At 38.5% G+C, this 144,179-nt stretch overlaps 1 protein-coding gene across 1 annotated transcript; it reads left to right on the forward strand.

The window, feature by feature from the left end:
• Nucleotides 1–21,531: 21,531 nt before the first annotated feature.
• On the forward strand, nucleotides 21,532–58,617 carry ALKAL1 (ALK and LTK ligand 1). Its single transcript, XM_074847505.1, has 5 exons — nucleotides 21,532–21,879; nucleotides 48,631–48,684; nucleotides 52,555–52,635; nucleotides 54,978–55,054; nucleotides 57,957–58,617. The coding sequence occupies exons 1-4, from the start codon at nucleotides 21,546–21,548 to the stop codon at nucleotides 55,040–55,042; spliced, it is 534 nt and encodes a 177-aa protein (XP_074703606.1). The 5' UTR covers nucleotides 21,532–21,545; the 3' UTR covers nucleotides 55,043–55,054; nucleotides 57,957–58,617.
• Nucleotides 58,618–144,179: the final 85,562 nt, after the last annotated feature.

The following is a 144,179-nucleotide window of genomic DNA, read 5'->3' on the forward strand; positions in this document are numbered from 1 at the left end:
TAAACAGCAGTAAGGTTGTTCTGGCAACTCTTCTGGCACTGACTGGAGACTCAAGGAATCATCAAGGCAGTCTATAGCTGGAGTTCAGGAGTAAGAATTATGAACTCCTTTCTAAAAGGTCAAAGAGAAATTGTTAACACCTATCTAGGCTCACATGAAAAAAGGTGTTCTGATCTGGGAAAACTTCCTGCCACCTCATGTTGGCGACATTAAGTTCTGTGTCATAAATTGCATTATTTATGGATGTCATGCACTGAGTCTGCTGTTGAAGTCTGGGCCACAGCTGAGTTAAAATTTTATGCTGGAATAAAATCTAGTGAAATACACACCAAAAAATGATCTATTCTTCTGTAGTCTAGGCTGATACTTTAGACTCAAAGCAGAAAAAAAAATCTAATGCCAAATTAAACACAAATTTTTATATGAAGAGAAACAAGGCAATATATGTACACTCATTTTTAAAAGCTTCTTGGCTGATTAGTTTTGTAAGATAAGGCAGGAGGGCAGAGAAAATTCAATGTGTTTTCTTTGTCTTCTGTTTCACATTCTATTCTTTCTTTTCCATTCTCTTCTCCTTTTGAATAATATTGAAAGGGGAATAATGTTGGATGGGATGGTTTTGGTACCAACTACTAAACAGGTGCAATAGAGTAATGTATAACCTTTTTTAGAGGAATAATATAAACTTTTCACTGATAAAACTAGTGGTGCAAAGAGATGTAGTTAGAGGTATTTTAAAGGGCTGATCCAAACTGTCAAGGTAAATGTAGGCTGACTTTTTCTGAATATGCTGTCCAAATAAAGAAAAAAATTGAGATGTTTCTGTGTCTTACAAACTTATTCACAACTGTTTGAATTGTAGACATATTTGTGTATGTTTTAAGATGCATTTCTTTGTGTAATTAGAGACATTTGATTGATGCTTTTTCTGAGGGCTTGTTCAGTTTTCCTTTAAACTCCTGGTAACTTTCAGCATCCTTAACACACTGTGACAAGGAAAAGCATAGCTCATATATCTCATGCATGGTGTATGGTTGCCTTTCGTTGGCTTTGACCTGAGTCCTTCTAGAAACATTTGATGCTCCCTGGTTTCTTGTAATAGAAGACAAAATGAACAATCCAACCTCTCTGTCTATGGCACTCATGAGTCTGTAGACCTCTGACATAATGTCCCACAATTTTCTCTTTTTCAGGCCAAAGAGTTCTTTGGTCCTCAGGGTAGGAGCCACTCTCTACCTTTGGCCAGCCTGGTTGTCCACCTCTAAATATTTTTTAAGTTTTACTTTGTGCTTTCTGAGATGAGAGAACCATAATACATAGACAGTGTATGTAAACTGAAGATTTGTAGTTGGCAGAATGGTAATTTGTGCTCTATAGCTTTCTTCTCTATTCCTTTCCTACTAATTCCTAACAACTGGTTTTGGTTTTCTCTGGCTGCTCTGAGCTCTGAATTGCAGTTTCATGAAGGTATTATTCACAGTTCTGACATCTTACTCCTGAGTGCTAACTGCCAGCTCAGAGCTTAATTTATAAGTTAGAATTATTTTTCCCCATGTGAATCACCATCCATTTATTTACATTGAACTTCAACTGCCGTTTTGTTATCCAGTCATGTAGCCCCCCCGCAGTTCTTCACAGTTAGCCCTCATTTTGCCATCTTAGATAACTTGGTATCAATTCGCCCAGATTTTCAGCTCACTTATAACAGGAATAATAATGTTGCTTCTCTTTCCAAGAAGAAATGTGAATGTGGTGATAATGGGTAGTCCTGGTTTCAGATGGGATAGAGTTAATTTTCTTCCTAGTAGCTGATACAGTGCTGTGTTTTGGATTTAGTGTGAGAATAATGTTGATAACACACTGATGTTTTGCTTGTTGCTAAGTAGCACTTATCCTAAGTTAAGGATTTTTCAGTTTCCCATGCTCTGCCAGCAAGCAGGTACACAAGAAGCTGGGAGGGAGCCTGGTCAGGAAAGCTGACCCAAACCAGCCAGAGGGATATTCCATACCATAGAACGTCATGCTCAGTATATAAACTAGGGGGAGTTGGCCTGGAAGGAGAATAGCTGCTTGGGCATCGGTCAGTGCATGGTGAGCAATAATTGCATTGTGCATCACTTGTCTTTTCTTGGGTTTTATTAATATTTTTAAATATATATATTAATTTCATTAAAATTATTATTGTTAATATTTATTATCATTGTTATATTTTATTTTAGTATTAAACTGTTCTTATCTCAACCCACAAATTTAACTTTTTTCTCCGTTCTCTTCCCATCCCATTGGGAGGGAGGAGTGAGTGAGCAACTGTGTGGTGTTTAGTTGCCGTCTGGGCTTAAACCACAACATGGGGGTAGAAGCGATAAGTTCCCTATACAACACACATGCCAGCTGACCAACACTAGCTATGTTCTACATATTCACAGCAGCTGCCTTTTGAAGGCTGCCTTGGGGCTTCGACCTCACTCAGAAATATTTCACTGTAAGTGGACATCTGTGGTGGCATCTTCATAGTCCTTAAGGTGGTGATTTGGGACTTCGGAGACCTTGGATCAGTTTCTATTGCTCCTATGGGCATAAGTAAACCAGCCATTTAATCTTTTTGTACCTCAGTGTCTCATTTGTAAAACAGAGAGACCAACACTTCCACCTTTTGTCTGTCTTGTCTATTTATACAGAGAATCATTTTGGGCAAGATTTTGTTACCTATGAAAATGTCTAGTACAAAAGAGCTCCTGACTCACATGGGGAGTTCTTAACGCTACTTGGTAGGTGAGGAACCCTTTCATCCCTACTGTGATCTGTCTTAAAACTCCAAGATGTTCCCATCCTAAGATACTGAAACCAAAATTAATATAGAATGGTTGTCCTCACATATTCACTGGTCAATGTTAATTAGAGTACTGCAGCTGCAATCTGGAGAACCCAGTCCTTTAAGTGGAGGAGACTTTTGCATCAAGGGAAAATGTCCTGGATAAAAAATCATTCAATTGTACTAGAAATAAAGTGGAAATTCAGTTGGTACTTGCAGTACTATAAGGAGACATCCCTTTTGTCTTTCTATAAGGCTCTGACATGGAGCTGCGCTATCACTAGTTCCTCTAGGAAGTTAGGAACTTAGCTGGAGGCTGGAAGGAGAGTACTTCTTTCTTATGGTGTTCATATCCATGACACTTACCCTGTAGTTAGGAAAACTTTCATGCAGTTCAAATGGTGGTGGGAAAGAGAAGGCAGCAAATGGAAGGAGAAAATGAGTTAATGGCTTGGGAAGTTTTTAGGAAAGGGGAGGAGTGGGTTCAGTCTCTGTTCCTGTGAATTTTCAGCTATACAGATGGGAGCAGCTGGAAAATTTCAAAACTTTTTGTAGCCTGCAGTTAGGGCACTCTCTTTCAGAGCTGTGGTCTGAATGGTTCTCAGGTAGAAAAGGGAATTAGCCTTGATTTTCTTCATTCCAGGTAAATCTGTAATCTCTGTGCTATTGAGTAAAAATGTGCTGCCACTGTTGCTTCTTCTTTGGGGTGTGTGTGTGTGTAAATACTGTTCTGAGAGTTGCCTTAGCAAGGAAGTCTTCATTTCTTAATCTTGGAGCTTTGGTACAGTACCGATGCCTGGCTGATTACCAAATATTTAGAAGACTGTATGGAAACAGAAGTGCCTTCAGACTACAAATGGAACCATGATTAGGTGACAGATTAGTGTGAAATTTTGAGCAGTTGCAGTTTGGACTTAGGTATTTAAGCAGGAGTTAAATGTCTAAGTCCTTTAATGGATCTATGGCGATTAGTCAATTCAGAGACTCTCAAAGAATTGGGAAATGGTCGGGGAGGATCCATTTTCCTTTAAAACAGTGGAAAGTAAACAACTGAGAGTGGCCATGGAAGTAGTTAAAAGAAAGAAAGTTAACTCCTTTACCAGAACCATAAGATGGTTTGATATGGACTGAAATGTGTTGGGGAACACACAGCTGTCAGAATAAGATTTGAGCTGAAGTCACCTTGTGTCTCGGCAAGCTGTGCAAGTGTTGGAAGAGAAAATTTTGAGTGTATTGCATATTGCATCATTTGAATACTCAGACCTTTCAAGGAGTTGGCTGATCTTTGTGAGGAGTGAACATGAATGTTTACATGTTCTGAGTCACTCAAGAAAATACATCCACACTGCTGAAAGCTACGGAGGGACTCAAGGCCAGTAAGTAGCATCTAGATCAGAAAAAGATGATCAGTGACTTGATGAAGATTTGCTTTTCTCTTCTGTTGCTTTCATGCTGATAGCATAGCAGTCCTTGCTGATTTCTGTTTTGGTCACAGGAACTGGAAGGAGAAATTTTGAATCTATCTCATACATCAGCTGAGGGGATTCTTTGCATCACCAGTGACACAAACCCATTTATTCAGACATTTGCCATTGTCATCCCCCAAAGATTATTGTCCATCAACTCTGCTTTTGAGTGCACCTTTCTTTCCAAAGACTGGTGACTGCCTGCTGAGTCACCCTTGGCAGCTGCCCGTTAAGCATGAGACATGTTGGAAAGCAGAAAGGGAAGGCTGCAGAGAAGAGATGCCTACAGACCATGTAATATATGGTAGCAAAGGAAGTACATCCATCCACTTGCCTCCTGAGAAGCGATGAATACTTCACTGGGAAGGCTTCAGTCCAGTAGGCTGATACCAGGACATGGAATTGGTTTCAAAGTAGGCATCAAAAAAGGTTTCCTTAATCCAAGGACTACCTGATACCGGAACATATGAAAGTATGGTAATATTCTGGTTAAAAGCACAATAATAATAACAATAACCCCAGGATTTACAGAAGGATCTGACTGAATACCTACCAGTCTCCTGACACCTGACTTTTGTTCCACAATTTTTATTCCTGCAGGAAACTGAGTGATCACTGCCATCTATTGGTAACAAATAAACTAACATTATTGTCCCACTAAAATAATGCACTAGAAATTACATAATTTACCTGAAATTGAACATGCTACATTGTTAAAGACGATGATATATCTTCTCAGCCTACTGACTCTCATGATGATTTTTTAAAAATGAGAGTATTACACCACATGAAATGTGCAGTCTTTAGCTTTTCTTCATATTACTTATATGTTTTTATCTCTTACAACACAATTCTCCATTTATATGATTCCTATGAGACTGCATTCATGATTTTAACAAAAAATACCTGCCTGGGAGAACTCCAGGGGATTAACAAATTGGAATTCCCAAGATAACTTGGTTGCCTGAGGGAGAAATTCCTTGCTCATGGCACAAATCTTCTGAGAAGTACCATGAGATCTTCTCAATAAAAGGCACTGATTGCCACGTTTTTGTTTACCATTATCACATTGGCCTTGATAAAAAAAAAAACCAGGGAAACACTTGCTGCATGAGAGTTCTACCCATTTAAATGTGTAAAGCAGAATTGTCCCTACCAGCATCTATGAAATTAATCAAAGTCAAAACAAAATAAGGGACTAACCTCTTATTAATATCTAAAACACAGACTTTAATGAAGGTACTAAGTGTACAGAGCTATCAAATGTAATAATGAACTAAGTAATTTTCTTCAACATCTTTATTTTGATTGTTCAGCATTCAGAAGATCTTCATACCTACAAATAAATAATTCAAAACTAATTTTAAGCAGGTCTTCAATGGCTCAGAGTCACTAACTTTATTAGAACTTGTAGCTATTTGTGCTAGAAAGATGACAACATAAAAGTAACGAGTGATGCCATAATTGCAGCTGTGTTATAATTAATACAAAAATAAAGGCTTTTACTGTGTCCAGCTTTATACTTCAATTATATTATTTGGATTCTAGATTAAGGAAATAATCATAACAAATTTGGAAGGAGGAAATTATTTTTATTCCATTTTTTTAGTAAATGGCTTATAGACCTTTCTAAACATGTTGAGAGAATTTAGGTCCTCTTACAAATGAACTGATGCATTTTTTCAGGTGCCTCAAACTTCAACCATGATATCTATGTTGCCAGTTATATATTGGGATTTGAATTACTTCAACTGCCATCTTTTTTCTATAAATAATCACTGTATAATTTGGATTCACCAAGTAAGATTAAAACTGATATTCTATGTAAAAGCAGAATATTGATTCAAATAGCCTAAAATTTAATTTTTTATTCATTAAAATGAGTGTTTCCTGGGTTCTTGGAGCAGTAAACAAAACTTTGGAAACTTGATGCCCCCCCCAAAAAAAGTTAAGACTAATAATGAGAAATAAAATATGCTGATTTATAGTTCAAAAAACTAAATGGATGAAAAATATTATTTCTGGCAATGTTAACCAGCTATATGTCATAGGAACACATGGGAAATTATTAGGGAGTATTTATTTTATTGGTTTTTACATAAGGAAGGCTATTCCAGAAAAACTAATAGGCTACTTCCATGTATCTGGGGCATGTTTGACTCTTTTTTTTGTGTCCAGGTAGAAATGTGCTAAGTTCCTACTGTGACTCTGGGAACTGCAGTCTTCCTGGGGATGGGATCGAGGTGGCTTGTTAGAGCTACGGGCTGAGCAGGGCCTGCACATCCATAGTGGCAAAATGAGTGCAGGAGGTGATGTCACACTCACAGTTCAGCAGAAAAGAGATTTTGGCATCATCTCGCAAATGGCCTCAACTGTCCCCAGGAACTGCTACTCACTCGTGTCAGGAAACCACTTGGCACAGACCAAGGATTTCAGAGTCGTGTGCCTTGGAAGTACAAGGCAAGTAAAGCTGCCTGACAAGCTCTATGAATGTTTGTTTGAATTGTGTAAGAGAATATTTTCTTAAAGTTGTAATCCTTTTATCTCAAAAAGATTGCTGCTTAAATTACTGTTAATAAAATCAAGAGTGGGAGGCAACAGAGGCCTGCCAGTATTAAGAAGATCAAAGCATGCTGGCATTGATAGCTATATTTATGTTGCAGGTTTACCATATTAAATTATTTAGGTACTTTGGAAGAGAAGATGCATTTTACTATCAATACAAGACATATTATATTGCTAACTTTAGTTTAAACTTACTTCTTTCATTCAGAAGAGTGTCTTTAATTTGCCATTATCTAATAAATAAGATTTGAAAAATTATTTCTTTAAAAGAAAACAAAATGTTATGTTTTTCTGTATTTAAGGCTTAGGGGAAGGAGTGGTTTCCACATCCAGGACAACCAAATCTTGAAATTAGGAGGCTTCCTGCTTCTTTTATACTTTGCTTCTTTCTTGTTATAATTTCCCCTTGTCATACATACAAGGGGAGGAGACCAGTTTTTAAAAAGCATTAACTGTGGCTTTGTATTGTTTGTCCTTCTTGTCAGTCACCTGTGCTTTCAAGACACCTGTGTGTCTCTGCCTCAGCCTCTCCTCTCTCCCCAGACTTCTCCCCGTCATTGGCCAGATGAAACCAAGACGGTTGGTCCAGCCAGCCAGGACTGCATCCTTCAACACACTACTTGAGCTTTTGAACAGCTGGAAGCAACATCCTCAGCAGATTCATACGGCTCTGTTGGCCACCTCCTTCAGCAGCTGTCAAGACAGAAAGCTTGCTCCTCTCTCTGAAGCTGTAATGTCCATACTAGACACAGTCCACAGTGTTCCTGCCTTTGCTGTTCTTTTATTTAATCTTTCCCTCAATTCGCCCTTTTGTTTAAAGAACCAGGATCAGAAAGTCCTCAGAAAGAGCTCAAGATCCTCTCAGCTCCTGTCTTATTTTTCTTCTGAAGACTGCCAAAATGAGGAATTTTTTTCTTCCAAAGTATAAAAGCAGGAGAAATGTAAGAACAAATCTTGCTGACGCAGAACCCCTACTTCACATACATATATATTTGTAAATATAAATATATTACTTATATTTATTTCCTCTTGGCTTCCTATTTTCCTCAGATTTAATAAAGCTTTAAAAAGCATTTAGTGATGATTGTTTAATGCAGGATTAAAAAAGCTACACTCTCTTAGCTTAACTCCATCCCTAGGATCATATTTAATTGTAATAATGTGCAGTGACAATGTCATGACATTTCCTTTAATCATCTGAGCTCCCTGAAATTAGCTTCCCTAATTTTAGCCTCTAGTTGCCTACTTAGAAACTTCATGGCAGAGGACATCAACAATTCATTACAGCTATCTGGAATAAGGATTTTGTTTCTCACAAAAAATAGCATTTTAAAATAGGTATACATACACATAGGCATATATATATATAACCTTTTTTTACACATATATATAGGCACACATACACACATGCGTGTGTATATATTTCTTCCTGGATCAGGATGAAAACTCAGGAACTAGACACTTTCCATGGGAATGAGATTCCTCTAATGTGTCTCTTGATTTGCCAGCTGCCAAACTCCTTTGCTTCCCACCCCTCTGATTGCTTTCCTGGATGCTCAGCTGCCCAGCTGCTGCACTGGCTTGTTGGCTGCCCAAGGAGCCAGCTGCTCTGACAGGGAAGTGGAGGATCCCAGGGAGCCGGCAACCTGCCCACCCTGCTGCCAGCCAACTGGCTAGTGCCTTGTCAAGGCAGACTGCCTGGAAACCTGTATTATTTCTGCTGAATTTTTTGATGGACTCCTGCAGGATCCATATGTCCTGTTTAATGAGTACTCTCTGATGGAGCCGTATTCCTTCAGCAGCAAAATCTAACGAGTTTCAGTGTTTCTGTGGTATGTAGAAGTGCTCTTCCCAAATGTGTCCTTGAGCTACGACTGCACTAATGCATGCTCAACATGCTTTCAAGAAGTGCGGATGTATCAGAACAGTATTCCAACAGGGTTCAAGAAAATGAAAAGAGACCCATGGAAGTACTGAAAGTTGATGACAGTGAAAGGCACTCAGGTATTACAAAAAAAGGAGCAAGCAGAGCATTTCAGAAGGATAGCAATGATCTAAGAGAATGGGGGGAATTTTTTTGGAATTTTTGATGAGCCAATGTCTTTAGCTTTTAGAGATTAGAAAGCTATGAATGTGTCATGCTCCACAAATGCTCAGAGTCAATTTATAAAAGCTCAAGATTGTTGCATGAATAGATAATAGCTAAAGAACATATCTGTGGTTATGCAACAGCAAAGCCAAGTTCATCATCTTTCAGTTACCTCAGCATCAAGCCAAACGCCAATATAATGCCTTATGCCAGAGAAAATGTTTTGCTTTGGGATTTTTTCAGCTAGTAAATAGCATAAAATCCAACTAACATACGAAACAAAATCTATTTAAGACAATTCATATTTGAGAAGAGTGTATGAAATGTATCTGACTTATCTGTATGTGTTGCAGGTATGTATTTCGTGACATTTTGACAAAAGTCTTTCTACAAAAATAATTATATTTAAAGCAATAGTTCTCCTGTAAGTGCCCCACCCCCAGTTTATAAAAGTTTGTTCAGGTTTTTTTTACTTCCTTTTTCTGTTGTTCAATTCCAATTTAACTGTTCCTGTGGAAAGACTCCTTCATTTTCTGAGACAATAAGGTGAATATAATATTTAGATCAATACCTATATCCCTCAGCTTCTTCCCCTCCATATATCAAACATGTATTTTTTACTTTTTCTAATTTCCTCTCCTACTCCAGCTCGCTAGCCTTTCTTCTTTTCTGCCTAGTCTATTCCAATTCCTTACTTTCTTCTTAAATTGCTTCAGTTTCTTCACATTATAGAACAGGTGTGGAGTACAATTTCCTTTCTTCAGCCTATTCAGGATTTTTTCTGTCTTTCTATTTCTTTCTCCTTGCCTTTCTGATTTCACTGTAACAAAATTCTTCCTTCCTTTTAACATGCAACTTTTTGATTTCTTCTTAATCACCTCCTCCTACTCTGCATTGACTCAGACTTTCTTTTCCTCCTTTCTTAACCCTTCCGTGCCTTGCATCTTTCCTTCTCCCTGCATCACTGCTTCTGCACTCACTCAACAGTCCTTTCAACAGTTTTTCTACCTCCTCCACTCAACTTGTTATCTTTCCTACTTAAATTTTCTCCTTGACTCATTTAGTGTTATTATTGTTAATAATAATAGTAGAAAAGAAGCTTTCCACTGAGAGTAAAAGATAAGGTCTCTGCCAATGAACTCAACAATATAAAAAGAGACTATAGAGATGAAGGTGAGGTGAATAGGACTGAAAAAGGCAATCCCATCTAACGGGACAATGAAGTGCTTGTTGTTTAGTTCTTCATCATATTGTTGTTTAAGTAATCTTCTACTAGAGGAAAATTGAGCTAGGGATTAAAGTACATGTGAAGCTCATTTTAGATAGGTAGCTTCTTCGGATAACCAAGTGGAAGTGCTTCGACCATGTCACTGGAGCCATTTGTCAGAGACATTTATATTTTTCTTTCTTTTCCAGCATTGTCTGCAGTATTTATTCTTCTGCCCTACAGAGCTGACAGTGTGTCAAACAAAAGAAAAAGAGGGGCTTGGTCTTTGGCTTTGTTGTTTTGTTTTTTTTTTTTTTAATCTGAATTACTCTCCAAATATTTAGTAGGGCTTACATCCAAATAAGTTAAAGCTGTTCAAATCAGATTTATTAAAGGTCCTTATGTTGCAGGTAGGCAGTGTGAGAAACCATCCATACTCTTAGTCTTCTGCCTCAAACAGCTAAAGGTCTTTGTCTGGGCCAAGAAGACCTGCTTATCTTAGATCCACTAGCTTTAGTAACATAACACATTTTTTCAGTGTTTTATAAACTCTGTAAAGCATCATGTCTGAAATCTATTTTGTAGTTTTTTATTTAGAAGTGGAGGGAAGAAAGGGTTTGGGAAATAGAGCCTTTGCCTGGCCTTCAGTCAGGTTTTGCATGTCTTGGTGCTGCCTAGCAGGTAAGTGCTAGCACAGCCGCTGCAGTAGCCTTGTGTAGTTTGCTCAGCAACATATTCAAATTCCTGTGATGATAATGAAATGAGAATTGTGGAGGAGGGAAAATAGGAGATGAGACAGGAGAGATGAAGCATTAGTGAATGCAGTACTAGGCCCACCTCCTGCTGAGTCAATTCTCTCTCGACCTTCTGGGAAGGAGTGCAGAAGAGCAGGGCATCCCTTGTAAAGCTTTTTAGTTCCTTTCACTCTCCATGGACTAATTAATTGCTCCCTATGCCTATGGCTTTTATGTTTAGAGAAATATGAGGATATCTTTATCTGTTATTACACACCTGTCAACATAGTTGAAATGGCCAGTGCACTCAAATGCTGTTAGGATGGGCAGAGGGCATCACAGTCTCCTCTGCAGCCACATATTTGTGAACATTGTAAGTCAGCATTGCTTCTGGAAGATGCAGTCCTGCCTCTCCCTTACTACCAGCTCCTCACTGACATCTCCATGGTATCTGCTTCTTCATATTTACAAGAGGGCCTGTGAGCTATACAGTGGACTGCATGGGGAAACGCCATTAGGAACTAATTTCAGCTTGAATCAGTATCTTGACCCAGTTCAGCAAGAAACCACCTGAACTCTTGTGCCAGCCTAACAGAGGTGGCAGCTTAATGGCAAAATTTGGTGGCCAGAGGCATGCAGTGCATGGCATTGACCTTTTTGACAGCCATTCCAAATTACATTGGTTTAGGTTGTGCATGAAGCTACACACAAATAATGTAACTGGGTGAGAATTCACTGCCTCAGGAAAACAGGCCAAAGAAAGAAAGATTTTAACAAGGTATAATAAATGTTCATGCTACTTTCCAGTTATGAGGAGTGGAGTAGTGTTGAAAGGCAAAACTGAGCAGTGGGTAAATCACTGCAGGTGGACTTTGTAGGCTGTCCCCTCTGTCCTTCAGATCAGGCACATAACTGCCATGGTCATTCTGGTAAAAAAGCCTCTCCAAATAGGCATTTGTCATCCAAAAGAAGTCACCAATCAAAACCAATAAGTACCTTTTCCCAGTGTCTTGGGATGTTCAGGGCAAGCCTCCCCTATCTCTGCGCCTTTGGTTCATCATCTGGGAATCAGATGCCCTGGTCACTTGCCAGTGCCCCCATTTTGCTGTCAGTGCAGGGTCAGCAGCTTCCCTGAGTCTGAGAGGGGCCATATGCAGGTAATACTGCTTCTAAACATCTGAGCAAGCACCTTTAGGGCTGTCTTCATCTTTAATGCAGCATCACAGTGTGCCTCATAGTAATCCTGACAGTGATTGGGAAGGGTTGATGCATCTTTGTTGTTTTTTTTTTTCTGCTCCATTCAGTCCTTTGTACACCAGCAGAGTTCCCTCTTTGTTACAGGATCTCCAGTTTTAACACAGAGATGACACTGATGTAAAGTGGGTTACCTGAATTGAGGAGCCTCTTCAGGGGTGCACAAAAGGCATCCAGTGGAAGCTATTAGATAGGCACAGCTTAGTTCCCATAGGGTCACACTGCCAGGATTTGTGGCAAAAGATGCAATAATTCAGAACAAGGAATGTACAACCTCAGCACAACTTCCAGTTTTAATATTGGTTTCAACTAAACTGAAAATAATCTCCAACAACAATACACCATATAATTAACACAGCTTGATTTTCTGTCAGTCAGTCTTTATTCCCTTAAAAATGTCCAAGTCAATTTGGAAAAAGAACCCACATAAAAAAGAAAAACATCACCAACAACAATTAAAAAATTATTAAAATTAAAACATTAAAAAATATAAAAATTGTTACTTAGTTTGTTTATTAAATTGTTGTAGTTCAGGTACCAAGAAACAATTGTTTAGCAGAAATTTTGTGTGTGCGTTTAGTATGTTTTTTTCTTTTCCTTGGGAACAAAGAACTTAGTAAATGGCTTTCTGTTTGTTAAAAACACAAGGGATGTGTAAAAAACTGCACGAGTGAACTTGTTTGATATTTCAGCTGTAGTGTCATGTGTCATTTTAGATGAAAAAAAAAAAGAACAGCATGGGGGATGGATGGCTGAAAAGAGGAAAGCAGGATCAACCAGTGTATACCAAGGAGAAACCAAGGTAGTTGAAGGAATAGGTAAGGTGGTTATTTCAGATTTAGGATCAGCATGGTAGAGAGGGAATAAGAAAAGAAGACAGAAAAAGACATAACTGAAAAGGGTTAGGAAGATCTAGTTCTTTTTCTTTGTAGGATTTTGGAGCTGAGTTCTTCAACAACCTAATCTTGCAATACAGGAGAAAGGAAAGCAAAATGAAACGCTTGTTCTTTTCAAACTTATCAGAAAAAATATATTTATATAATGTGTAATCTATTAGTGCCACGTACGATCATCAAGAGCTTCAGCTGGGACCGAGGATATGTCAAGGTTTTTAAAAGGATTTCAAACCTGAAGTTAACAAATTAAATAGTCTATTTCTTTTGTTTATAAGGCCCAAAGACATTGATATCATTTGTTATAAGGTGATTTTCTCTTCTCTTTTCATTTGCTATAGACTTTTACAAATTAACTTTTATTAAAGGATGGACAGCTTAAAAAATAGGCAAAATCTACTGTCAAATATTCCTTCAAACCATTATTTAATTTTTGAGAATTAATAAGAAAGCTGGGGGGGAAAAAAAAAGATAAAGCCATTGATCCTACTGCCTATATTAACAGAACCGTGCTGCACCTAGAAGTAATCTGTTAAAAATAACCAGCAGCTGTATCCCAGTGAATTTAGAACTTATAGGATCACTGCTCACCTATTCTGTTTCCATTGCTTTAATTCCATGTTTTCACTAGCTACCTGATGAAAATAAGGACCATTCTTTAGGCATCCCTTTGATGCCTCATTTGCCTCAGGAGGGGGAGAGGAGGAAAGGATTCGTATTTTTCCCTTCCTTTGAGTCACTGGAGACTTTCACAGCTGGAGACAGTATGTCAAAAAGATCCATTAGTAATTCATTAAATTCTCAGCTGCTTGGTTAGTATATCATAATCACAGGCTCAGATATAAATCAGTCAACAGGTCTGGAGTCATCATGAAATTTTTCCTCTAGGTAAGGTAGGCAGAAGCATTCTGACATTCATAGCAAGGGGATGACCTGCTTCCTTGGGTTGGTCTATTTAAAAAATTCTCTACTACTGCAAGGTCTTAAGGCTTTGGCATTGTTCTTGTTTTTTTCCTTTATGTTCCTTCAGACATTATAGATTTGTCTTTTGGCCTGTCACAGGCATTTTAAATTTGCTCTAGACTATTTAAAAATATTGTGTCATTCAAAGTCTGTAAGGGCATGTGAAGTGCATGTTTTATACTCTTGTTTGAAGTAGGTCTCTACTGCATTTTTACTAATAATTTCAATTTTATAGATTGAATGACCACGATGGTCTTTTCCAAATTCATGTTCCTAAATTAACGAGTTCCCTAACATCTGATTTCTGTTTTCTGGGTAGATATTTTTAGGCTAAGCTCAAGGTTCTCTCTGATAAGCTTGAGTCTTTTGCTTTAATATATTTTTTCCAGACTTAAAAATATATTCCTTATTTGTCTCCAGTTTTCATTATTCTTCTTTTTCCATTATTCTTCCATTTCTGTTATTCTTCATTTTTGTTATGAAGCTTCTCAATAAACCAGCTGTTAATTCACTGAATTCAGGCCATGTTAACTTTCAAAGTTCTTGACTAAACTGTAATGTGGCGCAAAGTCAAATGCTTCTTAGAAATCTCTTGCATTGACACCATCAGTGTGCAGCAGGTCTGGAAACATTGCCAGCCTACTGAGAAATCAGACAAGAAATCAGAGGTCATCCACAGGAGACCACTGTGGAAATCTATCCTTGATGTAATACCTCATCAGAAAATGTCTTTGCTCTAGGGAATGACATTGAATGTCTAAAATTCTGCTCTGGAGATAGCATGAATCTGAGCTGGCTGACTTTCTCATTTGGGGTGTTCCCTACACTTCATTTTTTCTAAAACTTTTCAAGCCTCCTCTTTCATCACTGACAGAACATTTCCATCAAAATTTTATTTCTTTAAAGATGATTACTTCAGCAGAGGGGATCAGTGAGCTCTAGACACAGGCCACTGATGCAGCGACTGCATCTAACTGCAGTGACTCTCCATCTGTGGTGAAGACTGCCATTGAACATTTTCCTCCAAAAATCCTTAAGTCCAGGTTCTCCTGATTGAAGGCTCTCATTGTGAGAGGAAACAAAACATTTTTTTGTGAATCAGAGACTCCAGGATTTGAATGTAAAGTCTTCTGTTTGATATTGCCCTAGCTGCCAAGCCCTGAAAATGCCACTCGGTTTTTGGTTTTGCTGAAAGGAAACAGATCTGTCTGTTTAGATGATGGTCTTCATGCTGGCCAGACAGAGCTCCTCAAGGAATCCATGTCACGTGCATAGTTATTCTGGTCACCAGTCAGCTTTTTGGTGGTGGTGTCAGTAAGTTCCTGTCTGCTGTCACGAATCTGCTGTGACAAAGGGCGCATGGTGAAGACATCTTCCGTGTCAGGCAAGAGATTTATTTTTGACCCACCACATCTGTAAATTAATTCTTTAACAGCTATAATGACAGGCGTAATAAGCTGTCATTACCTTAGAAACAGGACTTGGTCTTCTGCGGTACATCTGACATAACTGAGAATCCAGGATTAGGTTCTAAAGAGAAAGACTCAAACCAGTGGGACTATTTGGTATCTATTTTTGATTTGATGATGAGGTAAGATAACAGCAGGTGTCTGCTGCAGGACTCTTGAGGGAGCTCTGCTACTTCCTTCTTAAAAGTAATTCTGGTCAAAAGCAGAAGCTGACAATAAACCAAGCAACTATTGGAAATTTTCTAAGATAAACTGTTAGTCTTCAGAGTCATTGTAACACAAAAATTACAAATACAAAAAAATACAAATAATTGCATTCAAATCATCCATGCCACAATGTCTGTGAAGGACTGAAAGGGTCCTTTGGTCAGACGGGGTATTGCTCAGCCCTTGAGACCTGTTCTCAGTACACCACTCTTGGGTCCTGCAAAATCTGTCAGGGTTTTAAAGTCTTTCCATTTTTCTTCTTTGGAAAATTTGCAAAAGATCTTGTCCACAGAACAACTTAAAAGGCAAGCAATGTTCATTCTTGCTATTAAGTTCCAAATATCAATTGGTCTAAGAGAGAAACTATTTGGATTAGATTCTTGTGAAATAACATCTATACGCCCACACTCTACTTTCAAACATGGTAGTTTCTGCCGTCTGCCTCCTTCAGCTGAATAGTCCCAGCTGCAGACAGTCAGTCAGATGGTGCAGGAACAAAACCTTCACTACTGAAACTGTTTTGGGAAAAATAAAAGGAGGAAGAAGGACTTATTTCAGAGTTCTACCAGACTCTGCTCCTCCCGCCTTTCTCCCCTATCCCCTATTTGCTTCCTGCTGAACAACTTCCAGGTTAGTTTTCTTCTTTTTGACCCTTGAAATATCTCAGTCAGAAGCTGCTTCATGTTTTCAGCTGAGCCTTCCAGAGCGCAGGAGAGCCATAGGTCCTGCAAAAATTACTCATTTTATCTTAGTTGCAGGTGCAAGATGCCTTCCAAACCCAAATGGGGATGACTTCAGGGTAAAATTTCTTAATGGTGAAGCCAGTAAAGATCATTATAGCTCCATAGTAAAAAATATTTAGATGTGTTTGTAATAATAAAATTAATCTCCTATTTTTTAATTGGAAAGATGATAATCTTTATTTTATGGAATAAATATTTGAAGCCACTACCTAAATTTCAGTTAAGAACATCCCACAATTCTCTGCCGTGCTATTTCTAAAAAAAAAAAAGCTGAAAAAATAGCATCAAGTTATGAGATGCATTAAGTTTTAAGTCATGTTATATATATATATATGGCACACTGATTCTCATATCTCTTTTAGAAATACTGTTTTACTTTAACTGTATGGCTTTCCACTGTCAGGCAGTTCATTAGCATGCCTTAAAAGCCGCTTTACAAAAAATCTATAGATTCATAGAAATAAAGAACTGCAAAAGGTATTCAAGAGATCATCCGATCAAGTCCGCTGCACTGAGACAGGATCCAGTAATCATCCTCAACATATTATATATACATATTATATATACATATTACATATACATATATATATGTGTTTGCCTGTTCAAAAACTCTGATTTTAAGGGAATAGTGTGATCTGAAAACCAGCTGGAATCCTCTATTACTTATCAGAAATTACAGCAGCCATCTATAAATTACTGCCTTGGCTAATACATTCATTTTTTGAGGTCATTTTTCACTTCCTCACCCCTCCTTTAGTAACAACACTGCATTAAATCCTAGCTCAACACAGTCAAAAGGAAAATTCCCATGGACTTCAACAGAACCAGGTTTTTCCTCTGTTTTTCTTCTTGATTTACCTGAGTGGCCATGGAAATCTTTGGCTGACAGATTTATTTAGTGAGACACCTAAATTTTAAATCTTGCTTTAGCCTGTCTTTTATTTTAGTGTGTGCTTTGGGAATACATTTAGATAATTTTTATATTTCAGTGTAAATCCCAAGGTAAAATGTCACTACTAAACCAACATTTACCAATTGTTCATTTAACGGATTTGGGTTGAAGTGCTGAACTTGAGGGGAAAAATTAGGTTTCTTACTGAGCCCTGATGACATAGGTACAGTTACCTGTGCCTTCGGCAATGGAAAACACTAGATCATCTCTCCAGGTCCCTGTCAGTCCTATGATACTTTGATTTAACTAGTTGGTTTTAACTTCAGTCAGACACAGACTTCTGTCTAAGACAGATCAGAAAACAAAAAGGACATGCCACAGGAAAAAAATGTGATGTACTTGTTTAAATCCATTGGCTACAAGAAGCAAATAACCAGACTTATTTAGGCTCACTATGAACAGGCTTTCAGTTCCTAAATAAGATACTGACTGCAGTCTTAAGATGCTCTCTTTGATGTAGATTTCATGCTGAGGTTCTTTCTTGATAGAATGAGGAGGAGGCACATTAGCACTACTAACAAAAGGGCCAATGTAACTGTGACCTGAGAATGGGTTTTCAACCTGCCAGAATTGTTTGGTATTAGTAAAATGGTCATCTTCCTCTGGTTGCTCTCTGGTTGCCATTCTTTCAAATGCTCCCTGAAGAATTCAAATATCAAAACAATTTAAAAAGAGACAAGGTTTTGTACAATCATAGAAAACAAATATTTTTTTTGTTTGTTTTTAAATAAGTCTTTAAATCTCTTGGGCATAGAAAGAATCTGAAAAAGCTACTTAAACTTGTGATTTAGATGTGCTGTGGTTCTAATCAATTGATTCTTTTCATTTCAAGACTTGCCCCAGCTCCCACAGCAGTGAATGGGAATCATTGCAGTAACTTCAGGGCCTGATAGATCTGCCTCTCAAGCTGCTCTGCAGGGACACCCACTCTCTTGTTTCCTTGACTTGTTTATTCTTTTGAAAATACACAAAGGAAAAAAACCCACTCCTGGTAACAAATGAAGCAACCAACCTGTCTGTTTGTTTTAATTTAAAACAGTAATTAAAAACCAGTTTATTGCCCTCTGGATGGGTATAATGTCAGTCCAAGGAAAGAAGGATGCAGCTCTTCCAAAGGAGGGAAACAAGTGGCAGCAGAGGTAAAGGACAAGAATAAAACTGGGTGGCTCATAATGGTAAAGGGCCTAGTTGGGTTCTGATTCAAAGCTTTAAAACCCTAAATACTCAACATATAAGTTAAAGAACAAAATTTAGTGGTCTTAGTATTTGTAATGGTATTTGTATCTTAGAAACCCACTGAATGTGGGTGACGTATTTGACAGTCTTTGCTCAAGGAGTCACAAACTTTCCCAAACTAGCAGCTCCAGGATGTCGTCCATCAAGACTGCATAGTCAGCTATAGCAGTTGCAGACCTCTTAGATCTTTTTCTGGGATGTGGGGAAGAGAGGAGGGACTATTCACCTGCCCTTTTCAATACTGCTTTTAATTCTTATGAGTATTTTGCTATCATCTGCCTTGAACAGACACCCAATAAAGACTTTGATTTTTTTATGAGCAGAAAAATTATTCTGTCTTAACAGTGCTACATAGATTTCCTTCCCGTGTGACCTGCTCCCAGGGCTAGAAGAAGATGGAAACCCAATCCATGACTAGTTATGAAGGTGGGCAGAGGAGCTTGAGTCAAGGTAATACTTTGGTCATTTCTAGGGGAGAATTCAGTCCCGTTCTGTGGTGGCAATATGTGTCTCTGAGGGCAAAATAAAAGCAAAGAAACAAAAAGCAAATGGAGAGAAACTTTGGGGTTTATTTTGGAGCTGGTAAATTAATATGCTTTGTTCCTCAGTTTATCACTGCCCTCTCTTTTCCTCTTCACTCAACCCAACCATCAGCTTGACCAAAGAAAACTCCTTAGATGCCCCAAATAAAGATGTAAAAAGCAGGAAATCATGTAGTGAGAAAGAGATTGACACTTCTCTTCCATTAACCTGGGAATCCACAGGTCAGACCAGTGTATCTAGTGCAGTACACTGACCTCTAAAAAATTTGTGTGTTAAAACCCTTTGTAGCCCCTCATTAGTTAAATTTGGTTTGATCTCCAATATCTGTGGTACACCCACCCACCCCCGCCTCCCCAAGGTGAGTGAGGATGGCACAAGAGTAGGAGGATGTGGGGAAGAAGCCAGCTTCTTCAACAGTGATGATATACAGCCCTGAATGTGCTCTTCCTGAGACAACCAGAAAAGGGTACAAAGGGCAGTTTTGGGAAAGAGACAGAGTTTGTAGGGAAACTCATATGTCAGACAGATGCAGAATAGTTTAAATCTCTTTCAAATTTAAATTCCCCCTTTTCACATCTTCAAGGATATCTCAAATCCTTATTTTTCTTCCACTCTTATGAAGTAAATATCTCAGCAGTACCTTCCGATGAAGAGTTATAGTTGCAAATTCTGTCATAATGTGAAATATTGTCTGGTATAATTTAAAAAATTTGTATTGCTTTTCAATCTACGCTCAGACCACCTGTATGCACTGCTCTCTGGAAGTTGAGATCTTATTCACTAATTACTTGCGTGCATATTTAGGGGTCTAGGAGGCAAGTTTTTTAACCTGTGGGTTTAAAGGTTTCATTAGGTCAGTACCTTTTTTGCTAGCTTTTCTTTAAATCTCATTGTCAAAAATTAAAAAAAAGCTATTTTGGAGAAACAAACTTTTACAAGCTCCCTAGTTTGTGAAGTCACCTGCCAAAGACAGTCTGCCACTTTCCTTGCCATCAAAACAGAACCAAATTTATACACCCTTCAGACTTTGCTCACGGCTACTTTGTTCAATAAGGGGGGGGGGGGGGGGGGAATAGTTCTCTTGCTGTATTCCCAAGGGAACCCCGCTAAGTCAAAGCACATTTTAATCTCTTGAGCCAGCAGCTTTATTAGTAAGCGTTTCCCAATCTTCAGGGAAATCTAATTTCACAAATAGATCAGAGCCACTTCAAACGCAGCTTTCAGTTGCCATCCACCGGGGGACAAACGGGGAGGAGGAAGTTTGTCAGAAAAGACCTTCTCTGAGCCCAAGAGTGATTACCAGAGGTGTCTCCATCGACTGCCACCCACCTAAAGTCGATACTACTCAAATGAGTACGCCGATGCGGACTATATAAGAGAAGCGCATGGCCCTGGAGGGCGCATCCCCCCTCTCCGGGCGCAGCACCGACCGCCCCGCTCCGCGTCCGGCGGAGCCTCCGCGGGGACGACGCGGGCTCTCCGCCGGCGGCCGAGGACGCCTCACCCCTGCCCGCACGCACTCGGCGGTCCTTGTCCCCCCTTGAAGGTAAGCAGCCGCCCCCCTCCAGAGAAGCCCCGGTCCCTCCCCGGTTACTCCCCGGGTTTGCCGTGCGCCCCGGCGGCGGCGGAGGGAGGGAGAGCCCGGAGCCGTCGGGGAGAGCCGGCTCCCGTGCGGATCCGATTAACTCTTTCGCCCATGAGGATCTGCAAGGGAGGCCAAGTATCAAACGGTTTGTAAATAACAGAATTTTGCTCCCTCCCCCTTAATCCCAACCGTTTGCTATAATTAGAATAGCTTACTTAGGGGCATTAAGCACCGCTCGCGAAGCCTCAGCCTATTCTAATTGGTTTTGCCCTTTACACGCCGATTTGCAGCAGTTCCCGATGCCACTCGCCCCTAAATGAACTCCGTCCCGTTGCCCGTCCGTACGCTCTCGCCCGAAAACCGCCGGGCGGCACTGCCGGGGCGGGGGAAGGGGGGGTGGGCAGGCTGGCCCCACCGGGGCTCCCCCGCCGCCCCGCTCCGCCGGCGGAGGAGGGAGGCAACAGCGGGCGCGGGAACGCCGGGGGTGAAGGGAGCCGAGCAAACCCCCCCCCGCGAAGCCCTGGACCGCAGATACGTGCGGCGGGGTTATACCCTTCCCCTAATCCGGGGAACCGGGCGAGCGCGGCGGGGTCAGCCGGTGGCGGCCCGTCGGGTCCCCGCACCGCGCCGCCTCCGCCGGCGCTCCGCGCGTCCGCGCCCGTCCCGGGCGTTGCGGGATCGGCGGGCGGGCGCGCACCGCCTCCGCGCCTGCCCGCGGGGGTGCCCCCGGGCGCGGCATGGGGGGCGGGGGGGGGCGAGCGGGCGGGGTGCGGGCCGGGCCCGGCGCTGACCGCCTTCGCTCTCTGCCTCCTCCCAGCGCCGCAGAGATGCGAGGGGCGAAGAGACGCCAGGCGCTGCCCGCCATCGTGCTCCTGCTGCTGGCTTCGGCCCCGCCGCCCCCGGGCGCCGAGGGCCGGGACGTGCCCGCCGCCGGAGCCGAGCGGGGGGCGCTCCTTGACCTCCTCCTCCAAGCCCTGGGCGACGGCGGCCGCCCGCTGCCGCCCCGCCCGCCGCGGCGAGACCGGGTGATCGCCCGCCGCTACAGCAGCGGCGCCCCGCCGCCCGACCCCCGCCCCATCGCCGCCGCCGCCGCCCCCCGGCCGCCCCCGGCCGCCGCCGCCCCGCCGCCGCCCCGGCTCTTCGCCGCCGCTCGCCACGGAGGTAAGAGCCACCGCGCAGCCCCGCGCAGGGAGCCCGGGGGATGCAGCCCGCCCCCCCCCGCCCCGGGTCCCGTCCTCGCCGCCTCCTCCGGCGCCCGAGCCCGACGGCTCCTCCGCCGGGGCAGCCCGCGGCAGGCGGGAGGGGGCGAGCGGAGGGCGCTCCCCGTCCCCGAGGCGGCAGCCCCCGGGAAGGTTTCTGGCTTTGCTGGGGTCGATCCCCGCTGAGGGCGGCGCAGCCCAGCCCAGCCCCGCGCCCCGGCAGGAGTTCAGCTGTGGGGGTACCCGAGACCTGGGGGAGGGGGGCCCTCGGGCCTCAGCATCTTCTGCCGGGAGGTCAGTTGCGGCCACCGTCGGTCTGCCAGTCCCTCCGCGAGCCTCCCCGCCGCCCCGCGCTGCGGCGCAGCCAGCACCGAGGGAGCCCCGTTTCTCCCCAAACTTGGGACTGCTCCTCTAATTCGCAAAAGGAGGAAAAATGACTAATCTGAGAGACTCATGTCTGGACTTGGTCCTCTAAACTTCCTCTTCAACTTGACTAGTTCCCGTGCGATGCGTTTTGCTGGGGCAGGCTCGGGAGATGCGGGCTGTGCTGGGCGTGGGGGCTTGTTCCACCGTCCGGAGGGGCTCAGGCTGGGGCAGGGAGCGCTCCCAGCACTGGCACAGGTCAGGCCTGGCCGTGACAAGCAGGGGCAGTTCAGGGCCGAGAGCAGCCGCCTGGTGATAGTCACAGACCGTGTTTGGCCAGGAAGCTGGGTGGCAGGTCACCTCTGCTGCCACTCGTTTTCACGCAGAGCCACGCAAAACATTTCCTCCTAGAGTGGAGCTGCCCACGGGGTTTGTGTGGGTTAGGGTGGTGCAGTTCAGCAAGAAGGAGATTATAGTTACCGGCTTTTGGCTGTCGCCCACTAACATTTTTTCTCTTGTTGCCTGCCAGAGAAGAGACCCTACTGGAGAGAAAGCAAGATGAGGGAAACTAATTTTCATTTTTTAGGTATTTGTGTCCCTCGAGAGCGCCCTTGGGGCTGATGGCTGGTAACAGGTGAAGTCTAGATGCAGCCCTCCCCAAGTCACACTGGTAGACTTATTCTCTCTGCCCAGTGGTCTCTTTTAAAGGAAATTAAACCCCATTTTTGGAAAAACTTGGAAGTTGGGTGACAAGTTCAGAAGTTAGTAGGTGAGTAACTGATTGGTAGGGCAGGCACTTGCACAGTGAGATTGCTGCACAGTCTAAGAACGCTGGACTGAAAAAATACAAATCAAGCAAAAAAGTAGTTAAAGTTCTGGCCTAGGAAGCTTCTGCTGCATGTGATCTGCGCCATGTACTGAGCAGTCCATCAGTGAGGGGTTATAGTGTCCCAGTGAACTTCCAGATATTCTTGCTTTTTCAGATCATTAAGTCTGTGGTAGTTAACAGAAAGCCAGCCCAAACTCGATTGCCACAGATTGTTTTGCTGACCGGAAAACATGTTGCTGGTTACCAACATAACTGGTCACGAGTGATTACTTAGTGTGGCGTGAATTCTTTATGTGCTGTGCTCAGTGTACACTTTTCCAGGAAAAAAAAATGTAAAAGGGTCTTTACATGAAGCCTTAGATGTGTCTTATTTTCAAGAGAATGAAAGATAGAAAAGTATAAACCTATGAGCAGTAGTTACTAGTATCAGGTGGCTTGAGGAAAAAGTCTGTTGTGGACAACGTTATCTCCTATTTGAGATATTTACTCCTAACTAAATAATTGTATTGAGCTATACAATAGAAAACGTAAATATTTAATAATATTTATAGAATAACTTTGAAGGGGAATTCTCTTGAATTCATCAGTAACATACATAATAAGGCTTTGTTTTCTATTAATTGTTAGGTTTAGTAACTATATTGTACACAAAAGGAGTGGAACTGCTGAACATCCTTAGAGAAGTTCTCGAGTTGTCCCTGCGGTAGGTGCAGTGTCCTGTGAGCAGCCACAAAGGTACTTTTCTCTCCAGCCTAGAAAGTGCAGATTACAGTCAATTTTTCGTATTCATTCAATTTTTTATAAACAGCAAGGATACAAATTAGAACCTGTTGTGATGGTATGTGTTTGGTTTTTGGGATAGAGAACCGTGACAAGGCTTTTCTTACAAGTCACCAACACTTTTCTCATAACTCCTGTCACCAGCACATTAACAGCAGCTTTTTACTCCAACTGGTAGTACCTGAGTTTCAGCTGAAGAGAATAGCTCATCTTCCTATCACTCAGGAAAGGTGGTGTATTCAGCTGAGTACTCAGCCAAGCATTTAAAACCAGAGATGCATATTTGAATTGTCTGTTATTGCTGAAAATCAAACCCAAGTGTCTGATTTAAAAGAAAACTGAGCAGCCCAACTGTTTCCTTTGAAACAAAAATCATTCATAACAGTGCCGTATACAGAACAGAGCATGCAAGAAGTATCATCTCTGTGTGTTTTATCATTTTTCATTTCTGAGGATGCTACTCTGTATTATCAATGTAACAATCAATGAACTGATTAGCAGGAGGGCTGAAATATGATTCCCCTCCTGTTCTTCTTTCTTTCCCTCACTCTCAGCACTGGTTCCAGCTTTAGTCTAAGCATATGATGAGCTAATTCAACTCACTGAGCAGCACCTCCACACACACCTTCCTTTTATTTTATTTCATTTCATCTGGGGGGCTTGGTTAGCTATTTGTGTAGCAAAGAGAGCTGGCCTGGTGTGCCACTGGGTGAATTTTAGGAGCAGCACAAGGCAAGTGGCCAGAGGATGTGACAAGGGGCAAGGGATGAGAGGGGATGGGACGTCCTCCTTACTGTGATGGGGACCTCATTTAGCTCAGGCCATAACGGAAAAGCACAGCATCATAGGGTGTCTTCAATGAAGCTGGAAAAAGAAAGGTGAGACACTGTCAGACATCCTACATGTACCACTCATTTACAGATACATAAATAAGATGATGTAAAAGCAAGAGTGGTTGGTCTGTGATGCCCCATCTGGATGTGGCTTGCAGGCAGTTCAAGGGCAGGTCCTGGGCTAGAGCTATGTCATGGGAGTAACAGTTGTGCTCTACTTCATATGGGTTCATTGGGAGGCAAAGGGACACAACAGCACTGAAGTAGGATGGACGCTCAAACCTGCCCTGTCTGTTGGGGCAGTAAGCTGCTGTGACCTGCCTGGAAATGACTCTTTAGGTCTTTTTTTCCCCTTAAAAGTCAGGGATATATTCCATGTCATGTACTTCTTGGCCACATCAAGATTTGTTTCATGTGAATCTTGTAGAACCCAGGACACCCCCATATGCAATAAAGATAGCAGTTTCACCATCACTTTAGCTGTCTTAACTTCTTACCTCTTTTATCCCTACATGTTCAAAAGTCTCACCTCATGCAGATCTGTCCCTGTTTTTCTTGATGACCTGATTAATGAGAGTAATACTTATTGGAAGAGTATACTCGGAAGAAATAATTTCAACTAACCAAAAAGCAGCCTTCATCTTTTGCTAGGATTTCTGGTAGGATGTCACTAAAAATACAAATTGTTCCTTTGAATTATTTTATCTAGTGGGATTAAATTTTCTGTCACAACATCCTTTATTTGCCTGATTTCCATGAAGTTTCTATGCTTGAGTGTGGGGTTTTTTTGCACTAAGAAGTGTCTCATAAAGTTTTTAAGCTTAGTGATGAAAGGTCCTCAATGGGCAATCTTTTCCATACCTATCCCCTGCTTCTGATGCATAACTATGATCAGGTTTTTTTATGAAGAACCCAAATATGTATTGTCACAAAGAGGACTCAACATCTGGTTATTTTTGAATGTCACATTCGGGGAGCTAGAATAGTTTGTCAGTCTTCTCAGATTTTCTTTGTTACCTTTATCCACACACTTTTCACAGAACCAAAATAGCTTCTATGTAATTAGATTTAAAGAAGTCTTGGGAAATAAAAAAAGTCTGCCTTAACTGTTCTTTCCTTACACATTCCCAACAACAGTGAAGAAATGAGCTATCTAAACTTACAAGGGGTAGGGTGCTGAAATTTGTCTTTGTGGTGGGAGACCAGCAAGACGTTTTAAAACATTTTGATTAGTTATTTTTCAAGCACGAAGGAATGAAGATAAATATTGCTCTCAATTTACCAGTGTGTTCAAATTAGCCTCCTGAGCATATCTACTTCAGTTTTAGAATAACACATCAAAGAAGAAAATTTGGCCCTCAAACTATTTCAGCTTTGAGGTTAAACTTAAGAGTTGAGTTTTATGCCAAAATTTCTTACACATCAGCAGAAGAAAACTGAAAGTTGTCCCATGACATGGAGCTAATTTAACTATTATTCATAATGCGTTAGATTTGAAAGATATGATTGAGGTTTGTTTTAGTTTACGGTTGAATCAAAACCATGTAGCCTTATGTAAGGCATAGGAAAAGTTTTGTTCTTTTTACTCACTTAAAAAGTCTCCTGTAAATGTAGTGATAGTTACAGCTGGAAGTCCCTAGTTCTGCAAGACCTGCTGTGCCTAATACTAAACTACTTCAGTGAATGTAATTGCAGATCTGGAATAAAAAAAGGAGACCACTGAGGAATGTAAACCTTGTGTCTAGGAAATGAAAACGTATGGTACGGCATAACACAGAGTTCTTTGTAATACTTATGTCTTGTCCAATTATTACTCCTATTAATAAAATAGCTTTTTTTTTTTATTTTTTAGTATATTGTGTTAATAGGAATTGCCGGGCATTCGGGAGGCTTAAAAGAAGAGAGTTAATAAAAATGACGTTCTCCAAAATCACATGCTTACCAAAGCAGACATTACCTCAGAAATTTGCAGAATAGTGGATGAAATTGGTTTAAAAGAAGAATAACTATTACATTAAAAAATCAAAATAAATTCTGTTGACTTATAGTAATTACTCCTGATTCCACATCCGAAGTTTTTGAATAAATTATTTTTGCAGTGAAGTTGGTGTGTAGGCTTTTCTGGAACAGAACCAGACAAATATGTTCTGCTTTCAGAGGCTTAATATGATCCATATTCTGAATGGTTAAGGGTCTTATTTTTCTTTATTTTTATTGAGATGGACACGATAGGCAAATAAATTATAACTCTGCACATTTAAGATCTAGTAATTAAAAGAAAATATAGTCTCATAAATTAACAAACTGAAAGAATTGTCAGATATTATTCCTCTCAACAGAACATCTATACGTCAGTCTCCATGGAAGGGTGCAACTGGTTTGGGTACTGGAAGCAGTAAAGATGCCGTAGGACAGTATGTTGCTCAAGCCAGTGGTTGCAGAGGCAGGAGCAGAGGGGCTGTGAGGATCTCGCCACACCATGATGCAGAAATGTGAACAGTCCCAGTGAGTTCAGTGGAAATAACCATTATCTCTAATTGTGCCAAGATTAGGTGTCAATTGTACCCAAAAAATATGAGCAGGCAGGATAAATTTTTGCTACAGTTTCATTTGAGTGAGAAGAATTATTTTTCGTTAAATATATTGATAGCATTTTGATCTCAAAGCCATCCTCAAATTTTCCTTGATAAATTCTCCTAAACAAGTTGATATTGGCCACTTTTTAATGATTCATCACATAGTGTTTCCTGTAATGAATATATAGTTCCACACACCGATAGATTTAATTCTGACAAGTGCATATTTGTACCTGTTTTTGCATTTGTAAGCACATTTTGCTTTTTCCACCATTTTTGCTATTTTTATAGAACGAGCCTTGACTTTACTGCCTTTCATTCAGGTCAGCTGTTATTTATCGCCAGCATTTCCTTCCAGAAAGTGTTGCCTTTGTGCTAGTTCCCCAAACTGTAAAATATCTGTGATCTCAGTGCCTCTACTTTGCATGCTGACTTTCTTAGTTTCTAATTTAATTAAGTCCCAAATGCTGCAGAGAGTGTATATTCCTTCAGCCTTCAGTTCTGCACAAGTGCTGGGATCTATCATTGTGTCCGGCTTCTTCATGGTTATGATGCCTTTATGACCTCTAACCCTGATGCTACATTTCTTTCCTTGACTGCTTGGGTTTTTATGTGTATTGTTCAATATGCTTTGTAGTAGCAATATTGTTTGGCAAACATGACTGCCAGGCAATAGAGCTAGGCCACTGAACAGAAGGCATCCGAAATCTAGGATAAGCCAGAAATCTTCCATATCATGGTGGAGAATGTCGAGCCCATGGACCAACACTGACAGCTGATGAATGAGTGAGCAAAGACAAAATGTAATTGTTATGTATATGGAGGTTTAAAATATAATGAAGTCTGTCAGAGTAGTCCTTCAAATGAAATGGTGACACTGGCTCTCCAAGGGGCTCTGCTCTCACTTCCATTAATCACAACGCAAACCGAGCGTGCTCGATACCTCACAGTACCGACCCGAGGTTGTGCGCTGCCCTGGCACGTGAAGGGAGAAACCTTGTGGAACTGCAGTTCACTGGGCAGCAAACATTTTGGATGTCAGTATGCCATGCCAGGAGCAAGATAGGATGTCAGCATATGGAAAAGCTTTTCTTTTTGAGCTATTGCATACAAAAAGTCAGTGACTTTTTCTTTATTCAATATGAGGAGATCTTCTGGTCTTTGCTTTAGTTCTGTTTCATATTTTTATAAAAATTATATTTAACATGACAAGAGACACAATTACTAATGTGTACAGTTCTAGCCCCAGAAAAGTGACTGTTATAATTTTCACTGAATTACACCAGGACTGGGCCTGAAGTACACCAGGACTCGTCCAATATGCAGGGAAGTGAGTAACAAATAAAACAGAAGTTTCACTTCAAAGTAGATCCAAGTGTGTAACTGTCTGTAACTCAGGAACTATAACATGCATTTTGAATTAGTCTAGCTTGGCCCTGAGCCTGTGAGCAAACTGAAGAGTTGATACATTTTGTATTTTTTTTCTTTACTGTAGGCACGATTTAATTTTTCAATCAAGAATGGCAGGTATCTGTTTTATTATTTGAGGTGTTAATCTGCTAGGGAAGGCCTCTGAGAGGTGGGAGAATGGTAGTGCACAGGTGTAAGGCTTTGCAAACATTTATTGTTTTGTTAGATAGGCTTTATCCTTGAAAATACACTGCTCATGTCTGTAGATGATGTTGGTTTTTAAATATGTATGTATACGGGGAAAAAGATTTAAAAATGAGAAGTGTAACTGTGCATACATACATATACATAGGCACACACACTCATCTTTTAATTAATGGCTTTTGGTCAATTTGAGGGAAAGTGATGTGGTGTTTCAGACCTACATGTGATTTGAAAGTTACAAAGGTGGCTACATTACAAATGTAGACTGAATTTTCAGAAGTGCTTAAAGTAGCATAAAAATCATTGCCTAGTAGTAAACACTCTGCAAAACTATAAGCAAAACCTCATAATCGATAAGGGACCTGAGAAAGTTGCACCACCTAGGAAAATAGCCACTGGAAGGCTGTGGAGAGAAAGGGTAAGTTGCTTCCATGTCTAAAGTATACGTAGTGCCACTGTCTGCATTGGGATTCTTTTATTCTTAGAGAAGATCTCTCCAAGTGACCTGAAAGTAGTTTGTAGGAGGGGGAAAATATCCCCCTTATTAACACTTACCTGTTTTCTAGAGAACTAAAATTTTCAGTGGTGTTTATCTAGTACTTTTCACTAAAGTAAAAAATAAAATTACTTAAAGGTGAGCAAATCTTATGTTAGTATTTTGTAAGACTTGTTTTAAAACATACCAGATAAGTGCACTTCAATAGCCATAGTGAATATCTTATTTTTCAGTAACAGCATTCAGCTGATGGACTGAAAAATTTTTTTTTTTGACAATTTGTTGCTTACATTTGGTTTTTATGGTGAGGAAGAATATTAAAGCAGACTGTTAGAAAAGAATATAATGATTTCTGAATGTATGCACACATAAGCAGTGTTACATGGGACAAGATGCATGTTTTTAGTTGGAAAAAAATGTGTTCTCTAGGACATTTTTTTTTTGTTTTGACGCTTAAGCAATTGCATATACTCCTTGCTCCTGAGACCACAACTGAAACTTGACTCTGGTGAAGAAAATATATCAAAATGAAACTTGCAAAATCACTAGAAATCAGGAGAAGATACATGATAGAAAGCATTTTGCTAGAAAAAGCGCAGCTGATCTCCTGTGTTAGCCTCAGCTGATGGTTAGGCTTTTCTATGCAATTTAAGGATGAATGCTTCGTTTTGTCACTTGTGAATTAGAGGTTACTACTTTAGTGGAAGTCCTACAGGCTATTCTTTCATGTTTTGAGTATTTTTAATGTCGGTGAATTGGAAAACAGTTGCTCCAGTGAGGGAATTGACAGACTATTGATTACATACCGAGGGTGCAATTCTTTATCTTTAGGGTATAAACAAGATTTAACACATGAAGGATCCAAGCATTTTATTGGTTAGTGGCCACTTTTATATTATCCTATGTTTTATTATATCTGCTGGGCAAAAAAATCCTTGATGTGCAATGCTCCACTGATTTTACTAAAACAGTGCATGACAATGTGTTTGTTTAATACAGTCTTTAATACCAATGGAAAATCCTGTTTGGAATTACAAATTGTGGCTACTTTTAAATCCTAATATTTTGTTTTTAAAAATACAATTAAAATGGTTTTGTAATCAAACAAAAACCACTTACAGTAAAGGCACAACTTTGCAAACTAAGCATATTTAAACTTTTTCTGTAAGGTTTTTTTTTTTTTTAAAGTCTATTAGGTCAATTCAAGTAAATTGGTTAGATTGCATTTTAGTACAGGTTCCTCTTGCTACATGATTTAAAATCCGTGTCTTTGACTTGAAGAAAAACATTTAAGGTTGCATCAGGAAAGCAACTATTGTCATGTTCCTTGCATATATATTTTGGACAACTTCCGGGGTAACATAGAACAAATTAAATTAAGACTTTGCTACTTAAATTATGCCTTTTTTACTTAAGCCAGTAAAATAAAGGTGAAAAGTAAAATAAAACCCAACTGGAAGAGGCAGACACCCTTTTTTCCTTAACCCTTGCTGTTTATGATCTCAAGCTGTATGTGGTGTGTTTCAGTAGAAGGAACCTTTGAAATGAAGTGTTAGGAAATGCATCTTCATCAGTATATGTGGCAGTACTGGGTATATGCACTAGATTAGTAAAACCCTTAAATTGCATTGGATTAAAATAGCTGAGGAGATAGCTGTGATGTTATTACTATAATCGTGATAGAGTAATTACTTCTTCCTTGTCTGTTAGTGGCATAGCATGCCTAACATGTGAGAGAAATTTTAACTTAGGAAATTTAGGAAAAATTCTTTTACACAGTGGACAAGGATTTATGGCCAAAACATACCAGTATGAGGATTTCTTGTGGTCTCTGAAGAAATCTTCTGGGATAGAAGACAATCTAGAGCAGACTAATCACTTTTGTTTTATGCTATGGGCCTAAAGTTTGAATGGGCCTGTTGTTCAGTACTAGTTTAGCAAGACACGCCATAAAATTTTTGTTTCCCATTATTATATAATCATATCCCAAGTCTGCATGTAAAGCTAACATACACAGATTTCCCCCCTTTATTTAGTAACAAACAGCTTTTCCCAGATGTCAGGCAGTTTTTAGACTTTCAGAAAAGGGATTACTACAAAATAAAACATTTATGTAGATTAAGACCTGCACAGGTACAACAAATTTAACACCCAGATGTACTGCTCATGAACAGGGTAACGTCACCTGCATGGTGGAGTCACTCCATGCCTATGTTTGTATGTGATTCAGATGCATGGGACTATAGAGGATTATTTAAATTTATTTAAACTGCAGTCAGGGCTTTCAAAATCCTTAAAACAGATCCAAACTGCACATTTATATGGAAGTCCACTGACCCAGAACTGAGCAGCACCTCCAGAAAAACCTTGCTTCTCCTTCTTCACTTTGGTCTGGGATATTCCTGTCCTGTCAGAACAAGAAGTGAAGCAAGGAGTAAATTTGGAGATTAAATAATATAACAAGATAAGTGTTATTTTAGAATAGATAGAAAACCTCCTGAATATTGAGGGTAACAGTTCCTTTTTTCTTCAGTTACACTCTCCATCTCAGAGTACCAGGATATTATAACAGTGAGAGCAGTATTAAAAAACAGGAAAATTAAACTTGCTCAGTTCCAGGATATGGAAAGTGTTTTCTGTTTTTTATTTAAGGTCAGCACTTTCTGTTCAGCACATTTTCGCCCACTGAAATGTATGGTTTTCATGTATTTTACATCTGCTTATGGTCCTCAAAGATAAGACCGCCAATATCAGTATGTCTAAATAGCTCACTATGTTTGATACATTTATATGTAACACTTAAATAAAATATTTTGATCATTTATAAGATGTCTCCTTATGTAACTGTGATAGGGTAAAATGACCTTAGCCTGAGTATAAACATGGCATATGTTCACTGGGAACACCTTTAAGATAGCAGTTTGGAATAAAGTACTTATAAGGGAGAAATGATGGATTATTAATCTATTATGATAGTTCTGAATCTGTTCTAATTTGGAAAGAAATAGAAACATTTCTAAAATAAGCACAGGAAATGTAAAGTACAGTTAAACATTACCATTTGCACAGCAATCAACCTGGAACCTATTCATATTTCAAAAAGAGCAGGGTCTAATTAAGCCCTGGCAAACTCAATTCCATTTCCTTTCACTCTGATAGAGTTTGCCTATGTTTGTCAGTGCTAAGTTTGGCTTGTATGCAGTTAAGCACATGTCATCAGCTTTCATTCAGATGATTCAACTAGTTCATATATTGCTTTTGATGTATTGCAGCTGTTCTTGTGTTTAATTTATGCAAATATTCTAGAATCTACATTTTCTAGCAGCCATGACAACTAAAACAGAATACTTGCATAGAGTGTGGCAGAATTGCAAGAAGTGAATTTCCTCTTCATATTTATCAATGTGTAGTCTCTGTATCTCATTCTAAGAGTGGTTCTGCCTTCAGTCAAGAGCTCTCCAATAACTTTCCAGGCATAATTTGGAGTCTCTGGATTCAGCTGAAATATATGACTTGAGAGTTTAGTGATTTCAAATAGCTGATGAATGAAAGGAAGTTGTTATCTGTTACAGAAAAAAAAGCTATGAATAGAAAAAGATAGCTTCAGTAAATTAATGCCTTGAATAGTTTGACCAGTCTACCTATATGCTTCATTATTTTCAGTGAATTACCCTTTTATAGTTTAATGAACAATTAGTATTGTAATACATCTTTCCTCTTGGAAAGAGTGAAGTACATATTCATAGCTTGGTATTCAAAATAGTGAGGGTTTCATAATGCCATAGATTTTCCCATTTGAATTCCTCGAGGGATATCCTCTGTTTATTAGAATCTCTTAGAAAAAAAGAGACCTCTTTTGCATAAACTCATACATCAGCTCTGTAATTTTTTGAGATTTTTTCTTTTACTTTTCAAAATAGATATGTATTTCAGTGTTTTCCATATTCACATCTCTGACAGAGGAGAGAAGAAGAAAAAGGGTGCTTTTGAATTATGCACATAGTACTTATCTGTATGTCTGTGGTGCTGTTCAGGCAGCTCAGTGAAAAGTATAGTTGCTAAATTCTTTTTTACATTTCCTTTTCAAATGTAAAACTTGTCAGAATATGTTAATGTAGATCTATATCCATTCCAGTTCTGTTTTCTAGAGTGATCACTAATAATAATAGCAGAAAAGTAATCATATACATTACATTTGGCTTATTTCTTGATCCCACAGCATTTTCTGATGGAAACAGGGATTTAGAGAGAGGAAAGAAAAGAAATCCATGCTTCTTAATGTTCTTTTGCCAAACAAATATAAAGGTCTCCACAGGCAAGGATTAACTAATACAAATATGCTTTCTGAGCAGCTATTGAAGAATTACTAATAAACATCATTATAGCTGAGTTCAAGATATTCAACCTTGTAAATATATCCTGTTATAATTTCATTACAGTTGGCTGAAGCCCTAGGAGAAGCCGATGTTTCAACCTCTTTGTTCAAGTCTTAATGAATTATTGGAGAGTGGCTGATTAGAAAGCATTGAATCAGAAGGGGCCACTGCATTCTGAATGTTACTCTCTTTGATGTTGTTTACCTCCCAGGTTGACTCATTTCCTTGGCCAGAAGTCTTGGTACATGAAGCTGTGAGCCTACTCTGCTGGGCATGTAATGCCCAGTGCATGTCTGGAAGTCAAATGTGGTAGGTCACTATTTAGTGAACGTTATAAGTGTTCGTTGAAGCTCACACCTTAGAATAGGATTCTGCCCAGAAGTGGGGCACAACTGTATTGTAGCTAAAGGGGATACAACGAAAGAAGTGGGATGCCCAAGTAGAAGTTTAATTTCTCCTTAGGGTAGACACATTTTCCATACTTACTCCCCTACTTTCTTTCTATTTGGTGGATCTGCTTGCTTCCTGCTTCCAGTTGCTTCTGAACTCAAAGCCTCTTCAGCTGTCCAAGGCAGAGTCTACACTGTAGTGTGAAAACACCTGTTTGTGACACTTGGGCCACTGCACTCTGCTGGATAAGAGCTTGGGCCTACACTATGTATCACCATGTACTTGAGCTTTCTCTCTGGACAGCTCCAGATTTTAGGTAACGAAACATGAGCACAGGCACAGGCATAAGGGCTTAGGCTGTGAGTGCATCTCCTCCTCAGATCGAAGTCAGTTCCTTGACTAATTCCTTAATAATGTAAACATATTCAAAGAGGTGGATGAAGTTTGAGTAATTGGTGCTGTCTTCACAGTGGCTTAGCTTTGTTCCACTGCTTCCCACAGCATACTTCTGGGGCAGTCCCTCTGTCAGGATTCACGTTTCCCAGCAGATCATTGCCTAAATTAAACTCGAATAAGAGCAGGAATAAATTACATACTGATTTTTTCATCTTCATTAAACTAGTCTCATTTAAAGATCTTTTCATTGGGTGCATCACCTAAAATAATGTAAAAGGAGCAGCCATTAATCACAAGATTCCCCACTCAGGCAATGGTTGACAAACACTCAAACAGTGTGGTTTTTTTTTCAGTTGAACCTATCTTCAGGGTACCCCCTAACACAGCCTCTGCTCTCTTGGGGTGCAGAGGAGGGGTTAAAAAAATTAGCTTGCTTGGATTGAGGGTATTTTCTTTAAGGCTGAAGTTGCAATATGATTAAATTCTTAAGCGTGGTCTGCACAGATAGAAGTGACCTATAGTTTAAGGGTTCAGATCTTTTGAGAGGTCTTATTAGTAACGCGCTTTGGACAGATCCTCAATTGTATGTCTTCCGAAATATTGCAGAAAGAGCATCATAGCAGACTGTGTTTTCGCTTTAGTTACAATAGCCTCTGGATTATTTAAAATTAACTGGATAGCTTTAATTTGAAGAAACAAGTATGCAGACTAAGAATATTTGAAGCATGGTAATGAGGGCTGTAGCCAGGCCTCTTACTTTTTCACATAAGAAGATGGCGAAGGTTCAGAGGGTGCAAATGAGGAAGGAAATAACATGAAAGCTGTTTTTGCCAGACAGGTAACGACTTATTTGTGCTGGGAGAATATCCAGCTGGGAAAATCCATGGTTGTTACAGCCTTTGTGCCACCAGAATAGAAAAAAGGGTTGGCTCAGAGAAGAGAAGAGAATCTGGCTCAAAGAACTTAAAATAAATATCAGATGTCAGAGCTGTGACTTAATTGTTTAGCTAACTAGATCATGTGAATTACACACAGATTGTGGACCTGTTTTTGCTTGTATTGAAATCAAGGAGAACAGAATCAGGCCATACTCTCCTTCCAGTGTCTTTCAGCCCTCAAAACTGTGTTATTTGAGAGTTTGACAGCTCCTAGAATCATTTCTAGTACCAGTCAGGAATCCAGAGAGCTGCTAATATATAGCTGCTTTGTGTTTTATTACGGTAGACATAAGCTAGGACTCTAAACAGAATGCATTTCCTTAGTTGCTGTTGGATTTTATTTCAAAATTTGACATGCAAACAATGGGTTCTGTGACTTTAACCATGGAAATTGGAACTCCGGGTGCAGACATTGATTTCTGACAGTAGCCAGTTTCACAGAGTTACATTGAAACTTACATGTATTTTCCTCCTTTTAATGCAGTCTCAGGTAACAGATCTGACAGTCTCAGAGTTAGAGCTATGCCCCAACACAAGAACATTAGCTTATAAATATCCCCTTGAGAAACTGTAGTTCTGAAAGCCTTATAACTCTGTAGTGAAAATTTATCTTTTTCTTCCTTAATGAACATGTAAGATATGTTTGTTACCTTTATGAATAAAAGGAAATCAAATATTTTCCTCTTACCAGTACACTATTTCATGTTTCCTTTAGCATTTTAGAATTTTCTATTAAATAAAAAAAAACCATGTTTAATCATGAAGGCTTTGCAGGAGTGAGGAAACTATCAGAAGAAGGACAGTGGCAGCTGAAAACTTGAAAGGATTATTTAGTTATAACCAAAGTTAAATTACCTGGAGCTGACTGACAATCTTACATTCAGGAAGATGCGAAAGATTCTGGGAGAAGGTTTCACATATGCAATTGAAAGTACATTTCTATTACATGGCTAACAGCCTTCACATAGTTCTACTGACAGGGTGAAATATTGGTAGATAGGTGACAGAAAGAAAAATATTTGTAAAAATCTACAGCCAATTTGCAGACTGACATGTATTTCTACAAATTCTTACTGGATAATGAATGGCTGTTGGTATAGCATGTAACTGATGACCTTAGAACTGAACAGAGCATAGAGAAATTACTTAGTATCATATTTCTGGACATACTTGGAAGATACTGCGGGAAATACTCTGATTTAGATATCGCAGTTTTTAGGTGCTGGTTTCCGCATTCACACTACAGAGGGCATCAGAGAGTGGCAAGCATCTCTGTGCCCTGGCCAGCTGGGGTTCAGCCTCTCCAGGCTCACGATGATAATACCATTGCTGCAGTCTTTTAACCAACATGTGATTTCTTTTTCTGAGAAATGAAAGTATAGTGTCTGAGCACTTGGCGAGCAATTACTTTCCCTTCACAAATGGTGAGTTAAGCAAAGAAAAATCAAAGTTTGAGGGAGAGAGGAGGAACATAATATTAGCAGTGTTGAAAAACCTGCACAGTTCATAGCAGGCAAACTTATCCTCCCCATCCCCTGTCAGTGTATCCTGACACTTCAGACATGATTAAATGCTTCTTCTGTAGCTCAAGTGAGTTAGCTCCCTCCAGCCTTAGGTTATGTCCTTCCCACAGTTTAGTGCCTAGGCTTGGAGGAGACAACTCTAGGGATAATCTGTTGCCCTTAAGAGGGTGTTGAACTGAAGGCTGGCAGCCCCTTTCAGGCTGTAAATAGTCATTGCTCTGCTGAGGTAGGAAGGCCTCCCTGGAATTACTCTTTGTGCTGTTAGTTGTCTTCATAGCAACGATCGCTGCTAACTATTCCTGTCACTCTCTGTTCCCACTCACAGCTCAGCGGAGACCAGCCAAGGTGAGAAGGCCAAGCAGAGCACAAGGGAGGGGAGAAGGCAAAGTGCGATAGCTGGGCAAGAGTAGGGCATGGGCAGGGAAGAGTGGGGGTAGTGGCTGGCTGGGTCCTTCCCATGGGTGTGAACAGGTATTTATCATCCTCCCATGACTGCAAGTCAACCTTTTCTGCTGCTAAGAGTACTGGAGGGACTTAGTTACAGTTTTCTTCCATACCTTCTGAAGAATTGACCTAAGTATGGGTGAAGGTAGGAATGATAAGTAGGTGTCCTTATCCTGTGCCTTGTATCCTGTGTAGGTGCTCCAAGTGATACAAGATGAATACCAAATGCTTCCATGCCTATTTCCAGCCTCCTCCCTTGTGTTGTCACAGGTGCTTTCACTTTTGTACGATACGATAATGTGGATTACAGGGAGTGGGAAACTCAGACAACATGAGCAGTTGTGGTATCTCAAAGATGGTCCTGTAAGTTCAAGTCAGAAAGTTGGGTTATAAAGGAGAGAGTTTCCATATCCTTCCCAAATAGCATCATAATGAAATGAAGAAGAGCAAACTCAAGTATAATTAGCATATATTTGCTTTGTTTGCTCTTACTGTTTTGGTTTTGTGAAAGTTTCTGTTGAAGGACTGATTTCACCTGAAGCATAAAAAACCCTAGAGACAAGAGTTTGTCTCAGAGGACTTTGTGTCACTTTACCTCCCTTCACTTGCATGATAGAAGGCAGGTCTCCCACAGATTTTGCTTGGAACGGACTGTATTGGCAAGGGTGCCATGATAATAGCACATGAGCTTTGACCGGGGCACTCTGCTTTCATTGTGTCCTGTGAGATCCAGTAGAGAGGTACAAGGATTACAGGACTAAAGGTCTTGCTTTCTTAAAAAAGAAGACAAACTTCACTTTCATTCACTTTCTACCACAGATAAATGGAGAGAAAACTGCAGCAGTGAAGAAAATTTGGAATACAAATAAGTACAAATTTAGAGTATAAACGAGCACATAATGCCTTGAGACAGCATCACAATTGTGGTTTTGGTGTTTTGGAAAGAGAAACTTGAGAAAAGTGGACTGTTTTAAAAGTTATCTGTCTCATAACATACACCAAAATTTATTTACTTTTAATGAAAACAGCAGTGGTTTACGATCTGAAATATCCAAAAGGGAGCAAGATAATGGACATACTTTTCATGAAAACTAGCTGAATCGGTAGGATGATACTTACAGATTTTCCCTGTGCTAGAAATGTGGCAAGGAGCTTGGGACATTTAATTTCTAATCCCATGTACTCCTTTGTAATGTAGTAATAAATAAATTGAATTAATTCAGAAACTAACTCCATTTAATGATTTGCAGCAAACAAAGAATGGTGGAGTTAGCAATAAAACACTGTAGCAAACAAATGTATTTCTTGGGGTAAAAGAGCATGTTTTGCATGGCTCATCACCATATATTTACAAGCTTGCATAGTCTTTAGGTAAAACTTAGCATTTAATCAAAAGGACTCTATAGGGGCAGGAATATCAGGGATTCTGGGGGAAATTCTTCCCTCTTAGGTGGGGGAGGCCACCTAAGCCATGACCCAGTGGGGATAATAGCACATAGAACATAACTGAGTTAGTTATTTGTTGAATTAAAGCTAGTATTTCACACTTAGAATCATATGGCATAAACCTATTTGGTTTATTAAATCCAGCCATCTGCTATTTCAGGCAACATGTCCTAGAATCTTGTTCATAGCCTTTTCAAAGAACTGGAACGTGCCTAGCTAATGTAAGACTTGTCTTGCCCATTTATCGGTTAGCAGAGATAAATAAATATCCCTTCCTTCTTGAAGAAAAGGTCCAAGTTACATTAGCCTTGTTTTTTTGTGTTGCTATTTATATTAGATTATAGCATGTACAGAATCTTCCATAATATTTATAACAGTGTTGCTAAAGCTTACTGCCCCATCGCTCAACTAAAAGCTATACATCGAACTGAAATCAAATGTCTAAAGTTAGTCATCTGTTTTGTTGGTACCCACCTGAATATCTCTCTAATAACAATACAGCTGAAAAATATTTGGGTCCAATAATCCATCCATAATTCCCTTGCAATTACATTAATAGGGTGTTGATGAGTGAGGGGGACTATGCAGCTGTCAGTGAGAGTGGAATTTGACCCTAGTCACTGTAAAAAGGCAGCACTTTGAACTATTTCAAGACTATTCTTAGAAATCCTAAAAAAAAAAAAAAATCCATTCCAAACAAAGGGTGAAGAATTAGAAATTTGAAATACTTCAAATCTATTCCAGACTGTGGTACGCAGATGTCAATCCATCAAATAGATGTTATGAGGACATATAAACATGTAGTTCTACAGACAAAAACAAGGCATGCTGAATTATGCCTGTGCTCTTTATATGTTTTTGAATATGTTCATTTTCGTGCTCTACTACGATTTGTAGAAGGTGTCCTTATCTGTTTTTATCATCAGTTTTAGAAATGCCTTTATACAATACTTTGTGCATTTGTTTAAAACGTTCCATATTTGCAATACTGCAAATTTGGTAGAACCAAATAGATTTCAGTTACTCTCCTGTGAATGCCCTGTGAATATTAATCCCCCTGAATTTAAGGGAGCAACTGGTGTAGATAAGGCTTACAAGGGTGAGTAAGAGAGATAGGACATAGGTGAGTAGAGGCTCTGGGATAAGAATGAATGGTTGTCACTACATGTGCTGGACTGGCAGAGGGAAGAGAGATAAAAAATAGAAATGGTGACTCAATGCCAGACTGAGATTTTAGAAGCTGGTACTTCCTTTTATGTCCATCTTTAGCACATATAAGCATTGCACTGATTTTTGTAATGTAGTGCTCTTGCCAGTGGTGACTGACATGGTAGACTTTATCGGCCATAATGAAAGTAAACCCTGTTAGGCTTTCTCTTTGAGGTCATACCATTGTACTTCTAAATTGACTGATGTCACAGCCCACTTTATTGATCAAGTTCCTGATGAAAGTTACAGAATAAAGACTTAATTTTATATATATAACACCAGATACTGTATTCATAACTAAAGTTGGGAGAGTTTGAGAATATATCAATTACTCAACATTTAAAAGAAGTATTAATTGCCCTGCTCACATCAGAAAAATATTACTGGAATGAATATCAGGGAAAGTGAACATTCAGTCACTAGTTTAAGTATCCTAAGAAGCACCATTTCAAACCTGGACAAGTAAATAAGCACGGAGGCATTTATCTGACATGGGAATGGAACTAGAATTTTAGGACTTGACTAATGAGGTACAGTCATATATCACAAAAGTATATTCCAAATATTATCTATAAATAAAGTTGAAATACTGAACAAAGATGTTATGGACAGCAAATACATCCAGAGAGATTAGAATGCTGTTTATGTCTTCTCTTGGAGAAGCAGAAGATAAATTGACCAAGTCATTAATTATAAATTCTTAATCGCACTCTTACATGTAACCCTTAAGCTCTAGAATACACTTTGTATTGCAAGAACTGAAAGGTCTCCTGTTAGATGGAGTAAATGGGAAGCCTAGTAAACTCTGCAATCCGAGTACAAAGGTATGCATAAATCAGAGTATTCTACATTCAGTAGATGGCAGTGGTATGCAGTTGTAGATTAATTCAGGATTTTCTCTTGAGCAGATGCTCTCATCTCTGTGAATCCAAGCAGTGTTGATTTGGGGGTTTATCTGAGATTTTTTTTTTTTCAGAGAATACTCAGATACTAGATAATTTTTCACCTGCTAGAGCAGATAGTGATAGAAAATGCAAAAAAATTTGCTACTTTATTGTAATCTTAATTACACAGCACTTGGAAGAATCTGGTAAATTTTGAATTTCAAACAGTGGTATTACATACAGAAAGGAATGCATCTGTCTGGAGCATTGACTCATTTTCCATCTATGCCCCGTGGAACTTAGTATGTACACATCAAAGTCTCAAAATAAAAAGTATTCAGTAAGTGGGAACTGTGTGTGTTACTTAACAGAAGTAGTAACACAGTGACGTCTCGGAATACTGTGCACAAAAATAGATATTTTCCCTTGTCTAAAGGAGTGAATTGCAGATCTACTGAGGTAAAGTGTGTGTGTGTGTATAAGCAAACAAATTACAAAGACAATTAGAAATTATTATAAAGCTTTTAATTATGGAAAACTGGAAGAAAAAGAACAAAACAGAAACAGAAATACAGTTTATGTGGTAGAAACCACAGATGAGGAGGCTAAGAGAATTAAATTACATCATTTAAGTAGATATTTTCTCATATGGCACTTATTTCTAACACAAATAATAGAAAATGTTTAATGATTTATGATTGTTAATGATGGAAGGAGTCCTCTGTTGCACAAAGCAATGTTTTTTCATGCCTCCCTATGGGAAACTACAATAGAAAATGCATTAAATATATCAGCCTGTGAACTGAGTTGTAACACAACCACAAATGTGTCCTAAGGATTTCGAGCACTCTTGGACTGACCCCAGAATCAATTGGTGGTCCCTGAGCAGGGAATACAAATGTCACACATTTTCAACAAAGAACTCCATACTCTGTTTCTCTGCTGTATCAGGCACCACTTGAGGATCCAGAGAAATATTTCAATCTATATTAACATGGCTATTGTTTGCAGAACAAAAAGCACTACCATTCTGGTAATAGAATAGTAGCATAAAAAAATTGGTATCTCCAGGATAGCCAAAGCTGCTGGAAATCTTCAGTTTTGCAGGTAAGAACTTCGTCCAGTCATGGGCGCAGAAGAGTTTTGTGCAATCTGGTCACAGCCAAAGTATAATAATGAAAGTAGGAAATTAAGACCTTTTAAATGGCTAGGGTGCTGAAGAAAGAAGTATGTTAATTGTTTCAGCTCTGTGTAACATCATCTGCTGCTGAGGGCTGTGTTAGAATCCGTTCTCCTGAGCACTGTGAAACTGCAGTGTGGCAAACGCCCTAGCCAGGGACTGGGATTGACTCCCAGTCACAGCGGTGACCACATATTTCTGTCTATGTCTAGCAGGAATACCTGGGTCAGAACTCTAGATTCATGCTTCATGCTCCATTTATTCATAGGGTATTTTATCATGCAATTCCCCTGTATGACACTGTAGTCAAAACACCTATGCTTTACTCCACACCATACTCTTATCAAAGTGAATGTTACCATTTTTTCTCCACTAGGATGCCTTATCTTCACACTGTTTTCTATTTTAATTGTTGATTTTGAGCAAAACTTGGTTTTGTGTTTTGTTTTTGTTTTTTTTTTTTTTTTTTTTAACAGAGACTATCCATCTCTTCCTAACATTTGTAGAGATCATTACATATGTAAATTAAGGCATACAAAGGCAAAATGGTTTGGATCATTAAGGTTTCTGAATATCTTTTGTGTGGTTTTTTTTAAAAGCACTGCTTTTCGAAAGTTTTCATGTATTTTTAAGACAATCATGCTGAGGATGCTTTCATCCTGGCATTGCAATGTCATTTCATTCACTCATGTTTCTAGTATATCACCTTACTTGGGTATTTTTTTCTTCTCCTGTCTGTTTTCATCTCTGTTGCCTACGTTCTTCTGACACTTTATCAATTCTTTATGAATTTACATCTGAAAGATCTTGCTATCACTTTTATCACCATACATTTTATTTTTCTGTAAACTGAATCCATCTTGGCATTGCTGAATGTATGCAAACCTACTATTACTAGTGTTTCACCTTGCAGTATTGTCACAGTAGACAAGCGTTGCCATCTTTTAGGCACTATGGGGAGTTTCTAGTAAAGAAAGGCTCAATCCAAATAAATGGGACTTGTCTATTTTAACAAGTACTGGAGGCAGTTTTGCTGACAGTGTTCCAATATTTGTAGAAGTGTGATATTTCAACCACTGCAAGATTTATTCCTCTGCTATGAACCAATACAGCCTTTGTTTAAATTGAAACTTTGGAGACTCTTGTCCTTCTAAATGTCACTTTTAATTAAAACTTTATTAACACATACTGTGTTGTAAGCAGGTTCATAACATGAAATGGTCTTTTAAAAAAAAAAAATAAAATCACATGCTATTTTCATGCCAAAACAACATTTTTAGAAACCTGCATCTGGGTTTATAATAGAAGAGTCAGCAGCATCTCACTGCTGACAGTCTTATTCTGCCATTTTACATACAGAAAAAAGAAAATACACAATAAAACATTTGTTTTCTAAATGCCATAGTTATAAAATAATTTTAAACAAAATATGTGGGAATTAAGTTTTTCATAAGATTGTATGTGTGATGGTTACACAAAATCTAGATTAATCTATATTAGACTAGGAAAAATTGATTATAAGGTTGGTAATGCAAGACCTTCTGAAATGTATTGCTTTGTATTAAAATAAATTTGGCTTGAAAAGGATTATAAAGTAAAAGAAAATAGGACTAGGAAAGAAGAATAAAAAGCAAAGAGAGAAGGGTAATTCTAAAGCATTGCCCTTTCTGAAGAACAGACAATTACATTATCTCAAAATGGCTTTACCAGAATGAATGAAAACCAGATCAGGGTCATATAACCATTATGTGATATAATAAGATGTATTACCATTGCTGTTGACTATATCTTGGACTATGTATTTTATTGTAAAAAAATTCTGGTGAGGTTATAATCATTGAACTGCCTAACTCTGTTAAGTAACTTCTTGAAGTGCAGAACAACATAAAATCAAGAAACACCCATTATTCCATTGTGTGACATGTCATTTAAAGGAGTGTTGTACAAAGTAACAGTAGATATTCTGGAAAACGGATAATTATTAAACCTGTCTAAAGATGCCAGGCTTTAGATACTGTAATTGAAGTGTGTTGTGGAGAGCACTTTAGCACCTGCATGTAAATCTGGCAAATATCATTTAGGTGTCAGACTACGGTGTAGTAATAACTAATGTCATTTCTGGTTTTATGTTCTGTTGGATGTGCTTATGTTTTCCTGAAATATTTACCTGCTATGGAGAAGTTTTCCATGAATGGTTTAAGAGTTGATTTTTTTTTTATGTTTTTAGTAATTGATGAAAAATTGCTTTGGATTTTATTGGGATTTTTTTTAGATGTGTGAATATTCTTACAAAAAGAGAAGATTATGATTTGTAATGAAGACATTTTTTTCTTATGTAGAAAGGTTAAGGGACTTGGCCAATGAAACACAGCCTGAGCTCTGCTACTTCACATTTTCTGAGCTTGCCTGCAGTGAGATGTTGTAGATCCCACTGGTGTAGACCTGGACTAGGCCAAGATCTGGAGTAATTTTTGCTGTCAGATTTACACTGCTTCTCTGAATAAGCTAAAAATAAGCAAAGGCTTCCTATTGGGAGCATAAACAAATTGAGATCTTGATTTTTTTCTGCCAAGGCAATATCACCTGAGGATGTGGAGTTTTCATGCCCCAAGTCAACAAACTGTTGTGTGGATTTGGCTTATTTCAGTGTTGTGGGCACAGCTCTTCTTGTTATTTATACTACAACAGGACATGAATTTTCCAGGCATGATTATGGTGAGATGGTGCTGGAGACAGTGCAAACATGAGGTAAAAATCAGCACCTGCTGTCACAGCTTTGCAGTCTGAACAGACAAAACACAGAGAGACTGAAGGCACAGAAAGGTGAAAAGCCTGATCTAAGGTGTAGAAACCATGTTTTATATTGCAGGTTAAGCATATGCCTGAGCCCAGGGCTGTGGTTATTTAGTTTTCTACCTCACTGTAATCATGTCCAAATTAGTGAAAAATTAAACATTCATGTCAGCTACCAGGTGCTGAATAACAACCGAAAAGTGCACAGAATAATTTTCTAGAGAATTAGCTTAACAACAGTGATTTAAATCAACGTTGGAAAGTTTACAACAAAATAAAGGGTGGGAAGCTGCAGCAGCTGTTGCTCACTGCTTCTTAGTTCAGACCTTGCTAGCTCTCCCCACCATCCCGTTTATCCCAGCATGGGATAAAACTCAGGCAGATCCAGTCATTTTTTACCCAAAACCACAAGACCTTCTGTGAAGTGTCACAACTTGAGAACATTAACAGTACGGATGGTTTAGAACCAGATTGGCAGTATGAACTTAACCATTCTGTCTGTGAAGCAAAGCTGGAACACCCTCGAAATTTATCTTGTCCCTAGATTTTTGCCATAAAAATTCTTAGTATTTTAGATGATTTAGTGGCAAATCTGTCCTAGCACCATTTAGTAGTTGTTCATGGCCAATGTAGTCTGCGGAAAGGGTGTAGGATGGGCAGCATTTTGCCCCAGATGAGTAGTTATCTAAGGACACACATAGGGGTTGTAATGTAAGTAAAAAGGAAATCCTTGAACTAAGATTATTTATGATTATAAACTGAGATTATAACCAGGACGAACCCAAGGTCAACAGCACAAGTGCCTTTTAACTCAGATGTATTCTCTCTGGTGAGCAGTGCAGATTCTGTAAACCTGGGCACGAGAATGCCATTGTCCGAATATTCTCCCAGCTGATTAAAACCAATCAGTTACTATACCCCATGTGATATATACTGGCTGTATTTTACTAGTTTGTGTAACATGGTCTTGAGGCAAGAATGGATTGAATAACTCTCTCCACTCAGTATTTCCTCTTCATGTGGGTTTTACACTTAAAACATTTTATTCTTTCATTTTCCTGTTTCTTTTGTGTTTATGCCCAGTGTGACTTTCAGGTGTTTTGATTTTAGTAATTCTTTGCCAGTTTGTCTTACTATATACATGTTTCTGCTTTTCCTTCGTGAAATTAATATGTCAGAGGAATTTAACTTGCATTGTGAGGATGTTAGCATAAATTGTGAGAATGGATATTAAGCTATCTGTCTCAATAGGTGATAGATACCACATGAAATATGACTGGAGTAACTAAGAGCTTGTTAGAAGCCAGGAAAAGCTGTCATAGAGGTTTTGTCATGATGATTTTTCACTGCTTTATGGATTTAAGGTCCTGCTTCTGGCTGCGGTGTGATCTGGTCGGGAGTCAGTGATACATATTCTATTCAAAAAAGATGGTCATTAGTTTGATTGAAGTACTGAATCCTTTGAGACCTCAGCTTCACAGCTGAGTACAGATAGGAGGGCTTGGCTATGTAGCTGGAAGACAGAAGATTACTGTGCTTGTGTTGGGCAATTCATAGTTCAGGCGGAGTTGCCCCTGCCATTAGAGCCAGCAGACAGAAGTGTTCCAGTAACCTGTGCTGCCCGTGATTTTTATACAAATGAGCTTAAGTTGTCTTTGTGGAGGGCTAGGGGCTCACTGATTGTGTTTTACCAAGCCAATGCACTGTACTATTAAGAAAATGAACACTTGAAGAAAGCTGAAACGTGGGCACATGTTGAAAAGCTGATTGCTGCCCGGAGGGATGGCAGCCACAGCAGGGGAGGAGCAGGCACGCAGTCAATATCATTCAGCCACTTTCCAACACATGACTGACCTAGTTTTCCCTATTGGGACAGGCGTAGCTGGGCTGGTGCGAGCCTTGGGCCGATGTGGGTTACTCGTGGGAAGCGGACCGTTTAGTGTTCCTTCTCAGGGTTATCAACACAGCTACAGCTGCAATTTTATGCTTGCAATGCCTAGCCCCTTGCCTGAGCATCAAATATGTTATCCTGTTTTACCTTCTGTGCATTCAGGCGTGGGGTTTTGGCTGTATACTGTGTTACAGACTGTTCCTAAAGAATTTTATGGGGCAAAAGGCAGCTACTGTTCCCATAGCAAATTCCGTAGACTTTGAAAGCACCTAGGTCTAAATGTTCTTTGTCAGAGTAAGACTGGCCTGTTCCTAGCCCAACCTTCACCAGGCTTTGGTTATTCATCAGTACTAGTCCACTTAGGGCATCTCATTCAAAACTCACACAGGTTGTTTCACTGTTTTGGCTTTTGATATGCTTAATTCTGTGTAATTTCAAACTACCTGACATTTCATGTCAGTAAAATTCTAAGCTTAATGGAGAAGGAGTGGTATTTCATTTGCAATAAGGAAACAAGTTAAAACTGAGATTTTTGAGGAATCTTAATTAGGTCCCCTAATGTTGCTGAGTTGCAGTAAGACTTGGGCATTTTAGCTTAAAATCCTAGCCTAAAAATACACTCATGTGACCTCTGAGAAACTGCCTAAAGCCAGTGGTAAGAATTTATTTTGGCAGATAACCAACATCTTCCTATGGTATGAAAGGAAACTTGCTCTCTTCTGAGAGTTGTTAATTCAGATGGGGAATTGAAAAGAAAAGTAGGAGAATACAAAGATTTAAAATGACATTAGCAGTAAGGAAATATTTCTAGTGAATAAATATGTCTAGCTGCAGGTCCTAATGCTGCAAGTTAATCATGTTCCTTGTATTAATTCTAAGAAAGGCATTTCTTCTGAATTTAACAAAACATGCATCTGTTATATAGTCACTGTCTGCAATAATAACTGCAGTTACCCAAGAATTTTTTAATACAGTTTTTCTGTGGAAAACTTTTGAGATTGAGGGGAAATGTACTAGTTCTGAGAATATTTACTTGCATCAAAAGTTTCTGCTGTAAGCCAGAGGCAGCATCCCACTGGAAAAAAAAAAAAAAAAAAAGTGAGTAGTTTTTGCATTAGCTCCAATTTCTGTTCTGCCTGATTCCTTTGGCTGTTCTGGAACTTGTATTTTCTCTTATACTTTTTGGAAAAAATAACATATATGGAAAGGGAGTATTTTAAAACCCACAGCAATTTTCACAGGAGAGGAGTATTATTTTTTGACTAATAATGCAATGAAAATATGCATGGCTCAATCTATCTTAGATGATCTGTAGGAGACAGGTACCTGTTATTTCAAAACCTAAAATACGGTATCTAGTTTGTATTTCTCTAGGTATTTTACATATTCAGGTAAATATGTAATTTTTTGGTAAATATTTACATCTTCAGGTACACAAATACTTGTCATAACATGATAACTTATTTATATTATTTATAAAAAAATTATAGCTCAAATCAGACCTAAGATGTGTAGAAATGATTGTTAGAAAATCTGGTAGAGTGTGTTGTAGGATGACCATTTGGTATTCATCTGTGAATTTCTTGAAACATTTCACAATGTTGTTTGTACACACACACACACACACAATTAATTTCATAGTTAATTTGGGAAGCTATTTGGTCTCTTTACAGCAGACATCTTGACATATTATGCTTTCAGAACATTTTACTGTAATTCCTATATTGCATACTTTTTTTCTTTTCTCCTCAGAAATTTTTCCAAGAGATTCCAGTCTAAAAGACAAATTCATAAAACATTTTACAGGTAAGGCGGCTGATTGCTCTTAATTTACCTACATATGCATATTCTAAGTAGCCACAAGAGTCATGCCATCAGCTTTTTTGAGGTTCTGCACCAAGTTTAACATTTGTGAAGTGAAATTTGCATTGTTTAGGACTAGAAGGTTTTACAGAACTCTAATTATGTTTAGGTTTGAGTCTCTTTTTGAATAATCTAGCCTAAAATAACTTTCAAAACATGGTAAGTTAAAACATTCATGATTTAAACCCTATTGTTTGATTTTTATCATCCTGTTGTTGCTTGTTGATTTGCAGGTACACTACAAGTTTAATAATTGTAGGTACTGAATGCATACATGTCTGTATGCTGTAGATACTGCATTGTATATGTACATGCAAACAACTTGCGGTATGGTGTTAGAAGTGTGATATGTGTGAGTACCTATCTGCTATCTCTGGCAAGTAATATTTTAATGAGAAAACTCAGTACATTTTTTATTTTAATTATATGTATTTTTTCCATATATTTTGTCAGTTCTACCATATTTATTTTCAAGTTCACCAATTTTAAAGCTTCTCATTGGACTGCATATATCTTTCAGCAGCAGACCTTTGTGGTCATGTAGGTTTTCACTTTACCAGGGAAACACGTTTGTCTTCTTTCTCATGATGTATACGTGTGGATGCTTATTTTAACAAGACAAACAAATAGAACAAGGAAGGATTAAACAGTGTAAATGAATCAGAAAAATAATTTGCTATTACAAATATGAAAGTTTAATATGATTACAGTCAAGTACTTGTACTTGAAAACTGAGATGAAGTTGTATAATGCACTTACCTCTGGGACTCTATTTCGTAACAACTCAAAAAATGTTGTACCCTCTGAATATAAGCAAAAAGAGTTGCTAACAGTAAGATGCTTCTGCTGATTCTTTACTCTCCAGTTCCAAATGTTCTGTAATTCAGAAAAGTGAAGGTCTCAGAGTATGACACTGCAAATCTGTTGGTGTTTTTCAATGTTATTAGGATTAGTGAAACTAAAAACTAGAGAAATAGTTGGCGGTTGGAGCATGAGAAAGAGAATTGGAAATAATTACGCATTTCCTCCTTGCTGGAAATTTGAGACAGTCCTTGGCAAGAAGGGAAAGAATTTGTTGTCTCTTTTGCATGGGGGAGGGTGTCCTCAAACCTTTAGGATAAGCACAGCTTTAACGATCTTTCTGCCAACTGCTAGCTGCAGCCGAACAGCATCAATAGGGAATGTGGCACACCCAGCTGGCCCTTCACTCTTATAGTAAACAAGAGTAATTATGAACCTTACAATTTTCAGGTCATATGAGAAAGAAATGAAAAGAACACAAAGATTCCAACTATGCTATCCTATGTAGCACAGGAATACTGAAAATTCCTCTCCTGGGGAGGACAGACAAGAAAGATTTGCTTATGTTAATACTTAATCCATTTCCTTTTCATTTCTAACTTTGGAAACTGCTCAGCTACCATAAAAAGCTTAACATAAGAATCTAGGGTAACTAAATAATAAATACAGAACAAGAACTCAAAAACAACAGTGAAAAACAACTATGAGTTTCACAGAAAGTATTCTGAGAATACTAAATCATAGAAAAGAAAAAGAGAAAAAAATACTTGAAGGCGTTTCTGGAGCCATTCATTAAATTAATAGTCCTTTTCTGCATGAGTAGTTGCCATAAAAATTGCTGAAATTATTTGACTAACATTAGCTGGAATGGATAAGCAAAGAAAGTTCATTCCAAAATTATTGAAGTTTATTTCTTTGTTTGCTCAGAATTTCTGCCTACATCTTTTTTTTCTTCTTCTTTTTTTTTTTTTTTTTTTAAATTATGCTAAGATCTTCAGTGATGTGTTTTTCTTCCTGTTTTTTGGTTGTTTTTCCACAGCTTTATTAGGTCCTGTAATCCGTAGGCATTTTCTTAAAATACAGCCTAATGTTGTTTTTCTTGATTCTGTTCAAATCATAATCCTTTTCCTATCAACCTTATTTAAGTAAACTGTTCAGATTTAGTCCTTACTAGTTCAAGAGTTAGAACATCCTAACTAATGAAGTTGTGAAAAAGAGGGGAGAGGAGGAAATCAACATTGTCTTTACAGTTTTGGGGTTAAGAAAATTATTGTACACTTCTAGTATGCCAAGAATAGTAGACACATTTTAAAGCCAAATAAAACCCATATGTAACAGTCCTCGAGCATAGGAAAAATCATGAATAATCTTCTGAGTCATAAAGCTATCTATCAATTGAGCTTGAAAAGCCAGCTGACAAAGTGTGCTCTGTAAGGCACAAATAAAATTTAACAGCCCATTTTTGATGGCAAAGAAGGGAGCTAGAAAACCATATATTATCTGAAGGGACATGGAATTTATTTAGTGACAAAAGCTGATGTTATCTCCATATATCTTGGATAATTTAAACTTACTTTGTCTTGAACCTAATTACTCACTCAGATAAAAAATGGCAACAATCTTCCAGTTCAAAGTTGTAAAGGCTGCTTTGTCAGTTTATTGAAAAGCTTATCTGTGGCTGAAAAATCTCATGAAATCTACAAATCAGTGTAAAATATATCTAATGTTTAAGTGTGTTCACTGCCAGGTAGGAGTTTTCTCTCAGGCTTGTGGTAGTTTGGCTCCACTATTCAGACAGAACTGGCTTGGTACGTTTTACCAGGCTGATAAACCACCTTTCAAGTTCTGAAATAAATAGTTTTTGCCCAGAAATGCTTGCCATGTTCCTTTGACAGGAAAGTTAGTCAAAGCAGCATGCTTCATATAGATCCTTTTGTAGGACTGCTTGAAACAAGCTATTCTTATTCAGGGTTCCTATTTGCGCTGAATTTTGAGGATGCAAGTTAAATTTAGTCTTGTTCTGTTAGTGTCAATTTATGTCAGTGTTTTCTGTCCAAATCACAGGAAACTCATCCCCAGCTGTCAGTGGTAGTATTGCTAAGCAGGTTACATGATGCAAATAGTACATTTTTGCTCTGCTTTCAACTCAGATGCCATCAGTAATACCCTCCCCAGGCTATCAGCAGTCATGGAAGGGCTCTTTGGCAACTTGTTACATTTGAGCCATGTTTTGGAGACTAGTAGCTATATATTCTTATCAGATACTAATGTGGGCAGATGACACTGATATCTAGTGAAGGGAGCACAGGCTGGAAGAACAGACACACAGTATGGGCACACAGGGATATGCCTCACCCAAACGTTGAAACACATGCTGCCCTCTGCATATCTGCACGCCTTCTTGCTAGGACTACTTTAACAGCAAATCAGGTTCCTAGATGCTATTCAGCTGTCATTTTTTTTCCTCAACACCTACGTTGTATATTCAGAACTTCATAAACCATGTATGTGCAAATTAGAAGCATTAATACATGAAGATACTTCAACTTTCCAAGTCTGAGAAACTCATATTTGCTTAAAATGTTGCTTTTATTTATCTTTAGAAATAATACCTGCATTCCATCTACATTATTCTTTCTACATTAGAGTACTGACTACTGAGCAAAGGAATTTCTTCTGTAGTTACACCATTCTATTTTTCACCATATAAGAAATTTTACTTTTAATTTTGAATTACTGGAATTTCAAGGCTAAGCCAGTCCTTTGTTTCTTGTTGTATTTTTCTGTCACTGAGATCATGAGCATAATAGAATAGCAATAGTATTTCTTTCCGTTATTTCATTAGCATTGTTATACTTGTGTTACATAATAATTGTTTAAGGTGTAGTAAACAATTAAATGTAAATTTGTGAAAACACATGGAAATTAATTCTATGTGTTGATGTCATTAATTGAAGCTGCAAAGTAGTGACGCTGAAAGCTTGTGGTTAACTCCTGCTGACTTTCAAACAGGGCCAGTCACATTTTCATCAGAGTGTAGCAAGCACTTTCATCGACTGTATCACAACACAAGGGACTGCTCAACACCAGCCTGTAAGTAGTAGTTAAAGTACCTTATAATGCTAGCTGTGATACTTGTTTAAAAGCAACCTTCTTTTCCTACTAAGTGTTTGATGTGCTGGTCCTTTTGTAACTCTTGCTCTTTACTTTATCACTTTAATACAAAATATACCAACGGTTTTCTAATATACAAAGATTTTCTATTAATGTAATGCATTTGCAGTCAGCAGCATATAATGGAGTTCCTTCAAAGTGAGACTAACATAAATGAGATGAGAACTATGCTCTGAAAAACCAGTCAGGCATGCCTATGCAGAGGGCAGATATGAAGCCATATTCTCCTTCCTGCTCCCTTTACCTCTACTTATTAACTTGTGCAACAAGATAAAATCTAAACCATTCTCAACCTTCTCTTATGTGCAATAGCATGGTTATATCTTGTTCTTTTAGTATGTTTCAGTTTGTGGTGATAATTTTATATTATATGCCCATTTTTAAAGAACATAAAATCAATTAATTCATCATTTTTGTTATTGATACATACAGTTCTTATCAAACAGTATTCCAGTATGAGATTGTCAAAAGTTTTGCTTTAACTCAGCCTGAATGTAATTTTGTCAGAGAGATTGAAAAAGAACTGTCACAGATGTTATTAAATGGATAAAACAAACCAACCAACCAAACAAAAAAACCCAAACAAAATATAAATCCCTTAAAAAGAAGTTACTTCAGCATTCTATATGCAATGGACAATTCAAATAAAGTAAGTGAAAAATAAGCAATACCATTTAATTAGAAAAGGTGAATCTCATTAGTGATGTGTAAACACAAACTATGGAGCAGAGTACTTTGGAAATTTCTCAGCATTTAACATGAAAAAATAATCACACTTTTTGTCTGCATCACTTACAAAGATGGTAAACACTTTTTGTGAGCAGCTGAGATGCTCTCTCTCCAAAGCTCAGTACCTTGGAGGATCTGGCTTCTGAAGGGGGCTGGAGCAGCCCTTGTCTCCATCTGCCCTTGCACTGATCAAAAGTTGGAATATAGAAATCCCTGGCTGATCCTCAAAGGATATACATATAGATTTGTAAGTAGACATATGAGTAGACTAGACATATATTTATTACATGCTGCATAACAAAAATACCACGCATGTTGCATATTGCATACCTTGCTACATGGATCCAGAGTGTATGAACGTTATTCGGACTCCCCTGTATTGCCTGAGTGCTTCACTTTATTTATGAAGAAACACAGTCATAAAATTTCCCTTCTAATTAAATAGGTTTTCTCTAAATTTGAAAACAAGATTGTGGTTATGACTGTGTGAAGAACTGATTTTTAAGTTCAACTATCAAAACAAAATCTAAGATAAAAAATACAATTAAAACGAAAGGAATTTCTTTTTTCTCCTTTACATCAACCAAACCCAAAGCAGAGAATGAGTTTCATTCAACCTAAAATGTTCTGTTGATCTAAAAAGGAGAGCTAAATCCTCACAACTGTCTCCACCTTATCCAGCACTCAGGGTTTAGAATAACTGTCAAGGCTGATCATAACTAGGATCTTTAGAGGAATTTAATGTTTTCTTTCAGGGACACCTTAGCTACCATAGGATGTCTGAGGATGAGTTACTTCTCCTGATGACGTGCTTATATTCTATATAAACATTCCCTGAAGAATCGAACCCAGGTTAACATTCAGTCTCTTGCTGTTTGGCACAATTTCTATTAAGTTTTATTAAAATACTTACGAAGCAAGAGAAGAAGATTGCACCTAAGTATTTCTTGTTACAAAATAGTTAGATCTTTATATCAGAAAGGATGGCAGTGGCTCAAGGGACCACTTGAACTAAGTGGTTACTTGAACCAAGGACACCAGACAGAGAGATAACAAGTGGGACACTAGTATCTCTAGCCTGATGATTAGGAGATGGACATGGAAAATATGGATTTCCATCAATGTTAATACTAAGTGGAACAATAAAAAGTTTTAAAGAGCTTGACCTCAAACTACCTCATAGTCTGCTGGTTAGAATAGCCTCCCGGTTAATGAGTTAAATTCCTTCAAGTAAAGTTGGGAGTTGAACCTGGTCTTCTACGTCTTAGGAGAAAACTATCTGGTAGAAAATTAGTTGCTACGATCACTCACATTTCGTCTAGAACCCTGGCTAGGTTAAGGTACAATCTAATTTTGCATCTTGCACACATAATTTCATAAATTTCCATCAGAGAATGGTTTCACTGTTTAGAGTGTCTGAATTTCTAGTACAATTCTACAATTCTAGTAAATTCTACATTTAATTTTATGCATTTTTTGAGGGTATCTGGCAAATGAGATTAATTGTTGCTGTGGGTAATTTTGTTTTATAGATTACAAAAGGTGTGCAAGGTTGCTAACAAGATTAGCAATGAGCCCTTTGTGTACACAGTCCTAGGATGTTTGCTATGTAAGTATCATTTTTCCCACTCATTTTCTTACTTGTTGAATGGCCTAGTGATTTACTTCATGGTTGTACCTTGTTATCAGGTGTGCATACAGAAATGTGATATTAACAGAGTGCATCAACATGCAGCTCTGGCATTGCTGTAAGGACAGACTGGTTCCTCATGGAAATACACAGAAGCACAGATACCTCTGATAGGCCCCACTGTAAATTCCTGCAAGTCCCTTGTGGCGCCGTAGTCCATAATTATGCACTGGCTGACCTCTTACTGTTCAGAATTTTAAGAAGGAGTTTGGTTGGTGAAAGAAAAATGCATGAGAACTTCATCAACACATTTATTTCAGGCCTTTCAGAAGAGGGCTTTGTTGTTAATCCATGGAAAAAGCAGAATGTCTTGGTCTCAGGTCTGCTAGTGCAATCTTCATAGACACCCTGTCACTTTATTCATCTTTGGGACCACCTTTCATTCCCAGATTGTCTCCTGAGGATTTCTCTGAAGTTAATACCACTTCATGATGATGGAAGTAAACTGAACATAGAGATGTGACAAAGCTAAAGGCTTCAAGTAACAGGCTGTGGAAGGAACCAGTCCATTCTTGTTTATGAAGAGCATATTAAATGTGTTAGTTAAACAGCACTGTCAACTAAACAGCATTGTCACTGATAAAAAGAACATCTTTAAGTGAGCTGTTTTCTCCAGTTTTTTGAATATCAATGAGATGGTTACACTTCTAACAGTAATTTTAAAAACTGCACTTGTTTTTATTGACCAATAAAATGCTTAAAGTGAGTGAAATGAATTTATTTAAATTTCCTCAAAGATGGTATCCTTTCACCACCTCCTCCTGACAAATACTGCAAGCTTGGAGTTTGGGGGAGTTGTGTATGTCAGTTCTTCCTGCATGAAGACTTCAATTCATACTAATCAAGAATAAGAAAGGAAGAGTAGGATATGAGTCAGTGTTAGCAGATTTGATTTCCAAGTGGAGGTGGGATTCATTTTGGTGGCTGTGAGAAAATGCTTTGAAGAATATGGCAATATTTCAGTGCTGAGAAGAAACTACATCATTTCTTTATCTTTTTTTTTTTTTTTTTTCTTAACAATTTTCAGTCTGTTTGGCCTTTTGTCTTCCAGGTCTCACAGATGGTTTTGAATATATCAGGGGCACTGAACCAGAAACTGCCTAGGGATCTCATTACTTTGCCAGGATCTTCTTTTTATGACTAAGGCCAGGAATCCTTTTCTGAATGCTCTTTTTTTATAGTCTTTTTTTTTTTTTTTTTTGAGGTGCCTAAATTCCTGTTTGTTTGTTAGTATTCTCTTTCAAATCTCAGCTTTCTAAAATATCCTAGCACTCTCTCATTTTCTGCACTTTCACCTATTTAGTGTGTTTTTCCCTCATCTGTATCCCTTTACGCCTCAGGGTTCATGGCTGAGGGCTTCCAGAAAGATTTCTGGGTGTTCTGATACTTTTTTCTCTTTTCTTTCAAGAGGATGAGTCAAAGATCTGCCTCCATATCCACAGTACAGAAGCATCTATCTCATCCTGTTTCCAACTTTAAAATACAAAAGGATCAAAAGTTGCTATGATTTGCAAATCCAGGTCTTCCAATTTGTCTGCCAAAAATACACTCAAAGAGATGACATATGGGGAAGGGAGGGTTTAAATGGTAAGCAATGTTAGCAGCTCGTGTGCACTATGTTCACTTAAGGTTTTATCTAGGCTGACTTTCTCTCTACTTTGTTAAAAACAGAGAAAACATTATAGGAAAAAGTAGAGCTACGATCTGAGTGTTTCCCAGCTGCTCTGTGCTCTCTCACACTGTTTCTCCACTGAGTAGATAAAGGATAAAGCTACCTCCACTAGAGGTAAGACAGGCTTAGGTCTTCATGTTTACTCATATCCAGTATCATTTTGGAATGGAAACATTTTCCTGAGCAGGATGAAGAGAGGCTTTCTCTCCCCTCCAAATAGACTTGGCTGCACAGGAGTAGTATATGTTCACCCCTCAGTAACACTGCATTTCTAGCCTGATTCTGTGATTGCTTCTACTCCATCTTTTGGCACACAGGGTCAGTTTCCTTCACCACCCTCACACTAGCTTGGAGAGGACAGGGTCATAGTTCCTGTTTACTGCAAGGGAATTTGCCTTTGCTTTAACATCTGAGAGAGTCTGGAAGATTCTTGGTTGACTTGAAGAAGGAGGCTTTCCCACTTGAAGGACCAACAACTATTTTTAAGCATTGCTCCTGCATGTACCGAAATAGGCTGCATTTTCCTCATAAAAAAGAACTGCAGTGCTATTATGCAAATATTTTCTTCCCTCTCCTGTAAGTACCCGCGTACGAAAAGGAGACGTGGTCTTTTCCTGTTAGAAATGACGTTTTGCCTGGGAGGCGCCGATCTTCCCGCGGGAGTCGGTAGCGCGAGCTGTGGCGGAGCTGGGGGCGCGGCGGTTTCAGGACCATGGAGAGGGGCGGGGCTGCTGCGCGGGGCACGGGCTGCCCCGCAGGGACCGGTCCTGACGGCTCTGAGGGTTCGGGTTTGGGTTGTTTCTCGGTGGGTTATTTTTCTAATTCAGATCCTTGCAAATAGAAGTAAAGAACTGGCTGAAACCCCGAATCTAGAAATGCGCGTCACTCTGTGCACGGGAAACTCACTCCCTCGTGAGATGCGGCAGCGTGGACCACTGCGTGTTAAACCTCTGAGCAGCAACGCTGAGGATCTGCCGCGGCGGAACTCATCAGTGGTCACAGGAGGGCAAGACCCACTGGCATTCTGGAGTTAATCTTAAAATTTATTCAATCCACAGGAAACTGTGATTTATAAACAAAATTATACTAAGTGGTCTGCCTCTGTGTTTTGAAAGTAGTTATAAAATGGTATGTCCTTTTCTCTTGCAGACTTTCTACTAAGGAGAGAATTCTGATTTGCCAAGAAAGTGCCTTGAAATCTTCCGAGACAGAGAAGACATCTTTTACCTTTTTGATTTACAACGTTTTGTTACTAGATGCATTTTATTTTCATATATTTGTTGGACATTCCATATTTGTGTGAAACATTATTTTATTTTAATTTGTAAATTTGTTGCCTATAGTTCAGACAAGCCAATTATTTAAATACGTTGTATATAAAGAATACTAATGATATACTGATTAAATGTTATAACCATATGCAGGGAGTTGGTAAAATTTTGCTGTTTCTCTTGTTCCATTGTATTTACATCATTCTGCTCAGGCTCTTACTTTCATTATTTGCACTAACTTGAAATGCAGGAGTCTATGTAACTGAACTCTGAATAAGCTGTAAGTGGGGAAGTTTTACTTGCCATGGAAGATATTTTATATTATGAAGCTTTGTTAATATATACATATATATTATTGCGCATCAGAAAAAACTTGCTCAGAAATGCACCTTGCTTTCAGGAACATTTGTATGACTATTCTGGACTTTCATCAGTTACATTTGTACTGGCACTTATGGAAGGAGTTGCAAATAATGTAAATATAAAGACTGGAAAACTGCAATGCAGTTTTGGTGGAATAAAGAACAAAAAAATAAACTATTTTCCAGGAGGGGTTATTTAAATTTATTAAGAGATTACTTATTTAATATATAAATTTAATTTATCTGGTGAACTTGAAATAGTTTTCCACTAAGAAACTTGTAGGTTTAGTTTTTTGCAGCATTTAGTTTTCAAGTGGTAAATTTTATTCAGATATGTATTATTCAGCTGAATGAGGTGCAAACAAAAATGCATCATGCACCCACTGTGAACAACAGAAGCTTTCTGTGAGGATGAAGAGAGAGTAACAAAATAGCCTGGTAGATGAGAAAATACTCTGAAGTATAATATCATAAAACCAAGGGGTATAATGAATTAATTTGGCTGGTGACACACCAAGCTTAACTATTTGGGAAGAATCCAAAGCACAGTTGCTGCATTTTTCTTATTTAAAATCAAATTGTGATGATAACATTTGCTACCCATTTGTCCCAGCTCTTTTATTGCAAGCTTATATGATTGCTTTACAAAGAACCTACTATAAAGTGAGGTTTTTATGGTCAGGCCCAGGGTAGTTGATAATACACTTTGATTACTGTGCCCAGATTGCAGTTCTTGTGATTAACTGACTATTCAAACTAATCCCCTCAGTTTAGATGTTGTCTCTATCCTTTCCTTCAGTGTGGGCTTCATGAGCCCCTTAACTTCTAGGGCGAGCACTTTTCCCTCTACAGAACAGCAGGGAGGCTCCGCCCTGGGATTCCTTGTCAATAGCAAACAGCTGCCTTATTATCCAAAGGGGTTTTCTTTCTCCTTTCTCCATTGTTCAGAGTGTTTCAGAACCAAAGTTATGCAGTGTCCTATGATGCACCAGGCAGTGCAGCCCACAACTTCTGCAGGTACTATCATGTTCTGTCTGGGCAGCAAAACAATACAGGAGCTGTTTCTAACCAGCACCTTTGTCACAGCTGTTGAAGTAGTTGCTCCCTCTGTAGTCCTGTCTAGAAGGTTGTCCTGTGCCATTTGTATTTATGCTTCAAACAGTTGTTTTTCAAACTGTTTGCCATCATGTTCTTTTGGTAAGAGCAAAGTTTTCAAGCCTCATTCTAACCCATGTTGGAGACAGTATTCATACTGAAGAATCAGTAGCATATGGAAAATCCTGGTGGCTGAAGGGTGAGATGGGTAACCTTGTTTCTCTGTGAGTAACATATTTCTCAGAGGGATTATCAGCCAAAACACTTCAGCCAGAGAATAAAGGATGAGGCCTAGAATAGAGATCAGAGGCTCCAAGAAAAGCATCTCTCTTTAGTCCTGCTTTTGTATTTCCACTCTGGTTTGTTTTCGTCTCAATTTTTAAAAAAGTCCCTCCTTTCTCTCCTCAACAGACTGAAAAAAAAAAAAAATAAAAGAAGAAGCAGAAAAAGTGTTTCTTCTGACAATGACCTTTTATGATATCTGAATTCCAATGAGAAAACCTAATTTGGGTTACTTAATATAATTTGGGGGCTCAAATCTAATGTGCTAAATCAAGAGCTTCACCTTTGTAAAAATAAAGACATTCGCTTCCTCTTAAGTAGAAAAGTGATCAACTCCCTATCTTTGAGAAGTTTCACAGATGCTACAAAGATACTAAGCAGAGATTAGTATGACAAGTTAAAATGTAGATGAAGGGGAAAAAAAAGTGCATGAAATAAATAAGAGGATAAGAAACCCAAGTTTTAATTTCCCAGAAGTCATATGGCTTAGGCTTTTTCTGGAGGCAAGTTATTCTTTGAGACAGCCATGGCGTGGATTCCTTCTTTCTGTTGGGCCCTAGAGACTTTTTGATGCTCAGTATGCTCTGAATGGCTGGAATTAAACCCAATCTTTTCTGTACCCTCCCTCTATACATTCATTTATCACCATTCTTCATCGTAGTTTTAAACACAAAGCTACTAACGTTAATAGTATAAAAATCACAAAGTAGCACAGCATAGTCACTTTACTATTTAACCTGAAGCATACTTTGTATTCTTTCTATTGTAAAATTTGTTAATGACTTGCATTTTTGGAATCAAGTCTAGAGGGTAGTTATTTGGAAACACAGTAAAGAACCAAGTGACATAGAAGCTGAGAAGAGATGATACACTTCTAAGTAAGCTGTGGTTTTTCCTGGGTTAAAATGACTTCACACGATTGTTTTCCAGATTTCCTTTATTTTTTCCATATGATTAAATAATATTTTAGCTTCAGAAATAAGGTCTGCTTATGGCTTTTCCCATAACCATGTTGTCCTTGCATGTTCAAAATGTTCTAATTTCTGTCCTGATGGAGAATATTGGGTAGGGACAGGTGCTGCAGCTACAGTAGTGCCTCATCCCGATCTTTCACTCCAGTTAACTGATCACTTTTCTCAAACAACTTCATTGCTCCAGATATCTGAATTTGTAAAGAAAACCACTGCAGGCAAATAATATTGTTCCTCCAGCCTATTACGGAGGGATTCACAAGGTCACCAGCAATTTAACCTGGATCTGGGTGAATGGAGACTATAAAGCAAAGTTCAATTTTTTCTCTTGATTGCTGAAACCACCTTGGATTTTTATCACAACACTAGAAGGTGTCCTAGTCTGTGTTTTGGGTTCTATGCAAATGCAGGACAAAGACCCTATTCTCATCTCTAAGAGGTTAAAGCCATAGAGTAAAACAGTGTGAGGAAAGTATATATGGAAACAATGACTTTGCGATGATCGGTGAGTTGGATAATGGCTCCATTGTGAGCTGTCTGAAGGCATCACTCAGAGATTTGACAGCAGAGAGCAAGACAACCAAGCAGAATTTTATAAGGAACTCTTCCCACAGTGAGGGCTCTGATTGAAGAGGGGTTATTGGAAGCTTTTCTAAAAAGCAAAAAAACCAACTCTAAACCCACATAGGCAGTAAGTGGTGGTACAAAAACTTTGTAAGGGTCATAAATTGAACTTTCAGCATGGGATGAGACATTAGTTTTAAAAAGATAACAATGGAAGCCCTTGAAAGCGAGGACAAGCAAAAATATAGAAAGCAGAATCACCTTGGACACAGGCACCTGGTCACCTTTTGTGAAGACCAGTAAAAGTGGAGTAACTGAGATGTAACATAACAACATGAATATATGCTCAGATCATATGTGAAAGATTATATAAGTGGCTATAGTGTTTTTCAGCTGGGGGTTGGCAAACATGGATGAAGTTGAGTCTTGGTGACCAGATAGGTGAACACAGTGGGCAGAGGAGACTCCTGATTGTAGAGACCCTAATTATTTCAGCCTGGCCAAAGAAGCCAGCACCTCACAGATATCCCTTTCAATCCCACCTGATCCTTCTCCTGTTCCACCATGGGATCCCTAAATCACCTGGATCAGAAGCCTGCATTGGTCAGCAGAAGTAGAGACACTGCTCCCAGACATGTCAGAACAACCCAGCACAAGGTGGGTTAGCATGAGAGACTCTGAGCTGTGACAGCTGGTTGGTGCAGAAGGCTGGGAAAGAAAATATCTGCCTGACATGTGCCCCACTATTCTCACCATCCCATGGCCACATGCCACCTGCACTGGACCTGAGCTGTGAAAGATTGTTAGGAAGAAATAAAGGAGAGGTGCAAATAAAAGCAGTGAGGGTAGGCTGTGCTTATTGCACTGGAGTATGGGATTGAACTAACTAACTTGCTGCTGGCCTAGGTTTCATTTCTATCCTCCTCCATTAACCATCTAACAGCTGAGATTACCACCCAGTCTTGGACATCACCTCCTCATTGTCTCCATGAATACAAAAGCCTTACCACCTGCTCACAAACAAGTGATAAAAAAAAAATCAGATGTAAGTTATCATTATTAAAAATCCACTAAGTCAAGATTTATGAGAGCATAAAAGAGATGACTTCAGAGGAAAAACAGGGTGCAAAGAATTTGTGTAGCTTTCATGTAGCTTCACTGTAATAAAATAACACTTAAATACCTTGACAGAAAGTTTATACCATTTGATAGCACGTGTTTTGCTTTTTGACCCAAAGATATATATTATTTTCAACCATATCAGCATCACTTTACTATCCCTATAGAGTGTTATTAATGTAATTACATTATATAATGTAATGAGTGTAATTAATTTAGCCTTGGTGCTCATTTGTTCTTACCACTCCATAATTCTATGGAAGTGCCATAATTCTGCCCTTTGCTTTAGTATCCAATTCATTTCCTTACTTGCAGTATCAGAAAATTTCTGTGCCCTCTTATTAAAGACATTTCTGCTAAAAAGAATGGTCCTGCATTGAAATTGCTGTCCATTTTTACAGTGAATATGGTAATTTTTACATTTTGTGTATGAAGCAACAAGTTCAAGGAATGATTACTACCTCAGTTACTACAAACAAAACTGGTATCTTTTATTTGAAATGTTCCTTGATGGTCATACACTCTTACTTACGAAGCACATTTTGCAGTAGTGGTCTGTTCTCTGCAATATGAACTCTATTTATCCCATTTGTATCCCTTAGAACACATTGTCTAAATAGTACATATATTATTCCAATTTATGTAACTGATATTCCTTTCCTAGTGACATTCACTTTGGTTACTGCTGAGCAATGAACTTCTGTTTTCATGGAAATACTTCACTTCCAGATCTCACCCTTTGGTTAGAAAGCGTTGGCTCAAAGACCGTCATTACATGTGTGCCTAAGTATGTAATATGACTTTTCTCATATGCGTTGCTTTATGATTATCCACACTGAATTGAATTTCTCATCACTGCCCTGTTGCTCAGTATCTCAAGGTCTGTTATCAACATTTTACAGGTCAGCTTTCATCTTTGATATCCAGAGTGACTTCTTATCAGCAACAACAATATTTATGATTGATCAGTTTTTGACCTTGCTTCATAGGAGAGGTGTATATTTTGCATTTGGCCATAAAGAGAGGGCTAAGAGAGAGAACAAACTTTCTTTCCTTTCTTCTCCCTTTGTCTTTCCTTTCTCCCATTTGAAGCCTACTTCTCCCAGTAAATATGCCTCTGCCTTACAGTGTTCTCCCTGCTCTGACTAGAAGGTATGAAGAGCCACATAACTCATGCATTTTCTGCATGATACCTTGACTGCTTAGGTAGAAATATGGGTGAACCTACGCTCCATAGTTCCTTTGCAGATTGCTCAGATGAAGGGATAGGGACATAAATATTGATTTCTTCCAAGCATGCTTTTGGTTACATAAGACAAGCTGATGTTTGCCCACCAAAATTTTCAAAACTAATAGGTCCATCACCTAAGCTCCCACATTTGCCATTTGCCTTCATTCTGTGCCCAGTCAGGACTGTACCAATATCTAAAAACTGGAGTGTGAAGATAAGCTGTGACAACTTACTTGCAGCTGATTGCATAGGGAACTCAACAGGACATATACCAGCTCTGCCTATGCTGCTGATAGAGCTCCTCTGTGCCACCTGCAATGGTGGGGGTCAGGGCGTCTTGACCTCAGTATTTTTTACTGTAGGTCTAATTTCCTGGGAATGTTGTAGAACTGGTACTCTCTGCTTTTCGGTAACATTTCAGATACCTGGAGCGAGACTGCAAGAACAAAAGTAAAAATGCACCAAAATGGAAGCTGTCTCTCTGATCCTTTAGGATCTATGGAAATCAGGAACTGGCAGGGTTTAATGTGAATACTAGTTTGTAGAAAATAGCTTGCATGGGAAATTCCTATGGGAAGACCAAAACTGCTACTGAAAATGTCATTACACTAATGTATAGCATGCAAGGGGGATATCTATAGAGCACAGGAGGAGAAACAAGGTGCTAAAAGAGACACAGTCACTGAACATTTGGGTTCCTGAGAGCTACATCATCCCAGCTGAGGCAGTCCTACTCTGCTGAACTGTAAAAGGACATGAAATTTGCATCTCATTCAGAAACACTAGTGTAGGGCAGAAGTATAGCCACAGGTGGTCTTTCCCTTACCATGGTGGGAACTAACCAGAGGAATCCTTATACCCTGCAGGGAACAGTATCTCATTCAGTTCTGCTCTTCAGTCTTTTTTCCTACTATCTGTGCCTTTTGGAGATGAAGACACCCATAAAGCTGTAGGTGTTCTGACAGTTTTTGGCTACGGAGGGAAGGGCTCAGACTGAGAATCTCAGCAGATGGTAATGATAGAGGATTTAAAAAAAAAATCTTTGTAGCCTATTCTTATTAAAAAGGTTAAAAAAGAAGATGGTCTATAATCACTTTGGGATGCCTGGATTTTTATCCTGAAGGTTGCAATGCAAGAATTCAAACAAAGTATAGAATAGGTACTTTTTCTGGACAACATAAAATTTCATGTGTTTAAAATTACTTAAATCCATAAGTGGATGGTTTTGAAACAGCTTATAAAAAGATGTGTGAATTTATGCTACTAAAGAGGTCAGCTCTGTTTGTTATACAAAGATGTGTCAATTTATGTCACTAAAGAGGTCAGCTTGGCCCTTATGAAATGAAGAGTATCTGAACTAACCTAAATAATGTACTGTGGTAAGGATAAAACAGAAATATCCCTCGTGAGTAATTCTGCCGTATCACTCTAATAGTAAGCTCTTGTGTCTGTCCATTGCATCATATACTATAAAGAGAATCGTTGGTCCAGCAGAAGAATGTACATTTCATTATGCGTTACTGGGTTTCTACTGGGATCCTTTTTCTCATCTTTCTTCACTTAAATTATCAGCTGCTCTTGCACAATTAAGATTTTGTGTTTCTATGGGTTTAAATATTTAAAGCTGCAAGTTCTCAATAGTTGGCCTTGGAGACTCATAAGCAAGCTGATACATGTGTCCAGTGGAACCTTCTACCATGACAGTGGCTAATAGCAAAGTTTAATTTACTTTGATGGTTTTTTTTTTTGATTGGAGGATTGAAACATTTTATTGAACACTTATGACAAAAAAGAAAAAAAAGATCTGAAGCAGACAAATGTAGGGGTAAAACTTTTACTGCACCTCATAAGGCTGGGCTGACTGCCATTTCGTGGCTCTGTCTGTTGTATATAATCACCACAGACCTAAAGCTGCAAAAATTTTCTGGAAGTTAACCCTCTCTCAGAGCTTCTGTATGTCTCATATACAGAGACAGACACAGCTATGTCTCTCTCTGTATCCATCAGCATTACTTCACAGTCAAGAATGTTTCCAGTCATAGTAAAATAAAAGTTGTCCCCATTCCTATATTTTGTCATTTCTATTTAAACTGTGCTTTAGCAACAAAATTGGCAATATCTGTTTTATAACACTTTAATTAAAAAATGAGACAGATTATTTCAGGGATATTTTTTTTTTTTTTTTTTTTTTAATTTGCTAGCTGTCTGCTTTTCTCAAATAGCTCTGCTAAGTATAGCTGAATACCTTGTTTCCAGATACTGAGGGGAAATACTTTCAGAAGAGCATAGGAGAGCTTTCCTGGGGAGAGATTTTCTCTGCACTTCAAAGTAAAATCCCCACTGAGCAAATAAGGTTATACGAGCTGACTCAGTCTTGAGGGTAGTGTATACTCAGGAATATTTTCCAATTAAAATGTCTTCATCCTTCCTCCCATCTGATATGTATATCAACATTTACCAAACAACCTACTGGCTTATGTATGTGTACCTTACATCTTATTCTGTTGATCTATTCAATCTATAACTTTTAACTTTATCTTTTAAATCAATGTACTGATGTAATTATTGTCTCTTACGTTGTAAGTTCATTCTAAGCTTTTATTAGATATTGTTTTCCAACCAGCAGCCAGTATTGCTTTGTCTTTAATGATCTCCTTATCTTTCATTGGACACAATAAACTTATGTTATACTGCTGTCACAAAAGCACTTTGAGAAGAATATTTTTGTCTCTCCTTATGTTAGTGAATGATGCAAGTCACTGTGCTATATGAAATGCTGCTTAAAGTTTTTGTATCTCTAAATTTCCGTGAACTTGAGCTATTTAGCACCTTCTGTGAGAATGATAGTTTGTCCTACTTCCCAACAAATCAATTCATAGTGAAGAGCAGGGAGAATGGGTATTTCTTATACCCAAATATTTCATGTAAGAATGCATTTGGAATTAAGGAAGTTTGGACATGAATTATGCAAGTGTTTAAGAGGGAGTATTTTGAAAATATATTGTAAAGTACCCAATTTATTTTTAAATGTGCCAGATGTGACCCATTCATAGATATTTCTTCAGGTAAAACCAGCCTGGATTAAGAGGTTCAAATGGTTGCCAGTCATCTTGCTTTCTATATCCTAGCCTGTGAAATACAAAATTCTTGAACTTGCTGGGATATGTAAGTATATCCCAAGTATTCTTTTACCAGGTTCTGGGGCTGAGACACTGGAGCCAAATATACTAGATAGCTAGAGGAAATCACAGTTTGCTTCCTAGGAAGTTATAGGAAAATACGTCATGAACATCATGAACTAATCTATTCAGAAAGGAAACTTCCTAACTTGTATCAATTATATCTAATTTATTAGAAGTTTTGTTTTTTATATTTCTTTTTAGTAAAACCAGAACCAAACTGTCCCTTTCTATTCAGTGTAACTGGGAAGAAAATGGAGTCCATTTTACTAAAATGGATGTATCTTCTCTGGAGTGCTCCTTATTAATCTTTGCTTGTGTTCATACTAGTCATTTGATAGCATTTAAAATTTTGAAGGATTGTGTTGAACTGAATTTGTCTCTTTCTTAGAAAGATGCAGAAACAACAGCTAAATCAGTTCTATAAAAATGAGGAAGCTCTTCAGTAATCACTCTCTTAAACAGTTTTAATGCTGCAAAGCCCTTCTTTTTCTTTCTTAGTTATGGTTCTATATAGTAGTCTTTCAACCACACAGAAGTTCTTCATCCTCTGAACACCATTTCTTCTAAGGACAGTAGAATTTAATTGTAACATTGATGTTTTAAAATGTGTAGTAAAAAACGTACTTTAATTCTACAGTCCTTCAGGGCTTATTTAACTTATGAATAGCATTGTACAGTTGAATCTGCAAGTCCAAGAATTTAGATTAACTGTTGAGGTTTTCTGGACTGAGTAGGCAAAGACATTTTAAAGACAGAGCCATGAGTTTAGTAGACTAGACTTTCACTTTTGAAAACATATCTCACTGTTGTCATCATATCACACATGATCTCGACATCTTTACTGCAGTTCCTGTACAGTATGAATCACTAGCTCCCTGGAATAATTCACTGTCTTTAAAGTCTATATGGTGATGTACTCTATAGGAGTTGGCTATAGACAGACTTCAGGATGATGTTTAGAAAGTCTTAAGACCCTAATTAATTTAACTGTCAGATTCTGAAACAGCCTTCTAATGGCAGTTTTTAACATTTTTATGATGGGACTCAATATGTTTATGAATGAAAAGATTATAAGATAATATATAACAGCTAAATTGTGTGTCTCAAGAGGTCTCTCCCAATCCTATTCCACAAAGAAAGGCAATAAACGAAAGTACTGACATCAGAGACTGAGGTTTGCAAGATGGTGGGAAAAAGGTCTTAAATTTCATCTTCTCTTGAAGAGTTCTGAACACTGGAGGTTTGAACATGCCCAACCACGCACAGACCCAGGGTACATAGCAGACTGGCATACAGCATAAATCACTGGCTTATATTTAGTTGCCACCTGAATAACAGGAATGTGTTTCTAAGTTTATATGAGGCTGAACTGTTCTTGGTGAGACTGGATTTTGTCAGTTTATGGACTTATATTCTATTTTCCCAAACAAAGTAAGTGTAACCATGATATCACTTGAATTCTTGCAGTTAATCCATACACAGTCTCACGTCTGAAGGGTGACACCAAACTGAGTGCCAGACTTCTGAGGGAACTAGATTGTTCTCCACTGTCTGATATCCTCAGGCCAGGACGAAGAGCAGTTCTTCAGGCCCGATGCAAATTTAATGGAGAGTGGCAGTCATTGTCACTGCTTTGCTCAAAGAAGGCTTTGGATTGAAAGATTTTTCTAGTAATTTTTCATTAAGACTTGAAGGTATCACTAATAATAATCTGAGAGAGTTTTCTTTTCCATTTTAATTATCATCCACTTTGAATAACAACAAGAAGCACTGATCGAGTCACACTCTTTATGGAGAAGAAACAAGGAACTTGGAGTCTTATTAGTATGAGACAAAGCAGTGTATTTCAGGCATGGCTTCTAGTTTATTAGACTAGAACTGAACTAGAATCTTCCTGGACTCAAGAGGTCCTGGAGACCTCACAGTATGGTGAAGACTAATGTGCTTTGAAAGAGAACTAAACTTTGTTTTCGTATGTGTAAATTATTATTGGAAAGAAAAGAGATGAATTCCAGACTGGTTTATGTTTGAAAGGAGGGAAGGATGCTTAGAACTCCCAAAATTAAATCATATGCCTTTAAATTTGTAAACAGAAATGAAATGCAGATGCCAATGGAAAACCTTCTCTGGATAAAGAAAGAAACCTGTATTCCTGACAGAACAAGTGATCATGGAAATGACAAAAGCTTCTGGAGGTGACAAAAATGTAGGACCTAAATAGAAGCCATCCTAGAGCTCTGGAGGGAGAAATATAGGGCAAATTGTATTAAATCAAAAAGAGGGGAGTCCAAGATGTCATGAGTAAGTGACAAAATATATCATGAAGTATACATATACAAAATTTAGATCATACTTCACTCTTCCCTAATTAAAAAAAGGAAATAAATAGGGCTGTAAAAGCTTTTCCAGATATTCAAGGCAAGCCCACATGGGAGATGTCAGAAACCTGCTGTCCCAGGTGTAAGATTGGTGACATTCATCCTCTTTTGGTGGATAAAACACAGTCCTTTTGGTTTATATAATTTTAACTTTTCTGGCATAAAATAGTGAGCTACATTATTATTTAATGTTGGTCATACATGCAGTTGGGGGACAGAGAAGAGCAGAGGAAAAGGTATGTGATAGTTTCAGTAGACTCTCTGGTGGACTAGGGAGTGCATATTCCAAGGCATCTTTCCAGTTGGTGCTCTGCCCAGAATAGAAAACCCTAAACCAGAACCACAATATGTGAAGCTGCTTCAATAAATCTGGCTTACACAAGTGTTTTAAGTTTATTAAGACTTCACTGCCTGAAAGCTACTTGGAATTATTGCTACAGCTGGATTATAACATTCTCTCACTGGTCCAGTATTCTTTCCTCCATGGAAATCTCATAACTTATGTCTACTCCATCATGATGATTGCTAGCTCTGAGCCAGAGGAGGCACATGTACGATAATATTTTTGTCATGTGGAATTTTTATTTTTAAATCAACATAAGGTCTAATAATAGCTTGCAACATGATATTTGCAGAATATCTCAAGGAAGATGAGATCTAGTCAAAACTTCCACTAGAAGAAACTGTCTGTATGCTAAATCTGTCATTCCTAAATAGAATTCCTGTCACTTGTTAACTAAAGAAAATACAATGCTAACAAAAAGACTTGGAAGTGACCTTGAGACTTGACTCACTTTCTACAAGATTTAACACTCTCTCTCACTGATAAAAGTTAGATAAATTTATTTTACTTTCTGGCATCTAATCATAGGAAAGAAGGGATCTGGAAAATGGGGAGAAAGTTGAGACTTGCCTAGGCACAACAAAATCAGTAACACCACAGCTCTTAACCAAAATATTCCGATCCCACCACATGTTTTAGAAAGTTCATTCTGGTATCAGGCTGCTCTGTGTTTCTGTGGCTGTAGTCTTTGCTAAAAAATATATGCTCTCTACCTTTTTACCATCTCACAGTGCAAACTCGAGTATGTGAATAAGGAGAGAAGTGGAGTTTGTTTTAAGAGGCTACCAGTCTGGAGAAACAGAAGATTAGAAGTGGGAGGAGAGCATGTCTATTTACTTCATTGCCTCCCAGGCTATGAGATGCTGACTGACAATGACTATATTAGGGGCACAACATGAAGTAAGGACTCTTACTGGTTTGTTTTTTTTTTTTTTCCCCCTGAATTCTAGGCACACATTTATCCATATGACCTTTATGTGCTAGACTGGGTGAATTCAAGCAGCTGTTCTTGAACAAGACAGTATGTGCTCTTTTCTTATTTCCATAAACTTTCTCACTTCGACAATCTCATTTACATTTTGTCTTCTATGTTTTATATATTTTATATTTTGTCTGTGTAGAAACCAAAGACACATTTAGACAGATTACAAATAGCTAACAGACTGATCTTTAAGGAATTGTCAGTGACAACTCATTAATTCAGAGATGTTGAAAAGGGGCTACGTAGGAATTAATGCTTTGAAAGCCTATTAAATATTGTTGATTTATGATTTGGAAGTATGAAGCTATTGCTGGTAACAGTCATGTTAAGTAATCACAAAAATGTGGTAATCATATGGATTATTTGATGACCAGACTGATTTATAAGACAGGCCTGCTTTATTATTGCTTTAATATTAGGAAAACTAAGGGTACACATCTAGAAATATGAAATACAAATCTAATTTATAGAATGAAGGATCATATCCTGAAAACTCTGGGAAGAGTTCTATATTCATATTAGGTGTGCCAAGAAGCTTTTTACTGAGAAACAAAAGTGGTACTACTTTTGTAATATGTTGCATCACAGTGTTTATCTGATCTTTATAGTTCCATATCTGTATCTTATCTGTACAGCTCCAAGGTATGTAGATTTGTTGCATAAGTAGAGAGAGAACAGGGAAGGAATACAAATGTCTGGGAGTTGGAAAGTATACGTTAGAATGACAGAACTAAAGGGCTCAGTCTGCCTAGTTAATTTTTAAAGGCTACGAAGTAATGAATAGATTTCCATGTTTAATTACTTTCCCAAGGGAAAGGCACAAAGGGACTTCATAAATTTGTATGGAGAGGTACAATAAAGACCAAAAGCTGGAAGCTGGTGTGATGCAGATTCAAATTTGGCATGGCCCTAAATCACTAATCGTCTGTTCAAAAAGTTCATGTATTGAGGTATGTTGGATTCTCTAGAAACAGCAGGAAAGAATTAAAGATGGAGGTTTTTCTAAAAGATGTACTAGGTTAATCCATAAATTATTAGGTTAAATAAGTAGCTAAACATATTAAGATGTCTTGGCATGCAACACATAAAAAGTTGGATAATCTAATGATCCTTTCTGGCCTTAAACCCTATGCTTTTCACTCTGCCTGTTTCTTTCTAAATAGGACTTCAGGAGGAGACTGGCAATTGCTATACTCTATAATTAGGTAGCCCTGTAAAACATGATAGACCTGTCCTTTTCCACAAGAAAATTCAGTTTTATTGATACTATACTTATACCATACAAATAACCTTCATGTATCTGAAACTTCAGATACAAAGGCACTTCTATCGGAAGGCACTTCGTTATTCTAGGGTAAAGAATAAAAACTATTTTGATTGACACTTCTCCTCCCCTATTTCCTAAACTATTAAAATCAAGGCTCTTTCTTGACAGCTTTGTTCTAGGCACAGAACAGACATGAACAAGACAAATATCCCTGTTATATGACTGAGTTAATAGGTAATGACACATCGTATAGTTTTGGCTTTTCCTCTTAGTGGCTGTGTATGTGATGGGAGATCAGATAGAAGAAACAACTGTTCTGTGTAACAACTTTTTCTGAAGTTGACAGGACACAGTGAATGTTTCTTTTTTATTTAAAAGTATTTAAAACACTTCCATGCTTTCCCAACATCATTCTAATGCTATACTTGATGTGTGTGTTTTGTGGCTGACTATGAGCAGCTATGTGAGCCTTGTACAATTGCTATGGAGAGAGAAATGGAAAATGCAATGTCTCTCTGGAGCAATCCAAATAACAAAACACCCAGGAATTCTTGCTGTACCGTGACATTAAATTGTCTGAGGATGAAAACCAGGCTATGATTAAAAATGCCAACCCGATACTTTTGTAAAAAGTAAAGTCTTCAGATATTTTTAAAAAAATTTCTGATTTTTTTTTCTCTGCCTGCCTTCCTCTAATATGACATACCTAAAAAAGAAATATAACAGTCTTTGTCTTAACTGGTCATTACAGGAGAGGACCACTGGCAACACTAAAATATTGCCAATGAATAGCAAGTGATATTTTATACACTGAATTTATATATGTCACCATCACATAGGCAAATGTTTCTGATGTCTAGTACAAAAATAGAGAAATAAGGGAGTCCTGCTAGCACTGTTTACTTTGGCTGTCATGGACTAGGCTATGCATCTTCTTCCATGCTGAACTCCTTATACATAAAGGTCTGCTAATGTCTAGAACAGTTCCCACAGTCTTGGCTTGTGATGAAAGTGACCTCCTCTCTGTGTCCTGCATGGCCTGTTTCCCATTTGGCCAAATATGAGTCCCTGCATGCCAGAGATCTGTGGCATATATCCTTTGTATATCTGAATCATGACAAGGATCAGCTGATATAAAACATGAGGAGAACATGAAGGCCGTGTTCGCAAGAGCCTTGTGACTGCAGGGGGCAGATTTGCACTAATTCACATCAGTGGGGTATGTCTTCAAAGAATGTAAAGCTACGGTTATGTGAAGAAGAAGAATATCATTTATGCCATCTGGCGCTTAGCAGCACTTGTCCAAAATGTTCACTGTGCCAGATCTATTCTGCAATAGCAACACATATATCTTGACCATTTCATCTTAAGGATAATGGTATAGATCATCACTTAGGAAACTGCTCTATTCTGTAGCACAGATATGATTTGAAAATCAATTACTCCAGTTACACAGATTACTCCAGTGCTCTGGATCATCAGGGTTGACTGCATTGCCTTATGAAGAATATTCTGACATGTCAGAAAACTGCAAGAACAGGTAGACAGTCTGTAAACATTAGCATAGTGTGTATTTTAGCATGTCATTAAACAACCTTGTGTGTAATATATGAGTAGTTCCATATATCTCTTTTGGTAAGCTGCACAGAACTTGTGCTTTTCAGTTGTATTTGAGTCTTGTGTGGTATTGTCAACCAGAACTATTTGAGCATGCTACACAGTGATACTCATGTAAGGATCACCACTGGCCTTTCACTACCAACAGTTCATGTGATGTAAATTGTTTACTTCCTCAGAATAGATCAATGAAATGCTAGTGAGTTACTAGAAGAATATATAGTACATAAATTTAAGTCCTGTGTTTGCTTAACTCTTCCCCCTTATTTTTATAGTAAGGATTTTCTTCTTCTGGTGTAACCAGGCAATGCTAAATGTTCTAGCTGCTATTTTCAAATAAAATTCTGCCATCGGGTACCACTTGTCTTTCAAAGTACTCTGGATTTATCAGTCACCTCAGAGTACTTTCCTGCTATATCTTAGCAGAGATGGAAAGATTAGAGGTTACTTTGAAAATGGTAAGGAAGGTAAGGAAATTAACTTGTACGGTAGACAGAATTTAACACCCTAAGACTTTGTCTCCAGATATCTATAATTAAGTACAGGAGAGCTGAGTCCTACATCTGTGTGGGAGAGTTACTGTTCAGTATCAAAAAGGTACCTGCACATGGTCTGAAAATTTCTTTAATCTGCCAGTGTACCTAGAAATTATTGTCAGTGTAGTCCATGCTATGGGTGCTCAAAAGGAAGCCAATTCTTTGGTAACTAATTTTCTGGAAAATCCTTTGTATTCTTGTGAAAAAGAAGTGGTAGCATTTGCTTTTTGTACTTATACCACTCTGTAGCTTTTATTTTATCTGTTTGATAGTTCTCTAGCTATAGGCAATCTTTGAAAGCACAACTTTTATTTTCTGTGCTCTGGGTTACAAAAATAAAAAGCTTATGCAATTTGAGTGCTTTTTATTGTTCTCTTATGTGTTACTTGCTGAATAAATCGTGATGATTTGTAAGTCAGTAAAATTACTGTTTCCAAAGTCCCTAGATGGTTTAGGTTAAACTTTTGATAGTGTCACCTAACTTCTTGACCATCTTGAGAAAGCTGTAAATTCTGACAGCACTTAATTACTTTTGTCACTGCCTGCTTTGCGCAAAATCAATTAACAAGGCTGGAAAAATAATTTGAGTGTTTGTATACTCAAAAGCAATGCTTCAAATTTTATACACTGAATGTTTATAAACATTCTCTAAGTAGCAGCATTTCTGGAGTTGTTGAGTTTACTCCTGGGATTTGGTCATGTGTTTAGGGCTGAATGTATCCCATCTAAATTAAGAGTAAATTTGTCTGATTTCCCTACATAGTAAAAGAAGGAAGAGAGGTGGAGACATTCCATGAGTCCACATAAAACCAAAATCTACAATCTGACTCTAACTGGAGGAGCTTGTTCTTTCCATTGATATGTAGGGAATTTACAATGAAAACACTATTCTCTGAAACTGATGAAGTTGAATAGATAAATCCTGGTGTTGATGTGTAAAAAGACATGAGAAATTACTGGTATCATGAAGATAAAAAAGGAGGAGAAAGGAGGCTAGAGGATTTTGTTGGTTGCTGTGAAAGTGTTCCCTCCTAAGAGAAGGAAGCAGGGGACAATATCAAATGTTGTAAAATGTGGAACAATGGAGCAAATTGTTTCCATTTGTAAGGGGAAGGTTATGTTAATATTGCTGTTTGATACAGTGGATTATGTGTAAGGCATGTTCCATTTTGGGATTCATGGGATTTTTTTGTGTTTGTTTTTTTTTGTTTTTTTTTCAAGTAGAACAGCAGCATTCAAGCAGGTAAGGAAAGGATGAATGTGTCAAAAGAGTGCATTGACAGTGGGGTGGGAGATGGGGAAAGCAGAAACTGTTAGGGATCTGAATGAGACTAGGGCATAGCACAAGGAGAGGGAAAGAGGAGCAGAGGACCATGGCCATGGAACTTGCTGAACCCATCTGGTAGACCAACCAGAAGATAGTTTCACTATTTATGGTAAAGAGGCACTCTCAATGTATACTTTTGGGTGAACAACTCAGAAAAACCAGGCAAAACTCTTAACTGCTAAGTGAAAAATTCATGGCTGACACATAATGATATTGGCAAAATACAACACTTTGCTGGATGAGGCTTGGCACTAACAGAATCAATGTGTTCTAGGTCAGTTGGTAAAATGGAAATAAATGATAGCAGATGGCGGCTCGGGCTAAGTGGGTAAGTAAAGCTCACAGAATTACACAGAATTTGATGTTTTTAGCAGCCAAGCAAAGTTGCATGGTGCATCTTGATGCCATTTTAGCCTGGAATTTCCAAACCCAGCTGATCTGGGTAAGTCTGCCCAAGCCAGAAGGTTAATTATTTCTTAAGGATGGAGTAGCTTAGAAAGAAATACTGCTTGTGTTTTTTATTTCTATTTTTACCACCAGAAAATATAAATGTCATTCTTCTGCCTGAAATTTAGTATTTCTTTCTGTCATAGTATTCATTAGTCTCCATCTTTTTCATATAACCTAATTTAAAAAAAATATATATAAAATGAGAAGTTGGGGTTTGGTGTCCTCAACCAAACAATTGCCTTTACTGTCTCCTGAAGGCAAGCACCTGGGTCTTCCAGCTTTCATGATTCTGAAGTGAGGACACAGCAGACAACCTCAGTCACATTTGATCTTATTGAAATTGTGATAATCTGCTGTGGTTGGTTTGTGTAAAAGTTTCTGGGATCTCTTCTGACTAGCAGAACATCACTACAGCCTCTTTCGAACTGCTGTATGGTGCTGCAGGGAAGGGGCTAGGTTGCTTGAAGCAAAGCCATTTGAACAAGACATGAGGAACTACTGGGTGTGACAGACAAGGTGAGAAGCCAGGAAAAGCTGCTGATGGCACCATGAGGGAGGGCTGGTTTTCACAAGTGGTGAAGGGGTGATATGAGAGCCATCTGAACCTACAAACAAAGCAAGGGGAGTGCTGGGGACCTGCTGGTGACAGCAGCTGACAAGGTCACCAGCATCCCAGCCTGTCCCACCACCCCATCCCATCTCAGCTGACGATGAGACTGCAGAAATGTCCATCTGCAGCACCAAGGGATGTTCCCCCTCACTTGACCAGCATGTTGTCCACATGGGAGCGGCATGAGAAATAGCCGTAAAGCCAGTCATGCCATCTCACTACAGCAACAGCCTTCCAGATTACCTGGGCCTACAGGTTTGTTTCGTATCCATAGCGTCCTTCATATCCTACTCCTTTCTCCTCTAGTTGTTTTTTGCATACTTATCCATGAGTAATCTTGCAGATATACATACAAATGTATATGCATATGTATACACAACTCTATGGTCTAGATCTGACCTCTATATTTACAGACCCGATTTAGTGTTGGCAATAACCCGGCTCTGAGAGATTTGACTAGACCTACAGAAATTTCTTCCCGCTAATATTTTTGCAATTTTTACATTGTCGTATGTACATCATTATACTCAGTTTTCATCTTGCTGGTATCACTTTGTACAGTATTTCCTGGCAGAAAGTCCAGCTGCTCACATAGAAATGCAGTTAATACTTTTTATGTGAACAACCTAGCTTTCTTACTGAGGGTGCTTATTCATTACAAATCAAGTTAAATGGAGAAGACAAAACTGAATCTATTTGCAGTACTTTATTGAAACATTTATTTTTTATTGTAGCATCTGAGTACTTCTCAGTTTTTAATTTATCTATCCTCACAATTAAATTTTGGTGGTAGAAAATCTGTGTTAACTGTATTATACCTCTAAGAAATGGAAATGAAGAGATAATGAGGACTTAGGGACCTATACTTGATCCTTAGATCCTGAGTCACTGTTCAGATGCTGCCAGCCCTGGAAATGAGTATATTTCTGAGGTACATAAAATCTCACCTCACAGTCTCTAGACTAAACTAGAAATCCCTATTCCTATCTAAAAAGATTGGTTTACCACTCCAGGCTTTACTTGAGCTCCTGGTATCTGAGCCTTGTTTCAATTACTAGGCAGAAGAAGAAATCACAGAACTTTAATCTTTCAGTTTACATTATATTTTAGAAGTGTCACAGATTTGTTTTCAGTGCTGTTAACAATATGGTAAATTGCAAGAGCAATATGTATAGGCCACCAATTCAACATGATTATATAGAAGGACAAAACTTCCTTGCTGTTGTCATAACCATTTTATGTGATGGAAAGAGATTTGCAGATCTGGCAATGCCAGCTTATTTTGTAAAGCTCTCTTGTCTTCTGTGAAGTTTTTAAAGAAGATTATTATTTGTTGGAAGGCCCATTTTCTCTGACAAATTTCAAAAGTGTAGACTCAAGTCTCAGATATCAAGTTTGGAATAGTCTCTGGTGAGGGAAGAAGTTTTGTGTTGGGTCAGCAGTTTCCCAGGCCTTGTGTAGCACTGTGTCAAATCAGACCTTTCCTGAAGCTATGTGAAAGTCTGTTCTGGCCAGGTCAGGGAGGCCCAGATCAGCCAGGCCCTAATTAGCTGTTGAGAACAGGAAAAACTGAAACTGAAAAGCAGTTTAGGTCTGTGAAACAGCAGTTAAAATTTCAGTACTGAAAGGCTGTTTAAAAGTTGGAGTGTTGAACTTTGAGGATAAATGGTTTTGAATCCTGTTCCATAGGTTTCAGAATAAAACTGAATCATAAGAAAACAATATTTCAATACACAATTTTGAATTTTGTACAGTGGAAAACAACATAGACTTTGATACAAAATATAGTGTGTATATTTCAAGACTGATTTGAAGTCATTGGTTGTCTTCTAATTCAGGCATGGAAACCAGGCTTTGAATTAATATTGTTATAATTACTTTGGCAAGGATATAAATCTGAAATCTGCCTAAGTGCTGTAGGCTTTGCTTATTTCTCGGGGGATTAGTTAGGCCACAATAAACATTTGAGCACGGAATAAGTTAATAAGATGAAAATAGGATAACAGTAATATTTTCAAATACAATAAAACCAAGATTTTTATTTTTCTCTCAGGGAAAAAAGTACTGTTTTTAAGTATTCAAAAGACATAAAATATAATTCAAAACAAATACAGTAAATCTGAGCAAACGATCACACATACAAGGCAATGGTCTGTCTTTCATTTTCCATCTCTTGTATGGATGTTTACCCATCAGTGCTTTTCTTCATGTGTTGCCTTTAATATTGTGTCACCAGTTCACATAACAGGATCTTCTAAATCAGCCTTTTCTGTGTGGCTAATGTGGGATTTTGCTTATGAAAATTTCTAAAATAATTTGAAAATACTAACTCTGAAGAAGAGTAGAAGAACACATGCCAGCAGCTTTGGCAGTGGTCTTTGCAGAATAATCTACATTTGCCACCAAAAGCAAGCTTAGGGACTGGGGAAGACAGCTGAAATTACAATCTTACTAGGTGAAAGGAGTATTACTTGAAAAATAGGGAGAGAATTATACTGAGTTTACTCTTCCTTTTCTGTTTTTATGTAGCTATCTTTTTGCTTATTCTATCATGGAGATGATAAGTGGGCACATATGCTGAAATAGACACATTTGCTTCAGTGTGAATAAGGAGGATGAAACATGTGTGTTTTTCCATGAGAGTGAATATAAATATTTGGGTATGTTCTGCTAAGGCCAACCTTTCTTCTTGCCTTTTATTTTAGCCTTTTTTTCAGCTTCCCAGCTTCTCTGCTTGTACTGTGTCCTTTCTCCTTTAGGATATCATCTACTTTATTTCTCCTGTCTTATGCAGATGTGTATATGCCTACAAATGTATCTGCACAGGAAATATTACCATGTCAGAAGCAGACTTTCTAGGAAGAGTCATGTGTTAAATCTGGCCCTAGAAGTATTGACAGGAACATATAAAGGGGCCAAGAGGATTTTCTCTGTTTGGCATTCTTCAGCCTCTTATTTCTCCTGCTTTGCTTCTCTCTTCAGAAACTGGCTTGAAACTACAGTAGATGGTGAAGTTTTTTAAAAACAATATAGTGTTAAAATCATTGAGTGATACAGCTGCCTCCTAAATTTTTTAGCATTTGAAACAACCTTTTGTTTCAAACTGGGGAATGAGGAAAAACATAAAAACTAAAGGAAAATCATGAACTGAGTTCATTCAAGTTTTCATTTTGTAGAGACTTCTGTAGAATAATTTCCCAAGAAATACAGTGGAAGCCTTAGTGCTTGAATATTTATGTTAATTGAACAAATACTTAGAAAAGTATATAGGGAACACTCTTGCTATCCAAAAATGAATACCATGACCTAAAAGCCATTGCTTCTGAATTAGAGTCTGCTCTCATCACCAACAAAATCTTGCAGAGCTTATCTCTGTTTGCTGCACCTGGTCTGTGCAGTGGACTTGAGCTGGGTATGAGTCTATGATCTGAGAGTTACTCAAAATGTAATGTATTATATACAAAAAGGTCTGTATGTGAGTTTATAAGGGGTCCAATGAACTGTGCATTAATTTCATTTAAATCTCTTTATTTTCTGTGTGATAGTCCTACAGCAGCTGATGAGTGGGTGACATGCAATGTCAAAAAATAATCAAAGATAACACAGAGATCAGTGAGCCTAGATATTAGAACTTGAAAGGATAAATGTTATTAGTATATTTATGATTTAAAGACAGATGGTGCAGAGATGAGCTGAGGGAGATTGGAAAAACACAGTTGGTAAGCAATGTCTCTCTTTATTTTGGTTAATAAGACATTCAAGATTGCACATGCTATTGCAGAGCCCAGTTTGATTACATAAGCAATGCAGAAGATGGATAAGGTTAAGCTGTTTCACACACTGGATTCACTCCTCAGCTGTCTCCACAGAGGCCTGGAGATAGATGCCCTGCTCTCTTCCCTGGCCCAAGTCCTCTTTCTAATCCCTCCTCCAATCCCCCCCAGTCACTCTTCCCAATCTGCATCAGAAATTGGAGCTAAAGAGTGATTGCACTTGAATTCCCTTGCCTAAGGGCAGGCTGAGGGGATCACAGGACTTTCTCAAGATTTCCTGGCCACGCTTTCTTCCCTGCCCAAAATGCAAACCCATTCAGGGAGTAATGGCAGGAAAGAGAACCTGCTGTTGGCTGCTCCAGGATCTTGTTTCAGTCCTGGGAGCACTTTGTTTAGTTTCTGTTCTGTAATATGGCCCGTGCTTTGCCCAGAGTTGTAATCACCGCTTTTGTTCTAGGCTCACAGCTATTGTCTCTACAGTGCACAATAGGAGAACAAACACTTAACATATGTCTATATTTGTATCTTTCAAAATGTATCCTTTTAAGCTCATGATAGCATAGGAACATAAGAGACAGTAGGAGAGCAATGCTTTCTGTGGGTTAGTAGGAATATTTTCTTTAAAATATCAATTGTTCACTAATCTGTTTTGTTCTCTAAACCACCTCGTGTAGGTTTATGTCCCCGAGTCTGAGTAGAAGTACATTTTCAGTTGTATCTCACTACTACTGATCTCCTGCAAAGTCATTGTCATATTTACCTTCTTAGACTGCCAATCAACTCAATCATTTTAGTATTTCAAAGTCCACTAGTCAAATCCCTGAGACCAGATATGTGAGTAGCTTCTGGCCAGCTTGATAAAATGTTTGAGCTGTATTTGTATCCACAAATGTTTATATTGCATTAATCTTATTTGGCTAGAATAAAACAATCTGTAGCCCAGAAACTTGACCACTAGTATGAGAGAAATATGACAATAGAGTAGCAGTGGTAAAATGCCAGTAGAAACTAAGGTATATTATTGTGTTTGGGTATATGTTGGTGGAAGGACACCAGTTAGAAGGCTGGCAGCAGATAAAGTCACAGAATAATGTGTTTTATTACTTGCAGCACACCTATAATTAAGGATTATTAAAATCAAATAAGAATTAATACCTGAATTGAGACTGTGACAGAGACTCAGACACAAGCAGTGACAAAGCTGGAGTTAAACTAATTACAAACTGGTCTAAAGTTTCCTGATTGAAGTGTGTTTTCATCTATATGATCAGGGGCAGCAAAATATTAATGCACTTCCATGTATGAGGAAAGAAGAAAGCAACAATGATTAGAGAGAGGTCTTGGAGGGATTGTGTGAAATTTTGTTTCTGCTGAAGTAAAGAAGAATCCCTACAGATTTTGTCTGTATTTCCTTCATTTGTTTTTCAAATGATATTTTACCAAGCCTACAATTGTAACTTAATAGCAACTGGCATGTTCTAACTAGTGTTGTAAATTGAGACCACAATGGACTATAATTCACTCTTTATTAATTATAGCAAGTAGAATATGAGCAAAGACAGCGCTGGACGGCAGGGGAGTCTGCGCTCCGCCAACTGCCGTGCTGAGTAGTTCAAATAGTCCCCTTTTTATACATCTTTACTTCCCTGCTCATGAGGTAGTGGAGGTACTCCGCGCATGCTTCAGTTGTTGTTAGGGGGGTCGTTTCCTGCCTCCTGGTATTTGTTGAGGCTGAAGTAAGAAGTCTTCCCTCTTTGTCTCATAGTTGATCTTTTACTCATATATCCTTATATGGGCTGTCTTGTCCTGTTTCTTGTCGCTTCCTGGAAATCTGGTGGTTATCTTGCATGAGCAGTATCTGGTTCAGTTTGTGTGAGTGATTACAGTTATCTTATCTCACACAGGCGGCGTCCAGTGGTTGTTTGCATGAGTGGTTTCTGTCGTCTAATTTTACATTGAGCTTAACATAAATCTTAATAAACAATACCTTAGTCCACAGTTTCTCACAATCCCCCCTTTTTCTTTTTATCCTATTGTTTATTAGGTGCTACTTTCATCTTCATTCTTGTAAACAATTTCTTTTTCACAATTTTGACATTTATTATAGCACTCACAATAATGATTTTCGCGTGGCATAATACATTCACAATAATTTTCATCTTCATTATTAGATACACTTTCATATTCTACTCTCGAGGTTAAAATAAGCAATTTAGCTGTGTCAAACCATTCTTTAATAAAATGAAAAATATAGCGTAATATACAAGGCCCAAATATAAGTCCCAGGATCAACATAATAAGCGGTCCTGCTAAAGCCAACAACAAAGTGGTTAGCCAAGGTGAAACATTAAACCAGTTTTCATACCATGACCTGCCCGCTTCACGATCCTTTCTACGTTGGTCTAACCTTTTCCGAAGTTCGGACATGGTGTCTTGGACGACTCCCGTATGGTCAGCAAAAGAACAACATTCTTCACTGAGAGCTACACATAACCCTCCTTCCTTCAAAAATAATAGGTCTAATCCTCTTCTATTTTGTAGTACTGCTTCTGATAAAGACTTTACTGAAGTGGCTAAATTTTGGATAGATTGTTCTATTTTCGCTAAATCCTCATCTACAGCCATTTGCAAACCTTGTAATTCCTGACCTTGTACTAGAGAGGCTATACCTGTGCCTGCTCCAACTCCACCCGCTATCAGTAGTGTAGCTAGGGTTACCGCTGTAATTGGTTCTCGTTTTTGTCTATTCCGGTCTCCCTCAAAGTGATGCAATATTTCTTCCGAGGTGTGATAGATTAGACGAGGAACAATAATTACCTGCACGCAAAACTGAGATTGATCAAACACATTTAGAGATAGACAAGGCGTTATTCCGATGTCTGAACAAACCCATTTAGCTCCTGGTGTCGGGATAGCCCATTTGTCCTTTTGATTTTTGTGTTTCTCTATATTGGTATTAGTGACTGTTCGGTTGCATAAAGGCTGATACTTTTCAGGCACTGTACCTATACATTTTCCTTGACCCGTTACTAATTGAATAGTAATTCCTTGCGTATGATTCCTCCGGCCATCCCATGGACATTCTCGTGGGTTTGAACCGTTAGACCATCGAATCCTTCCTGGTTTTCCAATTGCCTCAAAATATGGTGGTCTAATATTATAACATAACCAGCATTCTTCAGTTAAATTTGGTTTGCTTTCATTAAGGGTACGATAAGAGGCTTGCATTAGATTCCATAAAGGGTCTTTGGATTCTAACAACTTTAAATCCCTGGATAAGGAGAATTCAGTCATGGTACCATTAGCTGTTTTCAAGAAGGAGTCTGGGGAAGGGGTTGCGATGTTCACGGGGACAACCTTTTTTTTAGAGAAAGTGGGTGGATTCAGGACCGGATTTGGTCCTACTGGTAAAGGATCGTGGGGTATCCTTTCTTTTATTATTTTGAAAAAGCTTCCTCTATCTGCTCCAGGTTCCCAATATCTAATTCCCCAGGTACGGCCAATTAACCATGTGTCATCTTCTGGTTGTTTAACTTCAATTTCTATTCTGTCGCATTCTGATGGAGATGATTTCACCCCCCTTACAGATCCCCAGACCCCGGAGCCGTCAGATCCATGTTGTGGTGGAATGCAACCTGGAGGTCCCCAAGTGATACTTATATATTTGTCTCCTTTTGTTGGCCAGTCTGAGGCTATTGTCTCGCAACCCCAATAACCGCAATAAAAATGGCCTGGATAGTTGCAATAACTCTTTCCAGGATTGGAAGCTGGACACACATAGAAGGCTTTGGAGTTGGCTTCCGTCGCCTCCCAGCCTCTCTGGATATCGACCGGAATCATTGAGACTAATTGGACAGTAAAATTCCAATTTCCCGGAGAGGTCTGATTTTGTATTAGTCTAGATTCCTGTAAGTTATATAGTTTCCAGAGCATTGGTTCATGGGGATTTCCATTTGCTTGGGTTATTATCAGTAACAGAACTAGCGGTATACCAGAAAAAAAGGTGTCTGTCAACTTTGCCAATTTAAGTATATTTTTATCATCCCTGGGGAAGTTTGGCCATTGTTGCTTTTGTGTCCCATTGTTCTGATTCTTTTCTCCACAGTTTGTTCCTCCTCTGCCTCGCCCGTTGACTCGGTTGCTTCGAGCCACGGGGTGTACCATCTTCTCGGCAGCAAGGGAATTCTTCAGGAGAACAGCTGTTTTGGGCTTTCTGCCTGTTTATATAGGCTCCCCACTTTACAGCTTTAACTAATGGGATGAGGCAAGGCACAGTTGGTACTTCCCTTCTTACACTTTATAGCCAAGATTTCAGTTACAAAGGGGATTGGTTCATTGGAATAGTAACAATAATATTGAGGGTTTATTCCTTTGGTAAAAATTTCCCACCACTCATGGGATTCTTAAATAATTTCTTGTTTAGACTCTAATTGCTTTGATTTTCACTCAGTGAGAGTTCTTTGGATTTTCCAACACTGTGTGCAAACCCCTATTGAAGGGTATCCACATTCACAGTGAGTCCACCATTTATCCTGGCATACCATACACTTGGAACAAGCAAACGGATAACAATTGCGGTTCAAATTATTATACTTAATTCGTATATCTAGAGTGTTTATATCAACATATTTTCTATATTCAATATTGTGTGGTTGCATGAGTTTAACAATTTCCTTTAGTACATTTTGTATGCTTCCATATATAATATACGAAGAGAGAAATAATTATTGCGAATATAAACAACAATACACACTTTATACCAAAAGGTAATGCGACAAAATGATCAAGCAAAGTTTTTATCATTACTTTATCTTTTCAGGGTTATCTTGGTGTCACCTGGAGTACTGATTACTTTCCAGTGGGGTCTTGTCACTGGGCCTTTAACGCGACTGGCATGAGTCCATCCACGCTCAGCAGTCCGGACAGCTGTTTCTGTTGTAAGCAAAATAAGATAAGGTCCCTCCCAATTGGGTTTTAGGGTTTCTTCTTTCCATGTTTTAACTAATATCCAGTCCCCCGGTTTGAAAGTGTGAATTTTTAAGTCCAATGGAGGTCGTTGCACAATCAGCCCATGTTCCCAAAGTTTGTTACGATGCTCTGCTAATTGTGAAACATATTCATTAATTACATGATCTCGAATTAAAACATTTGTTTGTGGACTTTCAATTCTATAGGACATTCCATATACCATCTCAAACGCTGATATTCCTATATCTGCTCGGGGTCTGGTTCTGAGTATTAATAGTGCCATGGGTAGGCACTTGATCCATGATAGTTTGGTTTCTATCATTAATTTAGTCAAAATAGTTTTGATTTCTCCATTCATCCTTTCAACTTTTCCCGAACTTTGTGGATGCCATGGCGTATGGTATTCCCACTTAATTCCCAGGTTTTCTGCTAGATCTCTAACAATTTTTGACACAAAATGTGTTCCTCTGTCTGAGTCGATTACATCAGGTACTCCATATCTAGGTATAATGTGTTCAAGTAATACCTTAGTAACCTGGTTAGCAGTTGCCTTGGAGGTAGGAAAAGCCTCAACATAATGTGTTAAATGATCCACCATTACTAATAAATATTTGTAACGCCCTACTCTGGGTAGTTCAGTAAAATCCACTTGTATGTGTGAGAAAGGTCTGTATGCTGGGGAACGTCCTCCAAGAGGTTTTTGTCTCGTGTTGTTTCGATTAACCTTTTGACAGGTCTCGCAGGCTGCTGTGACTGTCTTTGCTATATTATATACGCTTATACAGGCAAACTGTTGATTGAAATGATCAACTAACGCCTGGGTTCCCCAGTGGGTTTTACTGTGTATTTTTGAAAATATTTCGAGTGCTATGCCCTTCGGCAAGACTTCTCTCCCATCTGGTAATATGTACTTACTATCCCGTTCCTTAGCTCCCATTTGTTCTAGTTTTTCCTTTTCTGCAGACTCAAAACTCAAATTTTTACTAACAGGTACTGGTTGTATAGTCAAAATCGTATTATAATTGCCTGCCACTCGTTTTGCTTCTATATCAGCTGCGTTATTTCCCCTGACTTGATAATTTGTACCTCGCTGGTGTCCCTTTATATGTACAACTGCTATTTTATTCGGCACTTTCAATGCCCCCAGAACTCGCCGAATTAATTCCGGGTGTATCAATTCTTTTCCTTGTGAGTTAATAAATCCTCTTTCCTCCCATATTTTTCCAAAGGTATGTACCACTCCAAACGCATAGCGTGAGTCTGTATATATAGTTCCATCCTTTCCCTTCAGTGACACTAATGCTTTCCACAATGCATACAGCTCACAGGCTTGAGCTGACCAGCTGGCACTCAGGGGGCCTGATTCTATTGTCTTAAATTCTCCTTTTTCCAACTTAATGATGGCATATCCGGACAATCGTTTACCTTCCACTATTCGTGATGACCCATCTATAAATAATACTTCCCCACATTGTAGTTCTTCTTCTTCTAAGTCTGGCCTAATGCGTGTCTGTTGTTCAATTGTTTGAAAACAATTGTGTAATAGTTCATTACCTTCTCCTGGGTACAAAAAATCAGCGGGGTTAACTGCTCCAATAGTTTTTAAAGAAAATTTAGGGGATTCTATGAGTATTCCTTCATACTTCAATAGTCGGTTATCTGTAAGCCATTTTTCCGCTTTTTGTTGTAACACTCCCCTGATGTTATGAGGTGCATATAAGACAACTTCTCCATTAAAGGTAATGCGATTCGTTTCCTCAAGTAATAAGGCAGCAGCGACAATGATTTGTAAACAACTTGGCCAACCCCTGCTCACAGGATCCAACAGCTTCGATAAGTATGCCACCGGCTTCTTTTGTCCGGCCCATTCCTGAGTTAATACTCCGAATGCCGTTCCTTCATGTATGTTAACGAATAAGTGGAATGGCCGCTTTAAATCTGGGAGGCTTAAAACCGGTGCTTGACTTAGCTCCCTTTTGAGATTAGCAAACTGCTCTTGATCCCGAGGGGTCCACTTGAGTATTTTGTCTTTAGACAATTGTTCGTATAAAAATTTAACTTTAAAGCTGTAGTTCTCTATCCATTGTCTACAATACCCAAATAGCCCTAATGCCTGCCGAATTTGCCTCTTAGTGACAGGCATAGGTAATTCTAGAATTCCTTTAATGCGCTCTGGGTCCAATATTTTTTTGCCATTAAACAAATAATGTCCCAAATATTTCACTTTTTCCTCCACAAATTGTAACTTTTCTTGTGATACCCGTAGTCCCTTTTGTGCAAGAAAGTTTAGGAGTCGAATGCTTTCTTTTCTTACATCCTCCTTATTGTTCCCTGCTATGAGCAGATCATCTACATACTGTAACAGCACGTTTCCCGTTTGTACCTGGTATTCTTTTAAGAGTTCTTCCAGGGCCTGTCCAAACAGATTAGGGGACTCAGTGAACCCTTGGGGGAGCACGGTCCATCTCAATTGCTGTCTTCGGCCTGTCTCTATGTCTTCCCATTCAAAGACAAAATAATCACGGCATTCTTCTGCCAATGGACAGGCCCAAAAAGCATCTTTTAAATCAGCCACACTATACCAGGAGTTATGGGGTCCTAGCTTGCTTAACAGTGTGTATGGATTTGCTACTACAGGGAACCGGGTGATAGTTCTTTTGTTTATTTCCCTTAAGTCATGTACAAGCCGATATTTTCCATTTGGCTTCCTTACAGGCAAAATAGGAGTGTTAAAGGGTGACATACAAGGTTCTAAGATTCCTTGTGTTAACAATCGATCAATTTCTGGTTTTAATCCCCTCCGTCCTTCTAAGGATATAGGATATTGCTTTACCCTTACAGGTATGTGGGGTTCGGAAATTTGAATTTTAATCGGTGGGATTTTTAATTTACTTATTGTATCCGGAGAGTACCAGACATCGGGGTTGATTTGGTTTTGATCATCCATGGTCAAGGGATAAGCAGACACCGTTAGCTCTTGATTTTCTACTTTGATTTCTAATTGTAGTTCAACAATTAAATCCCGTCCCAACAGATTAAATTCTGCTTCAGGGACGAGCAAGAGTTCACCCATTCCAAATTTATTTTCAGTTTCGAATATCACATTTTTGATTTTGCTTACTTTAAAGGGTTCTCCTTTTGCCCCTATTACTTGTACTTTTTCAGGGGAAGCTTTACATCCCTCAGGTATTTGCCTAATAGTCGATTTCTCAGCCCCTGTGTCTACTAAAAAGGTGAACTCTTGTTTATGGGGACCTATTTTTAACTTTATCAAGGGCTCATGATGACTCCGGTCCCCTAAAATATAGAGCCCCTGACTCTCCTATTCTGCTTTCAATATTTCCTCATCTCTGATCCTTTCTCTGCAATTCTTCTTTATGTGTCCCTTCTTTCCACAGTAAAAACAACATCTCTGTTCCTTCTTTACTACTGCGTTCCCTTGTTTTATTCCAGCAGATCTGTGTTCACCAGTCCGCCCGTTGCGATCCTCTCTGACAGCTGCTACCATCATTTTTACTTGTCGCTTGCTGCTCTCTTCTTCCCGCCTTACGTAGACTTTCTGAGCTTCCCTCAATAATTCATCCAACCCTCTATTTTGCCAGTCTTCTAGTTTTTCAATCTTTTTTCTGATATCTTCCCATGATTTTGCTACAAACTGAGTTTTTAGGAGCGCTTGCCCTAAAGGGTCGTCTGGATTTACCCCAGAGTACAGTTGAAGGACTTTCCTCAGTTGTTCCAGCCACTCAGTAGGGCTCTCATCTTTCTTTTGCATTTCATTAAATGCTTTATTGATATTCTGGCCACGGGGTACTGCTTCTCTAATCCCCTGAATTACTATAGTTCTCAGATCTTGCATATGAGTTCTATGCACCGGATCCTGATTATCCCAGTTAGGTCTTTGGAGTGGCCATTTGATATCTGCTTGGGGTCCCTGGGCATGCTGAACATCCCACAGTCTCATTCCTGCTCGTCTAATCATATCTCTTTCCTCGGTAGTAAATAATTGACCAAGGATAGATTGCATCTCATCCCAAGTATAAAGGTTTGGTCCCAAAAATTGATCTAATCTTTCTGCCACTCCAAGTGGGTCCTCAATCAAGTTTCCCATCTCGGTTCTTTTAAAATCTCGTAGGTCAGCCGAGTTTAGGGGTACAGAAATATATCCAATCATAGGCTGAGGTCCCCCCATGGGCATTTCCCTTAAAGGATACATCTGAGCTGCCCCTTTTTGACTTCTAGTCATGCGTCTAGGAGGAGGGGAAAACCCTTGTTCCGACTCCGGTGGGGGAGTGGGAGCTCTGGGGACCTCGGGAGGGGCTACGGGAGCAGGAGGAGGAATGTAAGGAGGGGGGGTTAGAAGGGTTTCGTCTAACTCTTCCTGCTTTTTCTTTTGTTTAGTTTTTACTTCATTCAGTGGGTAAAGTTTAGCTCCCGGTCTTTTTATCCATACTTCCGCATACTGACTCTCCTCCGGGTTAAGGGGTTTTTTATTATTGACCCAGAGGTTTAATTGCTGTCTTACCCAATCTTCTTCTGACCCATAGACTGGCCAAAAGGTATTTTTAGAAATCTTCTTCCCTCCCCATATCTTAGTACAGTATTCTATCATTTTCTGCTTATCTTTCCCTAGGGTTCCAGGGAAATACCTCCAATTGTCTAAGACATATGCCAAAGGGGTATTTTTAGGTACAGTGTGTACCCTTCCCATGGGAGTCGAAGGCTTGCTGCCCTTCGCCCCCATCTTCTGGAATATCCACAAACATACACTCACTCACTCCCCTTGTTCCTGGCCCAATCCCTCGCGGGAGATGGGAAACGCAGTACTTAAGAGTCCACACTCGCTTGGTTCAGTATATCGAACCTCTCATTCGTTATATTCCAGGAAACCCAGTCCCGCCCGAACGGCAAACCTGCGAGCAAATTCGCAATATACTTACGCGTCCTGCGTCTTCGTCCGGACTCCCGTGCACAGAATTTTTATGGGATTTTACCGGTTTTCTCCTTTGCTCACTATTCTAGAATTTAGGTTCGTCGGTAAGGTTGAGGTAGGCTGTCAGTCGCGGGGCCGCGGATTGCCGCGGGGCGCCTCCCCGGAGGACAGAAGCCCACCGTTCCTTATCCGAGTCACGGCACCAGGAATTGTTATAAATTGAGACCACAATGGACTATAATTCACTCTTTATTAATTATAGCAAGTAGAATATGAGCAAAGACAACGCTGGACGGCAGGGGAGTCTGCGCTCCGCCAACTGCCGTGCTGAGTAGTTCAAATAGTCCCCTTTTTATACATCTTTACTTCCCTGCTCATGAGGTAGTGGAGGTACTCCGCGCATGCTTCAGTTGTTGTTAGGGGGGTCGTTTCCTGCCTCCTGGTATTTGTTGAGGCTGAAGTAAGAAGTCTTCCCTCTTTGTCTCATAGTTGATCTTTCACTCATATATCCTTATATGGGCTGTCTTGTCCTGTTTCTTGTCGCTTTCCTGGAAATCTGGTGTTTATCTTGCATGAGCAGTATCTGGTTCAGTTTGTGTGAGCGATTACAGTTATCTTATCTCACACAGGCGGCGTCCAGTGGTTGTTTGCATGAGTGGTTTCTGTCGTCTAACTTTACCTTGAGCTTAACATAAATCTTAATAAACAATACCTTAGTCCATAGTTTCTCACAATACTAAGTTTGGATCAAAATCTGATCCACTTATATAGATTTAGTTTAGTGGTATGACTTGAATATCTTCACATAACCAAGATCAGTTTTGGCCCACTATATTGATTGCAACTTGTCAGGTTCTAATGAAATAGATAAAACAAAATTATATTAATTCTCCATGTTATAGTTATTCAAAATTATTTATAAACAGAAATAATATTTCATATTTAAGTAGGTTACTAGTAAAGCAATACTGAGTTTCATGTTTTTATTGGTTTTGCATGTGTATAGAACTGGAATCTCAGGTGTCTACATATATTGCAATTGTAAGGGAAAGAATGTTGTTTTCGCATAATAAGCCTGATGGGAAGGGCAGGAGCAATTCACCAAAGCAATCAACAAGAGCAATTCACAACCACTGAAATCCCTGGCCTAGGGCTAGAAGGCAAGTGATCTTTTTGTCAACTGTGATGACCCAATACTTGGAACTGGCTTTAGATGGATGCAGATACCCAAAGACTTGGGGAACCTGAATTTCGAATTTTTCCATCTTATTACGCTTGCGTGATAAGCTCATGCATATTAACTTCTCTGCCCTGGAATAAACCAAGGTTCATTTCCATGAACATGCAATGTATGAACACATACATGAAGGGGCGTATCGGTAGGTGGTTCGGGAAGTCTGTACACCCTGTAGTACTCAGCCAATGAGGAATCAGGGGAGGGAACTGGCGGTTGGGAGAAAGGGATATAAACCATTGCATGATGGCTGGTAGGAGCGTCCACTTGATGGGGGCGCCCGGTCGTAAGAACGTAATAAAGAGTGCTTCACACCGCATCCCGTCTGAGCCGTTGATAATTGGCAACTGAGCGTTTCTCACACTATGGCTAAATGATCCTGCCTAGTATTAAAGAATCCATATTCAGTAGCAACAAAATGAAAATATATTTCTGAAAATTTAATAAAATTCCTTTGCACGGTAAGTTTGGTCATTGTCCACTTATTAGTTATGTTTCGACATTTAATTTGACATTTAATTTATATCTTTAGTCATTTTGTCCTCAGGGAATGAACAAATGATTATGAATGGTAATATTTTCTTCTCACTTGGTAGTGTAAGGAAAAACACAATTTATCTTGTATTAGAGAACAGACTAAAACAAAATAAACATCTGTTGAAAACCTATGCTGTATCTATTTTAGGTAGTATGTGCAGATATGCTGCTTTTATGCGTATGACTATTTATCAGACATAGGAATATAGACAATGATGGAAAAAAATCAGTGAACTCCACTGAGTAATTTAAACAGTGAATTTTCAGATATTTATGGTATTACCCAAGTAGAGTTTGAGCATGCATAGACATTTTAAAATGTTTATTTTAAAAGGTGTTTCATTCTGACCCATCTGATCTGCATGTCTCATCATGCATGAAATATAAAGTGTCTGAATTGCTTGCAGTGACATCCTTAGAGGTTATTCAAAATAGAAAAGTGATAATGACAGCAATAGCTAATATATCAATCATGATGTAGTAGCAGCTAGTCTGGATTTTTCCTCAAACACAGCACTAAGAATGGCATGTGCACAATTTAGATTATTAATACTGTCTACTCAGACATCTGAGATTTTCTGATACCCATCCAAACTTTAATCATGCTACACTGTTGCTACTAAATAATATACTTCTGTGATTTATTTCATTACTATCTGGTTAATATAATGTACCAAGTGAGAGTCATTGATCCCATTCATAATATATATCAGGGCTGCAACACCTCTGTATAAGTAAATAACATTCCAGCAGTAATCTAAGGCCTATATGAAATGCTTGTGATCTACTAAACAATTGCACTACCATTCAAGTATCTGTAGGCATTGTTCTTTGTTTATTTATCCACCTATATTCTGAACAAATGAGCTACTGCTTAATCTGATCACTGACAGATTTGAACCTGAAACTTGCAACTAAAATCCCAGAATACTCAGTAGAACTGTCCCACCAGAAAAATTAAACATTTATTTCCTGTCAATCATGTGACTAGGATAGTGTGTTGACTTCATGCAATTCTTTTAAAATCAAAAGCAAATAAATCTCCCCCAAGATGCCTCTGTGTTCAGAATTATTTAGACAGTGTATTGGAAATGTCAGCTTGTCTTGTCTGGGAAGATTCTGAAAACCAAGTGCATTTCTATCATATGCAGTCTCTGAAGTATATGTAGTAGTTGTGCACAAACTGGGTGGAAATAAAATAGTTTTTGTTTTGTCTAACAACTTGACATTTTCTCTAAATTCCCATCATTAATAGCCTAATTAGGCTGAACAGAATAGTTTATAAACTGTATAAGCAGACTATTTAGTCTAAATGCTATTCAAGGTTATAATGTATTAATGTGCCTTTAATCTAATACATCTACTTCGCAAGACTATGGACTAGAGGCACAAAGGAGGCAAAGATGATCTTGTCCTAAGCACTTACGTTGCATCCAAAACCTTTCCTATGCCTGGGAAAGACTAAATTTCTCTAGGTGTTAGAGTTTTCAGCAGACAATTCCCAGGGGTGCTGCCCATCTATTGCTTGGCATGTACAGCACTGTTGAAATCTTGAAAGAGCTGGTGAACTCCATTAGCCTAAATAGTTGAGGGACTTGCAAATAGAGGTGTGTCTCAAGGAAACACCCAGGCAAGTGATCTTGTGCTGCCCATACTGCAACTGGCCATGTTTACCAGCTACAGTCCAGGAGCCATCTAGACATTAACAGAGTTCTGCTGAGGGAAGATGTTTTAGTCTGGGCACAGGGCCATGCTAAAATGGATCTATAGCTCCCAGACCACAGCTGGCTTGTGTCTGTGAGCTTGGAGAGCTGGCAGAGGAACTCTCAGATGTCTTAGGCAAACGTGTGGGGTAGGTTTATATGTTTCTCTGGACCCTGCGGAGAAGAGAGGCATTCTGTTAGATAAATGTATAATGCTTTTCCCCAAATAAAACACAGCAGGGGAGAAAAATACAACCTCTTAGGTCAGTTCTGATCACTCTAAGGCCTGGTCTGAAATCCCTCAATTTCTTGGGATGATTCATACTCCTCATTGCCAAGTTAGAGGGCAAAGTTGTATGTGGACAGGGTCTCTCAGCTCTTTTGCTTGAACCTCTTCCATTTAGGGGTGGGCTAACTCCACGGAGAAAAAACGAAGTCATTCAGTGATGTAACATCTAGAGTTGCTGGTGTGGTGTGTTAGGTGTTTCACATGAAGTGGGATAGTTTCAGTTAGAGATAATGAATAAGCCCAAACCTGGAAAAACTTGTAGCTTTTAATAAACTGCACATTTCTTCATACAACATGCAAGAGTTGCAAACAGGAATTTAAAAGAAAAAGGTGCTAGAAACCCAGCTGTAATTTTCTGTTAGTATACAGGATACTCAGCTTTCTTTTAATTTTAATGAAACAAAATACTGCATATGATTTTAGGAAAAATATTAAGAAATTCAACAGTTATTTCTCTGCCACAGGTTTATGTAGCTGAGTGGTAAATCTGTTTCTTTCCATTATACCAACTCTAGTTAATTACCCAGGGTTAAATCCTGTAATAGATGTTTTAACCTATATCAGCTCAGCATTTTGCCCCAAGGCTTTCATGCAAATTTTCAGTATTTTGAGAACATTACGGGGCTTGACTAAAAGCTCAATGTGGTCTTTACTAAACAATGTAATAACAAATACTTACAAGAATGTTTGCCTTAAAACACTTCAATACAAAGAGCTCTCTAGCAGCCAACATGACAGGTCCAGTTCTACAAAGTCTTTAAACTGGTAACCATGTCAGTCCTATTGCCTTTCATAAAGTAAGGACAGCACGATCAACTCCTTTGTGAAATTGTCCCTGAATATAAAGTACCTGACACTTCTGACATGTTCAAACTTTCCTATGGAGCTTAATACCCTGCAGCACCACTTAAATCTTGAGAGCTGTCATTCTTTTAAACTCTTTCCCACCATCAGGAAACTGTCCTTCACATGGTAGCATGGCTAATTCACAAGTTTCAAATGCAGCTTTGGAACACACAACAGATTGGACCTAAATAGAACAGTGAACACTGAACACACTTGGAGGAAAAGAAATATTTCCTTTTGTTTTTGTGTTGAAAAAGAAAAAAAAAAAAGAACCATAGTTTCACAAGAAAAATGCTCTCATCACAGACCTAAGGTACTGTTGCAAAGTGAGAATTTCTCTGCCACTAGCTGCACTTACACCTGAAGGAAGGGAAAGTGTTATTAAAACAAAAATAGTATAGCTTCACATTATGCAGCTTGACTAAAAATTCTTTTTCTGCTGGCATGAATCCATGCAGTCCTTTTCTCTTATGACATGCATTTATGGCTTTTTAGACATGAGTCATCTATTTACACTAAGCAGACATTACTCTGCAAAACCACCATACAGTGTTTATAAAATGTATTGTGAATTAAGCATCTGTTAAAGCAGGAAATCTGCAAGAAGAACTTTAAGAGTCTTGGTTAGAAGGAAATGAGTTTTTCTTTTCTTTCATAGTGTGTGGTGGTTGTCTGCTCTTTGAAGGATCAAGGATAGCCAGCCAGCACATTCCAATAAAACAGATTTTTGAAAAACATATTAATTCCTGGAATCCCAAAAAGCTACATTCTAAACTTTGTGTTGCAAGGCAAGAGTTGGAATGAAGTCTGTCTGGCAAGTTTAACTGATGTCAGAGGAAAAATAGAATCTGTCTCAAGCTCCATATCTGAAGCTCTCAGCAACACAATTGGCATTAGGGGCAATCCAGCCACCCGTGGAAACAGAAACTCCATGTTTCTTTATGTGGACTTGAGCTGTGTTTTCTTGATGTGGGGTACAAGTAAACACCATGTTTCAGTGCTGCAACTTACAACTGACTTTTATAAAAGCTGAGGGTGTAGTTCAGGGGAAATGGATGCTCATACAGGTGAAATTGGAACATGAGTCCCAGATAGTACAATCAGACTGTGAATCTACATAGTACAACTTTAGTTGCATATTCCAATTTAGAGAAAATAAACAGTTAATAAATGGATTTTTAACATTAGAAAAAAATCCAGGATATGTACTATTCTGTAGGAAAAGTATTCTTTCACCATTTACTCAAAATGTGAAGCTGCATGTATTTTTGGACAACTTTTGAATGAGCATACAATTTGGCCACATAATTGTTATACAGGAAAGATAGGATTACTAAACTCTAGGAGGACAAGAGCACTGTGCTTCATATGAGAAAAATTTTTGTCACAGGGTCAAGTATAGCTTGGCTGCAAAATTCATATGTAGAGGAAGTGTGTAATTGCATTTTCCTAGGGATAGAAGAGTAAGCTTTGATTTTCTGTTTCCTCAGGCAAACAAACTGGAGAGGAGATGTAGGTGTCCATGGCGGTAGATGAAATCTGGGATGATATGCATATCCATAAACAAAATAAGCCAGCCCTTGGTGGGTTCAGTGATCATTCAAACAAGATGCTTATCAGATTTGTTTTATTCAAAATTTTAGTTTCAACTACTTCTGTGTTATAGAAGTAACACAGGGACTTGTTAACTATGTCATTTTCCATATATTAGAGTTTAATAAGATGATTATAAGCACTGTTTTTCAAGGTGTGAAATTTATTGATGTTTTCAGGATAGCTGAAGTTGGAAGGGACCTTTGAGGTCATATAGTCCAAGTCATGGTTCTTCACTAACCAGTTATGGAGACAGCAAGCAAGCAGGAAGAAATGGTCTAAGTTAAGCAAATGCAATAAGAATATTAGTTAAGTTTGAAAGCAGAAAATTAACCTCTATTGAAGTACCAATTTGTAAACATCATAACATTTCTTACAAGGGATAAGTAAAAGAAAAGCAGAGTTTGAAGGATAGAAAAGCACAGCTGTCTGCCCCTTATATGGGTTGCACACTAAAGAGAGGAAAATCTGTGTCTTAATAACAGGAAGAGGAAATAGGCAGCTCTCAGAGCTTTTTTGTCATGAGAGAAGCAAGAAGGTTAAATGGTCATCCTCACTTTTAGCCAAGATGATGAGGCTCTTCAAATAGCCATGAATTGATAAATACAGGCTAGAATTATGTTTTCTTGTCTTGTGCTTTTCTTTTGTAATTGTTTCCATTGCAGGAAACACATTACAGTTCAAACTTCAGCAGAGCTAAACTCTTTTATCTTATATACTGATGATTAGTAAAATCATCTAGGTAACCTGACAACATGCAGTGCCATTCCCACATCGGCAAAGCAAACATAATTAGGGTGCATTGATTACTCCTGAATGACAGATAACTCAGATCTAGGAGACCAAACAACCCATGCATCCCCTTCTCCACTAAGCTGTTAAAATCTGCCTTTAAGCTCTTAAATTGATTGTGCCAGTGTCGTGGAGGAAAGACTCTCCCTTAGTCAAAGGAGCTGTTAAAGGAAAGCAAAATGATTTTCTGAGGGTAGGGGTAGGAGGAGTGTGTCTTTCCAAACTTTTTATGCATCATTCAGTATTTGTATGACTGTTACCCTTCAGGAAAAGGTGGATATTTTTATCCCTGGGTATACAATATTGGACTATATGATTGAAAAAAAAAACCCAATAAACAGCAGCTTTTTTCCTATTCCTGTGAGGAATACCTCCAAAATAATTATTTTATTGTCGTATTTTCTCAAAACAGTTCAAGCGTTGCTGGTATTTGAAGGTTCTTCCAATGTAGCATGATACATTGTACTGTTTAGGTCTTTTTCTATATTTTAAGTATATTACCCATATGCCTGCCTTTTGTTGACTGCTAGTGCATGCATTTTCCTGTGCTTATATCTGTGTCTTTGGTTTAGATAATTAGGCTCACCAGATCTACTTGACAAATATTTTGGTTTCTCAGTTATATTTAACTGTGTCCCTAATACTGTTAATTCCATAGAAATTACATTCTCAGTTGGATAATTTTTTATTTGTTAAAGGTTTTAAAAGCTTTTGAATTTCATGTCTCAATGTATTTTCTAAATACATACAATTTTTATTTGAAAAAATGCATAGTTCACAAATATGAGAGATTTCTCCTCTTTAATTAACCTATTTTTTCATTGAGGTCACATCTCATTTTTATATAGGCTATATATTTCTCTGATTTTAGAGACACTGATTTTTTTAAAATAGAGCTACCTTCTATCTACCTTTTTGAACTCCATTGAGTTGCATTCAGAATTTTTTGGAGTTCAAATATTACCCAGTTATTCATTCCTTCCTCTTGGTAGTACAACATCAAGTAAACTCCCAAGGTGAGCTGCTTAACATAAATGCCTGAAACGTACTGTGGTCAACTGTTTCCATGTGACCTCTTCTGAGATCTTAAACTACTCTTCTTAACAAGTCATTTTCCTCATCCACTCACAAAGCCAAGGAGACTAAATCTTGGAAGCTTTTTCTTCCTTGCATAGGTGGTGGTGGGTATGTGCCAGCAGAAAGGAAAGAACTGAAATGGATCACACAAATACATGAAAAATTACTACAGGATTTCTCCTTTTATTTCTTTTATGTTTCTGAAATTGTTATCAAAACAGTTTGATTTTTCAAGGCAGAGGATGCAGAAATTTGGTTTTAAAAAGGTGCTTGATATGAGAGAAGATGACATACTGAGACTACAAATGATACCTAAGGAAACTTGTCGTAAGGTTTTGTAATTGTATGAGTTTTTGGTGGGAATACCTCTCCTAATCCCTATTTACCAGCTATTGAAAACAATTTGTAGGAAAAAAAATGTAGCTGCTAAAATAATAAAAGGTTTTCATTTTAGATCAACTGTTAAAATACAGTTTCCACTTGAAAGAAATGAATTCTAGATGCTCTTAAATGAAAAAATGGTGAAGAATTACACTTTGTCATCATGAGAAAGTAAGTTCTCTCATAACTGATCTTACAAGGAAAGAGAAGTAGGAAACGTGCTAAAAATGGAAGTTAATTGTCTTTTTCCAATGATGAGGAATTATTTAGATTTCTGAGATAAAAATGTTCTTCAGTCTGCAATTTACCATTTGACCATATATCTAATTTTTTAGCTCATTTCAAGTTAGTAATTTAAAGACCAGATAAAATAATTGATAAAATCTTTTGAACACAAACTGTAGTCTTAAAGGTGTTCAATGTTCTAATCTGTGTGCCAGGTGGAGTAGATTATGCTCCCATTTCTTTGAAGAACTTTTAAGGAGTGATGTTGACAAAATCACCAAGGTCAGCTCAGTTTGATGAGGAAAATAAAAATTAACCTGGGTGATTTTGCCTGAAGAGATTACAAAGAACTCACAGTATGCCTTGCAGCAACACACTGTAGGTAGCAGAGGAGGGTTGGGAGATGGGGGAAGAGTTGAGAAGCAACAAGCATCTGGGGAATGTACATTATCCAAGCAACACAACTGGACCTTGGAGAAGGTATGAGTCTACAGTGTGCTGGCTGGATCTGTGTGTGGCACATCCAGCAACAGCTGCTAAAGGTGCAACTACTGCCAGATGACACCATGGTCTAAGGAAATTGAATGTATGGGGTACAGGAATTTCTGCAGGAGGGAAGCAAAACTGAGCAGCAGGAGAGTAGCTGTCTCTATACCCTGTTCCAGGAATAAATATTGTTGTTAATGAGCTCATTCCTGTGTCACTATTCCAGGGAATTAAGTGCTAATCCACCAACAATTGACCCTTCAACTGCACAATATTTTTGTAGAATTTTATTTTGAGATTTGTGATACATTCTTAGAGGGAGACAGAGCTAAACCATGGCTGAGTGCCACTTGCTGCCCCCTGCTACTTACTTCTGCTTGCTGACCAGATTTTTGTTAACTTGACTGTATAATGGATAGACCAGACAGGTAAAGGCAACCTAAATGGAGCACTCCAAACCCTGATGGCCAGTGGCTGATTTACACAGAAGCATGTAGATGAGTAGTTAATGTTCTTCCATGGTTTTGCAGATGTTACAGAGGCTGCAGTTAGGTTCTGAAGAAGACTCCATGACTTGTCTTTTTTTTAATAAAATCATGTTGTTCCTAATTTAGACTGTGAAGCAAGGCCTCTACTTTGAATCATTCAAGCAGCAAAATCCAGTGACTGATGGAACACTATGTATTTGTCCTTGAGAGACTGTCACATACGTGGTTTATGGTCTGACTGAAAAAGAAGCCATGTGTCACAATGGGTACCAAGATTTCATGTGGCAGGCCTCTTTTCAGCACATTCCCATCATAATTTAGCTGAATTAAACCTAATTTCCAATCACAATTGGTCTCCTCAAGAGAATTAGAACCTAACCACTACTGGAAAGTGGGAGAAACCAAAAGTTCGACTCTTCACATCCATCATCAAAAACCCTCCGATTCTCCAAACAAAGTAATCACTGAAATGAGAAGTCATTAATAAACAGCTATGCAGGTTATTGGCTTATTTGTTTATACCAATTCTGAGTCTTCTGAGATATTTATATGAATAAGCCATAAAAACAGTATTAAACTTGTGCATACATTCTAACACCTGTAGGCCTTGATAGTTTACTGGGAAATTTTTGATAAATCCTGGGCTGTTTTAGCACTTCCCAGTAAAATCTGATGGGAAAGAAGTGTTTGGTAGCTGCTGGCCTACAGCATAGAACCATCTGTAAGTAATTGAAAGGTAGAATCAGTAAACCTCATAAAGATGGAAATAGCAGGGATAAATGGATTTGGTTTTTGTGTTAAAATTTACAGCAATCAAAACTTTTGACCTGCTGTAGTGAACAGAAAGAATGAGGGTAACAAGAGAGTGACTAAGGGGGAATAAGTTAGAACTAAGAATAAGGAGATCTTTATTCTCAGTTCTCAGACTGCAAACATGCTTGCCAAGAACACTGTAAATTCAGCAGAATGTACATCTGAAGAAATAGTTTCTTCAGCAGGTATTACTGTCACCTTGTGGCTTCAATTATTCTCCATTTTATAAATGCCATGTTTTAATTTATTCCAATAACATTATGGTTGTTTTACAGGGTGTTTTTCTATTTACTGTTTGACATTTAAGCCTTGCACACCAGAAGCCAAAGATATCATAATACCTTTAATGAATTTTCTGGATTTTATTAATATTTAAAATATGGATGATGATTTGTCATGGAGTGGGAGCAGGAGAGCAAGATCCTGCACTTACATTCAAACAGCAGCTTCAGAAGTCCTGTGGGTAGAAAATGATTGAAAAAACACTACGATGGAGAGAGCATCTCTGAGTGGTGGGGACACACCACCATGAATAGAATGCAAATTACAACTGCATTTGGAATTGTTTTATTATATTTGAGGATCTTAGAGTAGGAAACATAGTAACCACATAGCATAGCCAGATACTGCCACCCTAGCTTTGTATTCTCCATTTTAACTTGCTCATACAGTATGCCTGATAGACTGGGTGGAATTTTGCTTTTTTGGAGCTAATGATCTCTCTCAGGATAGTTAAGTCTTTGTATATAGATTAACAGAAAAAAGAGACAGAGAGCATTTTCTCTGCTGTTTCTCTCAGTCTCTCAACAATCATGTTTTCTTTTTTTTCCCCTTCTGTGTCTTGCAAACAGAAATGCCAAGCTAACATTAGCAGACACAGAAAAACTCACTGTTGTAATTTCAAGGCTTGATGAACCAATGAAAATGCTTAAATTTCTTAAATCAGTTGGTATCTTGTTAATGAAGATCCCTGATGTTATCATGATAAAAGACATATACATTCTTAAATAATATAGGAATCCAAATCAATCCGGCTTGATTGTATCAAGACACTTAACCAAATAAGTACTGACATAAAGTAGACCAGCACCAGATAGCATATATTCTTTTAGAGCATCCCTGTATAATTGACAGCATTTGAAGCCAAAACATTAGCAAAAAGACAAATTTCAAGAGTTAACTGAAGGACAACATCAGAGATTAGAGATTCTGAAACTGAACAGCTCATTATTTCCTTCTGCATTTTCCACTTGGTCAAATTTGCATAGAGTTAATGTGAGCAGTTTAGTACACTGGAGTTCTTTTTAGTGTGATTTTTAGCCTTATAAGTATACGTGCAGACTGTACCCAAATGGTGGCATATTCAAACAGTCCTTTTCTCCATGATTTGCACTGGTAAGTAGTGGAGACATAGCTACTTTCCAGTGTCACTAATTCTTACTGCAGTGCTTTATCCTCCTGTCCTGTTCATCAGTCTCTACCACATATTCACAAAAATTACTCTCTCTCTCCCTTTTATCACTTCTTTCAAACACATCTATGTGGTTATCTTCAGAAAAAGAAGTGTAAGCCAGTTTATCTTAAGGCATGTTTGCCTGTGCTCCTACAGACCACTGAAACCTGGTAAATTCCAGACCAAACCCAAGGCACACCTCAGTGGGCAAATCAGTTGGACAGATCCAATCCTGCCTCTGCACCAGTCTCATTACAAAGGTGGGGTACATCAACACAGCTTTAGTCAAACTTCTGAGCCCAACTGTGGCAGAGCTGCCCTCAGCATGCAGTGGCCATACTTCCTGAATTTCCCTATATCCAGCACATCCTCCAAAGCAGATGATTAGTGATTTTAGCAAATGGTTATTGAAATTTGTGGGACAGTTGGGCCTGCTTCCAAGCGAAGAATGCTACATGATATGGACTATATTTAACAGCCCAGTTTAACGCCTCTAATAAATTTGAGGATTACTACTCTTCTGCCTGTCAGATGAGGCATACTAACTAACCTGGTGTGCATGCTTCACCGAAAGGAGCAGCTAAAATTTGTCAAATTCAGTGCAAAATGACTCAATAGAACTTCCAAGCTAATGACATTATCTCTTATTTTCCCATGGGCTATATGTGTATGCGTCATGTACTGTGTCTTGAATAATGCACAGATACATAATTATGCATCTTGGTCTTGAAGTTGCTGTTGTCAATTTAAATATCTAGTGAGAATACAAAAGCTGAAACTTCGGGATATTTTTTTTTTGTTTGCAAAACAAGTTTTCTAGTGTTGCTTAATAACAAAATTCAGGTCCCTGAAGTAGTCGTTACTAGACTATGTTTACCTAATATCACGGTTTTTAGCCAGACAAAGTGAGGCATGTTCCTATACACTAATATTCAGGAGTATACCTTGTAATACACTTCTTGACTCAGGTATAGATATTTCAAACAAAAAACTGAGTCTTTTCAAGCACATTGTTAAAATATGATCATTCCCTCACAGGAATGCTTTGAAGTCAAGTGTTTATGCTTAGTTAGATTTACTAATGTCTAACACAAATACATCAGTTTCCAAGATGTATGTTATGCTTCAACAAAATGATTAGTTATGAAATTGTGCATTAATAAAAACAGTTGGTTCCCTTTGTAGCTCAACTCCCTTTGCCCTCACTCTATATACAATAATGTCAAATAGCTCTTTGCAGTACTTTTGAATGACTGTAACTATACTATAATCATAATATATAAATTTATATTATGCATGAAAGGTCATGGCTTATGAGGAAGTCAGTTTCTTTTCATGCATGTACTCCTTAAGAGTTAGCACTTACGGAAGTGAAGCAAAAGGAAAAAAAAACAGGCACTGCAAGGAGTGTGATCTAAAACCTTGATCCTGTAAAAAAAACCCAACATATATAACAGGACATAATAATGGAAAACATACATAGAAGATTCCCATAGATCAGGGAAAATATGAATTCCAGTACCAAACAGAGGCCTGGATCTTGTAACCCAAATGAAAAAAAGAACTATATCATACCTCTATGAGATTGTCCATATCAGACAGTGGAATTTACCTCCTTCATTACTAGTGTAAGACATGGAAAGATTTAATTTGCATGTCTTATTCAAAATACACTAACATCAGAACACCACAATACTTATAAAGAAATAGTAGATCTAGACAGGACAGTAATTTAAAAATTCTGGCATGTTGTAAACAGTGTAATTTTAAGATAAATATTACTCCTCTTGATTTGAGATGCCAGCTAAAAATTCTGTACAATGGATATTTCCAGTTTGGAAAACGAAGTGATCATTGAGTGGATATACTGGGTTTTGACAGTGTTGTTTATTTACTAGCAGTTCATTTACAGCTATTCTTGACTTCCCCAAGCACTAAATGAATAAAAAAGGAGACAGAATCCCTATTCATAGGAATTCAGTTCAAATTGTTTATCAGGGTCAGGTCCCCAAGGGTTGTTGTTATTGACTGCTGCTTCCTAACAATCTGCTTTACTTTTGCCATTCACCAGCCTTTGCAAAAGAGCCATGGGAAATCCTGGATCAAAATGGCCCTTTCATTTACCTTTATTTCAGCAGCAACATGAGCCTGTGTTTGGAATAAGGCCTAGTACTATTTTAAAAATTATTTGAAGTCTTGTTTATAATAATTTTTAATTACAGGGCAGCAGTTACACTCTAATGTATAACTACCAGTACCCCTTATCCTACTTAAAATAACTTCCTTCCCAGATACAGTTTAGAGAGCTTGACAGAGTTTGATAGATCTTATTGAATTAAAAGCATGCTTTCATGTCATTCAGAAATGTCATCCAATATGATTTTGTAGCAGGACTGCTTCTACATCCACTGTTGTAGACGTCCCAAACCTGGAAACATTCAAGGTCAGGTTGGTCTTGAATGGGGCCCTCAGAAGTTTGATCTAGTTGAAGATGTCCCTGCTCATTGCAGGAGGTTTGGACTAGATGACCTTTAAAGGTCTCTTCCAACCCAAAACATTCTATGATTCTATGATTCTTCACAGGCCAGGAGGAAATTTTGCCAGATGACAACTAGAGATGAGATTCTTCTGAGCAATAACCTGAGACCTACAGAGCAGCTGTTCTCCTGGCAAAAGATATCCAGGTCAAAGTACTTGTGAAGGCTGAAATAACAGAGGAGTTGCAACTCTTTGAAATATTATGCAACTCTCCATTGAATGATGTGAGTGATCATGTTCACAAACCGGGTGATTCTCACGAGTAATGAGTGGCATTCTTCAGGGGTCAGTATTGGGGCCAGTTCTGTTTAACATCTTTGTTGCTGACATGGACAGTAGGATTGAGAGCACCCTCAGCAAGCTTACCAATGACACCAAGCAGTGTGGTTGACACTCTGGAAGGAAGGGATGCCATCCAGAGGGACTTTAAAAGGCTTCAGAGGTGGGCTTGTGTGAACCTCATGAAGTTCAACAAAGCCAAGTGCAAGGTCATGCACATGGGTCAGTACAATCCCAAGCACAAATACAGGCTGGGCAATGAGTGGATTGAGAGCAGCCCTGTGGAGAAGGACTTAGGGGTGTAGAATGATGAGAAGCTCAACATTACCAGGCAATGTGTGTTTTCAACCCAGAAAGCCATCCGTATCCTGGGCTGCATCAAAGGAGCATGACCAGCACTTAGGGTCACCAACACTTAACATGACACCATTATGGGAGGTGATCCACCTCCTCTACTCTGCTCTGGTGAGACCCATCTGGAGTACTGTGTTCAGCTCTGGGGCCCCCAACATAAGAAGGACATAGACCTGTTGGAGCAGGTCCACAGGAGGGCCACAAAGATGAGCAAAGGTTTAATTTTAGCTGGTACTGGTGGCTTTTATACAGCAATCTCAGCAGTGCATTGCATTTTATTTTCTACAAATACCAATTATTTTGTAAACTATCAGGATAAGAATATATGCATTTAAAGCTAAGGAAGAGTTCTCTTCCAATTATATAAAAATATATGCCCTCTTGATATTTTGAATCTCCAGGTCATACAGTTTTTGTTTCAAGCAGTACCTTCTCTGGCACTTGCACTAATGTTTTAACCAAAACCATTAAAGTCAGGAAATAAATAAATGAAGGAAGGAAGAAATCATATTTTTACAGGCAAATATGCATAGATGCCAACTCCACAAAAATTAACTAGCAGATTTTGGGTCTCCCTGTAACTGTAAATGTGCCAGATAATTTGGCAGATAATGTGTAGGAGCAACACATCCTGCTAAGGAAGAGGTAAGTGATATTCATTGGCTAAGAAACAGAAAATTCAGCTTGTAGCTAGTGTAAAAGCTTACAAGAAAACACTTTTCTACAATCATTTTAGTTTTCAAAGCAAATGAATTTCAAAAACTCACATTTATGTGCATACATGGATAATTCATGAATGGTTATTCAGTCATAGCTGAAAATCCCTTTACTTTTTTATCTTTAGATAAGTAAATATGATAGTTTTTAAATTGTTTCAGATAAACTTTGAATGTTGTTCCATTTAAAAGTTTATCAAAAATAACACATAACAGCACTAAATTACAGTGTTAACTAGATAATACATTTGCTGAATTCAACTGTATTTTTTTCTTTCTTATTAGGAAATGCACATATTTATGTGGTATAACATTATTCATGACAGCGATTTGACAAAGGTTCCAAAACAAATTATCATTACAATAATTACTAGAAAGCAGTATAATATTTATTTTTAGTGATAAATAAGCATTGGTAATGTATTCTATTGGAAAATCCATGCAGGTACTCTAATTATTTACTCTATTCTTACTCTACACTTTGTCATCTCATTTTAATTATCTCCTTAGCTCTCATCCATCATTCTTCAAAAAAATGCTTTTCTTTGTTGTAGTGAACCCAATTCTTTACTGTTTTTATACAGTAGTTTCTCTTCTAAAACACAAAAGTAATGTTCACTTTTAAAATTCTGAATAAAATTCAGAATACATTTCCAGATTTTTCAGAACATTCTCTAGAATTTTTAAATGTAACTGAATATCATGCAACTTAGAAATGGCTTCCCAAGGGACTCACATGAGGCTGAAAACAGGTGAGTCCTGTATCTCCTGCCATCCTCCTTCTTGACCTTCTTCAGGACAAGATGTGATGTCTGCATTTTTCAATCATCAGGAATCCCTCACAATTACTCTGACCTCTCAAAGATGATAGAGATACAGCAGCATCAGCCAGCTCCTCTAATACCCTTGGGTGCATGCTCATCTGGGTCCACAGACTTGTGTATGCCCAGGTGGGTTAAGTGATCTCTTTCTTCCTGTGGATACTCCTTCACTCCCAGAGATTCTGCTATGAGTCTCAAGTACCTGGGAGGCTTGAGTATATGCCTTACCAGTGAAATTTCAGGCAAAGAAGGCACTCAGTACTTCAGCCTTTTCCCAATCCCTTTTCAATATGGCCCCGCCTTATTAAGCAATGGACATATATTTTCCTTAGCCTTCCTTTTGCTAACAATGTAACTTTAGAAACCTTTCTTGTTGCCCTTCACCTCTGTTACAACATGGACTGGGAGTCCAGAGAGTTGTAAAAGTTCTGTGATCCCCTCAGGTTAAATTAGGGTGAAACAAGAATAAACAACAGGTTAAAATGTTTTACTTGTAGTAGAAACGGCTTAAACTTGGAAAAGGATAATAAGCAATGTGGTCTCTTATAAATAAAGAAATAAAAGAAAGGAAAGAAAAGAAAAAAAAAGGAAAGAAAGCGAGTTAAAGAAATCTGAATCACCACCTGAGGATCCAGTGTTGTCTTAGGTCCAGTAATCTTGGGTGGTGGGTGCACACACAGCAAAGTTTTCTGCCGCCTTTTAAGTTCATCTTATCAGCTGATTAACATACTAGACAAAGAGAGACAGGTATTCCACGAACTCATTTCCATGAGAGATGGGGAAAAGGTGGAGCATGGGTTCTGCACATGTGTTGAGGGGGAATGGGGTACAATTTTGTCCAATTAAGTAGGTGGTCATGATCTCCCCCTACCACCTTTACCTTTTCCTCAGTTTTTGTTTCTTGGGCAATTATCCAGTCATTAGTTCCATCTGTGTTGGTTGTTTATCTCTCTTATCAATCTTTTAGCTCTTATTCGAGGCTATAGTCGTAAATTGAAGTGTAGGCATTAACCCGAACATATGGTTTTACTCAGTCTATGCCTCCTCCCTTCAAGGCTTATCTCTGGCTATACAACTCAAGGGAGCAGAGCCACGCACTCTTTAATACATGCTACGCTTCCCTAGGCAGATAATTCATTCCTTAGACTAATGACAAAGGCTACACTTTGTCCTGGAGACTTTCCATGATGATGAGTGTTTGAGGCATTAATTGTTTCAGTTCCCTACAACCCCTCTTGCTAGTTTCAACTCCAGTTGAGTTTTGGTTTTCCTGACACCTGCAGGCAATGTCCTTGTATTCCTCCCATGAAGCCTGTTTCTGCTTCCACCTTCTGTGTACTTCTGGTGTTTGAGATCAGTGAGGGGCAACATGATCATCCATGCTTGCCTTTTCCCATGCTTACATGACTTTGTGTACATTGGAATGGACTGTTCCTGTGCTCTGAGGGGGCTGTCCTTGAAGATTAGCCATCACTCCTGGCTAATACCCTTTGCCCTCTAGGACAGTTTCTCATGGATCCTACCAAGTCCCTGAAGTGGCAAAAATCTGCTCTTTTGAAGTTTGGGCTTGCAACTCAGCTGCTCATCTTGCTTACCGCTCTCTGTACACCATGGCCTCACAGTCATTGTAACCAAGGCTGTCTCATGCAATAATTCTTCCTCATTTCTGTATGGCAGGTACATCAGAGCATCTCCCCAAGTCAGCACATCAAGGGATTGCCTTTGATATGTTCCAGAAATCTGTATTGCCCTTCCAGCAGAAAGTGTGGTTAGAGTCACTCATGAGCACCAGGACATGTGACTGTGAGGCCTTCTCCAGATGCTGAAAGAGAGCTTCATCTGCCTGGTTTTCTTGACCAGATCTCTAGTAGACACCTGCTACAATTTTACCTGCACTGGTCTGTCTTCTGATCCTTGCCCACAAACTCTCAACTACTCTGTCACTTGCCACAAGGAAAAGTTCCATGCATTGAAGCCACCCCTCCTCAAAGAGTGCAATCCTTCCTCCATGACCACCCACCCTATCTTTCTGAAAGAGCCCACATTCCTCTACTGCAGCACTCCAATCATTAGTTACACCACCATGTCTCCATAATCCCTATGAGGTCATACCTCTGTAGCTGTCCACAGATTTGTGATCCTTCCTGGTCATTCCCCATGCTATATGCATTGATATACAGGTATTTGGAATGGCCCCCAAAGTCATTCTGGTTTTACACTTGCTTTGCATGGCTCGGGCTTTTATCTTTGCAGATTTTCTGTAAAGACACTGCCAATCTCTTCACTTTCCCTGCACATCCCGCTCACGTCTCTCTGCAGCTCCTCCAGCTGGTGACTCACAGTACCCTTTCCATGTGAGAGGCCAATGTTTTTCCAGCCCTGGGGAGATGACCCAGGGCCCCCTTCACCCCCAGGGCCCGGCAGCAGCACCCTAGCTGGACTCAGCTGTGCTAACTGATGTGAGAGGGACTATGACTCTCTCTGCTGTTGCTCATAAGCATAAATCTCCTGTCAGGGTTTCAGCACCTGGATCTGACCTGACAGAAGCTTCTACAAGGAGCCAGAGCAGATATCTATAAATATTTTATTATTACTTGACAAAAACTGTTATTAATCACTTTAATCCATGAAGAAGTTAAAAACATTTTTAGGTTCAGTACAGAAGTCTTCTGTCTGCCTTTTAAACATAACTGTTTAATTAATATCTAGGGGAGATATAAGGCTTGATCCATACAGCTGTTGTTATACTCTCTTGAACTTATCCAAAAATTTCTTACAAAACCCCATATTAAGGTCATTTTTAATTAGAACAAAAGCAAATAAAAACAAACATACAATTACATTAGAACATAACATTATAATCATTAAGCTTCAACAAGAGCATAGCAGACTTTGTAAAACGTGTTTAGTGCTGATCAGTGCAGTGCATGGACTGGCATTTCATTTTTTATCAAGTAAAAAGGTAAAATTTTTAAAAAATTCTCTGATTTCCCTTTTGGCAACGTTAAAACATCCCAACAAGTCAATGCTGTGAAGTTTGTCTCTGAGTCTGAGGGGAAAAGGATGCATTGTCACGAGGTAATAACATCACTAATAAATGAATGAACTGTAAGAGTTAGTGAGACCTAATCTTACCCTCTTTCAGTTGTCTATTCTTTCCAGAATTGTCATAGACAATAACTTTGAGATACAAACCACACTGTAGCTCTTGAGTATGTACTCTTTTAATTCTTATATGTATTTTCTTGCTAAATTTCCTGATATTGTAGAAAAAAAAAAGAAAAAGCCAGATGTGATGTGACACATAACCAGCTAGAGACCATGAAGCTGAGAAGTGGGAACTGAAAAATGAGGTGATCTCCAAGCAACTAAAAATCATCAAGAGTAATTAGAATATATGCACATTAACAAGCCCCATAATTAAGTTGCAAGAAACTAAGCTACATTCATGAATCATTGCATTCAAAAGAAACAAACTAAAAATCTCTCACATGTAACTGCTTCTGTAGAATAGAAAATTGAATAAAACTTATAGTAGGTTATACATTTATTCTTTAGTTTCTCCATTCAATTTCAGCTAGGTAGACTAGTGTGTGATTACTGTTTTCTTTGGATGCTTAGGAACAGTAGGTCAAACTAACCTTGTGAACTATTCCAAAAGTTTATAGCACTGAAACAGAGAAAGCCAGCAGTGAAAAACCAAACCTTACATCCTCTTTTCAGAACACATTTGGCTAGCACCTCAGCTAGTCAAACAGCTCTGAACTCCTACAGTTTAGTATCTCTTTTGAACAAGTTTCTGAATGACCTTCTGTTTCTCCATTCACCAGAGAGAAGTCTAACAAAAAAAGTCTATTAAATCACAGCTTGTCCTTGTGAATACCTCCCTAAATGAGTTACAACAAGGATTAGGCTTCCAAGGCATAAAGGATGGATCTGTAGAGGAAACTTGTGCTTCCAGCTTGAAGGGAACCATGAAATAAATATCCATAACTGTATGGGTATGATAACATGACCCAGCAACACTGGTTTCAGCGGATAGTATGGTCTAAACAAAACACTGGAGTGGTGAGATACGGCCTTTTAGATCATCTTGTAGGGAAGTGATTTGGTGAGATATTCAAGTAAAAGATTTTGTACTTTGGAAAAATTTCTAAGATGACCAAACATGTTCTTCAGTAGTTGTAGGGATATCAGGTATTTATAAGATGAGCTAAGAAAATCAAAAGAAAGACTACACTAAAATACAAAATTTATTTATTATAAGTAAATGCTAGTATTCTCTAGCACTTAAAAATACTTATGTATGACTTTGAGGAAGAAATACTGTTCACCAATTTGTCTGTAATCTGATTAAGAGGTGTTAGATGTATATGACCAATTTACTCTTTTGGTTTATAAAGAATAGGGCAGATGTTTAAGGTTCCTGATTTTCTAAGGAAAGGAAGTTTGTGATCACAGTGTCTGGAAGGGATTGAACTATCTGATGTTTAACTTTTGAACTATCAGTTTCAGTTAAATTCCCAGTTCAGTCACTGCATGTTTCATCTTCAGTGCCTAACTCATCATCAGTTTTTCACTTCATCTTCTTGTATTAAATTCATAATCTAAGGCATCCAAACAGTGGTCTTTTGTGCTTCCAGTAAATTCTGCAAATTGAAGATACAAGTTTCTCTGCAAGGCAGCAGTTGTAGTTATTGCAAAAGATACTATAAATTTAGAGATACCACCAGTAAAGAAAATAAACATCATAGGTATAGTCTAATGAACTTTTTACTGATCAAAATTATAATTTATAATGCAGCATCATTTTCTGGAATGATAAAGGTATCATCTGCTGCAAAATTCTCATTCAAACAAGTCTTACTGTTCAGTCAGTGACATTATGGCATTGTATCATTTGTGTTGACATCTCCATCTGTCACTGTGATCTTGTCTAGTCTCTTCTTACTCTTTAGTTTTTGAAAGATGTAACAACAACTTGGAAACTATTTTAAACATTAGCAGAAGCACAGACTGGAAAAATCTTTGATTTTTGTTACTGGTTATCTTTTTTTAACTTCATTATCTCCCAGATTAATCGCTTAGTAATTTTTAGCTTCCAAGTAGATGATCCATCAGATCTCTGACCTGCCTTGTTTCCTCAATTTAATCTCTTTCTTGTAGCTGAGAACTATTTCTCCTACATACTGAAAGCATCTTTTGCTAAAATTTTTCTCACCTAGTACTTTTATCTCTCATCTCTCAGTAACTCAGTTGTTCTTCCCATACTCTTTCAACTGCCTATGAAATCTTTTCAAATCCTTTCATTGAGCTCCTGCCAGTACTAGCTCATCACTGTTAGAGTTCATTTTTTGCTCTGACTTCCTTTAATAGCCCACTCTGCACTTTCTTCCATCAGTACTTAGTGCAGTCATTTTCTCCTATAGTTAATAAGTGCAACAGCTTATCTTGTTTAACTCCCTCAGCATTACAAGTTACCTGGGTAAAATCATTACAAATTCACCTCTCATTACTATTTCTTCTTGTTTTTCTTAAGTTTGCGAAAAACACAAATTAGGTGACCTTGCTTTGTCTGTTCTTGAGTGTTGCCAAATTCCAACCCCAAACCCCTATTTATCCTCAATACACTTTGCTCTTTCATGGCGTAGAGGCAGGACAAGAGGAAGATTTGAAGAATGCATGTGTTTCTTTGCAGAAGACTTAATAACCATCTTCTTCCAATAGACAGTTGATAAAATGTTAAGTAACTTTCCTCTTCCCTTTGTTTTGCCTTCCTTCTCATCACAGTTGCTAATCTGGTATCCTAATCCAATCTCATGCTCCACTGATTTTATCCCTCCACCTGATCTCTCTCATGATCATTATTTCTCCTATTCCTTTCTCAGCCTTTCTCTCTCTCCTTTGCCTCAAAATAACAGCATTTTTAATCTCTTTGATGTTTTTATGCTAACAAGCTCTCCCAGTTCAGTTCCAGCTACCAGTTCACCTTTCTTTTCTCGTAAAAAAAGTTGTGTAGAGTAAAAATGACATGTTAAATCCTCCAGACCTTCTGCAGCCTCCTGACTCCACTGAAACCACTCTTAACCAGAGCCTTGATTCTAATGACAGACCTAGGACTCCTTCATCAGTACCACTTGACTTTTTATTCTGTTTGAATTTACTCTTTAAATATTGTCCTCCTTTTACTTCTGGTTTCTTTTCTTTTTGCTCATTTGCGTCACTGTCTCAATCACCAAAAAAAAAAAAAGAGAAGTATAATAACTAAGAAGGCAAGGAGACCTGATATACCATTTTGATCTAGCAAATAAGTATGTGAAAGATGTCCTTGCAACACCTGAGAGCAGGACCAATCTTAGGAATGAATAGATAAACCAAGTCATTTTGACCTAGAATTTGGGACTATGCCATTATTTCTTGTGACACCATGATAAAGTATGACTTAATCTTTACAGTGGCAGTAACATGCTTGGCTCTCCTACCAGTCTTTCAATCTTAAGTGGGAGGAGCTCAGGGCCCTTCAGACTGAGGGAGTTGAAAAGGTGAGAGATATGGTAAAAAAAGTTGAAAAGGTGAAAGGTATGCTAAAAAAATAATGAAGAAACTTTCCAGCTAGCAGTGCCAATATTCTCCATCTTTCTTTGACTCTGCTACATTAGTAGAGGAGATAAAGGAAATTACCTCTTCTTGAGTGGTGAAGTGTATAAAATGATCCTTTTTTTTTTTTTTCTTTTCCTTTATAAGCTTTAAAACTCTGCTATAATGGGGCAACAGTGATTACTTTCTACATGATCTAGAGACATGCAAGTAGTTAAGGAGGCTTGTTAATATCTCTTAACATCTTTATATTGCCTAGAATTATGGGGTAACAATCTGAATTTTTTTTTTCCTTTGCAATGTTCACAGACTATCTATACAAGAATTGAAGTCACAGAGGTTTGCCTTTTTGAAACATGGCAGAATACCACCAACAGGCATCTTTCACAGCCTGCTTAATAGTATAGTGAGTCCCATACTTTACAGCTTGTGCATGGCACAGATAGGAGTTGTTGACAGTGGGTTTTTGTTGGATTTTGTACTGTAGCACCTGCTTCCCACAACTTGAATATCTTACCTACCTCTTAGGCTGGGATGAGATTCTCATATTCAAGCTGTTCTGTGTGTGTATTAAACAAGCTGATACTGTTGCTTGCAGACATGCAAATGATACAAATGCAGCTATTTTCATTTTTATTTCTGTTTTCCCCACCCTCATCAACTCCTAAAATTTCCATTTTCAGAAGGGAATCTATACACAGTGGTAGTCATAAATATATATATATAAAAATAAATATTATTCTTAGTTAATATAATGCATTACAAAGCAGGATTGTGTTTGATATGCATGTTTTTCTTGGAAATCCTTGTGTTAACTAATATGTGTCATCACTGGGTGAAACGCTACTTATTTTTGGTCTCCAAAATTAATGTCTATCAAGTTCTCAGATGATTGCTATATTTCTGTCATAAAATGAAAAGGCTATTCAATACACTAAATTCTATTTGAAAACTTTTTGAGAGTCCATATTACTCAATTTACTTATATGATCTGCCTGTGTACTCTCATTACTGTTCTGTTTCCTTAGAAATGCTTTGTGTTGGGATGAAACTTGCTGTTGGCTTGCACTCATTTCCCTACCACTTCAATAATGTGTTCTTGGGGAAAATCCACAGACTTAATTAACAACCTCTCACATCACAAAAGATGAAGCCAAATCCTGACAAGGGGTGGTACTGGTCCTCACTAGTAGATCCTTTGTATCTACTTGTTTGTATCTCCTCCATCAGTTGTTTTGGTTTTGATATTTTTTTTTATTTGTTGTTGTTACATCAATTTACTACAAGCAATACTGGAAAACATATAGAAAACTAGAAAAATCTTGCAAACTAACTAAACCTATCTGCACAAAATCATTTGCAGGGAGGTTTTTAATATGACAATATAGTACTTTATCCTCTTTTAATTAAGAGATAAGCAAGAAAGATCGTATTCATATATATTAACTTCATTGTTTCATCTTCATGTACTCAAATGAACTACAGCATGGTTTCCTAAGAAAGTTCAAAAAAACCTGGAACTGACTAATTAAATCATTTACTTTCAAGTGATGCAGCCAAGTTTTCTATACTAGAACACTTTAGATGTTGCTGTTGAGTTCCAAATAAGCTTTCACTTCAAAATAATCTTGTTTTGTCATTCATTTTCTGGTTTTGTTTTTTGATGGTGCAAGAAATAGTCATATGTCCTAATTTCAACCCTATTTTTTGCTTCAAGAGAGAACACATTGCTAAAGCCTTGTTCATTACATGTTTAAGTATGCCAGAGACCTTCAAAACCAATACCACATATACTTAAAGAGCTCTCTTCTCTGTTGGTTGACATTGATGAACAATTTTACAGGTCAGGTGGCCAGGCAGTCCTCTAGTGTCTGAGGAACACAGGGGATCTTTCTTGAAGTCTTTTTGCTACAGATCATTCTAATATAAAGATCTTAGCTTGAGTTTCTTACATGTAGTTTCCACTGTATGTTATGTGTGAGGTCTGATTCTCTTTATCTCTTCTTTCTAATTGCTTTTCTAGTGGTCTTGTTTTTAAGCTTGCTATGGCTTATACTGAGTCATATTTAATAGTCTAAACACAAAATCAGCAGTTTTCCTAGGTCAGATTAACCTGTAGCAGAAACCAGAATCACAGAGTGGTTGAGGATGGAGGGAACTTCTGGAGACCAACTCATCTGCTCAAAACAGAGTCAGCTAGAGCAGATTGACCAAGCCTGTGTCCAGCTGGGTTTTGAATGTCTCCAAAGATGGAAACTCTACAGCCTCCCTGGGCAACCTGGTGCAGAGCTTGACCAGTCTCACAATAAAGAATTTTCTTCTTATGTTTAAATGGAATTTGCTGTATATTAATTTGTGCCTGTTGCTTCTTGTCCTGTCACCAGGTACTACTGAGAATAGCCTTACTCCATCTTCTTTACCCCCTCCCATCAGGTAGTTATATTCATTGGTAAGATCCCCTCAGGAACCTTCTGTTCTCTGGGATAAACAATCCCAGTTCTCTCAGCCTTTTCTTGTTATAACAGATGCTCTAATCCCTTCATTATCTTCATGTTCTTTCACTGGACTTGCTCCAGTATATGCAACTCTCTCTTGTCCTGAGGAGTTCCAAACTGGACACAGTACTGCAGATGTGTCTCCCCTTTGGAGAGGGCAGAAAACACTTGATAATGCTCTGGAAGAGCAGAGAACACTCTCCCTAATGCAGCCGAAGATATTGTGGCCTTACTTTCTGCAGGGGCATATTGTTGGCTCATGTTCAACTTGTCTACCAGAACATCTAGGTCCTTTTCTGCAAAGCTGCTTTCCTGCCAGTCAGCCCCCAGACTGGACTGGTGTCTGGGGTGCAGTCCTCTCCAGGTGCAGAACTTTGCAGTTCCTTCTGCTGAACTTCCTGACATTTCTATCAGCCCATTTCTCCAGCCTGTTGAGATCCCTCTGAATGACAGCACATCTATCTGGTTTATCAACCACTTCTCCCAGTTTTGTATCATCTGCAAACTTGTTTAGGGTGCACTCTGTCCCACCATCCATGTCATTAATGAAGATGTCAGACTGTTTTGGACCCAATTCCAACCTCTGTGGGACTTGCTTGGACTCCAGCTGGGCTTTGTGCTGCTGATCCTTTGTGCCCTTTGAACCTGGCAATTTTCAGTCCACTGTCTGCTTATCTAGTGTCTACTTCCTCAGTTTGTCTGTGAGGTTGTTGTGGGAAACAGTGTCGAAAGCCTTACTAAAGTTAAAACAAACAACCACTGCTTTCCTCTCATTCACCAAGCCAGTAATCTTATTTTAGAAGGGAGAAAGTGTTTGGGGACAACTGGCTGTGGGAGTGAAACAGCAGATTAAGAATCAACAGTTAAGTGTTTTGGCTCCTTTTTGTGTCCTTTTCAAAAATATATATCAAGAAGACAAGCTATTTTTGAATAGTAAGACTTATTGGCTGAATTCAGCAAAAGAATGCAAATTATTCTATTTTTAAATTGGCTTTAAGTCTCCATATTGAGCTGTGGTTTTATATTCTTGAAAGTTCTTGCTGCTTACTGTTAAGAAATAGGCTACTTACTACTTTTAGTCTTTTCATTCAGAGCATACTAGCAGTGTTTCTCCCAAAGCCTTTATAAATTGAGAAGGAAGAGAAAATATAACCTTGATTTTATTTTTTTTTCCACAAGTGGCCTCTGATGCAGTAGTGCAGCACTTACAGAGATTTTACTGCTTAACCAAACCTTTGGTTTCATGTGTTTTAATGTACTCTTTTAAAAAAAGTACTATTAAAATGTTTTCCTTCTGTGCTTGTCCACAAAGATATTTTACAACCTTTCTAAAGAGTGTATGGCTCCAAGAGGCAGGAAATGTGAATTCTGTAATGCTCAAGGGGAAAAATTGGATTCCACTGAAGTCACTGGCTGAAAAAGGCAGTTTTGGCTGTTGTTTGCTAATTAAACTAGATCACTTAGAAAAACATTAAAATGAGTGATTAAACAAATTAAAACCAAACAAAATATCATTTGCCTATTATTTATCTATCTGCATTAAATACACACAAATCAAATAGGAGAGCCAGATACTAAAGATTTTTATTTATCAACTCTGATTAATGCTAGGAGCACTTCAAATACCTTCCTGCCCTTTGCTTCCTACCTCGGCTTTTACAGACTAGAATACAGGACTGAAGCTATCAGAGCATATCAGGTTATTTGATGGCTGGCTGGTCAGTTTGAATTCTCTGAGTGACAATGTGTTGGCAGCTGTAGTCTGATCAGGAATAAGACAAAAATATGTGTTGATAAAGGTTGCCCTGCCAAGCAATGTGTGGCATAAGCCTGACTGTTTTCATGAAGAAAACAGATCTGATTAAAAACCTGACATCGATAACTCTCCTGCTTTCTGAATCTGTTTATAGTTGTGTATTCTGGAAACATGCTAAGGACCTGATTTTAGGTATAATATTTTATTGAATGCCATTGGAATTGGGTACATAAAACTGCTAATTTCAAGATTCCAACTGTATCTCTTAAAAGCTGCAGGATTCTCTGCAGGTGGCAAGAAATCTGTAGAAGCACAAATTACTTTGTTGCTATGTGGAACCTATGATACAGGAACAGGATACAGACACAGTCCTCTCTTGTAAAGTTAAGGTTTTCTAATTTTGCAATTTAATTTTTTTTTTTTTTTTTTTTTTTTTTATATCTAGTAGTAGTTGTACCACAGCTGCTTATTCTAGTGTAAAAGTGTTTAATGGAATGTTTATAGATGAATGTGTCTCAGAATTCTCTGGCACATATTAACCAGAAAATGTAAAACAACTTTGAGTAGACATCAGGGAGATAGATCTGCAAATAGTTTTGCAGACTTAAGAGTTATTTAAGTATGGGAGAAAAAGTTCTTGGAAATTTAAATGGTAAACTTAAAAATATGCAAATTCTGAATTTCTGCCAATTGAATCACATCTATAAAAGAAAAAGGTATTGTGAGAATCACAGAATCATCTAGGTTGGAAAATACCTTGAAGATCATCTAGTCCAACCATTAACCTAACACTGACCGTTCTCAACTACACCATATCCCTCAGCGCTATGTCGACCTGTGGCAGGTGCATCCGCTCAGTGAAAGCAGAGCTTCTTGGCTGCTGAAGTGTGGCAGCCTCTGGCTGTCTTTGTTTTCAAGGTCTCGCGGTAGTTGAGACGTTTGGCCGATGGGAGCTGCTATTGACTACAGGTCAGATTCGGCCTGAGTATAAATGAAGTCTCCTGGGGGAGCCATTCTGAGCTCGTCCCCCTGGAGCTGCACGCTGCGGTCGAGGACTCTCCCCTTGGGTTTGGGATGCCGCCCAAGGAAACTCCTCGAGGTGCCTTGGGTCGGGATGCTGCCCTGAGCAGGTCCTCGAAGTTGAGAGCCCTCACTTATCAGGTGAGTGTACAGCGTTTTGGGTTGTCGTTAAACCCTAGGTAGTGAAGTTTTGTTTGCGTTTGGGGTTGCCGTTAAACCCCTGGGGTGTGAGGCTTTGTTTTACATTTTGGGTTCCCATTAAACCCCAGGAAGTGAAGTTTGCATTTGGGGTTGCCGTTAAACCCCTGGGGAGTGGGGCTTTGTAAACTGTTTTGGGTTGTTGTTAAACCCCAGAAAGTTATTCTGTTCTCCTCTTGCAGACATCCAAATCTGTAACTTACGGAGAGCTGGTTGGTTGTTTTATTAAAAAATAAATTTATTTATTTTTTTAAAATTGGTGGTGGGTTGCTCATTTGGAAGCCTCTGTAACACGACCCAACTCTTAAACACCTCCAGGGATGGGGACTCCACCACCTCCCTGGGCAGCCCACTCCAACGCCTAACAACCCCTTCTGGAAAGAAATGCTTCCTAATATCCAGTCTAAACCTTCCCTGGCGCAACTTGAGGCCATTCTCTCTTGTCTTATTGCTTGTTATGTGGTTAAAGAGACTCATCCCCAGCTCTCTGCAACCTGCTTTCAGATAGTTGTAGAGGGTGATGAGGTCTCCCCTCAGCCTCCTCTTCTCCAGACTAAACAACCCCAGTTCCCTCAGCCGCTCCTCGTACGACATGTGCTCCAGACCCTTCACCAGCTTCGTTGCCCTTCTCTGGACACGCTCAAGTAATTCAATGTCCTTTTTGTAGTGAGGGGCCCAAAACTGAACACAGTAATCGAGGTGCGGCCTCACCAGTGTCGAGTACAGGGGTAAGATCCCTTCCCTGTCCCTGCTGGCCACGCTATTTCTGATACAAGCCAGGATACCATTGGCCTTCTTGGCCACCTGGGCACACTGCTGGCTCATGTTCAGCCGGCTGTCAATCAACACCCCCAGGTCCCTCTCTGACTGGCAGCTCTCCAGCCACTCCTCCCCAAGCCTGTAGCGCTGCTGGGGGTTGTTGTGGTCAAACTGCAGAACCCGGCATTTGGCCTTATTGAAACTCATCCAGTTGGCCTTAGCCCATTGCTCCAGCCTGTCCAGATCTCTCTGCAGAGCCTCCCTACGCTCGAGCCGATCGACACTCCCATCTGCAAACGTACTGAGGGTGCACTCGATCCCCTAATCTAGATCATCAATAAAGATGTTAAACAGGAGTGGCCCCAAAACCAAGCCCTGGGGGACACCACTCGTGACCGGCCACCAACTGGATTTAACTCCATTCACCACCACTCTTTGGGCCTGGCCATCCAGCCAGTTTTTTACCCAGTGAAGTTTGTGCCCATCCAAGCCATGAGCAGCCAGTTTTGCCAGGAGAATGCTTTGGGAAACAGTGTCAAAGGCCTTACTGAAGTCAAGGTAGACAACATCCACAGCCTTTCCCTCATCCAATAAGCAGGTCGCCCTGTCTTAGAAGGAGATCAGGTTTGTCAGGCAGGACCTGCCTTTCATAAACCCATACTGACTGTCCCACATGTGTTGTGTGATGGTACTCTGGAAGAGCTGCTCCATCAGCTTCCCGGGCACCGAAGTCAAGCTGACAGGCCTGTAACTTCCCAGATCATCCTTCCGACACTTCTTATAGATGGGCGTCACATTGGCCGATTTCCAACCTGTCAGGACCTCCCTGGTCAGCCAGGACTGCTGGTGAATGATGGAAAGCGACTTGGCGAGCACCCCAGCCAGCTCCTTCAGCACCCTCGGGTGTATCCCATCCAGTCCCATAGACTTGTGTATGTCTATGTGATGCAGTAGGTCACTGACTATCTCCTCCTGGATTGTGGGGGGGTCGTTCTCCCAGTCTCTGTCTTCTGACTGGAGGCTGGATTCCCTCAGTACAACTAGTCTTGTTATTAAAGATTGAGGCGAAGAAGGCATTAAGCACCTCAGCCTTTTCCTCATCACTTGTTGCCGTGTTTCCTCCTGTGTCCAGCAGGGGATGGAGGCTGTCTCTGGTCTTTCTTTTGCTGTTGACCTACTTACAGAACTATTTCTTGTTATCTTTGACTGCTGAAGCCAGACTAATTTCCAGCTGGGCTTTAGACCTCCTGATTTCCACCCTGCATAGCCTCACAGCATCTTTGTAATCACTGTGAGTGGCTAGCCCCTTCTTCCAAAGGCTGTAAACTCTCCTTTTCTCCCTGAGTTGCAGCCTAAGCTCCCTGTTTAGCCAGGGTGGCCTTCTCTGCTGCCAGCTTCTCTTACAGCACCTGGGGACAGCCTTCCTCTGTGCCATTAACACTTCCTTCTTAAAGAGTGTCCAGCCTTCCTGGACCCCTGTACCCTTCAGGACTGCCTCCCAAGGGATTCTGTCAAGCAGGTGCCTAAACAAGTCAAAGTCAGCCCTTTGGCAGTCCATGATGACAGTTTTGCTGCCCTCTCTCCTGGCCTCTCTAAGAATAGAGAACTCTATTATTTTGTGATCGCTGTGCTCTAGTCAGCCTCCAACCACCACATCATCCACCAGTCCTTCTGTGTTCACTAAGAGGAGGTCCAGCAGGTCACCTTCTCTGGTCAGTTCACTCACCAGCTGTGTCAGGAAGTTATCTTCCACACATTCCAGAAATCTCCAGGACTGGTCCCGCTCTGCTGTCTTGTATTTCCAGCAGATGGTTGGGAAGTTAAAGTTTCCCACAAGAACAAGGGCAAGCGATCGCGAGATTTCTTCTAAGTGCCTATAGAATATTTCATCCACCTCTCTGTCCTGGTAGGTGGCCTATAGTAGACTCCCACTACAACATCTGCCCTGTTGGCCTTCCCCCTGATTCTAACACAAAGACACTCCACCCTGTCTTCACTATACTTGTGCCTGAAGCATCATAACAGTCCCTAACATACAGTGCCACTCCACTGCCTCTCCTTCCTTGTCTATCCCTTCTAAAGAGCTTGTAGCCATCAACTGGCACACTCCAGTCATGGGAGACAGTTTCTGTGATAGCTACTGCATCATAATTTTCCTGTTGCACCATGGCTTCAAGCTCCTCCTGTTTGATATCCATGCTATGTGCATTGGTATAGACACACTGCAGATGGGCCCATTTGCTGTTGGTACTCAGCTGCTTTTGTAGAGGGAAGATAAAGAACCTGGTAGTCAACACTATGAAATAGACAAGCAGTCACATTGAAGTCTAGTCTTGATAGAAAACATGACTTTCTAGATAAGTAAAACATAGTTTTCTATTGATGGTTGTAGCAGCTGTAGAAAAAGGACAGGTCATACAGACATAGGATACATAGGAAGGAAGTAGCACAAGCTTTAAAGACTAAAGAAGAAGGTAATAATAAATATTTTTTATGCTACATTAGCATCTTGGAACACCGTTTCTTACCTTGTACCTTAGTATTATACTTGGTGTATACTTGCACTACAAATACTTTGCCAAAGAATTGGGTTCCCAGAATAATCGAAATTGTAAGTATAAAACATAAGACTATGCCTGGATCAGGACTGATGGGAAATTCCAGTTGATAATGTTTGTCAGTGTAATGGGCAGTTGCCTTCACATTTAAACTAGCACAAATGAATATTGGGAACAGTAACTTTCAGAGGTGGTTCCACCATTTAATTAAGCTGTTGACATTTGCTTATCACGGAGTAGGAAAGAAAGTTTGTATGCCCGGGAAATGTTGAAGACATCTTGCCAAGTACAGATGAAAAATGCTGAAACTGTGTGATACTTAGGTAGGCTGTATTGAGATGTAAGATGAAATAATGCACATACTGTTACACCAGTACACGTGCAAAAAAGGGAAGTACTACTTATGACAGGAGGTATAGAACTGCAGAATTTAAGTTGTAAGTGTGATGGAAGGATGATGTTCATGTCTGTCCTATAACTGACTTGAGACAAAGTGACTTCTAACCACTTTCACAAAAAATACTTAACTGTTACTGGAACTCTCCAGATGGGAATTTTGGGCAATCCTGAAGATTTCCTCAGGCTGCCCTTGATAAGCCTTCCTTTACTCTTAAATGTGTTGCCTGACATCCTGTGTGGAGAATCTGGCAGTCCCAGCAGCATCCACAGGTGATTCCCGTTGATCAAACTGTACTTGAAAGTAGTCAGTTACAGAAACTGTAACTGCAGATGTAGAAACGGTCATGCAGGACAGTCTTTTGTACATAGGTAAAGGAGGTAGAAGATTTTTAATACATAGTTTAAGATAAGCAGAAGGAATGGATTATGAAATGATGGAGGACCACTGGTCAGCTGGGTGTAAGAACTGGGAGGAACAGCAATTTGGAGTCTCATCCAGTCCAGTTGAAGGTTAAGCTGTAAGGACCCTTTCAACAGAGACTTTCCCAAACCCAGTGATTTATCATTTAGTCATCTGCTGATGGTGATCCTCAAAGAATAAGTGTGATTATATATGATGACATAATGATGATTAAAACATCCTGTGCTCTTGGTTGTGAAGTATCTTGCAAAAGAGTGTTAGTTTGGCACATCTAGTTTTTAATCAAATTGGCACTTTCTCCAGTATTTACAGGCAGATATGTGTCCCAAAATCATGCAAAATGAATCAGTAACTACCTATGCATTGCTGATTAGACTGCAAAAGCACTTCTTTTTAGACACTGACTAAAGCTTCTCTGACATTTGTCTCCTCTAAGGACCTAAAATGTAGACTTGTCTAATGGGTAGCATAACTGAAGAGACAACTTCTCTCATGTGTTTGCAATTTAGTTTCTTCCCTGAATCCTACTTCTAAAAAGAATTGAGCTTCCAGATAGTAGCTGCTATTCCAATTTCCTGCTGCTGCTGACATTAGAAGTTATCTTTATTTGCTTTCCTGGAGAGGCATGTTCCAGTCTTTGAGACAGCACCACAGGTTATTCAGGGTTCAAACTGGCTCTAATGTTAGATACCTTCTCTTTTACATGTGACAGATTTATTCTACCTGTATATTATCTTTTTTATCTTATTTTCTTACTCTCCAATGTAAGTGGCTCTTCAATAACGTAAAGATTTCTAGTTCAATTCTTTGAATAAGACTAAGTAAAAGATGTGAAATAGGTTGCTCTTTGAGCAGTAAGAAATACTTGCAGGTCTGTCACTTTTCTCAAGTTGGAAAACAGATTTTCTACACAATTTACCTGGTAATTACATTATCAAATACCTTTTAGTCCTAATACCATGGGTTTGTTTGTAGACATACCACCTTAGAATTAATTCTAATATAAGTTACTTAAACTCCTGATCTATCAGCGATCTTCAATCTTCAGTAGTCAGCCTGGCTAACTGCAAAAGAACTGAAACAATAGTTCTGTGTGTGTTGTGTGTACATCCTTAGAGACAGGGACTCTCAAAGTGTAGTGCAAAGTATAGGTTCGAAGCTTTTACATGTGCATTGCTACAGGAATAAAAAAAAATTTATAGAAAGCTAACCAATATTTGTAGAAAAGTTTTAAAGATTCAGCTGCCACACAAATCCATCTAAACCTTCTAGCCCTTTTCCATACTGCCCAGGTTTGATTCACAATATTTTTTTACTGTTTTGAGAACTGGACCAATGTTTCTAAAGAACTGCTTGTGATGATTCGAAGATCTTCTTTTAGAAGTTACATTTTAAGTAATTAATTCTAAATTGAGTGGTGTGAAGTCTATATTTGGAGATATAAGGGAGTATTAAGTTTTGTATTTTTTTTCTCATTTCTGCGAGAAACTTACAGCCTCTACTACTCTGGTTTCATGAACCAGATCCTTTATCCAATGACTTTAATGGTTTAGGGTTAAAATTCTCAGAAAAAAACCCCCAAAATAAAAGTAATGCAGATTAATATATTCATGAGGATACTTTCATATGGAGATAGGTGAAAATGAGCATTTTCAATAAAAGTATTGAACAGGGATTTATCACAAGGCAGCATGGTTTAACAAATGACCAATTTTCAAATCTTAAGAAAGAATGCATAAGAAATCTGATAGTCCAGGGAACCATTTGAATTATTGTACCTTCTTGTTTTATCAATAATATTGGGCTGGCTACAGAACTACATTCTTCTTGATTTTTAGGGATGAAGTATATTCCTTATTACATAGGTACAGTTGCTGTTGAAGGTCTGGCACTAAGAATCCTGGAAAGAACACAGAAAGCTACAACTGTGCTCATCTGCTTTAGCTCAAACGTATGAGGATCCTTCTGCACCCACATTGCTAGTGATACACTATTTAAGAGATTCACAATATATCTCTGTTTAAAGTTATATTTCTGTCTCATTGAGATGAGTCCCTGGTTTTTTGTGTTCCCCTAAGGCAGTGCGTTGATGTAAATACATTGATAAGAATGCATAACATATTAATTAATGGCATAACTGACAGTACACCTTATACAAAGGCTAGCCTTTTCAAAACCATCCCTAGTCATGGTATTGATGGTGTAAGTATTAAAAGTTAATAAACGTCATATATTGTCACACTATGATCTTTTCTATCTTATAAATAAAATACAATAATATGATAAATGTCAAGTAAACTCTGGATTTCTTTAGCTGAAGAGATTAGTGGAAGCATTCATTAGATGAATATTTGAGCTTTAATAAGCTACAGATAAAATGTGGTGCATGAAGGAAACCTGCAGACTTCTGGAATGCGTTTACATCGCCAGCCTTCAAAGCTGCATCTGATTTGTTGAAGGAGCTGGCTGGGGTACTCACCAAGCCACTTTCCATCATTTACCAGGAATCGTGGCTGACAGGGGAGGTCCCGACAGATTGGAAATCAGCCAATGTGACACCCATATATAAGAAGGATCAGAAGGATGATCTGGGAAATTACAGGCCTGTCAGCTTGACTTCGGTGCCCGGGAAGCTGATGGAGCAGCTCTTCCAGAGTACCATCACACAACACATGCGGGACAACCAGATGATCAGGCCCAGTCAGCATGGGTTTATGAAAGGCAGGTCCTGCTTGACAAACCTGATCTCCTTCTATGACAGGGTGACCTGCTTATTGGATGAGGGAAAGGCTGTGGATGTTGTCTACCTTGACTTCAGTAAGGCCTTTGACACTGTTTCCCAAAGCATTCTCCTGGCAAAACTGGCTGCTCATGGCTTGGATGGGCACAAACTTCGCTGGGTAAAAAACTGGCTGGATGGCCAGGCCCAAAGAGTGGTGGTGAATGGAGTTAAATCCAGTTGGTGGCTGGTCACGAGTGGTGTCCCCCAGGGCTTGGTTTTGGGGCCACTCCTGTTTAACATCTTTATTGATGATCTAGATTAGGGGATCGAGTGCACCCTCAGTACGTTTGCAGATGGGAGTGTCGATCGGCTCGAGCGTAGGGAGGCTCTGCAGAGAGATCTGGACAGGTTGGAGCAATGGGCTAAGGCCAACTGGATGAGTTTCAATAAGGCCAAATGCCGGGTTCTGCAGTTTGACCACAACAACCCCCAGCAGCGCTACAGGCTTGGGGAGGAGTGGCTGGAGAGCTGCCAGTCAGAGAGGGACCTGGGGGTGTTGATTGACAGCCGGCTGAACATGAGCCAGCAGTGTGCCCAGGTGGCCAAGAAGGCCAATGGTATCCTGGCTTGTATCAGAAATAGCGTGGCCAGCAGGGACAGGGAAGGGATCTTACCCCTGTACTCGGCACTGGTGAGGCCGCACCTCGATTACTGTGTTCAGTTTTGGGCCCCTCACTACAAAAAGGACATTGAATTACTTGAGCGTGTCCAGAGAAGGGCAACGAAACTGGTGAAGGGTCTGGAGCACATGTTGTACGAGGAGCGGCTGAGGGAACTGGGGTTGTTTAGTCTGGAGAAGAGGAGGCTGAGGGGAGACCTCATCGCCCTCTACAGCTACCTGAAAGGAGGTTGCAGAGAGCTGGGGATGAGCCTCTTTAACCACATAACAAGCAATAAGACAAGAGGGAATGGCCTCAAGTTGCACCGGGGAAGGTTTAGACTGGATATTAGGAAGCATTTCTTTCCAGAAGGGGTTGTTAGGTGTTGGAATGGGCTACCCAGGGCAGTGGTGGAGTCCCCATCCCTGGAGGTGTTTAAGAGTCAGGTTGACATAGCGCTTAGGGATATGGTGTAGTTGAGAACTGTCAGTGTTAGGTTAATGGTTGGACTAGATGATCTTCAAGGTCTTTTCCAACCTATATGATTCTGTGATTCTTTACCTGGATACATATTTGGTGTGATACATAAGAGAGTACCAACCCATAACAATTAGAGCTGAAGTAATTTTAAATTACAATGAAAGTAGAAATACAGATTTTGATGATAACATTTAAATGAAAAAGGAGAAGTTCTTTCTAATGGGTGAAGTTCTTTCTAATCTGTCTGTCTCTTCAGTGTGTGTGCTATGGTCCTTCAAGGAAAGTCACTGGTCAGAGGTGGCCTCTTAGCCTTCTGAATTTATAGCATTTTGATCATCTGTGGGGAGCTTACTGTGAAAAACAATTTTAAGTGGGTGAATTTCAAACTTCTAGTTGCCTTTGGATTCCCTCTCCATCTCTGGATGAAGAATTTGTTTCTTGAGAAAAGTAAGATAAAACATACTGAGTAACAACTTAAAAAAAGCAAATAAATTAATGACAGAAATAGCATCAAGAAAAAGTCAAGAAAAAACAGGAGTATTCACTACATCAATTTCTGTGATAGGTATGCATTCACAGGCAAATTTTTGATGACAGGCATATTAATTGTGCTCTGCTGAGGCTCAATGCAAACAAATGGATTTATCTACTTGGATAATCGGTCCTTTATTCAGTTCCCATATATGCTAAACCACCAAGGAACCAACTTTTTAACTAGCTCTTTACAACCATTCATGTCTATGTAGATAAACAATTAAGAACTCATACCTGTTTTTCATTTTATATACAGTTTCCTCTGAAAAATTTCTTTTTCAAGCAGGGTCAAGATGTCAAATTTTGTATAGTATACCTCTGTACCAATTTACCAAATAGCTGAATACAGAGATCTGCTGAGTAATTTAGGATTTTTCAAGTCTGGAAAAACAACATTTACAACTACTTCAGTCTGACAATGCTGTTCTTAAGGGAAGATTTAACTCAAAGACAGTGGGCTAGATCCACAGCTGCAATTAATTAGAGATGTATTTGTCAGTAATTTGGCCAGTAATATGTCTCAGATGAACTCTCCAGCTGAGGATGTTCTCCACTGATAGCAATCTACCTATGATTCACCAAAATGATCCAGTAACATGATTGCTATATTGTAAGTTTCTTTCATTTCTTGCAAATATGTCTCTTTTATCTTACATTCTTTTTAATGGTATTTATAGGCTTTCTTATATGTAGACCCTTGTGCAAGCACAAATATCTTTTACGTTCCAACAGAAAACTCATGTTAAATCTTCTGTGAAGGGGGAGGTGCTGCAGTTAATGTTGGAAAATTAAAATATTGGTCTGGTTGAGTTTTGCCTGGTTTCCTACCTGCGGACTTCCCTAAATCTTTCATGTATAGAGATCCTCTGAAAGTTATGCAGGGCTATTGTCACATCTAATGCAAATTTTATCTTCAGTGACAACACAGGAGAGCTTTATAATGTATATAAGGGATACTTGAGTAGCAATTTATATTGACAGTGTGCTTATGTAAGTTTAAATGACAATAAGGCAGTGTTCCTTATTTTTTAATAAGTTCTCCATAGTAAACCACACACTTGTGCAATGTTAAAGTATTACAGGGCATAATATAAGCCATATGCCTAAGCATTCACCAGGCAGCAACTTGTCCCTGACCAGGCCCCCCACTTCACCTTGGAACTGTTTTATTTTTCTCTTAATCTTGTTCTCTTATTTATAGAGATATCTAACACCAGTTTTGAACTCTGGTAGTTTTGATTAAAGTTAAATTATGTTAGAATAATATGAAACATGTACTAAAAATGTGCCACTTCCCCAAATTGGTATAGTCTAATATTATGAACTAAGGCTTATATCATGCTGTAGAGTTGTAAATTTCTAGCTTTCTAAAGCACTACATCATAGAGGACTATCCAGATTGTCTAGGTAAATGACCTTCTGATTTCAAAAAGTTTTTAAGGGCTTTTATTCAAGGCTATAAATATGTACCATTGGAAATCAAAAACTTGTTTCCACACCTTATTATATTAAATTCAAGTGTTCTTACTGAACATTTCTATATTTATAAAACAAGTGCTTTACAGATTTTTTTAAAAGATATGTTCCTTTCCGAGAATTTTAAGGTTGTCAAGTGGATGGAACCATAAGAAATAAAAGAAGGATAGGAAAATACGTTCTGAGAATTAATTATTGTGTCTACATGAAATTCTGCCTGAATATTATATGTTCACATGTTTATCTGTTCTGTGCTTTTTTTAAATGAATGAGGAGTGCTAGCATGGCAGCAAAGGACAACTTTGACATATGGTGATAGTACTTTGTTATATTTTCCTGAAATTTAGGGTTACTTGAAAATATATAAGGGGACATTTTTTAACATTCATATTTTCCATTAAAAATGTCAGTAGTGCTCCTCTCAGAGGGAAAGAAACAGGGCAGAATTGTGGCCTTTGGTAAACAAGGATTATATTTTCCCTTGAGAAATGTTCAAACCAAACTCTCTAGCTGTATCTGAACTTGAATAGGTGTACTTCACAGACCTGATTCCCCATTTGGTAGGAGCCTAAATGTGGTGTAGAGTAAGTTGTGCACTTTTGGATTTTATCCTAATGTGCAGTCAAGATACATTAAGTTGTCAATCCAGACCCCAGACTCTGGCAAGTTCTCCTTAGTCCCTTGCTTAAATCTCTAGGGGAGATTCTAGTACTTCACGATCACCACTGGAGTATCTAAGCACCAGAATGAAAGATGAAGGTGTACACTGTGCTCTTCTGAAATTTCTGTCGAATGTAGTATTTGTATTTCACTTCAGTTTGGTGATTATGCTTCCTGTTCCTTTTCCTGAAATGCTGTCCTATAGCAGAAGCAACGCCATACATGTCAAAATGTTTAAACATGCATTGATCTTTCTGTTTAGACAGAACATTAGTGTTTCTGAAGATTCTTTCACCACTTTATTCCTGCTGCAAATTTTGACTGTCTCAATGGTTTCGGGATGTTTTAGGACTTCCTACATCACAGCAAAGTGATACCACATGATGTAAAGTGGGCACACATTGCAAAGGCAGAAGCCACTTCAGCAGCCTCCGGTATGTTCTTAACTGCAGTTTGCAGAGCTGCTAAGCTATATGGGAGGCTTACAAGTGACATGCATCCTGTGACATAGCAGTGGAACAGTCCCTCATTTCCTGCATGCCTTCTAAGCAAGTAAGAGGCATTCCCAGAGTAAGAAGAACAGAGGCAATCTCTCTCCATAGACCATATGTAGGATAGAGTACCTTGTGGCTGTAGCTATAGTTAAAAAGTTCTTAGGTTAAATGTTTGATGTCTGCTATGGTTATACATGCAAACATCATATTTCAAGGCAACCCCTGTTTCTAGTAAGCAGATTCCCCATCTTTAACCTAGCTTGTGGAAACAGTCCAAGTTTAACAAGATTCCAGGCAGGTTTATGGAGCAGATTTTCTCACATAATGAATGTTAACTTACTTGGGCCATTTGGATTGGATAACGCTACTTACATTTCCAGTATTTATCATAAATGGCTAATCCTAACTCCAGTTTCTGTGTCTGTGATCAAAATGGAAGTTTTTTAATTCCAAATATGAAACTTATTCCTTCTGCATACAACCAACTGTAATGAGTATTAATGTACAGGAGTGATGCTTTGGCATATCTCCATATGCCATTAGTTTCCATAATTTTTATCCTAACATCCATCTTCTGTGTTTTATCATCTTTCAGGTGTTAGACTATCTTTCTAAGAATAAGTTCCATATTAAAGTGTAAGAAATTTATTGTGAACACTTAATAGGATGCTAAAAATTTAAGACTTTTTTCCCAGCTTCACAGGATGAAAAGATGTTTAAATTGATTTATAGTTCTAAATTGTACATTCTACAATTGTGTTCAAAATATATACCTTTTAACTTTTAGATTATTTATGATTTATGCAATGTCTATATAGGTCTGTAGCTAATCATTAGACTTCCATCAGATACACTTGTTTCCTCTTCAACCGAAATTGACATAAACAGTTTCTGGGGAAAAGTCAGAAAATATTAATGTAATACATACCACCTCGTGTTTTCATACATATTGGAAATTGTGTATGTTTTTTTAAGTATGTATATGTATGCATTATCTATCCCAGCTACTTATAGATGACAGAAGCTTTTGAAGCCAGTTAATTTTAACATCCTCTTGAATAAGCTGCAAAACTGACTTTTGTTTAAATAGGTATTTCATAGGCTATTCATGATTTATACACACGGATTTTGATAATGAGTGGGTGGAATTAGACTTACAGCATCTATTTTCTTTCTAGAGGAGATAACTTTATGAGTATAGCTGGTTTTTAATGAGCTCATCAAACTATATGGATATTTTCTGCAGTTTTATTATATAGTATTAAAGAATAAAGGCTGTCTTTTTGTTTTAAAGGGATCCACTTCTATGTATATTGAATGACTCTGCTGTGTCAATAGCCATATACCATATATTTGTGTGAACAAGACATAAAATATGCCACACATGGAGAAATCTCATCAGATTTAAGAATAGCAGCATAAAAAGAGTTCTCCAGACCCTACAGAGCCTCTCCAAGTCTTCTGAGCAGTTAAAACTGTTTTTAATTGTTTAATAGAATTTTAAAGCAACTATGAGAAAGTTCTAAGATAAATTGTATCATATTTAATCCTTCTTGACTGTCGTTTGCCTTAATGTTATGAATTTTTGCAGTACTGTTTTTAGTATTCTGATTCAGTCCAAAACTTCAGTTTACTCTTGAAAAGCCTTTTGAAACTTCTCCAAACCAGGAATCCTGTGATTTAGCTAGCTCTAGGTGGAGATCTGTCCTTAATATCAAACTTCAATCTCCTTTGTTGCAAATTTTGTAAATTATTGCTTGCACTGTCCTTGGTGAACATAGACAACAGTTGATCATTGTCCTCTACAGAAAGAGCATTATACATATTTGAAGACTGTGATCATGTCCCAGTTCAATCTTTACTCTTCTAGACTAAACAAGCTCCATTATTTCAACCTTTCCTCATAGGTCATTTTCTGCATCTCTTATCATTTTTATTACTCTTCTCTGGACTCTATCCAGTTTGTTTACATCTTTCGTAATGACTCAAGCCTGGTCTGTGTCTGCTAACAGAAACACATTCTTCCCAATGTAGTTAAGACTTGATTTTAAAACAAACAATTAAGACTAAATGGTTTGATCACAAAGTGACTCAGGTGTAAAACATGTTTGTGTGAGAGCTCTCTCTTCCTTACTAGGCCTAAACCAATGCTTGTGTAATTTTGTTAGCCAAGACAAAAAAAAAAAAAAAAAAAAAAAAAAGTATGGTTTTTAACATATGGGAGTGATTAAACTAATTTGGGAAAAATCCTGAGGTTCATTCTGTCATTTCTGACTACCTCTGTCAGACAGGAGATGTCTACAAAATTTTACTTCTTTTTTGTGAAAAATGATTGATACGGTACTCCTGACCTACTGCAATGCTTAGGATCTGCAGCTTATATGCAGACAGAAACAGTCATTGTCCAAATGTTATAACAATCACTTTCTCCGTAGTGCTAGACGGTTATGCTTTGCTTTAAAAAAAAAAAAAAAATCTACTATAAGCATTTAAAAACAATCATCAGTCAGGAATTTAGAGCAAAATCATAGACTTCACAGTCATGCAAAGTTAAGCATTGTCTTTGACCTGATATAAATGATAAGCAAACGAACTACAATTTGATCTGGCATTTGATATCTGTTCAGAAGAGTGAAATAATGAATTAAGGCAATTTGTGTCTACAGAACAAGTCTTATGAGGAGCGGCTGAGGGAACTGGGGTTGTTTAGTCTGGAGAAATGGAGGCTCAGGGGAGACATTGTTCTCTACAACTATCTGAAAGGAGGTTGTAGTGAGGTGGGTGTCGGTCTCTTTTCCCAAGTAATAAGTGATAGGATGAGAGGAAATGGCTTCAAGTTGCATCAGAGGACGTTTAGATTGGATATTAGGAAAAACTTCTTCACTGAAAGGATTGTCAAACATTGGAACAGGGTGCCCAGGGAAGTGGTTGAGTCACCATCCCTGGAGGTATTTAAAAGATGTGTAGATGTGGTACTTAGAGACATGGTAGACTTGGCAGTGTTGGATTTACAGTTGGACTCGATGATTTTAAAGGTCTTTTCCAACCTAAATGATTCTATGAATACCATATTGCTGGTGCTCAAGAATATACAAGATTCTTTTATCTGAAATTAAAAGGTGACCTTCAACTTTAAGTGTTATATTGTCTAGATTAATTTTGTTCTTCTTGCATGAAATTCAGTTCTATATGGTGGGACGTTTTTCCCCTAGTGTTATCCATTTAGTTTACAGTTTCTTACAGAAACCATAGAAGACTTTAGAATTTTATTGGATCATACTTGTTTAATGGTTGGGATTTAAAGCATGTCTATATTAAGCATGTCTCTACCAGTAAACTAGTTATGCAGAACTCCAAACAATTCCAAGACTTTGGTTTACCAGAAGTGAGCACACCTTGTGCAACTATGCAGCAGATAATACCTGGGTACTGCAAAGTATAACTGCCTGTGAACAAGAAGCTACTTTCGTTCTGATGTGCTGCTGTAATGTTGTGTGCAGTTTCATCTTGGTGCTCGGAGCAGCTAACTGTTGGAAATATACTTGTCTGCTTTCCTTTTTTGGTGACTGCTTAGTAAGAGCTGCTTCTAACAGCTGATATCAAACAGTGAATTTTTATCCAGGACATACACTTTGAATTGAGATATAGTCATCAGTCATCTTTCTTTCCCTCCCCACATTCCCTACATCCTAACTCCTCCTCTTCTCTATATCCATATCCCCCTGTTAACTTTCCCAAACAGCTCAGCTACAGACTGCACACTGTTCAACTACCAGTATCCTCTCTCCCAAAGACTTTTTCAAGCCTCTTTCTTCTTCAGAAGACTTCTGTGCACACAGAGATTCAGAGTACACCTCGGTACCCACAATTCTGAAGAGCTGATCTGATGGCTTGTCTTCAGCGTGTTGCTTAGAATCACAGCCTGACTCTCCTAGGTTCTGAGTCAGTCTGAGTGCTGGCTAGTGAGCAGCTGAGGGGGTACCCACTCCTGACATACCTGCCTCAGGGAGGTGCTGCTCCCTTTCTGAATTTATTAGGAAATTTATTTCTGAAATGACAATACAGATTCAGATCCTCATAGGACACAGAAGACATGTAGCAGACCACTAGGAGTAACAGCAAAATGATTTAATATGTTCTTTAGACCTTACAACTAGTAGACTGGTCTGATCAAGTCCAACGGTCAGTGCAAATTGCAGCCAGGAGTTGGGGAGAGGGACAGAAGAAATTAATGATTAGCAGAACCAATAAAAATCATGGAAAAGGAAGGAAGGGAAGAAATTTAGAGATTGAACTGCATTGTGTTATTTTTTTAATACTTACTGATCACTTCTTGTTTAGTATTTCCAGTTTTTATCATTTTACTAATTCCTAAGTCTTTATCACTGTTTTTTATATAGGTGCAAGTGTAAAGAAATAAAAGATATTAATTTCTTAGTGTAACTTGCTTGTAATGTGCTGAAGCCTTAGGCCCCAAGCTGTGAACTTTTACCTAGATAAGGTGAACTTTTACCTAGTTAACTGAAAGGAGGCTAGCTCAAGCTGGAAGATAAGGAAGCAAGGAAGGCCTCCTACACTCATCAGCAGAACCTTAGAGATAAGAAAAGAAAGGCCTGCCTAGAGTCAATGAGGGAACCCAGTGAGAAATAGGAAAACCCCAGGCCCTAATATTACTACTGGTAAGAACTGTCACGAGAGGGGTGGGGAATTTAGATTGTGAAGGTATAATTGCCCAAGGATTTCCTTGTTCAGGGTCCCTCAGTGGAGGCACCCAGCTCAAGCTGTTTCTACTGCTGTACCACTCAAATAGATTACCTTATTGGACTTAAAGCCTGAGACTCTGCTACGGGATACCTAGGGTGGTGAAGCTTTAAGAGTTTGGCGACCCAGATGGGACCCTAGGCCACCACTGTTGGATCCTCTTGTCTCCAAACATCCAACTGCTAACAGCGGGTGAGTTCACCTGGGATTTTTGGAGTGGGAGGCATTGAGGGGTGACTGTTAAAATTCCCTGAGCAGATCTGGTGAAAATACTGTAGTGGGTTCGAGTCCCTCTCTGTATCAGAGTGGGTTTGAGTCCATCTCCTGCTGCATCTTACTTATGGGTGTGCAGCCTGATCAGCATAAGGTGCACATAGAAGGGGGTTCGAGTCCCTCTTAGTAACTGAAAATGATGAGAAACACACCTGACATAGAGAAGGGGCCACCCTTAGCCAAGATATTGGAAAAATGGAAAAAGGTTGATGGTACAGCTGGTCTGTCAAAAAGATGGATGGTTACATTATGTCAGGAAGATTGACCATTTGCAACAAAAGAGGGTAAATTAACAGAACGGTGGCCACTGCAGGGGACTTTTGACCAGCAGCAACTCACCTTTTTGTGATATCATCTAAAGGATAGATTCCCAGGACAGATGGATTATTGGTATGTTTTGGATAATTGAGCGTGGGTGAGGAAACACCCAAGCTGATGTTATGGGGAGAAAGGGACTTTACCTAAGGCAACGTTTGAGGTAGCAGATGCTACTACCCCAGATAACACTCTGACAGTGTCTGCCCTGCCTTATATGCCTAATGCTCTTCTCTGTCACCTATTTCTACTCTGCTGGCTGCCAGACTCTAACCTATGGTCTCTAAAGTCTTGTCTAATCTTTCCACTCTACAGCAAGGAGGAATGGATGGAGTCAACCCTCCTCCTGCTATTATTGCAGGTATTTACTAACCAACCCTGGAACCCCAGCGACTTAGCCTTGTGGGGCAGTAAAATGTCAAGGCTGAAGGAAGATGCTGAAAGATGTGCCCAATTATTTTCTAACATATGCACAGTATATAACCTGAGTTGGGGAGCTACTCAGATACTTTTGAAAGAATGGTTTTGGCAGGTGAGAGAGATAAAATAATTAACAAAGATGCAGAGTTGACACAACAGGCCAGTAGAAACTGAAACCCTTGGCCAGCAAATGACCCAAATTGGGGCTATAGTAATGCAAGGTATAGAGCCACTTGTGAAATGGGACTCTGGAACTTAATAGAGGACATTAGGGTGTGTGGTGAGCTAGGAGTAAATGGGACTAACATGAGATTCTAAGAGTGTAGACAAAGACTAGACAAACACTCCAGTGATTTCTGGGGGTGGTTCCGACAAACCCTGTTAAAATATGGGGTAATAACCCCACAAAACTTCAGTGATGCACTTGCAATTCATGTCTTTGTGGATCAAGTGGTCCCTGACATATGGAAATATTTTAAAGAACATATGCCAGGTTGGCAAGGGGAGACTTTACAAAAATTTTAAGTATGGCAATACTCATATATGATGGGTGAGAAGAGAAACAGAAGGCTGAGCAAGTGAAAGAGAGAAAGAAGGCAGAAGAACAAGAAGTTAACTTACTGGGCGCAGCCCTTTTAAGGAATTTGCAGATGAGAGATAGGGGTCGAGGAAGAGAAAGGCCAGGCATGGGGGTTGGCCCAAGACCAGGAAATAGAATGAGAGAATAGAGAATGAGAGGAAGTGAAGAAAGGAAATGTTATTATTACAGGAATCTGGGACATGTACAACAAGAATTTTCCCTTTGTCTATGGGGGACACTGAAGGAAGAAAATTATCAATGCGAAGCACTACCCCATGAAATTAACCACTCACAATGACAGGAGGAAGGATACCTGGTAGATCTTGAGGGATTAGAAGGGTTAGAAATGTTTAGTATGTGGGAAACCCAATTAGATCAAAATGGACATGTAATAGGTAAAGTGGAACGCCATGAAAGTTCCATTTTTGATAGCTAGGGGAGCAACATTATCCCTTTTGAATTTTACTCCCAAAGGATTTAGGACCATAGATAAAATTTTAATACACAGAGTCCCAGGGCAAAGAGAAAGGAATTTGAGTAAACCCCTCTTAATAACAGGAAACAAAAGTATATGGGAAAGATATCAGCAGAGGATTCTCCAGCATGCTTGCTAGGGAGAGATCTCTTGCAGGCCTTAGATGTGAAATTATGCTTGTTATCTGAAGGAATAGACCTAATAATCATGGGAATGAGTGTATTCTCAGAAAGCCCAAAGAATAAATCTAAAATACTGAAGGCACTAGAATCCGTACCAACAAAACTATGTAGTAAAACCAGCACTAATGTAGGATTGCTAGTGTTGGCTCAATCCATGAACATAAAAACAAAGAGAGGAATTCCAGTGGCTGTAAAACAGTATTCTAGTCTCCAAGAAGCTGAAAAAAGCATCCAAAAGCAAATACAGCGGTATTTAGCCCAATGAATTTCAAAAGTATGTGTGTCTCCATATAATACTCCTATACTCCTATACTTCCTGTAAAACAGAATAGATTGGATGAAGATGGGGACCCAGAATATCATTTTGTACAAGATCTGCAGACAAGAAGCCAGCACGTAGTCTTTCCTCATCCAGTGGTGCCTGATCCCTCAACCATACTTTTACAAATACCACATTGGGCAAAAGATGGGAATGAGCCAGTCTTGGAAATGTGCTCCTTGCCAGTGAGGTGCTGAGCAACCAAAGGTGCTCTCCTATCCTGAGCCCTGCACACTGCCATCACAGGTATTAGTGCCTGTACATTAAATAGGTTTTGCCTATGTATCTCCTTTCTCACAAGCTTATCCTCTGCAATGCTTTTTATCCATAAATAGATGACAGCTGTGTATATGACCCAGTCAGCTTTAAAAGAAACAGGCACTCCATGTACTAGTTTACTCAATGTGAGTACTATTTAGGTTAAGAACAGTGAGTCCTTTCGTAGTACTACCAGCACTCCACAAGATGTCATACTATGACAAAAATGGCAATTTCTGTGTACCTGGAAAGTGCTGCAGTGCTAACCTGCCAGAAAGAGCAGTCTGTTCAGGCAGCTTTAGCTTAAGTTGTTCAGACAAGCAGAAGGCCACCCTTGAGCAAGAATGTTTTGAGATCTATTGTAATCCCTTGCCTAGCACTGAATTGCCAACTTAATTTCATCTCTAAATTATTTAAAGAACATGTGAACAAATTTGCCCTCAAGCTCTAACTGAGCTCTACACAAGTTGCAGACTCAGTGGAAGGGAAAGGAATTGCACCAGGTTGCCCAACTAGAAACTATTGTGTCATATTTTGAATATACTCTATGGTTAGCAAGAGTGGATTATAAATGTACCAAAATCAAGAAAATTTATTGCAAGTCTCAAACCTCTCACTTTATGCAATGAGTACTTCCTTGAATACTTCTAGAAGTTGCTGTTTTTTTTAAATAAAAGAATACTTACTCTGCTGCTGCACAATTTACTACTCAGAGCAAAATTAACTTACTTTACCTTTAAAGAGGTCATAATGTTTTTCCTTTAGTTTCGTTTGTGCCCTGTGTTGTGTTTGTGCCCTTCATACATTTATAGACTTTAATTTCTGAGAGTTTTATTTCTTGTTTGAAGGAAAACATCTCTACATTCAGAATATAAATACTGGGTGAAATCACCCTTTCTCTAGGGTTTGTGAAGGGAGGGAGGAAATTTTGAAGTGGAGTTGCTAGACACTCAGGTCATAGAAGTGCTAAAGGAAGCATTTTGTGCTAGTTCAATAGCACAAAAATGGACTTGTGAAAAGAATCACAGACCCCTGTGACACTGTCAGCACAACGGCTATGTCCATGCAAACACTCCAAGTCTGACTGCATTTCAGAAAATCTGATGTTCCAAACAGAAAGAACTATCATGCACTAACACCAGAGGCTTTAGGTAAGATTCATGCCAGTTGCGTGTAGTGGATTGTGAGTGAGATGGTAAAGACAGGAAGGGAATGCAGAACCAACGGCATGAGATTACAAGTATTGGCAAGACTGCCAGTATCTTGGGTTCCATACATACCAGTTTTGGTCAAAACTTAAGTAAATGGTGAGTATAAGTTAGTGTCAAATGAAGGAAAAGTAACTTTACTGATGGGCATTTAGATGCTTGGCTACACAAGAAATATATCTTTAGACCATTCTAGCAAACTTTGAAAGTTTTGTTATGCTCTATTGTTTCTTGGGGTTTCATTCTGTAATTTCTTAAGGTTTAGAATGAAGAACATGGTAATTAAATGTAAAATGAGATAAGTTGAGTAAAAGCTGGGTTCTATGTTGGGATAAGATACTTAAAAGTCTTATTAAGAAAAACTATTTTTTTTTCTTTACAAAGAAATATTGAATGTAGTTTAATTTGAATAAAATCAGATACCAAAGAAGAAAAGTAAATGTGAATCAACATAGCTACCTCCTCCTTCTTTCTATTGGAAAAAGCTTTCACCAAAAAATTTGTTCTTTAGCTGAAACTAGCAATGACGTCACCATTGCCAAGAGTGCAAGAACTCCCAATCAGTTTGGCAATAGGCTGGAGCAGAGTTGTGAAAACATGTAGCTGAGTTTTGGCATTCTGTAGAAAAAAAATCAGGTGTAGCAGAATTGCTGTTAGTGTAATTTTGGATCTATTGCAGTGATTATTGTAACAAAGGTTTAAAAAAACCCCACAATATTTGCAACATCAATATATAAAATTAAAATTATATTTATTTTCCACCAAATCCAAACTGGAAGATCCCTTACCTCCTCACCATCCTTCAGTATTTATTACCAAGTTACAGATGATTTTCAAGGCCATTATCACCTTCCCCCCCCCCCCCCCCCCCCCCCCCAAATTGTGAGCTGAAGCACTGCTCTTAGAGGATGTTAGTACTCGGTGTGGCAAGGGTTTTAGTAAGTCTTTATTCAGGTAACTTATCCATGAACTCTAACGGGCTTACCATGGATCTCATCTTCATTGAAGATTTTAGCTGTAGATTTTTTTTGTCCATTGTTGGGGTGAGAAAAGGGTAGAGGAGTTCTGGTTTGTGTCATGTTGCATAAACCAGACAGTTTGTGGCATCTCTAAAGGAGGCCACTGAAATTTGATTAGCAGAGCTTACATATTCCCTGTTTATTCTGTTTCTATATACTGAATACTGCTGTAATGGCTGAGTACTAATGTATTGACTACTAATGCTTATTGACAAGATCTTTCGAAAAATAAAGTAAATGTAGAAACATTAGAATGCATAATTCTTGACTTCTTTTGAAGTGTCCTTCCTATTTACTATTGTGGAATATGATAGGGAGCAATATGGCTTTGAATGGGCTGTTTGCCATTTAAAATACTGGAAGTACAACATAAGAAGGTATGCATGGTAACTAATATTCAGATTTATTTTTGCAGATGTTTAAGGAATAATATCTTTCTTGGACTGCCTAACCATTCTAGAAGTAGTGATGTACTTATTGACTTCATATCTCTTTTATGTATTTTGAGATTTATAAATATCTCTGTCAGGACTTACTTACAAGTGCTAAAAGGTGTTAAATGTGACAAAGCAATGGGAAATAAAAATGTGCTCCTGAAATGTGAGTACCAGATATTGAAAGAAAACAGGAAAACAAACATGGTTAAATCCTGTTTAGAAGAACACTGTTTTGGTATGCATATGACTATAAATGAAAATAACATGTTTTCTCCTACAGACGGTCTCTCCTTAAAAACAAGAAAAAGAGAACCCATACAGTGCTAATTTGTTTCTTCCTTCAGTCTTTAACCTATCTAGTAGTCAAAGGAATGTAGTATTTCATTGTAAAGGAACAAAACAGTTTACCTAATGCAAAGCAAAATAAGTCTTCCTGTCCTGACCTCTCTTTCTCTCCCCCCCCCCCCACCTTCTTTCACCAAAAGTATCCTATCTTTGAAACACTTACACTATTCAAATGTTGTTGATAAGTTTATTTCACACTAAAGGAAATGAGAGGAGATAGGAATTTGTTAATTATGTAGGGGTCTGTGCAGTACACAGCAGAATGAACCTGGTTGGAAAAGGATAATGAATAAACAAACACTGTTGAAATAATTTACATTACACCTTTTATATATTTCTAACTAAATACTCATGAAAAGGAACTAGAGAAGTAACTGATACTTTGAAGAACAGTTCCATCTTTCTAATGAAAATAAGTGGAAAATTGAGGACCAAATTAGCTGGTTTATCTTTACCTTTTTATGTCAAGGAGACCATTTATTGTTTATTAAATAAATACTGACAATTTTACATACACCCTATGACAGTAATGGAGGGATGCAAGAGATATCTGCCAGTCTGAGTTGTGCTAAGGAAGGTACTATTTGTAAGGAGAAGTGGAACATATGTAATGTTCTATTGGACAAACTATTTATTTGGTGCATTTTGAGACACACAAAGCCTATTCTTTGAGTAATGAGAAGAGAAGCTTGTTTGGTCTATTCCTGAGTGTTGCTATGCTTGTGTTTCCTCTTATGCCCATGCTCAGATCAGTTGACTGAGTAAGAAATAGTAACCTTCCCTAAAGCCTTGTCTTACTACATTTTTAAGCTGCTATGGCCAAAACTTCAGTCTGTTATGAGAAATGACTAGTTAGGACAGAGAATAATAGATTCTTGGTAGTAACATGGTTTAGAAGCCAGCTAATGAGGAGGGAAAAGCTGGCAGTACTGAAAAATGAGTATTGATTTCAAGAAAAGGTGGTATTAAACAGAATTCTCAGGGAGCTTAACTGCTATTTTCACTTACTGAGTGTGCCAGTGACATTTGCTGAGGATGCAGGACTAGGAGGTGTGATCAATATAAAGGACATCTGAGATTCAAAGATAACTAATATCTAGATGATCTTGAAGCCTTAAGGAATAGAATTGGAGTAAAAGTGATTGGTATAAAATGTAATATTTAAGCTGAAAAGTTACTAAAAATAGATGAAAAGTAGGTGCTTTTTGACTTTCAACAACTGGAGAGAACAACATGATGCAGTGATTCAGTTATCTTGTGAGCATGAGTCATGTCATAGTGCTGTGAGATGGTAAATTCAATGCCTATTTGTCTCAGCAGAGGTAGGCACATGTAGAAAGGACAGATGTGAGTTCCTCTGAAATGCTCTTCAAGATTAGGGCCACTGGTATGAAAGATGAACTTGACTTGGAGTAAGTGCGGGGAAGGACTACTAAAATGAAGCAGGGAATAGATCTGAATGTTCTTGTTTGACCAGTTCCTTATCAAATTTCAGTTTTCTTAACTGTCCAAAAATACATTGGTGGAAAGAGAGGTATATGAGATAAGGTGCAATAGGTACAGCAAGAAGTATGTGCAAACTCATCAGAAATTACTTTAGCCTGAAAACTAGACAACACTATATAGTCATCACAGCAGTGACGTTCCAAAACAATCTAATAATAAGGACAGAGATATTCTGTTTTGTAAGCATAGGGCTTAGAATATTGTTATACTATCCAGATCAGTGGTTTTAACGAAGGTAGATGTTCAACATTCTTTTGGATTATGCAGACATGCTCAAGCTTCTCCAAATTAATATTCTTAAGAATTTAGTTTACGTTTTTCAGTATTTCAGACACCTTGAGAAGTGTCTTGTGCAGAATACTAAACAAAACATTAATTGCAACATGCTTTCCTTCTATCCAGACAGCCAAAGTAGATACTGGGAAGAGACTGATTTAAATGAATGAATGGCATTCTTCCAAGTCACAAGGAAATAGAGTATGTGACTCATAATTTGTAGTTTACTATACAATGATCAGGATTAGGAGAACAATTACTACAGTACATTTCATTGGCATATGTAAATTCCTAAGGTTTTATTTTTCTGCCTTTCAGACTTTCAGGTTCCATATATATCCAAGTACTTGTCAGCCTGCAAAAAAAATATTATTTGATATCCTGTGCACTTACTCAGAAAAAACACCTCTAAAATGGTAGAGATGCTAATTGGGTGACCTGGTCACTTTAAAAATATTTTAAAATTTACTGGGAAAGATCTGAAACTCAAGTTTTCTACATGCTTGGCTGAAAGAAATTTTAGCTCGCTTGATGTTTTTTATGACTAGTAACATCCTTGTATGGGGGTAGAAGGTCCAGGTCCCAGATGAAAGGGCTTAGTTTAAATTCAGGTTTCTTATCTCTGAGGTGAGAATCTAAAATCTGCAGTATCATTTAAGATCCTCCATAATTCCTTCTGTCTGGCCTATTCCACAGTGTACTCTTAGGAGTTTTATACAGAGATTTTGGTAACTGAGTCAGTAGCACTGCCTGAAAGCACTCAGCTGTCCTGTCTGATGAACAGGGCTTTCCCATGGATTAGTTTGCCACCATCTAACAGAAGGTGAACTCTGAGTTCTTGTGTTCTGTGGAGGTCTTTATCAGAAAGCTACAGTCTGAGGTGGAAAGGCAGTCCTACTCCCTAGTCTAAACCATGAACATTTTGTCCTTTGTATTTTTTGTTAAGAAAATGCCAACATTTTGGACTGGGAAAAAAAACCCACAAAACAAAACAGCAAATACAAGAACTTTCTAGTGCTTTAAATTAATGTGAACATATTTATTCCATTAATTATTTTGACTCTGCAAATCTTGTCACAGTCTCTATCCCAAATATGATTAGAATCTATTGAAGAGACTTCTGAGAAAGCAGTAAATTTGTTTTAACTGAAATGGCTTCCTCAGCCCAATGCATACTCCAAATGCAATTAGATAATTTAACAGTCCTTTTCTGCATTTGTATTCAGCGATATTTTATCACTCCCATATAAGTGAAATTTCAAAGGGTGTTGATGTAATTAATTCAATATTTAAACACATAAAACAAAGAAATTCTGTTTCTTTTATCTTGTGCAAAATCACATTATGAATCATTGTTTTGTTACCATGTCTTATTCAGTATTAAAAAAAAAAAAACCAAACCACAAACAACTTATTACTGAAAGAAAGGTACTGTACAGGAAAATGACTTAATGGTCTTTGATACTGAATCAATAGGACAATGTATTTTCCATTAGTTACCTTTCTTTTTCTCAAATATATTGGCTATTAAGTCTACTTTTTACAGTCTCTTTTAACAGTGTGGAAACTTAAACTCTAATTTATATACCACACTTCCTATCATTTCTGTGATGGAAAATATCAAGTCCAGGTTCCTTTTACATCATGAAAATAGGAAAAACTCTTTGAATAATGCTTATTTTGCTAAATTTTACATTTGTACTTTAAACTTTTGCTTAGAACAATTGAGAATCAAATAATAAACAATTCTTCATTAGTGAAAGCAATTTTGTTAGCAAGTGAGGTATTATTTTGTCTTCTAGAAGTTTCATGACTCAACAGCTGTGATGGCCTGACTGATGGCGACACTGCCTTCAGAGCTTTTCCCCCAATCTACTCAATAGTTAT

Source organism: Strix aluco, chromosome 1, assembly GCF_031877795.1.
Source record: "Strix aluco isolate bStrAlu1 chromosome 1, bStrAlu1.hap1, whole genome shotgun sequence".
Lineage (NCBI taxonomy): Eukaryota > Metazoa > Chordata > Aves > Strigiformes > Strigidae > Strix > Strix aluco.

What these genes read in the sequence shown, in the direction of transcription:
- ALKAL1 (XM_074847505.1), top strand. Translation starts at nt 21,546, where the DNA reads ATGCGAGGGGCGAAGAGACGCCAGGCGCTGCCCGCCATCGTGCTCCTG. An exon ending in CGCCGCCGCTCGCCACGGAG is followed by an intron (nt 21,880 to 48,630) that starts GTAAGAGCCACC and finishes TTTTCTCCTCAG; the next exon opens with AAATTTTTCCAAGAGATTCC. An exon ending in GGACTGCTCAACACCAGCCT is followed by an intron (nt 52,636 to 54,977) that starts GTAAGTAGTAGT and finishes TTTGTTTTATAG; the next exon opens with ATTACAAAAGGTGTGCAAGG.